The sequence below is a fragment of the Manihot esculenta genome, chromosome 3, assembly GCF_001659605.2.
Source record: "Manihot esculenta cultivar AM560-2 chromosome 3, M.esculenta_v8, whole genome shotgun sequence".
NCBI classification, from domain to species: domain Eukaryota; kingdom Viridiplantae; phylum Streptophyta; class Magnoliopsida; order Malpighiales; family Euphorbiaceae; genus Manihot; species Manihot esculenta.
In genome coordinates, this window is record NC_035163.2 from 29,699,553 (window position 1) to 29,821,448 (window position 121,896).

General features: G+C 33.0%; 15 protein-coding genes, 1 non-coding gene and 1 pseudogene across 26 annotated transcripts in view; 7 read left to right on the forward strand and 10 right to left on the reverse strand.

The window, feature by feature from the left end:
• Positions 1 to 4,900, forward strand: part of LOC110612004 (protein argonaute 10) — a 9,296-nt gene extending 4,396 nt beyond the window's left edge. For all 3 annotated transcript variants that reach the window (XM_021752616.2, XM_021752617.2, XM_021752619.2), the window contains exons 10-22: positions 585 to 692; positions 789 to 860; positions 1,169 to 1,291; positions 1,397 to 1,556; positions 1,723 to 1,844; positions 2,079 to 2,216; positions 2,304 to 2,446; positions 2,549 to 2,611; positions 2,872 to 2,935; positions 3,020 to 3,155; positions 3,273 to 3,346; positions 3,835 to 3,961; positions 4,399 to 4,900. In XM_021752616.2, the coding sequence (XP_021608308.1) occupies positions 585 to 692; positions 789 to 860; positions 1,169 to 1,291; positions 1,397 to 1,556; positions 1,723 to 1,844; positions 2,079 to 2,216; positions 2,304 to 2,446; positions 2,549 to 2,611; positions 2,872 to 2,935; positions 3,020 to 3,155; positions 3,273 to 3,346; positions 3,835 to 3,961; positions 4,399 to 4,589 (1,521 nt within the window). In that variant the 3' untranslated portion in view covers positions 4,590 to 4,900. The remainder of the gene's footprint in view (positions 1 to 584; positions 693 to 788; positions 861 to 1,168; positions 1,292 to 1,396; positions 1,557 to 1,722; positions 1,845 to 2,078; positions 2,217 to 2,303; positions 2,447 to 2,548; positions 2,612 to 2,871; positions 2,936 to 3,019; positions 3,156 to 3,272; positions 3,347 to 3,834; positions 3,962 to 4,398) is intronic.
• An 8,939-nt stretch (positions 4,901 to 13,839) lies between these two features.
• On the reverse strand, positions 13,840 to 16,273 carry LOC110610266 (annotated as a pseudogene).
• Positions 16,274 to 22,266: 5,993 nt separating this feature from the next.
• Positions 22,267 to 26,230, forward strand: LOC110612272 (meiotic recombination protein DMC1 homolog). Of its 3 annotated transcripts, XM_021753008.2 has the most exons (15): positions 22,273 to 22,477; positions 22,581 to 22,663; positions 23,107 to 23,198; positions 23,286 to 23,357; positions 23,514 to 23,552; positions 23,732 to 23,789; positions 23,892 to 23,937; positions 24,047 to 24,092; positions 24,516 to 24,577; positions 24,709 to 24,775; positions 24,855 to 24,947; positions 25,076 to 25,144; positions 25,232 to 25,310; positions 25,574 to 25,740; positions 25,967 to 26,230. In XM_021753008.2, the coding sequence occupies exons 1-15, from the start codon at positions 22,461 to 22,463 to the stop codon at positions 26,009 to 26,011; spliced, it is 1,035 nt and encodes a 344-aa protein (XP_021608700.1). In that variant the 5' UTR covers positions 22,273 to 22,460; the 3' UTR covers positions 26,012 to 26,230. The 3 variants fall into 3 exon arrangements, with proteins under 3 accessions (XP_021608702.1, XP_021608701.1, XP_021608700.1); XM_021753010.2 differs by lacking the exon at positions 25,967 to 26,230 and having other exon boundaries at positions 22,267 to 22,477; positions 25,232 to 25,347; positions 25,574 to 25,687; XM_021753009.2 differs by lacking the exon at positions 24,516 to 24,577 and having other exon boundaries at positions 22,272 to 22,477; positions 24,677 to 24,775.
• A 7,000-nt stretch (positions 26,231 to 33,230) lies between these two features.
• LOC110612266 (stem-specific protein TSJT1) lies at positions 33,231 to 35,826 on the reverse strand. The gene is made up of 4 exons (XM_021753003.2): positions 35,555 to 35,826; positions 34,164 to 34,404; positions 33,960 to 34,080; positions 33,231 to 33,665 (listed from the first exon to the last, which is right to left on the reverse strand). Exons 1-4 carry the CDS (start codon positions 35,752 to 35,754, stop codon positions 33,478 to 33,480), a joined length of 750 nt encoding a protein of 249 aa, XP_021608695.1. The 5' UTR covers positions 35,755 to 35,826; the 3' UTR covers positions 33,231 to 33,477.
• Positions 35,827 to 36,142: 316 nt separating this feature from the next.
• Positions 36,143 to 36,214, reverse strand: TRNAE-UUC. Its single transcript has one exon. It is a non-coding gene; the product is annotated as a tRNA-Glu (tRNA).
• A 1,191-nt stretch (positions 36,215 to 37,405) lies between these two features.
• LOC110612376 (transmembrane emp24 domain-containing protein p24beta3) lies at positions 37,406 to 39,986 on the reverse strand. Its single transcript, XM_021753149.2, has 4 exons — positions 39,601 to 39,986; positions 38,218 to 38,404; positions 37,888 to 37,995; positions 37,406 to 37,678 (listed from the first exon to the last, which is right to left on the reverse strand). Exons 1-4 carry the CDS (start codon positions 39,799 to 39,801, stop codon positions 37,545 to 37,547), a joined length of 630 nt encoding a protein of 209 aa, XP_021608841.1. The 5' UTR covers positions 39,802 to 39,986; the 3' UTR covers positions 37,406 to 37,544.
• A 1,559-nt stretch (positions 39,987 to 41,545) lies between these two features.
• Positions 41,546 to 43,687, forward strand: LOC110612375 (perakine reductase). Its single transcript, XM_021753148.2, has 7 exons — positions 41,546 to 41,705; positions 41,907 to 42,077; positions 42,267 to 42,470; positions 42,576 to 42,748; positions 42,873 to 42,969; positions 43,046 to 43,199; positions 43,289 to 43,687. Exons 1-7 carry the CDS (start codon positions 41,646 to 41,648, stop codon positions 43,462 to 43,464), a joined length of 1,035 nt encoding a protein of 344 aa, XP_021608840.1. The 5' UTR covers positions 41,546 to 41,645; the 3' UTR covers positions 43,465 to 43,687.
• Positions 43,688 to 45,092: 1,405 nt separating this feature from the next.
• On the reverse strand, positions 45,093 to 53,780 carry LOC110611384 (dymeclin). The gene is made up of 18 exons (XM_021751678.2): positions 53,349 to 53,780; positions 52,356 to 52,595; positions 51,813 to 51,876; positions 51,601 to 51,730; positions 51,370 to 51,514; positions 50,682 to 50,930; positions 50,469 to 50,553; positions 50,251 to 50,353; positions 49,848 to 49,973; positions 49,649 to 49,762; positions 48,383 to 48,501; positions 48,165 to 48,246; positions 47,961 to 48,053; positions 47,775 to 47,864; positions 47,474 to 47,593; positions 47,264 to 47,355; positions 46,950 to 47,007; positions 45,093 to 45,362 (listed from the first exon to the last, which is right to left on the reverse strand). Exons 1-18 carry the CDS (start codon positions 53,536 to 53,538, stop codon positions 45,285 to 45,287), a joined length of 2,178 nt encoding a protein of 725 aa, XP_021607370.1. The 5' UTR covers positions 53,539 to 53,780; the 3' UTR covers positions 45,093 to 45,284.
• Positions 53,781 to 56,312: 2,532 nt separating this feature from the next.
• LOC110611051 (heat stress transcription factor A-6b) lies at positions 56,313 to 59,890 on the reverse strand. The gene is made up of 2 exons (XM_021751169.2): positions 59,023 to 59,890; positions 56,313 to 58,565 (listed from the first exon to the last, which is right to left on the reverse strand). The coding sequence occupies exons 1-2, from the start codon at positions 59,317 to 59,319 to the stop codon at positions 57,786 to 57,788; spliced, it is 1,077 nt and encodes a 358-aa protein (XP_021606861.1). The 5' UTR covers positions 59,320 to 59,890; the 3' UTR covers positions 56,313 to 57,785.
• Positions 59,891 to 62,793: 2,903 nt separating this feature from the next.
• Positions 62,794 to 67,762, reverse strand: LOC110611925 (1,2-dihydroxy-3-keto-5-methylthiopentene dioxygenase 2). Of its 2 annotated transcripts, none has more exons than XM_021752495.2 (7): positions 67,606 to 67,762; positions 65,859 to 65,970; positions 65,671 to 65,765; positions 65,187 to 65,301; positions 64,243 to 64,367; positions 63,221 to 63,291; positions 62,794 to 63,108 (listed from the first exon to the last, which is right to left on the reverse strand). In XM_021752495.2, exons 1-7 carry the CDS (start codon positions 67,621 to 67,623, stop codon positions 63,042 to 63,044), a joined length of 603 nt encoding a protein of 200 aa, XP_021608187.1. In that variant the 5' UTR covers positions 67,624 to 67,762; the 3' UTR covers positions 62,794 to 63,041. The 2 variants fall into 2 exon arrangements, with proteins under 2 accessions (XP_021608187.1, XP_043811234.1); XM_043955299.1 differs by lacking the exon at positions 67,606 to 67,762 and adding an exon at positions 67,424 to 67,448.
• A 5,338-nt stretch (positions 67,763 to 73,100) lies between these two features.
• Positions 73,101 to 73,847, forward strand: LOC122723324 (secreted RxLR effector protein 161-like). Its single transcript, XM_043955124.1, has one exon. It carries the CDS (start codon positions 73,101 to 73,103, stop codon positions 73,845 to 73,847), a length of 747 nt encoding a protein of 248 aa, XP_043811059.1.
• Positions 73,848 to 78,749: 4,902 nt separating this feature from the next.
• LOC110611119 (EPIDERMAL PATTERNING FACTOR-like protein 4) lies at positions 78,750 to 79,942 on the reverse strand. The gene is made up of 2 exons (XM_021751253.2): positions 79,428 to 79,942; positions 78,750 to 79,347 (listed from the first exon to the last, which is right to left on the reverse strand). Exons 1-2 carry the CDS (start codon positions 79,525 to 79,527, stop codon positions 79,109 to 79,111), a joined length of 339 nt encoding a protein of 112 aa, XP_021606945.1. The 5' UTR covers positions 79,528 to 79,942; the 3' UTR covers positions 78,750 to 79,108.
• Positions 79,943 to 85,211: 5,269 nt separating this feature from the next.
• On the forward strand, positions 85,212 to 90,108 carry LOC110610545 (protein TIFY 4B). 4 transcript variants are annotated; one of them, XM_021750516.2, is made up of 9 exons: positions 85,213 to 85,483; positions 85,662 to 85,789; positions 85,878 to 86,053; positions 86,990 to 87,080; positions 87,265 to 87,328; positions 87,809 to 87,868; positions 88,617 to 88,680; positions 88,805 to 89,013; positions 89,585 to 90,108. In XM_021750516.2, exons 1-9 carry the CDS (start codon positions 85,366 to 85,368, stop codon positions 89,599 to 89,601), a joined length of 927 nt encoding a protein of 308 aa, XP_021606208.1. In that variant the 5' UTR covers positions 85,213 to 85,365; the 3' UTR covers positions 89,602 to 90,108. The 4 variants fall into 4 exon arrangements, with proteins under 4 accessions (XP_043811436.1, XP_021606208.1, XP_043811435.1 ...); XM_021750515.2 differs by having other exon boundaries at positions 85,217 to 85,483; positions 87,169 to 87,328; XM_043955501.1 differs by lacking the exon at positions 87,809 to 87,868 and having other exon boundaries at positions 85,212 to 85,483.
• A 2,551-nt stretch (positions 90,109 to 92,659) lies between these two features.
• LOC110611887 (1,2-dihydroxy-3-keto-5-methylthiopentene dioxygenase 1) lies at positions 92,660 to 94,089 on the forward strand. The gene is made up of 5 exons (XM_021752435.2): positions 92,660 to 92,871; positions 92,957 to 93,044; positions 93,118 to 93,212; positions 93,436 to 93,675; positions 93,774 to 94,089. The coding sequence occupies exons 1-5, from the start codon at positions 92,860 to 92,862 to the stop codon at positions 93,900 to 93,902; spliced, it is 564 nt and encodes a 187-aa protein (XP_021608127.1). The 5' UTR covers positions 92,660 to 92,859; the 3' UTR covers positions 93,903 to 94,089.
• Positions 94,090 to 94,242: 153 nt separating this feature from the next.
• On the reverse strand, positions 94,243 to 96,111 carry LOC110611886 (chlorophyllase-2). The gene is made up of 2 exons (XM_021752434.2): positions 95,773 to 96,111; positions 94,243 to 95,055 (listed from the first exon to the last, which is right to left on the reverse strand). Exons 1-2 carry the CDS (start codon positions 96,031 to 96,033, stop codon positions 94,384 to 94,386), a joined length of 933 nt encoding a protein of 310 aa, XP_021608126.1. The 5' UTR covers positions 96,034 to 96,111; the 3' UTR covers positions 94,243 to 94,383.
• A 1,782-nt stretch (positions 96,112 to 97,893) lies between these two features.
• On the reverse strand, positions 97,894 to 101,629 carry LOC110612085 (VAN3-binding protein). Of its 3 annotated transcripts, none has more exons than XM_021752745.2 (7): positions 101,230 to 101,629; positions 100,621 to 100,728; positions 99,442 to 99,874; positions 99,093 to 99,320; positions 98,786 to 98,835; positions 98,501 to 98,558; positions 97,894 to 98,333 (listed from the first exon to the last, which is right to left on the reverse strand). In XM_021752745.2, the coding sequence occupies exons 1-7, from the start codon at positions 101,530 to 101,532 to the stop codon at positions 98,119 to 98,121; spliced, it is 1,395 nt and encodes a 464-aa protein (XP_021608437.1). In that variant the 5' UTR covers positions 101,533 to 101,629; the 3' UTR covers positions 97,894 to 98,118. The 3 variants fall into 3 exon arrangements, 2 of the variants coding, with proteins under 2 accessions (XP_021608437.1, XP_021608436.1); XM_021752744.2 differs by having other exon boundaries at positions 100,621 to 100,731; positions 101,230 to 101,622; XR_002487421.2 differs by lacking the exon at positions 97,894 to 98,333 and adding an exon at positions 98,647 to 98,713 and having other exon boundaries at positions 98,509 to 98,558; positions 100,621 to 100,731; positions 101,230 to 101,626.
• A 10,318-nt stretch (positions 101,630 to 111,947) lies between these two features.
• LOC110610725 (protein IQ-DOMAIN 19) lies at positions 111,948 to 114,469 on the forward strand. The gene is made up of 4 exons (XM_021750779.1): positions 111,948 to 112,763; positions 112,871 to 113,107; positions 113,222 to 113,905; positions 114,021 to 114,469. Exons 1-4 carry the CDS (start codon positions 112,314 to 112,316, stop codon positions 114,039 to 114,041), a joined length of 1,392 nt encoding a protein of 463 aa, XP_021606471.1. The 5' UTR covers positions 111,948 to 112,313; the 3' UTR covers positions 114,042 to 114,469.
• The last annotated feature ends 7,427 nt before the right edge of the window (positions 114,470 to 121,896 follow it).

Here is a 121,896-nt window from a genome sequence, read left to right on the forward strand (position 1 = left end):
TACTTGTGGTTTTTGATAAATTCTCTCAAAGTGGTAAATTTGTGCAAACTTCTCAAGATAGATATAGGGACCTAGTATGATAATGCAAGGGGAAAACCTTTCCACTTTTGCATAGTTAAGGTTCATATGGCAACTGGCTAATGATGAAAAAGCAACAACCTTGGAGCTATCACTGCCTGGCCTGCTAGGAAGATAGATAAAGGAATTATGATGTTAAAACTCTTATTTCTGAGTTAAGTCTTGTATCTCTTAAGTTTGTCAATAGATCTGCGAATCAATATTCTCATGTTTTAGCAAGAGCTGCTATTTCTGTGTTAGATTCGAATGAGTTGGGTGTATGTCCTCCATCATTCTTATTAGGTGTTTTATCTTTTGATCTGCTTAATATATAATTCCAGTTGTTTTTTTTTTTAAAGGAAAGGAAACAGCAGCATGCTAATTGGTTCTTTAATTCATGGCCTTGTACAACAGCAACATGCCTCGTTAATTTTTTCCCCCTTTCCTTAGTAACTGTGCTAGCAGCATGCTAATTAGTTATTTAATTCATGGCGTTGTATCCTCTGTGCATGTTGAGACACAAGCAGACAGTTCAGCATAATGCTTATGATCATGATCCTTTTGCAAAGGAGTTTGGGATCAAAATCAGTGAAAAGCTAGCTTCTGTTGAGGCTCGAATTCTCCCTGCTCCCTGGGTAATGCTTCATCTCTTCTTTTCATGGTCTCTATATTAATTTGCAGAAAGGTAATTAGCGATATTCATTTTCCATCCTCTCATACTCTATCTGCAGCTGAAATATCATGAAACTGGAAAGGAAAAGGACTGCTTGCCACAAGTTGGCCAATGGAACATGATGAATAAGGTATTGTAATTGTACATAAAAATTCCGACCTCTCTAGTTTGCCAGGAGACTCCAGATGTTGTATAATAACTTGACTTCAGTTAAATTTCTTTACTGTTGCATCTATATATTTAGCAATTAGAAACAACCTTGTTTTTAATTGTTTTTACTGTTGGCAGTAACTAACCATTGCATGCCTTAGGAAGTTTTCTGACTTCATTGTAGAATTCATAATTCTAGAATTTCTCATATGGCTCATAATATGATGGTGCTGATAAATCAGAGACTTTCTCAGTTTCATTTCTGTTTAACACTTTTTGTATGTGTAGAAAATGATTAATGGAATGACTGTGAGCCGATGGTCATGTATCAACTTTTCAAGAAGTGTTCAAGAAAGTGTTGCTCGGGGGTTTTGCAATGAGCTTGCTCAGATGTGCCAAGTATCTGGCATGGTAACATTTCCATAAGCGACAAATATATTACATCCATTATCAAACTGTTCTTATTTCTTCCCTTTCCTATCATTTAATTTGATTGCCAATGTTCATGTTATATAGGAATTCAATCCAGAGCCTGTTATTCCAATCTATAATGCCAGGCCTGATCAAGTAGAAAAAGCTTTGAAGCATGTTTATCATGCTTCCATGAACAAAACCAAAGGAAAAGAATTGGAGCTTTTATTAGCTATTCTACCTGACAATAATGGATCCCTATATGGTATGTCATATCATATATGCTCATGAATAGGTGGCCATATTTCACAATGTTGATATATGTGCTTCTTTTTAAAATTTAATTTTAGTTTCTGTTTGATTTTCTTTAATGAAGAAAAGAAATGGAAGATATGAAGTCTAGAACCATTAATACGATTCTTCCTTTTCAGGGGATCTTAAGCGGATATGTGAAACTGATCTTGGTTTAATATCACAATGCTGTCTTACTAAACATGTTTTCAAAATCAGCAAGCAGTATTTGGCTAATGTATCACTGAAGATTAATGTTAAGGTTAGATTACTCTCTTGATATGCAATAATATTCTTTCAGAATGTTTCAACAAGTGGAGTGTAAGTGATTTTTATTTGGTAGGTGATATGTACTTCCACAAAGGGCTTCACAGAAGTTGTTAGAATGAAAATTTTTTCTGAATCACCTTTATTTGTTTTTCCTTTTTGCTTCCACTGCCAATTCTTAATAATTAGAATGAACACGTTCTGAATTTTTCCCACATCCTTGCTGCAGATGGGTGGTAGAAACACTGTCCTTTTAGATGCCATTAGCTGCAGAATACCATTGGTTAGTGACATACCAACTATTATATTTGGAGCAGATGTAACTCACCCAGAGAATGGGGAGGACTCAAGCCCCTCCATTGCAGCTGTACACTTTCTCGCCTACTTGACATTTATAAAACTCTCTCCCAATAAGTGGAGTTCTTGTTGCTTATAGATGTTATTCCTACTGTAGGTGGTAGCTTCTCAGGACTGGCCTGAAGTGACAAAATATGCTGGATTGGTTTGTGCTCAAGCTCACAGACAAGAACTCATACAAGACTTGTACAAAACATGGCAAGATCCAGTTCGTGGAACTGTTAGTGGTGGCATGATCAGGTAGAGGAAATTCAATGTCTCTAGATTTGTCAACTCCTTTTTTTTTCTTCTATAATTTTTTCTAGTCAGAATTTGATCAATAAAATATTTTCTTCTGTGCAGAGATCTTCTAGTTTCCTTTCGGAAGGCAACAGGACAAAAGCCACTAAGGATTATATTTTACAGGTCAATCCTCCTGGCACACTCAGAAAATCTCCACTCTGATGCAGCACTTGCATAAGAATATAACTTTGTTGTGGTCTCAGTAGTCAATGATCTATTGCTGCTCTATTTAAACATTTTAGCTGCACATAAACTGTTTGCACACATGCAATTGTGCATGAAAATTGTGTTTTATCTCCATGTGCACATATGAAATGCATGCATCTTGAGGCATTCTGTACTTCAGTCCTTATGGTGATGCTCATGCCATTTAATTTGGGCAGGGATGGTGTTAGTGAAGGGCAATTTTATCAAGTTTTGCTTTATGAATTGGATGCAATCCGGAAGGTGAGATGGAGTTTTATGTTTAGTATTCCCCTGTAAATTACTTGAAACAATTAGAATTAGAATAATGAATAATGTTTCTCGCAGGCTTGTGCTTCTCTAGAACCAAACTATCAACCACCTGTGACTTTCATAGTTGTACAAAAACGACACCATACTCGATTATTTGCTAACAACCACAGGGATAGAAGTAGCATAGATAAGAGTGGAAACATATTACCCGGTAAAGTTTATAGTTTCTTGTTGTTATATTTGTGGACAAAGGGGAAATATTTTTTTTTCCTATTTCAAATAAATTTTCTTTTCTGATTATGTATTTGATGACATGTTTATTTTTCAGGCACTGTGGTTGATTCGAAAATCTGCCATCCAACAGAGTTTGATTTTTATCTCTGCAGTCATGCAGGTATTCAGGTAGAGCTCTCTCTCTCTCTGTATGATGTATTAACAACTTGATATTGTGATTACTATTTTGACTTATGACAAGTATCAATTTAAAGACAATGAAGGTAATGTAAAAAAATTAGCTTAGCCTGGTGGTCTGAAATCGTAGCAATGACAGAACAAACAGTCTTTGTCCAACTCCAACATAATTTAATCTGACAGTAGTATGTATGATGTCTTCTGGTAGTAGGGATGCGTGTAGAACTGAAGATTGATTGAGCCTGTAACTCTTTATAATGCTTGGTTGATTGCTTCTACATGTTGCTGACATATGTTATTAGGTCTTAGCTAAGGAATTAATCAGAATGAAGCTTGCATTTGTTACTTGCTACTGCATTTACAATTGTATATAAAATCTTGACATTGTGCTGTTTCCAACGACAAGCCTTAATCCCAAACTAATTGGGGTCATGCTGCTTACCAATTGAGATAAATTTATTTTCTTTTTGACGTGACAGGGGACAAGTCGGCCTGCTCACTACCATGTTCTGTGGGATGAGAACAACTTCACTGCTGACGGAATCCAGTCATTGACGAACAATTTATGTTACACATATGCAAGATGCACTCGCTCTGTTTCTGTTGGTAGGTGTTATTGTTCTGCAAAGTATCTCAAATACACATGTAACAGAGACTGACATTTCCATTTTATATCATCCGAGTCTTAGCTTATTGAAATAGCACAAATGCAGTGGAAACTTTATTAAACTCTGAGTTTTAACGAAGTCTTCTCTATTAGAGGATGAAAAGGGCAACAAACAAATGAAAATTTGGGGGTAAAGCTACCTTCTGTTAAGATCATGGGTTCATAATACATGCAAATTGCTTGTTTGATCTATCAAAAAAACTAATAACTTATGCAACTTTTAGAGATTAATTAGTCATCACCAACAGAGTGACTAATCCAAGTACACAAGAATCATGATCATTTTTTTCAATTTTTATTTTCTTTTTCTGTAAAGGAATATTGGTGAATATATACAATTGTTGACTCAAGGGACTAACTGGTGGTTTCCATGCAGTTCCTCCTGCATATTACGCACATTTAGCTGCTTTTCGTGCCCGATTTTACACGGAGCCAGAAATGCAGGAAAATGGCTCCAGCGGTGGGGGCTCAGGATATGGCACCAAGGGAGCAAGAGCAGGAGAAACAGGAGTCCGGCCATTGCCTGCCTTGAAGGAAAATGTGAAGAGAGTAATGTTTTACTGTTAAAGACCATGGAGGGAGGTTGGTGGTAGAGCTGCAAGCAGGGAGATAACAGTGGTAGAAAAATTTCCCTTGTACATGTAACATGAAACATCCATGATTGCAGATCTTCCATTAGATCATTGATCAGAAGTGCAAAGCTTTAGTCCTGGTTCCTAGAAATCAGATAAAAAAAGTAGGAGAAACACCCAAATCATAGGTGATATTTGTAGTCCTCCTGAGTAAACCGTTTATACATCTTGGAAGAATGTCAAATTGGGTCTTGTAAAGAAATGTTTATTTATGATCAATCTATATATGCAGGAAATTTTGCCTCATTCAAGCATGTGAATTTTCTTGTCAATTGGATTTTACCTTCTGTTATAACAGATGGGCAAAATCAAAATTTTTCTTTTGATGGTACGCATAATTGATAAGGACTAAATTATTGTTGTGATTATTCAATGAAATTGGTATTTCTTGATGAACATTATATGAGTACAACTTATTGGGCATTGAGGCATGGCCCAATGGAGCTTTCAGAAAGCTCTAGGCCTACAAGATGCCAGGATGGCCCATGGGATCTTTTTTTTATAAGTTGAAAGAGAATAATATTAAGAATAACATTGTTAGTTTTTGTCCCATTAGAATAGGATAATAAATATTTAGTTTTGGTGGAGGTTTGTTTAAAGAGATGAAAGCATCAAACTAGTTTAACTTTTGGACGATATTCAAATTCGAAACTTCACATACTTTTTTTATGTGAAAAAAAAGGTCATCCAAACTATTCCTAAGCTTTACATTGGATTTAATTAAAATTTAACTATTCATAAGCTTTTCATTGGATTTAATTAAAATTTTTTACTTCCTATGATCGTCATCTTCAAGTCTCTTACCTCAAATGTCTTCTTTAAGGATAGTAATAGATTAAATATTTCTGAGTATCGATCTATTAAATTTAATAAATTTAAATTTAAAAATTAATATTTATTTTTGAGTATCGATTCTTTTTTTTTATATATATATTAAACCTCGCAGTGGCAGCCTTTCCATGCAATAATATATTCAACTGTTGGCATTATGATCATAAAAAATTCCAATCAAATAATTCTATTGCATTAATTATTGCTACTCAAATCAGGTATAAAATTAATCATCATACTAAAACTTTTTTATTTTTTTTTTAAATATATGCGTAACTATTATATCCAAATTTGGAATTACACATATATGCTTATAGATAGATTAAGCAGATTTTGTCGTTCTCGGTCGGCATTTTCATCTGGAATCATATGCCTCTAACTCATCTCACCACCATAGCACCACTGCATGTGCCTATCCTCATTGATTCATCAGTACCGCTGTCATCTAAATTCAATGGTACTTTCTTTTTCTTTTTCTTTTTTTCTACTAAAACTATTAGGGTTTATTTTATTTGATTGTTAGAATTTATTTGGGAAAAATAATGTACTTAGTTATTGCATTGCTTGATCAATGATTTATTCTTTTTTCTTTTTTAACCGAAAGTTTTCGCGGATTTGTGTTAATTTATTAAAATTGAAACTGATATAAAGTAATTAGCTTTGTATTTTACTGTATACTTAACCAGTCCTAATTTTTACTATCCATATTCGATAAAAATTCACAATAATTTTTTAAAAAAAAAATTTTCGAGACGTATAACTTTTAAAAGTGTGACGAGAGGCGTAAAGCTGTCATAAAATTCGATATGAAAATTCCATCGTTTAGACGGTAATTTTATATTTTAATTATTTTTTTAGATATTTTAAATATTTTCATAATTTTACTTATTAGAATTTTATTTCTATTATAAATAGTCTCATTTAATTATTAAAAATTCACTTTTTTAATTTTTGAGAAATTTTAATAAAACTTTCAGTTTTTTAGCCTATTTTTTTATCTTATTTCATCTTAATCAAACGACATTGATTAAAATTTCACGAGTCTAAATAATCATTTATCAGAAAACTAATACCAAATTGAATCACTTGTTCCTACTCAATTTAATTTAGTTTAATTATCTTTTCATATTTAGATTTCACTTCAGATTGCATACCCTTACTTCCATCATAAGCAAAACTTGTTCAGGTCTCTATCACAAAAATCTACTCATGTTCTTTATATCAGGGGTATAGAGTTAATTTCACATCCATAGTAGTTTAGACTAAATAACATTTTTCATAGACCATATATATATATCTGAATGAATATTAACACCTGAATAAAACATTTGCAAAAATAAAAAAGATTAAAATTCTTATACGATCATACATATTTTATTTTTTTAAAATAAAAGTTTTAATTAAAAAAACTAAATTATTTATTTTGAATATAAAAATGAACTAATAAGAAATCAACTAAATTAAATTTTTAAAAAATTTTTGCTTTCAAACGGGGCTGTAGTTTATCTAAAATATTAAAACCTGATCCAACAGAATGCACATAGGAAATATGATTTTTTGTTTGGAGATAATTCATGTGTTTAAATTCAAATCGTTGTGGACATCCTATATTTTTGGAACAATATCAGTCACACTTTTGCTGAATAGTTGAAGAGAGTTAGATGTAAGAAAAATTGCAGTACAAACAAAACAAAAATCACATGGAAATCAAAATCTGTTGGAGAGAGGGAGACAGCAGTGACATAAGATCCCTGCATATATATACATATATATATATATGAACTGTGCACCAAAATATGAAAGAGTCTCTCCAAAACTACATAATTACCATTTCCTTTCTCTTTCTCTCTCTCTATCTCTCTCAGAATCACGAACACACACATAGAAAGCTGTTCCACTGAAATCTCACTTTCAACAATTTGAACGCGAGCCATTTCCGGGTCCCTTGTAGAAAACCAATTTATTGCCTAGTGCATACATTGAAGCAAGGCCTTGTCGATGGATTCTCCACCTGATGTCTTTCATTGATGATAACTGACAAATGCAATCGCTGGAAAGAGTTGGGAGAATCAAAGCAATGACGTTTTTGCTTATTTGGGTACCCAGCGAAAGAGAAAGCTGTATGGAATCTTGTCCACTTAGAGCTTCCTACCAAATGTGAGGGGCCAAACGCCAAAGCAATCAGACCATGTATGCATAATCAAGTAGTAATTAATTAATTTTGTCTCTACACTCTACAATCCAAGTATATGTGTGGGTATGTCCTTCTATTAAAGAGAATATGCAACATCTTACTAAGAATATAGATCTGGAGAAGGTTTATTCCTTTCAGTTGGAGAACAACATTAATTAACGGCTACACACTACCGTTCAGGAACTACAAATGAGGCTTCCTTTCAGAAGTTGCTTGCAGAAATGATGTCCAAATGCATGAGACTCCTAGGCTAACATTGTAGCCATATGGAAGTCACAGTGGCTAATAATGTGAAAAAGGGCTGTGTATTCTACTTTTTAATCAATGTTTTGATCATTTACATGCACATTTAAGGAACTGGGTACTTTCGGTTTCTTATGTCTGTCCATTGATAATTTACAGCTGGGTTTCCAAAGCCTTCTTTTAGTGACTTGCAGTAAAATGTGTGCCTAATATCCAAAATAAATAGTGAAAATTTTGGCTAAGCCTATTATCATGATCCTGATAATATGTTTCACCATCATTATCACCTTCTTCCAACCTGGAAAAACAGAAGGAAGTGAACAGTAAAAAAGTGAAATAAGAAGAGTGCTCTCTATATTTCCTGCTTTCATCACTCTTTAGGATTAACCCCAAAGAAAAGAGAAAAGAGCCAAGGTTAATTAGTCATCTGGTAGATTCTTCACCGAGTAAAATTCAAATAGGACAAAATATCTTACTGTTCCATTGTTATAGTAAATTAAGTTCTCCATCTTTCTTGCAGCCCTTCCACCTTGTTGTTTTCTCCTTTCTTTCCCCCATTTTTTTTAAAGAAAAATCTTTTGGCATTGGAATTCGAACTCGCGACAGATTTCAGTTAAACAAAACTTATTGTTTCCACCTTATTTTCAAAGACCTAAGAAAGAGGTCTTTTGAGTTGTAGTTTCTTGTCTAAATTGACGTCAGGAGGTTATAGATCTCAGTTGCTTTACCAGAAAATGTAAAGGTTAGCTGTGTGTATCAGTGTATGTATATCTAAATAGGATAGAGTGAGAGCAAAGATCCAACCCACAACATTGAAAGCCCTAACGAATCAATTTCGTCAGGATCCTGAAAGAGGAAAAAGGGCATGCAAGACTCAAAAACGTTAAGAGACTAGAATACTTCCCTTCTAATCTGTGAGTTTATGAGTTGAACTGGATTAATTCTACCCATATTATATTAATATTAGTGAAAAATTGTGGTAAAGCACAAACATAGCCCACATTTGTATCTCAGCTCTTGTTGCCCTTAGCTCTCCCGCTTCCTCTCTCTTTTTCTCCCACGCATTTTTGAAGCAAGGAGAAACCCTAGCGAAAGCATTAAGCTAGCTTTAGTCCAAGTGAACTAAAACAATGAAGGTGTGATTGTGAGGTGCAATATTAACAAGATTTATAGACCAAGACAAGTAGATGCTTATTTTTGCCGATAATTATTTTGTAAGTCGGAGTAGAATTTACAAGCCTGAAACATAGCGGTATCATAAACAAACCCTTAAAAACAGATAGATATTGGAAATTTATAAACAGGAATAGAAAATACGTACCCAATTTATTAAAAAAAGCTGCGAGACAGGTGAAGAAATGTCATGCTTCAATCACAAAAGCGTCATGGAATGTGTTGATATCATTGAATTGCACCGAGGCACAAAAATCCTGACACTGGTAACCCCAACAAGTCCGTTTCCAATTAGCAAACACTTTCCGTGCAAGTTTGACAGAAAATGTTGAAACCCCAAAATCTGTGCGAATACATAAAAGAAAACAAGTAAATTGTACAAACAGACATGAAAAGACAAACCCAAGAAACCCAGATGAGGCTAAATCATGTAGTACCAAAAAAAAAAAAAACCATACCTTTTCTAGGGATCATTGAACAAGGAAAACCTAGTAGTCCATGTAATCATAAGAGTGGAAAATAAAGGTTTGCAATAGAATTAGGGTTTATCGTACGACCAACAACGGGTGAAACTGCCACATGATCTGATCTTCCCTCAACGATGGAGGGAGATTAAGATCATGCTGGCAGCTTCAACTGATAATGGTGTACGATGAGAATCAGACGCACAACAACCCTTATTGCAGAGCATATCCTAGAGATTGAAGGCCTAAATCAGTACCAGAACTTGAAGTAGTTCTTCATCTGGTGGTTATGGGATGTAGAAAAGAGAGGATAAAGGAGTATAAATAGAAGAGAAAAGGGATGAGATTTTGAAGGGGATTTTATGAAATATTATTATTTTTTTGGTGATGGAATATAAGAAGAGAGCTTTGAAAACTAAAGGTATGAAAATAAAATAAAATGGCAAGATGTAAGGAGTGGTCCCTAATGCTGCAAATTGAATATTGTCACGCCAAGACTAATGCAGTTTTGCAGACAGGTTAGTGAGTGTTTCTATATATTTTGAAAGAGCATTAATAACTTTTTAGGTTGGGCCCTAAGAGAGTGGGGGACCCTTCTTCATACCTCTCTCTCTCTCTCTCACTGTGACTGTGAGGAGAAGTGAAGAGGCAAGCATCAAGCCGTGAGCCAAAAGAGCTTACAACTCTAATATAGTAGCTTATGAGGGGACCATTTTGCATGGTTTCTTAGGTGATGCTTAAGGTTAACAAATAAAACTATAGAAGGAGAAAAGAAAGAGAATCTCAACCTAAGAAAAGAAAGAAATGGTTTTGGATCTCTTTGTCTCTCTCTCTGTGTGTGATTATGTGAGTGATGTGCATTTAAGCCAGTTCCATATAAGCATCTTTGCTTTGGTCACTGATGATAGCCTTTTCTTTGCAAACTTACTATATCTTGATTTCTTGACAATCCCACATCTGATTGGTGCCAGCTGCACATCAGTAGTTAATAGTAACAATTGATATGGACAACCAAGAAAATGACTTGTTTGGTTGTTTAGAAACTTTTATTGCCCCTTTCAATTAAGCTTTGTTCCTTTGCACTAGGTGTGATGATGGAACCAAATTATGCAATTACTCTTTCTCTAGAATAATAAAAAGCTTCAGCAAGGCTGCTGCACTTCTTTATAAGGTTAAAATATAAACATAACCTATATTAGATTTGCCTAAACTTTTTCAGATTTCATTTCCTGATTTCAAAATCCAAATGGAATACCATTCTTTTTTTTTTTTTAAAAAAGAACATTTTAACAATCTTCATCATCTATTCATGTGTTAGTTTTGAATTTAATTTCTCTGTATTGGAACATATCCTTCGGTTGTAATATTCTCAAACGATATTGATCTTTGCTATCATTGGAAAGTTCTCTGCATCTGCGTGAAGTGGGCCAAACAACACCTAACTCTTCAATTGTAACCTTGTATCAGTATTGCAGTGGGCCATAATACACTTAAACAGTTCAATTATAAAATTTATATTACCTTGTTTTCATATGCAGACCTATGTTATATTCCAGCTTCGGCTAGGGTTTATAGCTAATATTCTCAGCATTCATATCTACTTATCCTAGATAATATTTGCCCCTTACGTATAGTTGCAATTGCTATATAATAATCTGCAAGTTGTGGAGAATTTCTCAAGCTTTTAAAAATTATAATAATCTGCCTATATCTATCAATTAATCGCAAAATCCATTCTAAACCTAGCAAAATTTTGTTATAGAATAAACTTGCTTGATGAACTAAGTAATTAACCCATTGTTTAAAGGGAATTAGATTACATGTTGGTAAGTATAAAAATGAAGCAGCATCTATTCCAAAACAAATGGTTTCCACGCAGAACCCTAAGGTATATATGATATAGCATGGATTTAAGAGTTTCTTCTTTGATTTGATGCACATGCAATGTCTATATCAACTCTCCCTAGTGGTCTTCTCCGCATGATACTATATAATTTTCTCCCAAAATTTCCAAGATTCCCATTTTCGGATTTTAATTAATTACCCTCGGAATCCATCGATTGATTGAAGTTTGGTACGTAATGTTCTTTTGCATTGTAGCTTTCATGTGTTCTTTAGAGGAAGCAGCTGCGACAACGCCAACGTGCAATCGTACCACGCTACTGCAAACTTCTACAATATACGGAGAAGACTATGCCAATTCTGTCAAATTATATATCAAACTTGAGCAATACTTGGACCCTTCATATTCAATGTATTAATTAATTGAAGCAATTCCACTATATTAGTAGTTGAATAATTCGAAGTTTTTTTTTTTTTTCAAATTAAAAATTGGAGATTGTGGGAATAAAACATGAAATCTCTCATATGTGTTTATCATCAAATTAAGTCTGTAAGTATGAATAATTCAAGTTTAACATGTCGTTTTTTTATGAGAAAATTTATAATTCAACTTTACTCTTAACCCTCCGTTTGAAAATTAAATAACAGTTTTTTTTTATTTGTTAGTATGCTATCCTTTTACTTTTTAATTTTCATTTCTTAAATTTAAGGAATCAAATTTTAATTTTGGTTTAGTTTTCAATAATTTTAGTACAGTTTGAATTATAGTTTAGATTTTTATTTTTCAGTGTAAATATTGATTTTAAACTTAAAATTATAATAATTAAAATAGTATATAATAGCACATGCAAGTATCTAAAATATTATATACAGTTCTAATGCCTCAAAATTACAAAAATTCAGAATATATGTATACCGTTGATGTGGCATTTGCGAATACAAAAATAGGGTGGAATTTCTAATGGTATTCCTAATTTGAAGGTTTGATGACGGTGTGTAGAATATAAAATAGAGTGGAATTTTTGAAGCAAAAGCATTAGCATATCCTCTCCTAGGGCTTGTACGGATAAAGTAGGAGAATATTTATTTTTTATTTGTTTGTTAATAATTGAGCATCATATATGGTCAAACAGAATTTGGTGAACAAAAATTTTGTGGGATTTCTATTAAAGATGGATACCAAAAAAAAGGATGGAGATTTGTTTGCATGATAGAATTATGATTATTCCAACTAAATCTTCCACGATACGACATCATACCCAACTAAAATTCACCTGTCAACCCTTCCCTTCGCAACAGACTATCACCTACGCTGAATTGGTAAATTCAGTTTAAGATTAGAAAATAATAATAATAATAATAAATAAATAAATTGACTGTCCTGGATTTTTCTAATTTGATTTTAATTTTAATTTATTTTTAATTTCAATTTCATTTGATTTTAATTTTAAATTTAATTAAATTGAAGAGATAAATTTTAAAAAGAATAAAGAGGAAAAAAACTCAATTTGATTCACAATCAAGCCGATCAATTTCGACCCAATTCATATCGACTTTCATCAATTTAAATTAGTTAACTCTAATCTGATTTTAATTTTGGTTTAAATCAGTTTCAGTCTACTTCACGAGGCGCAGTGGAGAGCGAGAGGATTTCTTTGGGATGTATTCCCTAGTCATCCATTAGGAATGAAAAGAATTTGGTCGGAAATCATTTGTAATAAAATGTTTTAGCGTCAAAGGCAGAATAGCATCTGCATATTGTTAACAATTATAATGAAGAAAAGAAAAAGGGAAAAAAAAGAAAAAGAAAAAAGAAAAAGATGGACACCTTTTCCTTTTGGCAGAGGAGGATAAATGATTACAAACACCTGGATTGCAAATCAAATTACGGGATGTATCGCAGACAATGATAATCTTGAACATCTATAATCGCCCATGTGGCTTCCACTTATTTTCATGGATCCGCTTCGTTTCTTTCCTTGTCCAAAACCCCTTCAATCACAAGTTTACGCCTCCCCCTTCCTTGATGAATATTTTCTCCTCTTTAAATAAAGAAAAAGGACAAAAACAAGGCTCCCAAGCCATGCCCTCTCAGCTCAGCTGCAATACCAGAGCTGATAAAGCTTTTACCACCTCAAGTTCCATAGCAATTGAGCAATTTTGTTAACTCCATCCACTCAACCATTTACTACTACAAATCGCCTCACGTTTTCTGCTAAATACCCCAACAGCTAAACTAAGGTTAATTACATTGCTTCTGCCAAGATAACAAATCCATGACTATACCAACCAACTACAGCAGACAAGATGACAGTGTTGAACGTTAATATTACAGATACAAAAAGACATTAGAAACTTAAATTACAATAAATACAAAAACATATGTCATCAGAAACTCGCTCAATAAAATCAGAGAGCAATATTTGAAAGCTTCAAACAAATCAAAATTAGGAAGCTTTAATAATTTAAACGAGTCAACTTGCAAAAACGTTCACGCCTAAGCATTAGACCAACCTATAATATATTATTTACAGATCCAAATTTGATTAGAGGCTGCAAGCGCCAAATTTTAATCTGAATCCTGGACATTGATCCCACTGAAGAAGGCTTAAAGATAATGATACTAATCCTAAACCTCTAACTGGTCATGCTATAACAACTTCATTAGAAGCCTTTGACACTTGATCCTGAAAGGACTACATATTAAATATTGTAACACAACATTCTAGGGCTACAAAAACTTTGGACTGGGAGTCGGTTATTACCTGAAGATTAATCTAAATATGTACCTGGCCCCTTCAACTACTTGAAGTATTTGCATGCACAAGCAACACTTCATATATTTCAGCTGTTGTGAGATGCTTAGCTGGTTTCCTTCTGTGCATCGACAGAACAAATCAAATAGGAATTTCAGAGTTTTCAATTCAGTCTCTGGGCCTGCCACATCTGAGCCAGACTCGGTAGCTGCCTGCAGGCTCATTCATTGATACAAATGTCTCCAGTTCATCCGTTAGCAGTGGTCGTTTACCCATCTGTTTTAGTTTAAGGAATATATGAAGAATTTGTTCAAACCAATGCATAACTATTTTTATACCTCCAATCTTTGGATGCGATTATCCATTAGTGTATGTATATAATTTTTAAAGAGATGGACCTGAAGTCAAAGTTCATTGATGTGGAATTCATATAAGCCAGAATACGGAACATGCAAAATCAGTAATTCAAAAGCAGGCATCCATACGTCCAAATATCCACTTCCTGCAACCAGACAACAGAATCTCTTTAATTCATAACCGAAAATAAGGAATTACATTACATGTATGACCACATGCTACATATTCAAATTGTGCTATTGAAATAACATTTTCTGCTATGGTATAGAAACTTTTACAACTAGATAAAACAAAGGATCATTGTCCAGCACAATCATCCTGAAGGTGTATTCAGTACTTTCAGTTCACAAAATCAGAAGGATGATCCTAAACCACACAGTCTGCATCAATTTCAAGTTACCAAAAAAGAACTATAGAAAATAATGATTCACATTTATTCATGGTACTTCATATTCTTTCATTACAGGGATGACAATCTCAGATTGTTCACCCTTCTCAAATCAAGGCTATGGTTTAAATCTGATACAACTTTATTTTTATATTTTCCAGCTGAACTAACTAAACTTAGCTATCATTAGCTATCATAACTGCCAATCTGTTAACTTCAATCTTGCCAGCATTATTTCAGTTTCAAACTTGCTTTCATGGAACCTTACACATGATCATCACGTACATGGTAATAGAAAAGTGAGCAACCAAATTGAGGAAAACCTACAACTATGAAATCTTATTCAAACGAAAGAAGAAACATCATACCAGACCATATATGTTACATTCATGCATTGCCCGCAGAACTTCAGGAGCCATCCAGCAAGGTGTGCCAACACAGACATCAGGTGGTGGTATTCCTTTATGAGCAAATACAGCATGTATGCAAGAATGGCCTGCAAGGCACTGCTCTGCCAAAATCGCACAGCTTTGCAACAGGCACTGCATCAGCTCTCTTAATGTCTAAATCAATATTTTCACTTTCACACATAATGAATTACGTGTTTTGTGTGCAGCTTTGCCAATGGCCATGCAACATCTCTAGCAATACACAAAGCTAAGTCCAGTACATGCTTCATACCAGTTTTTGACATCTTCTCTACATAACTCTGTTGCATGAAGCAAATAATAATAGGCATGTTTGGAAAGACTGAACAATAACATGATAACATTTACCAACTAAAAACTTCGATTATAAATACCTTTAGGGATCCCCCTTTAACATACTCCATAAGAATCACAGACTGCAACATCTGGTGCGCTGGTTGACCATCTTCAGGATGAACACACTTTGCAGATATTTGATGTCCAAACAATTCAACCATGCAGGGGTGCTGAAAAGCGCCTAAAATTCTTCTTACTTCTCCAATGCGATGTACTCAAAATTCCTAATCCCGTCTATTGAAGTCCCACATATCTCTAAAGTATGCACCTGCACCATTAAATAAGAACACCTTATCAACAGTTTACTAGCATAAGTAAAACATCATCAGAAAACACAAAATATTCTCATCAAATGTAAACGCCAACAATCACTACATTCAGTAGACAGCAATATCAAGTGCAGTTTTCATCTCAGTGGCAATACAAGCCTCAAAACTTAATATCGCATGCCTTAGCTGCAGCTTCAACTGATCCAAGCTTGCATTTAACAACAGTACTAAAAAAGGTTTTCTCAAACTCATCACATGTGAAGAAAGAAGTTATGGAACAAGGACCAGGCTGGCATAGTCGAAGTTGAAAGAGGAACTTTAATCCGACTAAGTGGAATACACCTGACACAACAAGAAAATCCATCAGAAACATGATCATAAACTCAGGAAGACAACGGATAGTGACAAATCAAATAATCTTGGAATTTGTGAGCAAGAGTAAAATAATTTCTCATAAAAGCATCTAACCAAACACTTCAACAAATAATCCTTAAATATATAAAAGCAGAAACACCTATAATTTGGCATATACAATTCAATTTAAAGAAAAAAGACAGATAGATAAAGACTTCAAAAAGTTTGAATTTTACTGAATTAAGATTTAGTTGCTTTAGGCACAATAACTTTCCATTCCTACTCATTTTTGTGAGGTTTGAAGCTCAGAACTCAATGCTCATGTTTGTTAAGAATCATGCAATACCCTATCCTGAAAGCATGCCTAAAAATAAAAAAAGATCGCGTAAGAGCATGTACATTTTGTGTCTGTGTATATAAACCCCATCTTTATGTATTACACACCGAGGATATTTTATCTAAATGCATTTATAAGTTGTTCGTATCAAAGAAGGAAATAATAATACAATCAGACAATGAAGAAAAGAATCACACCTCTACTTCGATCAACAAAAGAAAAATAGTGGACATGGGATTCTTAGAAAAGCACATTTAGCTTCAGTAACGGCCGTAAAATATCCCCATCCCAATAAGGTACAAATGCCGTTATTTTCTCCTACCTAGTAAAACCCCTCTGCAAAAGCAAATTAAGTAGCATAGGCTTTAAAAATTCAACTCCCCACATTCCTAACCACAATTCACAAAAATGCCTACAAACTTACCTTATTAAAGCTTGGTCAATCACTTACGCCCAGCAGTCTCACTCAAAATCGTGAAAACAGAAGGTCTCGGCGGGGCTTTTGACAGCTCAAACTGTCAAGCTCCTTCAACCCTCTCAATTTATTTGAAGCCCAACCATTCAGCCCCAGAATGACACTAACCGCTGCAATCCCACTAAATTCCCAAATTCCACCGGAAATAAAATTCAGCTCGTTTCCAAAGAACTTCGACGTACTCGATTTCCCCAGCCTTCCCGCAGACCTCGGAACCAAACTAAACACATTCTTGTACAGATACAAGCCCTCCACGGAATTGCTGACCTTATCTAATAAATCGCTCTCCAAACTTTGCCTGAAACATCGAGAACCAATGCATCTTCCAGATTATGATCCCTTTTGTTGCTGTCCTCAACATTCTTCGCCACCACAGCTGCAGTCACGGAGGGGGAATTAGTTTCCATCGAAGTGGATTTTGGGTAACGACGGGTTTTCGAGGTTTTGGGGGGGCATTTGGATTGGTTGGGATGGAGACTGACAGTTGCGTTGGATAATCGGCCAACTTGGGTGTTCGCGGAAGGGAGTTGCAAGTTATCAATTTTTTTTAATATAATAGCAACGATTCATAACTAATTTAATATAAATAGTATATAATAATATAGATTCTCATCGACTTTTCTTTAATTTGGAGAGAACTGTCCTTTAATTAAGGAAGAGGGATGGATAAATCATTCTCCTCTCTCTTTTTTATTTTTTCTCTCCTCTAATCTATTATCCATTCCTTTCCCTCCATCTCTCTTCCAGTTAAAGAGAAATGTTTTCCATCAACGAAGGAAGACGGAGAAATCAAATTTCTCCTTATTTTTCTCCTCTAATTTGTTTTCTAAACATTAGAAAAGGTGCTAATTCAAATTCTTTTCTTTTATTTTTATTTCTCTTAACCCGAACAAAGCATAAACAGGTAAATAAAAAGAAGAGAAAGGTTCTCCTCCTAGCATTTTGCTCAAAATATTTCTCTTAGAATATGAAAATTATATTAAAATACTTAAATATTCGCTTATCTCTTTGACTTCTAAGAACATAATAGTACTTGTACGTAATAAATTAAATTTAAGTGAAGTATAATACAAATTGATACATATGCATCAAACCTCTGCATTTCAATAGCAATTGATATAATGTTATAATACCCATTGATATAATTTATATTTATTTTTCTATATTTTTATAATGATCATCAATATAATTTTTATTTAGCAGAATTTTCAATAAAAAGGATATATATCATGTAATTTAAATTTAAATTTAATATTAAAAATGATAAATAGGTTATTTATCTTAATTTTAAATTATAGTTTTTAAAACATTTTTTCTATGTAATAAGTGCTATAATTATTTAACAGTAATTTGATATGACTTTTAAAATTGGATAATATGATATTTGGCATATTTTTTAAAAGTTAATTAATATGAAAAATTGTCATTTTTTTATTAGCATATCATAATGAAACCGTCGGAGCCGAACTGACCCAAATAATTTTTGAATTCACTTTTCACTTTGTCTAAAATGATTAACCCAAAGTTATTAGCTATTATATTCAATTTCAATTTCTTATCATCTCCCAATGTGGGACAGATTTGCGCCGCAAATCCGCAAGTACGTAAGTCACCGTTACATTCGGTCCCTCTAAATTTGCAACGTCCTCGTTGCAACTGAATCGATTACAATTGCTAACCGGATTGAATCCTTGGGTATTGTGGTTTGTTAGTGTCTCGGGCGGCTCCATCTCGTCTCTCACGGGTAGCCCTTTCCTCGCAGGCCCACTAGCTCCGCACAATTTGTTTGATCCATAGTAGCTCTGATAGTTACAACTGAATCGATTACAATTGCTAACCGGATTGAATCCTTGGATATTGTGGTTTGTTAGTGTCTCGGGCGGTTTCACTTCGTTTCTCACGGGTAGCCCTTTCCTCGCAGGCCCACTAGCTCCGCACAATTTATTTGACCCAGGGTAGCTCTGATACCAATTGAAACAGTCAGACCCAATTTTTGAACTCACTTTTCACTTTGTCCAAAATGATTAACCCAAAGTTATTAGCTATTATATTCAATTTCAATTTCTTATCATCTCCCAATGTGGGACAGATTTGCGCCGCAAATCCGCAAGTACGTAGGTCACCGTTACATTCGGTCTCTCTAAATTTGCAACATCCTCGTTGCAACTGAATCAATTACAATTGCTAACCGGATTGAATCCTTGGGTATTGTGGTTTGTTAGTGTCTCGGGCGGCTCCATCTCGTCTCTCACGGGTAGCCCTTTCCTCGCAGGCCCACTAGCTCCGCACAATTTGTTTGATCCAGAGTAGCTCTGATAGTTGCAACTGAATCGATTACAATTGCTAACCGGATTGAATCCTTGGGTATTGTGGTTTGTTAGTGTCTCGGGCGGCTCCACTTCGTCTCTCACGGGTAGCCCTTTCCTCGCAGACCCACTAGCTCCGCACAATTTGTTTGACCCAGGGTAGCTCTGATACCAATTGAAACAGTCAGACCCAAACTGGCCCAAATAACTTTTGAACTCATTTTTCACTTAACCCAAAAATAGTTAACTTAAATTATTTAGTAGTTTCGTGCTAACTATTATATTTAATTTCAATTCCTTATCAACCCGATGTGAGATAGATTTACGCTGCAAGTAATGCATCATTTAGTGATTTTTACAATAGTATCTATTAGGGGTGAGCATTCGGTCGGTTCGGTTCAAAACCGAACCGAACCGAATAAACCGAAAATCGAAATTTTAGTTTTTATGAAAACCGAACCGAACCGATTTTGGTCAGAAACCGAATCGAACCGAACCGGTCTGATTCGGTTCGATTCGGTTCGGTTTGATCGGTTTCGATTTTTAATATTTTTTTAATTTTTTACACTTTATTTTTAGTATTTTAAAATTTAATTAAAATATTTTAATTTTAATATAATTTAATTTCTCTATATTATTTAAAAAACATATTATTATCCCTAATCGGTTCGGTTCGATTTTTTCGGTTTTTTTCTGATCAAAACCGAACCGAACCGAAATAACCAAAATTTCTGAAATTTAAAACCGAACCGAACCGAAATATATAAAAAACCGAACCAAATTTTTAAATCGATTCGGTTCGGTCGGTTTTTTCGGTTTGAACCGGATTCTGCTCAGCCCTAGTATCTATGACTTTATTATTCTGAAAAAACAATAGATGACTTTATTATGAGAGCTCATGCAATTAGTTTGTATTCAATATAATTGCTAATGATAAATAATATAACATTTTTAATAGTATTCTAATAATATAAAAAGTTATATTATCTACTTTTAAAATTTTATAATAAATTAGTTATTAGATTATTTAAAATAAAATTTATTAAATTCCATAAAAAATTTTAATTAATAATATTTAATTAAAATGAAATTTAAAAAATAAAATATTAAAAATTAAATTTTAAAATTAAAAAAAAATATTTTCAACAATTAAGAAAATAATTATTTATAATAGTAAAAATTTTAATATAAAAATTTTTAAAAATAATAAAAAATATAAAATTTACTTTTAAATAATAGAATTTTTAACTGTTCTCATTATATTTTAACATTATATTTTAAAAATTATGAATATTAAAATTTTTTTTCTAAAAAATAATCATAAATTTCACCAAACATCGATAATAAAAATTAAGCAAAATTTAAGTTTACTAATAAAATTTAAAATTAATTACTCTGAATTATTATTTATTTTAATATATCACGTACTAATTCTTTTTCATTGATTTTTGTATTTAATTTTTCTTCACTGATTATTATTATATTAAATTTAAAATTAATTACTCCATATTATTATTTATTTTAATATGTCACATGCTAACTTTTTTCATTGATTTTTTTATTTAATTTTTCTTCATTGATTATTATTATATTAAATATCATATTCTATAAAATTACGGATTATTAAATAAAATATTTTAAATATTTACGATAATTTATATTTTATATTTTATATTTTATATTTTATATTTTAATAATAAAATCAAATATTTTTAATTTATCATAATTTTAAATAAAAAATTAAATTAAAAATAAATTACAATAAAGCACTTAAAGTTTTATTTAAATAATAAAATATTCTTTAAATACATATTTTTATTATAATAATATTATTTTTTATTAATTTCATTAGTCACTTTTTATTTTTATTTTTATATAATATCATAAATATTAATAAAAATTTCAAATAAAAAAAATAAATTTTACTATTTAAAACATATAATATTTCATTTTATTTAAAATATTATTAATAATAATTAAATTTTTTTAAATATAAAAAATATATACATAATTTATAATATTGGGTATAAACATTTAATAAAATATTTTAATATTTATTTATATGTAATGTTTTATAAAATTAAGATTGATTTGTAATAAATATTTATTTAATATTATATAAAATATATTTAATTTTAATATAAATTTTAAATTAAAAAATTATATATTTTATTAATAATATAAATTTTAATAATTATATTATAATTTATCATTATTTTTTTCAAATTCAATTTAACTCTTTCAATTATAATTAAAAAGATTTGATTTTAGAATAAAAAATTTAAAATATTAAATATAAATATAAATTTTCTTGAAAATGTAGTTTTTTTAATGTTCCTCAAATTATTTGTAAGATTTAATTTACATATATAATTACTAATCCTCTCTATAAATTTATTTTAATAAAAATTAATATAACCTAAAGTGCAACCAAACGTGGCGCGAAAATATGTCGATGGTGCATTGTGATTGTTTACATGCGTTTTATTTTAATTTTTTTAGAAAAAAATTCTTATTTGGCACATGTAATATAAAAAACTCATTTATTAATATTTTAATTTTAAAAAATATATTAAAAATTTATAAGTTTTAATAAAATTTATTAATAAATTATTTTTGTTAAATTTTTAAATATTATAAAAAATTAAAATATTTTTCAATAAATAAATAAATTAATTAATATTTTTATAAAATTAAAAATTAATTAATGAATTTTTTATTATAAAAATCAAATAATAAAATATTTAACAGAGAATTACAATTTTTTATAACCTTCAAATATTTTGATATATTTTTCAAAATAAGAGTACCGATTATAAGTTTTCTGCTGTGAGAAGTCTGTAGTAAAATGAAAATTTTCATTTTCTAAAGACCTCCACCGTTCCAGATTCCCGCCTTATAAATCCATGCCATAGAACATATAACTAATCACTGATGCATACTCGATAGAATTCAAAATACCTCCCCTCTCTCTCTCTCAAAAACAAACGCCGAAATTTTTTCTGCTGGGAAGTGGAAACAAAGAGCTGGGATTTTCTCTACCGCAAGCGAAGATGCTAGCTACTCTAAAGTGAGTTAATGCAGCTTTTTTGCAGTATCTTTCTTGATTGGACTAATATCGTGTTATAGGCCAGATCAGAAACCTAATCACTTTCCTTTCCGATGATTGTTAGAGCCGAAGATCAAAATCAGTTACAGCTTGTGGAACGAGAAGACATTGATGACGAAGAGGATTTGTTCGAAGCTATTGACAAGTGTAAGCTACAAAATCTTCGTTCTCGCTTTATTTGACAGTTTTTTTGGTACCGTTTTCTCCTAGTTAAGTCCATTTTTGTTTCTGCTTGGAAAATTTTTAGCTATTTGGTTAATTACTTCGGTGAATATGAGTTCTCTTTAAAACCTACGAAGCCGAAATCGGCAAAACAATTTTGCTATTCCTGTGCGGCACCTTTTGTCCGTTCGTAATCATCGATTCTACATTTTCCTGGCTTGTTGATTTTCAGCTGGAGTTGTGTCCAACTCTTTAGTTTCCTTAGGATTTGCCCTTTTTTTTCCCGGCTGGGATTCAGTTGATTCATTATTGCAAAGACGAATTGGTTTTTCCTTGTGCGTATTTCATTTGGTTATCGAGAAACTATAACCGCATTGATGGTTTACTGCTCTGTTTGTTTGTTTATATTTTCTGTTTTTTTTTGGCAGTGATCGCTCAAGGAATCAATGCAGGAGATATAAAGAAGCTTCAAGATGCAGGGATCTACACCTGTAATGGCTTGATGATGCACACAAAGAAGGTGCAACGATTTTTAATTCAAGTAATTTAAATTGTGAAAGTTTTGGCCCCATGCGATTACATTTCATCTCACTTTTCCTTTTTCCAGAACCTGACAGGGATCAAAGGGTTATCTGAGGCTAAAGTTGATAAGATCTGCGAAGCTGCTGAGAAGATAGTGGTTAGTGCCCAAATTACACGATAACCAAAATGATAATATGCATCTCAATGATCAAATTGAATGAAAATTAAAATGATAGTCCGTATTTAAACTTTTATTGTTTTTTATAGCTTTCTTCTTCTTTAATTCACTTCTATTTCTCCTTTTCCTTCTCAGAATTTTGGTTATATAACTGGAAGTGATGCTCTGCTAAGAGTAAGTTCTATATTCTCTATTTCTCTTTGCTCTCTTTGAATTTATAGAGATCAGATCCGATTGAACGACTCAAATATTTGAACATTTGCTACCGCAAAAACAATCGGGAGTATCAAATCTGTTGAGAATAGCTACATATCTTGACAAGCCCGAGATATGATTTCTATTTATGCTGACAGAGAAAGGCAGTGATTCGCATCACAACAGGAAGCCAGGCCCTCGATGAACTATTAGGAGGTAATTTTGTTTTCTTAGTTGGTCAATGACAATCAATGCTAGTGATGTGATATAGTTAATTTTTGTGCAATCAACGCTGCTTTTGTGATTGATTTTGAAAAGGTGGGATTGAGACTCTAGCTATTACGGAAGCTTTTGGAGAATTCCGGTGAGAAACTCGCATTTCTACTTACAATTGTTGCTTTGATAGTTCCATTCCAATTTATCATAAACATACATGCATTACTTCTCTTCTTACAGTTTCAATATTACTTCAGATCTGGGAAAACACAGCTTGCTCATACTCTCTGCGTCTCTACTCAGGTTTCTCCCTTGCCCAGCTCATTTGTGCGTGTCATTGTAACATGATTGAAAAGTTGGATGTGTCGTCCAGGATAGAGTGATATCCTGAGCATGAACGGGCATATATGGAAGAAATTTTAAGAAAATTGGCGTATTATCCAATACAATTGAAAAAAAAAAAAAAGAAGGATCACTGATTTACCAAAATAGTGGATCTTGCATAATTGTCTTGATATTTTTTGTCAATTAAATGACTTCGCAGTCAGCATTCCAGTCCTTGCTTTTCTAGTTTAGTAATCCATTATCCATCCATCACGATGTAAAAAAGATATGAAGATACCAGACGTGCCAATGGCGTCCGCCTTGATTTACAGGATTGATTAATTATGTGGCAGAAATAATATTGCAACAAGCATCGCAAAATAATTTCTATTGCCCTTGCAGCTTCCTACAAGCATGCGGGGTGGGAATGGAAAGGTTGCTTACATAGATACAGAAGGAACTTTGTATCCTCACTTTTGCCAGCTTGGCCATATTTTATGGTTCTTTTTTTTTTTTGAAAAGTTGCAAGGAATTATCTCCATGTGATGTCCACTCTGTTGCAGTCCGTTTTCTTCTTAACTAAAGGCATTTGTAGCCGGCCTGATAGGATTGTTCCAATAGCTGAAAGATTTGGCATGGACCCAGGGGCAGTTCTTGACAATGTAAGTATCAACTTTGGTGATATCATCAATTGACTCATTGAAGAAGCCAATTCTCACTTATTTATCCATGGCCATAAAGATCATTTATGCTCGTGCTTATACATATGAGCATCAGTACAACCTGCTTCTTGGTCTGGCTGCAAAAATGTCTGAAGAGCCATTCAGACTTCTGGTGAGGGTGGTTTTTTTTTTCTCTTTTTTCTTTTACTTTTCTTTTTCTTTCCCCTTCTTACAGACTATCCTATCAAAAAAATATAACGAGGCCTATTGGGATGATAATTTTTTTAACCTATACTTCAGATTGTGGATTCAGTAATTGCTCTCTTTCGAGTGGATTTCACAGGTAGAGGAGAACTTGCAGAGCGTCAGGTGAAGTTAATGAGCTTTTCAAAATTAACCTGAGACCATTCTATCTATCTATTTTTTCCAATTATTTGAGCCAATTACCTTTTACAGCAAAAGTTAGCACAAATGCTCTCAAGATTGATAAAGATAGCTGAGGAATTCAATGTTGCTGTTTACATGACTAACCAAGGTACCCTCGACCTAAGACATTTACATGACTAACCAAGGTACCCTCGACCTAAGACATTCACCTAAATGGAAAGCTAAATATAGTGAGCTATAATTGCTGTGATTCCATTTTTCTAATTTCTTCTTTGTATGACTAAATATTTCTGTTTCCACACGTCTATCAGCCCTCAAGCTCACCTTCTGCTCTCTAATTATAGCTCCAATCTATTCCGATTTGCTTCCAGAAGCATTTGGTTGAATATATTGTTCAATTGTTGGTTGCAGTTATTGCTGACCCAGGCGGGGGAGTGTTCATATCAGATCCAAAAAAACCAGCAGGAGGCCATGTGCTTGCTCATGCAGCCACAATCAGGTTGATGTTCAGGAAAGGCAAAGGAGAACAACGCATCTGCAAGGTGTTTGATGCGCCAAATCTGCCTGAGGCTGAAGCAATATCCTTCTTACTGTTGATTTTTTGTTCTTTACATTGATTGGCTAGTCAGTTTTTCTATTGAAAATTAAAAAACAGTAAAACCACATCATGATAAGATTGTGGATGATATAAAATAGAAAATGAACAACTATTTGGTTTCTTAACCTAATATAAACTACCAAATAGAATGCAGAAGTTAATTTCCCAACCAAGAGCTAAAATGCAAATTTTCTTGACAGAAGCACGTATTTCAGATTACACCAGGGGGGATTGCGGATGCAAAGGACTAGCATATATACAGAGTACCGAAGGGCCAGTTATTAGAAAGCTTTGATGTCCTCTTATCTTGTAGTACATGTGTAGAAGATTTTTTTTTTTCTGTTGTTTCTGAGAGTTAAGAGGCAAAGCAAGGTTTTGCTGTCCTTAGTTGCACATTACATTTATCAGAACTCTTTAATGGACTTGCTATAATATGTTACCATAGAAAAGTGTCCATCTGAGGCAATTGCTGAATTGGTTCGATACTGTTATGTGCTGTTTATTTTGGCATAAACTATACAGTTAAAAATCTTAAACCCGTTTAAAATCTTAGAAGCAGATAAAATTGGTTATAGCTTCTGCTTGTGCTTTGCCTGTAATCACTGCAAGATGTCATGTAACGTATGCTAGGAGAGAACCAACTTGACGCTTTAAATCAAGTGTACTCGATGAAAACAGCGTCAAGGATGCATCTCAAAGTGCTCCGCCCCGGACAGCTTAATTAAGTGACTAGCATTAGACGTCGGTGCAATCAAATGTTGGAAGGATTGTGTTGGTTGTCTAATGCCGCTCGACAATCCCAACTGCGAAGCCACCTCTCCAGGTACAGCAACTACGTTGTCCATAGTGCAACATGCTTTAAAGCTAGCATAAATGCGAACTCCATAATTTAAGCATTCTACAATACTAGGTGACTTTTTCCTTGCTCTATATTTTATTTTTATTTCTCTCTAGAGTTCAAGAGAGAAGTTTCTATCAGAACGATTTTTTTTCTTTTTTCAGTTTTCTTAGTCCTTCTTTATCTGCCATTTTTTGCTTCTTCTCCTCAACCTAGAGTTGTAGGTTTCTCCCTTTCCTTGCTGTGAGTGGGTTACAAAGAGCATGTCACCACCATTATTCTTCTCTTCTGTATGTAATATGAGGTATGTTGCTTCCCTGCCCAAGGCTTGTCACCGTTCTCTCCTTCATCAGAAAAGTTCAGCTCTAGACCGATCAGTTGTGAGATCCATTTTTCTGAGTCCAGACCATCAATACTGGGGATGGACGCTTACTGGCCTGCTACTTGGGTAATTGCTTACTGGCCTGCTACTGGGGGTGGACGCTTACCGGCCTGCTGTTGAATCTGACACGGAATAACTAGTCTTGGATTTTATGGCAGACTTGGACCGGGGCTAACTTTTATATTTTAATTATTATTTTGGATATTTTGAGTATTTTTATAATTTTGCATATTAGAGTTTTATTTCTATTGTAAATAGCCTCCTTTGGCTATTAGGATTTTAGACTCCTATTAGGATTATGATTATTTTTGCATATTAGGATTTTATTTTTATTGTAAATAGTCTCCCTTGGCTATTAGGATTTTAGACTCCTATTAGGAGTAGGATTATTTTATTTCTATTATAAATAGCCTCCCTTGGCTATTAGAAACTCACTTTTCACTTTTCAATCTTTGAGGAATTTCAATAAGACTTTTAGTCTTTCATCCTATCTTTTCTCTTATTTCGTCTTAGCCAAACGATATTGGTTAAAACTCCTGACGGAGTCTAAATAGTCCTACATCAGATTGGTATCAAAGCGAAGTTCGACCATTACAGATAACCAAGAGGCGCGACTTGCTGCGATTGAGGCATCCTTGGCAGAAAAAAAGGGAGATGATCGGACAGCTGACCCTGCAACAGGGAATCCACCAACCCGCCGCCGCCGCACATCCCCATGTGGCCGGCATTCCTGTGGCCGCCAATCCTGAAGTCACCTATGTGGTGAAGAAAATCTTATGTTCAACAAAACAGGAGGATGAAACGCAAAGGAGGAAGATTTTTCAAGCAAAGTGTCGAATAGGAGAGGCAATTTGCAGGCTAATTATAGATAGCTGCAGTTGTGAGAATCTGATAGCTAAGCAATTGGTGGAGAAATTGCAGTTGCCTACACAGCTGCATCCTTCGCCATACAAAGTCGGATGGATTAAGGAAGGTCCGACAATTGAGGTCAACAGAATTTGCAGCGTGTCTATCTCGATCGGTAAATCTTATACTGAACTTGTTAATTGTGATGTTGTGGATATGGATTGCTATGGAATTTTGCTAGGTCGCCCTTGGCAGTTCGATGTTGATGCTTTGCATAAAGGGAAGGAGAATTCATACACGTTCACGTGGAATCAAAAGAAGATTACTATCTTGCCTTCCGGTTCTGCGAAACATTCTAAAGTGGAAGAGAAGAATGTTGTTGCTATTTCTACGGGAGTGCAGAAGCTATCAGGCGCAGTTGAGAAATCTGGGGGCACACAGACTTTATTGGTGAAAGAAAAAAGTACAATGGAGGATGCACCATCTTTACCACCGCCCGTCAAAGAGTTGTTGAAGGAGTTTCCTAAGATAGTGGAGGAATCATCAAAGCTTCCACCCCTGCGGGATATCCAACATCAGATTGATCTCATTCCTGGATCAAAATTACCGAATCTGCCTCATTACAAGATGAGTCCAAAGGAGAGTGAAACCTCCAAGAACAGGTGGAAGAATTACTGAAGAAGAGGCATATTCGGGAGAGCATTAGCCCCTGCGGAGTACCTGCCCTATTAGTTCCAAAGAAAGATGGGACTTGGAGAATGTGCGTGGATAGCAGGGTCATCAACAAAATTACAGTTCAATATCGATTTCCTATCCCACGATTGGATGACATGCTAGATCAGCTATCCGGGGCTAAAGTCTTTTCTAAAATCGACCTCAAAAGTGGCTATCACCAAGTTCGGATCAAGGAGGGAGATGAATGGAAGACTGCCTTCAAAACTAAGGCAGGCTTGTATGAGTGGCTGGTTATGCCCTTTGGTTTAACAAATGCACCTAGCAATTTTATGCGACTCATGAACCAAGTTTTGCGTCCTTTCTTACGCAAATTTGTGGTTGTTTATTTTGATGACATTTTGATATTTAGTCGCAGTGAGGAAGAATATCTTCAGCATCTCCGTCAAGTCATGACGGCCCTACAAGAAAGTGAGTTGATTATTAATCTTAAGAAGTGCATCTATATGACGGAGCGTGTTTTGTTCCTGGGATTCATTGTTAGTGCAGAAGGGATACATGTTGATGAGACGAAGGTAGAAGCAATACGGAATTGGCCCATCCCCAAAACTATTTCTGAAGTTCGTAGCTTTCATGGCCTTGCCACTTTCTACCGACGGTTTATCAGAAATTTCAGCAGCATCGTCGCCCCTATCACAGATTGCTTGAAAAAAGAGAGAGTGCAGAAATTTGCATGGACTGAAGCTGCCAACAAGAGCTTTGAAGAGATTAAAGATAAGCTTACTTCTGCCCCTATTCTTGCTCTACCTGATTTTGATAAACTGTTTGAGATTGAATGTGATGCTTGTGGAGTTGGGATTGGAGGAGTATTGTCACAGTCTAAAAGGCCTATTGCCTTCTTTAGGGAGAAACTGAATGAAACTAGAAAGAAGTGGTCTACTTATGAGCAAGAACTATATGCAGTATTCCGGGCTTTTAAAACTTGGGAGCAGTATTTGATGGGACGAGAATTTATTATTTACACAGATCATCAGTCTCTGATCCATTTTAAAACTCAAAAACATGTGAATAAGATGCATACCCGATGGGCAGCTTACTTTGGAGCCTTTCATTATGTCATCAAACATAAGGCTGGCCATAGTAATAAGGTGGCAGATGCTCTGAGTAGGAGGGCTGCTCTGTTGATTACAGTTAATCAGGAGGTTGTAGGTTTTGAATTCCTGAAGGATTTGTATGCTACAGATGATGATTTTGCTGATATATGGGCCAGAGTCCAGACTCACCAGCCTACTGATGGGTTCTTGATACATGATGACTTTCTTTTTAAGGAGAACATGTTATGCATCCCTCGATCTTCCTTGCGGGAGAAGTTGATTCGCGAGATCCATGGAGGAGGTTTGAGTGGTCATTTGGGGCGTGACAAGACTATTGCTGGGTTGAAGGAGCGTTTTTACTGGCCTCAATTAAAAAAGGATATAGGTCGAATGGTTCTGAAGTGCCCAGTGTGTCAAACTCAGAAGGGACATTCGCAGAATACAGGCTTATACACTCCACTGCCTATTCCAGCCCATCCTTGGGAGGACTTGTCTATGGATTTTGTTTTTGGTCTTCCACGTACTCAACGTGGATCTGATTCCATTTTTGTTGTTGTTGACAGGTTCTCTAAAATGGCGCATTTCATTCCCTGCAAGAAAACTAATGATGCTTCCCATGTAGCAAAACTGTTTTTCCAGGAGATTGTTCGCTTACATGGTGTCCCCAAAACCATTACTTCTGACAGAGATGTGAAGTTTCTAGCTCACTTCTAGGTGACTTTATGAAAACGCTTCGGGACTGAACTTCGATACAGCAGTGCTGCTCACCCTCAAACTGATGGACAAACTGAAGTGGTAAACCGCAAGCTTGGCAGTCTTCTACGCTGCATCTGCAGTAACAAGAAAACTACTTGGGATCTTGCTCTTGCCCAAGCAGAATTTGCGTACAACAGTGCGATTCATAGCTCCACAAAGATGTCACCATTTGTTGTTGTGTACAGGAAAGTCCCAGCGCATACAGTTGATCTTATCGCACTTCCCACAGGTTATCACAACAGTCTTGCAGCAAGCAACCTGGCAAAGCAGCACGTGGATGTTTTCAAGCAAGTACAATAATGCCTTACGAAAGCCAATGACAAATATAAAGCTACAGCTGATAAATATAGGCGTTTCAAGTCCTTCAATGTCGGTGACCAAGTTATGGTGTATTTACGCAAGGAGCGTGGTGGAGGACAGAAAAAGCTTGACACCAAGAAGATTGGTCCATTCCGGATCATTCAGAAGATCAATGACAATGCCTATGTTCTTGACCTCCCACATGAAATGAAAATTTCCAAGACGTTTAATGTGGCAGATCTATTTCAGTACTACCCTGCTGATGACAACTCGAGAACGAGTTCTTTACAAGTGGAAAGGAATGACACAGAACAACTAGCCTTGGATTTTATGGCAGACTTGGACCGGGGCTAACTTTTATATTTTAATTATTATTTTGGATATTTTGGGTATTTTTATAATTTTGCATATTAGAGTTTTATTTCTATTGTAAATAGCCTCCCTTGACTATTAGGATTTTAGACTCCTATTAGGATTATGATTATTTTTGCATATTAGGATTTTATTTCTATTGTAAATAGCCTCCCTTGACTATTAGGATTTTAGACTCTTATTAGGAGTAGGATTATTTTATTTCTATTATAAATAGCCTCTCTTAGCTATTAGAAACTCACTTTTCACTTTTCAATCTTTGAAGAATTTCAATAAGACTTTTAGTCTTTCATTCTATCTTTTCTCTTATTTCGTCTTAACCAAACGATATTGGTTAAAACTCCTGACGGAGTCTAAATAGTCCTACATCAGAATCGTTCCGCGTTCTCCTGGATTTGGGTTACCCTTTTGTAGCCCAAAGTTTTTGTGGGTTTTTTACCAATTTAAGGGTATAAAATTTTAAATTTGTGAATCAATATTTATGAATTTAGGGTTGGAGTGACAGGTGGACGCTAAAATTTGGCGTTTCTTTAAGTGGCGTCAAGCGTTCCAGGCATTCTCTTTTTTTTCTTTAAATTGTGGTCTAGCGCTAATTTATATTTATTTTTTTATTTTTTAATTATTAATATATTATAATAAAATATTTATATTATATTAATTTAAAAACATTATTTATATTATATTTTTATAATAATAAATATTTTTATACTTTTAATATAATAATATATAATAAATTTTATTAATAATAACAAAGATGATTGCTAACAAGTATAATTTTATTCTATAATTTTAAATATTAATATATTTTATATATTAATATTTATTAGTAATAAAATATATTATTATTTAATATATTTTATTATTAATATTTAAATTAAAAATATTATAAACACTATATAATTTCAATATTATAAAATTAATATTATTTTATAATTATGCACGATATCATAAAATTAATATTATTCTATAACAATTAATAACAATATAATAAAATTAATAAAATATTTTATAAAAAAATTTATAATTAAAAATATAATATAAATAAAATTATTAAATTAATAAATTTTTATATTTTAAATTATAAAAATTAATATTATATTAAATTAGAGTCTATATAATCTTTTATAAAAATATAAATATTTAATTAATTTTAAATTAAACTTATTTCACTCTTAAATAAATGAAGATAAACTTAATTAGACTTATTTTCTATAGAAATTGTGCAGTTAAATGGATCTGAACAACAAAATTTGGGGGCGTGTTGTGCTCTCTGGAAATACACCGCATTGTTAATCCTATGGGCCGCTACCCACCACAATCACAAGAACGTCCGAAATAGAGCCACCGTTCCACCATACAGAACACAGACTTAACGTCTTCAACTCTTAATCACGTCTTCGGAAAAAAATCATCATAATCACGTGGAACAAGCCCCTTAAAATACTGATTGGAGTCTACTAATTATTTTTTAATCAATTCTATCTGTTAAATATATTTTATTATTTAATTTTTAAAATTTTAAAAAAATTTATTAATTAGTCTCGTAAATTTTTAAAAAAATTTCTAATTAATCTCTGCATATTAAAAATATTTTAAATTTTTTTTATAATATTTAAAATTAAAATTAATAAAAATATTAATTAATGGATAAAAGTATTTTAATATATTTTTTAAAATAGAAAACAAGAGTTTCCAATAACTAAATGAAATTAAACAACTGTCGCGCTTATTATCCCTGATCAGGGAAACAGCAAACAAAAGGGCATTTTGATGCCACTAGGCAAACAGGCTTCACAGCTATTTTCACCACTGAGAAGCTTTGTACTAAGATCACAGGTGTTGTGCATCAAGAGCCAAACCGTTTTTCTTGATCAGGCTCTATATATGCTTCACATCTAAAGTAATGCTTTGAATTACAGGGAAGCTAATTTTTGCGGCCATGAAGAGCAGAGGTCGCATTCAACTAGACTTGCGCTATAATATTTCTCCAGGAGTGAACCAGCGTTATGGAGAATTTTCTTGGGTACATAAGCTGGGTAGATTATGCAACTTCTGAAAGAAAGAAATGACCTGCCAAACGGCTGCTCATCCCCATTTCAAAAGCAGCAACTGATCTCCCTTAAAGAAACTCCCTTCCCCACATTCCAAATTGACATGCCAAAATAGGAGCTAAAATCAAACAAATGCAAAACAATCATGCATCGCAGAAATTATATGAAAAATACATCTTATTTTATGTTATACCCAAAAAGGGTTTTGGGCTTTTTTGGACAATAAGCAACATTCACAGCATTGAAAATTGCCGTCTTGTTCTCAGAAATGCTAACGACGATACAAGGTGATCTATTGTGCAGCTAAATCATCAAAGATCTGAATGTAAGATCAGTAAAAAGATATTGTAAAACTGACAGAAGGTGCATTAACAACCAATGCCATTGAGAAAAACTTCATGGCTCTTTAGTAGTTTGAAGACCAGTCGAAAGCACTCCCAACTCTCGGCATGCCACCTTCCTTCTTAGTCTCTGCATCCACTTTGAAAGTTGCACCACAAATCTGACCTGAACTGTCCACTCTTGGAACTGGCTTCATCTCATTCAAAGGGTGCTCAAAGCTCCTCAAGCCTCCAGAAGTCGTAAAGAAGCATCCTGAGGTATGGAAAAATTACAAAGAAACTCTTGGAGAACATGTTAAAAAAAGATGCACAAAGTGTTGAAAATTTTAGTGCACACAAATATTCCCCAAGCTGGAACTTCTTCAATTTTCACTTATCCCTTACCAACTCAAGGTAGTTTTTTAATCCTTATCTGTGTGTTTTCCTATGTTTTTATTTTTTATTTTCTTCCCTAGACTGAGATAGGTTTCAAAGAGGGCACCACAAAAAATATTTTCACAAGTCACATGCAAGGCAACTGATCCAATTATGATTACGAAAATGTCACCTTTAGGGAATGGTGCAAATGATTTTCCACAGCAATGCTGCAAAATCTGCACATCATCTGAAAGAACAAGATTATCTTCAGAATCAGCTCCCCAGAAGAAGGGCACACTTCCATCAGCATCCTGCACCAAAGAAAACAAAGTCAAGCTTGATTGAAGCAACTGATACATGTAAGTCAATAATCTAAGTATAAGGTTTTACTTACAGCTGCTATAAATGTGGTTTTTGAAGCGCTATCATATAGAATAAAAGCAAATTTCCCTTCGATGTCTTTGACAACCTGATCAGCAGGATAAGGCCCTCGATCTCGGAGGGTTCTATAAGCTTCAATAACAATGATCACCTCATTTGCAGTTTTATTTAAGCCATACTGCTGCTTAAGAACCGCAACATTCTCAATGTGCCCTTGGAATAAGCAGAAAACATCATCTACAACTGCAAATAATCTGACAAGACACAAGGAGATGCACAACAAAGTTAGATACAAATGAGAAAACAAAAAAAAATATTCAGGATAAATCAGAAATGGGAAAAGAACTGAAAAGAAAAAAGAAAGAAAGAAAGAAAGAAAATAAGGGGATTTGGCTTGATAATATCCAGCAAAAGAATGGATTGTAGGCAGAGGCACACATGCCTGATTTCTTAGTCATCAACAACAGGAGATAAGCTTCTTATCATTTATAGCAATGGCAACCAGCAAAATTAGCCAACAATACTAAAATAAGTAGAAATAAAAATGCAGTGACTAAAATAATAGAAAAGAAGCATGATCTTATACATGTGATATATTGACTGATTGATTTTATAGCAGCACATTCCAAACGGATCAGTCCAATGACTGAAACATCCACATACTTCCAAAAACAAAATTACATGAAATGAAAGAAATAGACACTAAAGTAGATTAGATTTGTGCTTTGTCTATATTATAACCATGAAAACAATATAAAATATTTTCCAGATGGACATTGGAACTAAATATAACAAGAAATTTCTAAAATCAGATTATAATAAGAGACTAAAAAATATTAAGCAAGAACTTAAAAATACAACTGTATATGATGATGATACTAATAATAATGACAACAACATCAAATTACCCAATAAACCACTCTATGATCCTTTATAACTAAGAAGAATATATATTCATCTTAACAAGTCTCAACCAAATTAGAAACTTAACACTCTAGCCAGGCTGCGATTCTTTCCTAGGATTAGACAAAAACCAAGTAAAACAATGATGATGGTAGACGTTAAACAAATAGATCTATGGAAGGAATCAATAAGACTTTAAATTTCCGCAACCCAACAGCCCCAGATCATACCACATCCATCCAAACTTATAAGCATTCAGTACCAGTAAACGATCCCAGCAAGGATCCTTTTCTTTTTTGGCATCAGAACACATCTATCCCAGCGTAGTTTTTCAACTTCTATCATTTCTCATTTTCTCAAGAACCGAACAACCATAAGCCCAATTCCCAAACGAAATGAAACAAAAGCGATCAAGATTAGATCAAACCAACAGAAAAACAGAAGGAACTGAAAACGATTGTTTTTGGACAAATAGAAACGAAAAGAAAGAGGAAAAAGTACCTAGGGAGGAGAGGGTTTTGCTTGTCAAGGGAGTACGCAATAACACCAGCAGAGCCAAGATTGACAGTAACAGAACTGGGGTGGACTGACCCAAAATGCTTGGCCAAGAAGCCATCTTTCACAGCGGAGTTAGTGCCAGAGTGGGGACTCTGCAGCGCCTCCGGGCACTTAGCCACAGTTTTGTCAAAAACCGCCAACATGTTTCACGGATTGTTTGATAAATGATTGGTGCTCTGTAATCTGCAAAAACAGAGACTTTCTCCAGTAGCATTTAAAGAGGTTTCGAGCGTTCTAATTTTCACTCCCAATGTTGCCCTTTCAATTTTGCCAAATTCGCAACGATTGCCTGTTGTTGGAACAGGGGTATTACAGTAAGTTCATGACTCCTCGATATTTTAGTTTTTGGAAATAAAAAATATGTGGGATCTTATCCACAGACATAGATGGTCGGTGGGTTTACCCACAGTTTTCAAATAAAATAAATATTTTGGAATAAATGACATTAATTCGTATTTTTTAAAGATAAATACGACTCATTACTGTTTTAAGTCATTCTTTCCCGATCATGCTGAAATAAAAAAAAAATAGTTCCGTTGCCGGGAATCGAACCCGGGTCTCCTGGGTGAAAGCCAGATATCCTAACCGCTGGACGACAACGGATTGTTGATTACTGAGTAGAAATGAAATTTTAAGTCAAAAGCAATCTCATTTGCAAGCCCAAACGTCAATGCTTCAACCAGATATTTATGATCCAGTTGGCATTATTGAGAGAATGCCGTAGTTAAACAAGCTCTTCCCTATACCCAAGAATTTATTTATTTACTGCTGTTTAGTCTGTTTGAAAAATCAATTTTTAAATATATTAATTGGACAACATTAAAAAAATAATAATAAATTACATTCAATAAATTTAATCCTTAGTAAAACAACCAATGACTCTCTACAAGTTATTTTTCTAACGCATAAAATGTTTTTTTTTTCCTAAAAATTTTACCCACAAATTACAATTTCCTTATTTAAAATACATTTCTTATGTGTTAATAATGGAATATTATTAATAAAATTTAATTTATTTCGATTTATAATAAAAATTATTTTATTTAGAATAAATTTTAAAATAATAAAATTTATTTTAATTAATTATTTTAAATAAGTTAATAATAAATTAAAATTAACTTATTTTATTCATTATTTTTATTTTTTTTAAACTAATCATAAATATTTATTTTATAAATAATAATCATCTATATCATATTAAAAATATGTTTTGAATTATTAGTATCTTCATAATATTTAAAATTTAAACTTTACATGATTTTTTTATCTTTAAAAACTATATATTAAAATAAACATTATTTTCTAAAAAATTAACAAAAAAATATAGTAAATTTTGTAATAACAATTATAAATACAATAAATATTAATACTTAATATTAAATTCAATTTTTTTTAGAAAGCAATTATTAATTAACAAAACACAAACAAAATTTTAAAATAAAAAAAAAAAAGAATTTTCTGACTAATTAAATAACTTTTTATACAATTAACTTTTGCAAAATCTTCATAACTTTAACAAAATTTACTTTTAATTCAAAATCAATTCTTAAAAAAAATTAAAAAAATTAAATTCTGACATTTTTAATCTTACTAAATACAAAAATTAAAAAAAAAATCAATTCATTTAAATTATCTGAGAGTTTACTTATTCGGAATAAGGGCAATATGCAATATCAAAGAGGAGCTTATTCTCTCCACTATGATGGAGCTCAACACAATCATAAATTCTCTAGGCAATGTCAAGAGTTATATTTATTTTTTTTTTTAAATGAAAAACAATGAGAGAGAGAGAGCTAAACTATATCTTGAAGTTCTAAAATTGCATTATGGTTGAAGTACAAAAATTGAACAGCATAAACCATCGGTTAACTTTTTTCAAGTGCATTGAAACATTTCTCTGAACTCCTCTATAATTAACAGAAAATAAGGGGGCTCAGACTCGGTTGTATGCAACTGATTTGCTGAAGAGGCGACGAATATATACAACCTGAAGTACGCTTACAATAGCCAATAAAATGTATTCTCCCACTGTGTAGCCTATAACGCGCTTTCGTGTACTCTCGTTGGCTGCAGAAGAAAGCAACACTTGTTAAAATCTATTGCATATGACAAATGCCTTTCCAACACCAGACTTGGGAAAATAAAATTGTTTGTTATCATAGCCTTAAATCCAAATACATGCCCATATAAAAAGAAAAAGAGAAAAACTGAAAATTGTTCCCAATTATAGCCTAAATGCATGATAGAGAAAAAGAAAGAATGAGAGAGAAACTTACTACGGCGATGTCGAGCATCACGTGCTTTTAAGTACTTCTGCTCTGCTGTAACAGACTCCAATGCCTCTCTCAGCTCAGCAATTTTCACATTGATAGGATTCAAATGCTCTGCAAGAAACAAACAGAGAAACATAAAAAAGGTAGCAGAAGAACCATCTCCTCAGGCTGCTGATAGACGGAAATGAGATAGTTTAACCAATTGGCTTAAATGAACAGTTAAATTCACAAGAGATGGTATCCAGTTGTAGTTTTTGTAGTAGTTCACAAATTGAAAACACATAAGATGGGTGTAGAATATAAGATACATTAATGAAAAGGAATTTTACAAACCATCTTTTGCAAGATCATGCTCATTCGGAATATGACCCACATGAATATAGAAGGATACAGTCTCTGGTGTTGAGTAGGGATTGTGAAAACAGAATTTGTACATTCCACTTTTTGGGGCCTTAAACTCAAACTTGTCCCCAGATGTTCCCTTCACAGTGTGAACCACATTATCTGCAGGAGATGTCACCTGAGAGGCAGCACAAAATCAAGATGAAGTAATAAATTAAATTAAATCAATGCCACATTACCACAGGTTATCCTAGCATCTGCTACAAGTTCATAATGTCAACTCTACAAATTTGTGCCCACTATTCCAAGCACAAAGTGATTAACGAAACACAAAGTACAAGTTGCAGACACTGAAGTATTTATTGTATGAACTAATAGGCATATATATAAGTTGTTTACTCTTCCCCCGACAAGTCGGATTGAACTAATCTAAACTACACTTGTGTGTGAATCCTGATGAAAATTCTTAATTTCTGGGAAACAAGACAATTAATAGCTTGTTAGATTTCAGTCATAACCAACCATTATTTATATGAAATTCATTAGAACTTTACATTACGCCCTAGATCATTTCAATTATATCCAACTATCATCTGTATGCAATTCATTAGAATGTTATGCTACCAAATCAAGCTAAACCAAAAGTCCATACTCTGATTCAAATTACATTTAATGATGTACCATTAGTTTTCTGCTAACTCCACTTTTGGGGATTGTATCTTATCAAACCTTTCATGATGCTAAGCCTTTTTTTTTCCCCTCACGATTACCGACCAGAGATGCTATGCCTATTAATGTTTATATTCACAATTTCATTTGGACAATTTCACTTGACCTCGAAGCCATTTGAACATTCTAAATTTAAATATTTTTTAGCAAAGCTCATTGGTGGGTGACACATAAACTAGAGTTCTAGACATAATCTGAATATCAGAAAAAACTAGCAAGTTTGATATAATAAATACTTTGCTCACATTATACCGCCAATTCTAATGCTTTCCAGCCCAGAGAAAATAATGTTCCTAGTATTTCAAGCATTTAACTTCAAAATTGACCCAGCTTTCTGAAATTGCAGCCAAAATGTATCAAACCCAATTACAAGAAGGAAGCATGAAAAGATTTTTTATTGTTTCTTTCGCGGACCTTAATTTTATCGAAAACCATAAGGACCTCATTCCCCACTTCCCCACATATTTACCTAACCAATAAGGGAAACAGAAAATACAAGAAAAAAAAAATGAAACCCATGTGGGATTCCCAAAAAAATGAAACAAGGAAAATCAAACAGGTAGATCTAAGAGTAATCCGGGAAAACGAAACAAAGCATGGATCCGAATGAAACGAAGATGAGATAGAGGGAGGAGATTGACTTACGGTGAGATCAATTCCTGGGTGATCCGAGCTCCAGAAAATGTCGTGATCAACCACCACGAAGTTCCCAGAAACGGTGTCGCCTTCGTAGAGGACATACTCGTAGACGCATTCAACGTCGTTCACGGTGACGGAGATAGAAGATATACGGCCAATTAGGGTAAATAGAAGAGCTGCCACTACGTAGATCTGCCTTCTCTCCATCCCTATGCCTCTCTTTCTGAATTCTGATTATTGTTTGTTTGCTTCACCCCGGATGCTCAAGAGATCCAAAACCAGAAGCTCAGCTCAGCGCAAAGAAAGAATTGTTCAAGTTCGTGTCTTCTCGAAATGTTGCTTTCGCATTTTTACTGCTTTTCGGCGTAGTATCTCAAATTAAACGACACCGTTTGGTATCTCACTTCAGCCGGTCAACACTTGTGACGGGATGTAGTTTTAATATAATTAATAAATAAATCCTCTACTTTTTCAACTGAGTATTTAAATTTTTAAATTTTGAATCTATTCAAATTAAATTCTTTCTATCAAAATTATTATTAAAATGGCCATAATACTTTTCAATTATATTGAAAAATTAATAAAAAAACACAACACTCTCGCCTATACAATAAATATATTATTTAATTTCTCACAAACATTTTATCAAACAACATAATATATATATGAATCTTTATTACCTTACAAACAATATATCTCAATTCCATTCAAAATTGAAATAAAATAATATTTCAACACATGAAACAATTTCAACTTCAGTATAACAAAATGATCTATTTCAATATATCTATTACTTTTCTAAGCACAAGGAGAATTACTGAAGGTTTATTAAAATTCTCTTTTCGGCTAAAATCTTCTTTCTTGGCTTGAATTTCCACAGCCTTAAATTCCCTTCTTCCTCTTCTTGCTTTTCTATTTTGGATGGCTTCAAAAGTAAAAAATTTAAATATTTAATTTAAAAAATAAAGAAATCAATTTATTAATTATATTAAAATTCATAAATATAAATTATCCTAATTTTAATATTTATTTAAATTATGCATTTACTAGTGAAAATAGTCAAAGAGTAAAATAAAAGATTAAGATATAAGCCAAATATAGGTAGAGTGCAAGCCAGCCAAATCAAATTAAACAAATCAACACCATAAAACCAAAACCCAACAAGAATCAAATCATGCCAGCATAGGATCCTAGAAGCCAAACCGCTTATGGCCACACTAGCAGCCCAGGATGACCGCCACTGGAAAAGCTTCACCCACCTGCAAGCATCAACGGCCAAAACCAAGCACCACACAGCAAGAAACCGAACCAAAGCCCAAATTCCTCCAATATAAGATTCCATAAATATCAAGACTCATTGATAGTTGATTACAAGGAAAAAATCTCTCTATTTTAATGAGTTAGGAAGTATCTTTCTTGTGGTAGTTGTGCTATTATTATCATTCCAATTTTAGGCGTAGGATAAGTGTGGTAGTCGCATCTGCTTGATTCGTCGTGATATTCTTTGGACCTCTAAAATGTCATAGAATGGAAGAAATAAGTTGTAGATTTATAGTCTCTCAGGAACTTTCACTTCAAGAAATTCCATTTAAGGCATATAATCTACAAGTTTGCTTGAAGCATTTTCATTTTCTAAACCCATGCACGAGGCTTAAGTAAACACAAATCAATATGTCGATGCAGATTCAATGTGGACCAAAATCAAGATTTTCATTCTGAATATATATAATCTCATAATATGAAATTTTCAGACAGTAAGCAGATAAACAATTGCAGAAGCTTGTTTAGACATGCAATGGAATCTCAAGCTTCCTATTAATTAGATTTATATACAAGTTGATGTGATTTATACACTTAACCAATAACAATTAATATTTTATTATGTTTTTAAATAATAATCATCATAATTTTGTATAATAATAAATTAAATCACTTTATATACGAAGTAGGTAAGCCTTTCCCTATTAAACAAATCCTAAGACTGACCATTTCCCACTAACATTTTCTTTTTCTGTCATCTGCATCTTCAGCTAAGCAGTGTTCCATCAACAATGGAAGCAAAATCACAGATCCAAATCCCAAGAGTAAAACTGGGCTGTCAAGGATTAGAGGTAAGCATGTCATTTATGGTTATTGCACAAGTTGTAGCAATTGAATCTTCCTATGTGGTTAGATTACCAATCAATTTTTTCATAAGATGATTTTTTTTTCCTTTAAACCCATTTCCCCCTTCTGCAAACCTCAAGATTTATTGGTTCAAAAATTCAATTCTGCATCTGTCAATGGTATGGCTATATTGGTGTTGATTGCAGGTTTCTAGACTGGGCTTTGGGTGTGGAGGACTCTCAGGAATATATAATCCACCACTCCCACATGAAGCTGGATGTGAAATTATAAAGGAAGTTTTTTCTAAAGGAATCACTTTTTTTGACACATCTGATCTATATGGAGATAATTATGACAATGAGATTATGGTTGGGAAGGTAAATTTTTCTCTTTTGGTTCCATTTTTTAATCTCAAGTTCCAAATCAAACCTGAATTTTTCCAAACTATGTACAGAATCTTACATCAAATGATACAGGGCTTTGAATCCAGTGTAAAATAACCTAATCTTATAACTAGTTTATGCTAAATAGTGCCATAAAACTGAAGAAGTTCTCCCCATTTTCAGGCCTTAAAGCAGCTTCCTAGAGAAAATGTTCAGTTAGCAACAAAGTTTGGGATTATAAGATCAAAGGGACTTAAATTTGCAGTGAATGGCAGCCCAGAATATGTGAGGCAATGCTGTGAAGCTAGTCTAAAGCGGCTTGATGTGGACTATATTGATCTGTATTATCAGCATCGCGTGGACAGTTCAGTGCCAATCGAGGATACTGTGAGAGTTATAGATTATATTTCCTCTGTATTTGATTCAAAACCTGCTAATCGTCATTCCTATCAGCATATATAGAAATAGAATGTTGATTTGATTGTGTGGCAGATGGGGGAGCTGAAGAAGATGGTAGAGGAGGGGAAGATAAAGTACATTGGGTTATCAGAAGCTGGTGTAGAAACTATAAGGAGGGCACATGCTGTTCATCCTATAACAGCTGTAGAAATGGAGTACTCGTTGTGGAGTCGCGAAATTGAAGAAGATGTAGTTCCAGTCTGCAGGTTTGTTAATTGCCTACATTACCTTTTCTTGACTAGAATGAACTTGATCTGATACATTATCAGATAATTTTTAAACTAGTGAAAATAACTATAGATATGATGTTTTTTCTGCCTGTTTTCTCAGAGAGCTTGGCATTGGCATAGTAGCATATAGCCCTCTTGGCCGTGGTTTCTTTGCTGGGAAGGCAGTGGTGGAGAGCTTGCCTGAAAAGAGCCTACTGGTTTGTTCATTTGATTGCAGTGTATATTTAATTTTAATCATGGATGTCCCTGGATGATCTGATATTCCTGCCATAGGTTATGCATCCAAGGTTTTCTGGAGAGAATTTGGAGAGAAATAAAGTTATATATGGCCGTCTCGCGGACCTGACTGCAAAGCATGCCTGCACCCCACCTCAATTAGCACTGGCATGGCTTCTCCACCAGGGAGAAGACATAGTTCCAATTCCTGGTATTATTTGGCTCTACCAATTTAGATTTGAAAATGGTGATTCAGCAGGAAATGCAATGGTGGTGATGATTCTCTTGGATGTTTTACAGGGACAACTAAATTGAACAACCTTGAAAACAATATTGGGTCCTTGGCAGTGGAGCTAACACAAGAAGATCTCAAAGAAATTTGCAATGCTGTGCCAATTGATGAAGTTGGAGGTCAAAGAGAATATGAAATGTTCTCTAGTTATGTATATAAACTTGCAAATACCCCACCAAAATAACTGCAGAAAACCCAGAACATTTGTACTGCTAAACACAAATTGTGCTGATCACTCCATTTGCTTGATCCTGGAAAATAAAAGTTGAACTTGGTGATTGATGAAGTGAAATTTGTTACTGTTCATGCTCCCCCTCTGGTGTCTGGACGTGTCAAAAGCTTGTGGTAAAATTTCCGATTGATGACTAGAATGCATAGCCTTGCTCAAAGCTAGCCTTTGGTTCTTTAATGGTTCAGGCATCAATTGATGGATCTGCAAGTCGCCACTTTAACCTAGGGGACTACCTTGTTTAATAATTTTATAAACAGACTTAAGAAGTGGTTCATTAAAGCAGTGTCATCAGGTTGAAGTTTAACTCAATTACATAAGGTTACAATAATATTTTAGTTATAACTATTTTAAGAAATAATATACTAATATTATTATTTAAAATTACAATATTAATTTATATGAAATTAACAATATAATCAACCTCGAGTTTTATACTGTTAATAAAATTATATCTGTAATTTAATTTTAAGTTTTTGTTCATGAAAACCAGTAATTTTTTTTAAAACATAAATAAATTTAAAATCTTAGAAAATGGATACATTTTTATCAATCAACTATTATGGTAAAATAGTCATACATCCATTTTAGGGCAAAAATTATTTAGATTGTACGGAATATTTTAAAGGATAACCTTGTTCTAATCTCTAAAATTTTTGTATCTGCTTCTATCATTCTTCTATTTATTCTTTAAAAATACTTTATTTTTTTTTCATTAAACAAATATTAATACTTATTATAATTATTATTTATAAACTAAACAATTACTTTATTAAAAAAGTAACCATAAAACTTTTCATTCCTATAATCAACTAATTCTAATTCGCGTAGTCACGTGTCTTCTTTAACTTCTTGAAAAATAATATTACTCGTAATCTGTTAAATGGCACCATTTCTTTCTTTTTTTGGGGCATATGACTATTATCATTTCAAATCTCACCATACGAAATTGGTCTTAAATTATTTTTCTAATTGTTTTGTCGCATTCGAATAATTGCACCAGTGTTTTTTTTTTCTTTTTTTTTTTAATTGAAGCTATTTGAGTTTTTTTTAGAGCCCTTAATTTATAATTTAGTATAAAATAATCACTCCATCATTCTATAAAAATAAAATTATTTTTCGTTTTATCTGCCCAAATTAAAGATTTTTTTTATTTACAATAGAACAGACAATATATTGATTATATTTCTTAATATGTGATAATAACTATAAAATTACATTTATAAGACGGAAATGAGCACAGGGTAAAATTAAACTGAGCCCTGATAATTCCGAACAAAATACTTATTTTTTTATGAAATGGAGAGAATCCACGATGTCATATATTGAAAATCTTCGGCAGAATATGGAAATAAAAAGTCAAAAAGCCGAATTTCTCAACAACCATTCAAAGCTACAATCACAAGGACTACCAACACCCCCCATATGCATAAACAGATCAAACAAGACAACCGAAGAGCATTTGCTTTGTATCCACTGAAGTCGAACCTGAGACACTTCAATCTACCGAGGTAAAGAAAAAGTGCGCCTTCCTAAGCAAAATAAATGTAGATTCTATCATCTATGTTGGAAATTTTACCCTGTAAACTGGAATCTCATGCTCTCTTATTCATTACATTGTCGTCAATCCTTTCTGTATGGCAAAGAGTCCTCTACAGTTTTCCAAGCATATGAACAGCAAAGAATGAGGCCATTACATTTTTCTACAGCTAGTATTTACAAAAGTAATAAGTATGAAAATATCTATGCCGGAATAAATTGTACCGCACCCCCCGCTACACGTCCAGCTGCACATGCTGATCCAACACCCCATTTTGTCGCTTGTCGACATCCCCTCCATAATCATTTAGTTTCTACAACAAAATAACAGTCACGGTAAAGAAATAAAACCCATGGTGAAAACAAGGGAAAGGAAAAATTACTGAGGTATGCTTAGTTGGTACGCCTAAAGGAAATTCCAGGTTGGGATCGTGAGTTCAACAACTGGGTCATTTCCCGATAGCTATAGTGAACAATACTAAAAATAATTGCAATTCTATTGGGGCCAACATGAGCACTAGGCTCCGCACAGCTGCCCAGAAATGGATTCCACAGCTACACAAGTACACAACCTTCCTCATTTCTGCTGGCCTATGCCAAGGAAGGCAGCTCTAGTAATCTAACGACCCATATTTCATTAGTTGCATAATGCTGCTAAACAATTTTTCTGCACAAATTCAGATTCACATTTATGTTGTATTTTACTTGGAACACCTAATTCAATAATTACTTTATCTTAATATCTTATCCAGTTTCAACAAGCAGCTACCTAGAGATGATTTTTGTTGCTGCCCATTTCCCACATTTTAGTTCATTCTTTCAATGCATTCAATCTAGATTTCAAGTGATTGGGAAAAAAAGAAAAAAAAAAGAAGGCAAAGCTAACAGGGGATGCATCCAGCCAATTCTTTTTGTTAATGAATATCCAGAAGTTCTGAATATTAATGCAGACTTAGCACCTAATAGAGCTTAATGGCCATATAGCTGATCCTAAATACTCTGAGATTAAAGCTTAGTTGTCGTTATTGTTGAATATCAAAAAGTCTAGCACAAATTTGGACATTGAATCCAACAGCAAAAAGTATGGCAAGTATGCAAGTAGTGACAATGCAATACAGTGAAAAACAACTTCAAATACTAACTTTTAGCCCTTGTTTGAAATGCCAAATTTTGAAAGAATTATAAAAAATGAATTCTTTTTTTCAAATTTTTGTGTTTGGCAAAACCAATAATATAAGAATTCAATTTTCTTAAATTCTTATGAGAATTGATTTTCAATTAAAAGAAAATCTTGCTAAAATTGTTAGAAATTTGCAAGAGATGATTTTATTTAAGGTTATTTACATCAAAATTACTTAATTAGCCATTGAAAATTCTTTTTATTTTTTTTTCTTTTACCTTTAATTTTAAATTTATTTCTTATTTTTAATTAATAATTGCTCTTTATAAAAATTATTTTAATTTAATAGTAACTATTACTATTTAATGTATTTATAATTAATATTTAAAAATTTATTATATTATTTTATTAAAAAACAATTTTTATATTTTTAATGGTAAAAAGTTATGTAAAATTCAGATTTTAAATGTTACAAAAATATTAATAATGATTTTTCAATGAATGTGATAAAAATGATTGTCATTTAGAAGAATAAATATTTATGTTTTGTTTAAAAATAATAAGAATGATGAATAAATGAAATCAATTTAAATTTTATTATTAATTTGTCTAATATAAAAGAGTTCAATTGAATTCTATTACATTTAAATTGATTTCAAACAAATGAATTCTTTCATGAGTAAAATGAATTGAATTCCATTGATAGAATTCAATTCTTTTCTTAGACGAATTGCATACCAAACAAGAGCTTACGGATTATAAGGCAGAATTGGATACTTACTTCTACTGACAAGTCAACAGGAAACAAATTTATCGCACCGGGATTAAAGCTGATTCCACTGAAGAACAAGCACATAGCAAAAATGGGCATCAGTTATGTATAAGGAACCATACATAGTAATAATTGCAACAACAGCCAACAAGCAAATAGGGAAACAAGCAGACAATAGTTAATAAAAAATAGTGACTCATGATCACACAATATCTGAAGTTTGTTTTCCCCTTTCAACTGCATATTATTTTCTAGTTTTGGTTGGGATGCCTCCACAGTATGGAAGGGAAAATGGGAAGGCAAGGAGAGCAGGGGGAAAATACCAGCGGGTCAAAGCCAGCCGCCAAATATATGGGGTGAAGAACTCCTCTGGATGACTCTCTTGTTCATAGGAGAAATGCAACTGAGTAAACATCTGTCCAAATAAAATCATTTAAATTTCATAACAAATTGCCAAAATAATTCTAAAAGATAATAAACCCAAACTCTGAAGCTAGGCAAGACGGCTAATTTCCAAAATAATTTGCTTTTACCTTCATTCCTTCACCACGCCATGATCGACAATTGATAATTACAAGCTGGAGGACTTTCTCTACTGACCATTCCCCATCTTCTGTATGTGCATCCACGCGGCTATTGAAAAAATCTAAAACCTGTAAAGGTAAACAGTGTCATAGATTATTCAAAACACAAACAGACACAAATTGCATTATTTAAGTATTGAAAAGCCTAATAAATCAGGTATAACAATTTGACCTACAATTATTCCCGAACAATTCCATTAGAAAAGGAAATTCAACAAGCTTTATTTGGAAAAAATAAAAAAGAACACACCATGTAAATATTTTCAATGAGTTCATTGAAGCGTGGATGACTCTTGAATGGCTGAAAAACCTCCTGCCTGTGCATTATAGCATATACGACCTGGCACCAAAAAAAAAGAAATGATAATGATAATATTTTACATGATTTTGAGGAAAACAAACATAATGAATGCTAAATCTACCCATGAAATGATACCTCAGGATTGCGTGGCAGAGCATAAGTCAAAATTGCATTTAATATTTCAAGGACAATTCTCAGGAAGTCGGTGTAAATATGCAACTCAGCAGACTGCGACAAATAATCCAGTTAATCTAATAGGAAAGAACAAGGGTACATCCAAGTACCATAATGTAACTAATGTGCTAATGACAAATCATAAAAAACAGCCAAAACAATTACCAAATCTTCAGCAAGGCTGCCTTGTTCAACTAAGCCACTCTTTCCTATCTTATCATCTATCCTCTCTGCAAGTTTATTGTACCTGAAAATGCAACATCGCATTAAAAGATACAGTAAAAGGATAGAAAATCAGAAAATGAAAAACAACAGAGTAACAAAACAAAATCACCATGATTGGTAAAAAGTATATAAAAAGAAGGCAAACAGAAGTAACATACTTGCGAGAAAGCATGTAGAAAAGGCTAACTAGCCTTTGTGATGCATATGCACTCAAACGGTGGACATGAGGAGCCATGTTAGCTAAAGTCGCTAGACAAGTGGTATGGAGATATAGATCCTGTTACAAATTTAAAATTAGCAAGTGTTATGAGGAAAATTTAATCCCAATGTATCTTATATAAGAATATAATCAACATCCACCAACACGTCAAGATATAAGTTGTTGCCATACTTAACATGAGAAACATCTGAATGGATCCCATATGAGAAAAATGGTCCATTAAAAACAGTTAGGCCATGTACATAAAGAACATATATGAGAGCTTGATGCTTCATTGCATTACACAGCAGCAGCAGCAGCAGGGATTTGTTTTTGCCAATACAAGAGGGCCCCACCCTCCTCCCCAAAAACCCCCACAAGAAAAAGAAAAACAAAAGAAAAAAGAACCTCCATGAACTCGTTTTACCCTTCAAGTTGTTGCTTTCATTCGCATATTAAGTAAAAAATAAATCACCTATTTTGAACATTTTAATAATCCTAGCAACACTGTATGACTAAGACCATGTTACAACATGAATAAAACTGTCCTTTCTCCATATCATACAACTCAGCGCACCTAAAATGAAAATATTTTCAAGGCATTCTTATTTCCTAATACTTTTTCATATTAATTGTATTTCTCGCTCAACGAGTGCTATAGTGAGCGAGAAAGAAATGTCAAAGAGAAGAGATTGATTTAGCAAGTGCAAAGGAGAAGGGCTCTGTTCTAACTTCTATCCAATGGACACACAAAAGAAAAAGAAAAGAAATGATGTCGCTACTCCATGTTGTCCCAAACACCAAGTAAAACAGGTCCTAGGGGAGACTGTTTCAATACAGCCCTGAACTTCAGCATAATTGCATGAAAAGGCTCCAATGCCATCTGTCATGACTCTTCCTATCTCTCCCAAAATCCAAAAATTTTGGAAGTGTAGTTCAGGTGTTGAATCACTTACTCCGTGACACATCACACAGGACAACTGAAAACATTGGACTAGACTAGACATTGGCCTATGATACACACACACACACACAAACACCCCCACTACAATAACCATAGAATGGAATAAGAATGCATTAAATGCTTACCACAAATTATTGATATACCAAAACAAGCATTTTTGTAGTAAATTAATATCATCTTCAATGTTATAGCACTCAATCAAGACATTTTGAGAGGGACTACCATAAAGCTCAGAAAAAAGATAAACAATTCAAGTCATACCTTCAACTTAGAAAGGTTATATTTCACAGTCCTTATGAGAATTATGACCATTAGGGAACCAAGAGATGTTTGATGAAGAAGGTGCTCTTGATACCATGAAACACTAGGCAGTATCTAGAGGAAATGGCAAAAAAGAGTAAGAAAATAATATAATCTTTGAAAAAAGGGTCAAACATTACAAAGTGGAGTTTATTTTTACCATCTTGTGGATGCTTGCATTGAAAGAAGAATCTTGACTCAGTATAAGAAGAATAATCAACAAGATGTATATATGATTTGATGTTCTCTTTGAAGCATTGTATAGTGTCTCCAGGATGGGCATTAGCTGGAGATTTCATTCCACAGAAACAGGTCAATTTTAGTCTGTGATTCAGTTAAGCCATTGTAGTAACTAAGAGACACGCCATATGATCAGTAAACATAAGAATTTTGTTGATATCAATAGCCAGTTACATATTAAAATTGACATATCAGACAAAAACCCAGTTAACAAAGCTTCACTCAACAGTCTCCTCCAAAAGAGACATCCTTTTCCCTGCCAATCCAAATTTGAAAGTTTGAAAAAAGGAAAAAGCACAAAGCATGGAGTTGATTTTCCATACCAATGTATCCAAATCAGTTCGCACTAAAACATACTCCAAAAAATCAGAGTTTCCATGCACCAATGTGTAAAGTAATAGGACTGCAGTTTCATCACCCAAGCACCTGCATAGCAAAAACATCTATGCAATATTTTGAGAGATAGAGATAGAAAAGCATATACTCTAACATGAAACTATACAAAATACTGATGTAAAGGGGAGAAGAAGATGAAACTTACATGCCAAGAGTATCAAATAGAGAGGCAAATGGCAATCTCACAAGCGAGCCATTGTGTGGATTCCCCTCAATATCTACACGATCAACTGCAAAGAGGGTACTTCAATAGATATAGATAGACACACCCATACCCACATATATATATACACAGAGAGAGAGAATGCCAAGAAAAGTTCCAAAAGGAAAAATTTAGTGAGAGAGAAGTTGATCTCACGTTCAATATCCCTCGCACTTTCTAATGCTTTGCAGTAAGGATTGTCAGAGAAATATGTATTTGCTTTGGGAATAGAATCTGAAGCAGCACTGTCATCACTTCTGTCTGTTACAGGCTCATCACCCACAATGCATTTATGATAATAATTAAGTATAAGCAAGACATGGAGACTGTAGCTGGCCAATGGATTTCTCATCCCTTCACCATTTGAACTGACCAAATAGTTGAATGGCAGTAACACGAAAGTAGCTGCAAGTCAAACATACAATGACAATGGAAATGTCCAGCAAAAAAGTTAACAATTTTGCCCAAGGTTCAAAAATAGTACATATCAAAAGCATCTACAAAGTGCATGAAAGTCAGCAAAAGAATAGGAATGACATGGGTAAAATATCAGGAGAGAAATATGCTCAACTTCAGTTCAAGAATCAAATTACATGAAACGTAGCTAGATAGATACAACTCAGCTCGATCAATTCTCAATGTCAAGGAGTCATATTTGAGTAAATATGAACAAAATATAATCAGTATGGGAATGCAAATATCAATTGAAACTGAAAAGAAATTTAACATTCAAAAATTCAAAATAACAGTACCATCTTGTCCAAGACCTTTTTCATATGTAAAATTAGTAATATAAGTTTTTGTGCTGTAAAACTTGACAATTTGAACAAACAAGCAAACATACCAGCTGCAGAACTAACTCTTTGCAAAACCCCTGGCTGACTCCCTTCAGAAAATAGAGAATAAGGTGTACTGTTCAATGGAACGTGTGGCCGCATTATATAATTGAGTAGAAGTCTGCGAACAACCAAACTCACCAAAGAACTTTCCTGGAACATATGCATTTGGCTAACAATTAGATTTCCAAGGTCTTGAGATTCCAAAATGACAGACAAGGCAAAATTCATCTGCTAACCTGAGCCATTGCAGCATCAATAAAAAGATTCACATCTGTTGGTCCTGGGGATGGGCCATACAGAAGTTGGGTTGCCATGGCGATGAGCAGGAAGCTAAGCAACTCCTGATGTAGGAGGTATGTATTCGTACTTGGGACAAAAATAACACAATTTAGGATGATAAAGGACTTCAATCTTACAAAATAAAGATGGGAAAAAATCCATGTTGTACCTTACATCTATGGAACCAATAAAGCGAAGCACATTGTGCATGACAAGATTCTCAATGTTTATATCTGCACAAAAAAAACCAAACTTCAGACATATATCAGAAAGCTTAGCCATCAAAACAAAATCCTAAACATGCTCAAATTTGATAAACATAATTCCTCAGCCAGACAAGTTCTAGCAGTCAAACCACCCATATTCTCACAATTCAATGAACTAAGAAATAATTGAGCATGGTTACAAATAGACTATTCCCAATAAGGACGGGCACGAATCTAGGCCAAGACCTCAATCATTGCTTATGCAATGCTTGAAGAAACTTACACCAATCATCAACATTTAAGCTCCCCAACATCCAATTACAAGTCAAGTAATCATTCTTGTAAGCATCAAGACAACTGAAGGATAGGAGTTCATGTAGATCACCACTCCCAGGATCCAGCACTTGGCAGCAACCGCACGAGATTATATCCTTAAATGTCCTTACCAGCGACTAAGGATGCATGTAAGAAGGTAACAAATAAACCATATGTTATATGTGAAATACCTCTTATGAAACCATCTGGTACAGGTTCACTTTCATCCAATGAAAGACACAAGTCCTCAATGTTGTTGCTTTGGGCATTTTCAATCAAGTACTTCAAGAAAACAGATGAAATGTACACTGCATTAATGGCCTTCATATAAACTGGGGATGGAGCACCAGAAGTTGAAATGCATTCTTGCAAACATTGGGACAGGTGAATCAAGACTTTCGCAAGATGCCTAGTTTTGTAGTTGTTTTGTGCTGCACGACGAATTGTTTAAAAAACCATAGAAATGGTTAAATTTTTTGTTTAAAAAATTTAAAAGAAAATAAGCAGTCCAATTAGCAACAATGAGATTAAAAGTGCAAAACAAACAAGTTCCAGAAAATATAATCCAACCATTTCATATCCAATAGAAAGACTATCACGAAGTGAACATACTGAAAATAATTAAACTAAATAACCATAATTAGTGCATGTTCTCTTAGTGCCATACATTCCGTATGCATGTATAACAGTACAGTTCATCACAATGTGTCATTTTTTCGGGGTTTAACCTTATTGAATATATATTAGGAGTAGAGAATAAGCTAAAACCTAATTACCAACTACAACTCAAAAGCGAAAGTATGACCAAGTTGGAAAGCTCAATCAATAGCCATAATAAACGAGAGAAAGTAATTAATTACCACTCCACTCAAACATACAGAAAGTGTAATCACAAAGTGAGCAAATATTTTGAAATTGAGAAGGAGAGCTAAAATTCCTGAACCACAAGGCTTGGAATAAACTGGAGGGCAGCAATGTGGCTCTCCACACACGCATGGATATTCCTATAAATTAGTTTCTCGTAATGGACTTATTATTGATCTGAAATGGTTCAATAAAAACAAAAGAAAATCCCAAACCACCAAAAACCTTCATTAGAGGGCATACGTGTAATAGTCAACAGTTTAATGCATAATTGAACTACAATAACTCAATAGTCTAATCAATATTAAAGGAAAACTAACCAAAGCGCTGGCAGGCTTCCTGGACGCGGTCGTTGGGCCAACGGAGATTGAGAGGGTGTTCCAGAAGCTTCTGCCAGAAATCTGAGCCAAGAGGAAAAGATTTTTCGCCGACAAATGTACCGACTAGATACTCGGCCGTGTCTTGTGGGCGTGCGCTGCCCGGTCGCGGCGTTGAAGGCACTGCTCCCATTGGAATTCGAAGCGCTTGAGTCGTTGGTTCAGCGCGCGAGTCAACTGTGCTCAGAGACCGAGTTCAGGCGATCTTAACAGGCATTACAGAGAAAGACAGAGAGTTACGGTTTTGGATCTGTTTTGCTTTAGAGACAGAATGAAAATGGAAATCGAGCTCTGCTGGTGATGAAGGAAAGAGAGAAAGAGAGCTTGGGCCTTGGAGACGAAGGTTTAGGAGACTGGATAAATCAGAGAGGGGACCTTGGAGCAATTATGATGCGTCATTAGACTCTTGGATTGACCGATTTGTCCTTCTGCCACTGTTTGGAATTACGGCGATAAAGGAAAATCGGAAAGAAAAGTTGATGAATAAACAAACTTTTATTTTCCCTATATCGTTTAGATATTTTATTTTCTGTTTATTGTTTATATATATACCCAATATATTTTTATGAATTGTTTCATTATGTCTTTTATTTTTCCTTTTTATCATTTCTATAAGCGAATAAGTTTTTATATTTGAAAAATCTTTATGAATTAATATTATAATTTTCAAATTTGAAAAAAATATAGTCCAAAAATTACTTTATATTACTTTATATAAAAAAAATATTTTATCCTACCATTTGGAATAATAATTTTCTTGTAAATTTTTTATTTAAAATAAAAAAATTAAAAATCTTAAATTAAAATTTTTTTTATTAAATGTATAAATAAAATAATGAATGATTTTTTTTATAAAATTATTTATACTAAACAAGAGTATATACAATGATTTATCATTAAATTAAATTTTATTACAGAATTCAATGATAACTATTATTTGATTAACAAAATAATTTTTATTTTATTTTATATTAATGGACTTTAATCATTAATAGCAAAGTCAGTCAATCAAAATACAATATAAATTTTCAAAAGCATATATAATTTTTAAATAAACAATACACTTTCTGTAATTCTTAATTTTTCTTTTAATTCACTATAAAAATAAAAATATTCTATTCTTTATTTTCTCCAAATCTTACAAATAAATAAAGTATTGATTCTTTATTTTTATTTACTCTTCACATATAAAAAGAAATTGACAATCTAAATACACACGCATATATAGAGATAAATAATAATTTTAAAGTATAAGTTAAATTCATAACGAGCTTAACTATAATTTATTAAATATGAATTAATATATAAAAAATATTAATTTTTAAATATACTTTTTGTCTTTTTAATTCCACAAATGATGATTTCTTAATTTTAAATAGTTAAAAATTATTTTCATTAAAAAATAAATTAAAAATAAGAGAGAAATTTTGGCTAAATTTTAACCTGATATTTACTTTACTTTTAGCTTTTTCTTCATATTAATTGTATTACTCTATTATAATAATAGGTATGTTGTTAAGCGGGGTGGTTTAGTCTTTTTGAAGAAAATGGAGGGTAAAGTATCTCTATTAATCGCAGTTTCCATGTCATTTGCAAAAACTGTAATTGGCTTCGTCGGCAAGATGCCACGTGGAAATTTCTGCTAAAATTTGTTTTTTATGTTTTGGCCTTTTTTCATGAAAAAATGTAAAAATAAATAAATAATTTAATGTCATTAATTCCATCACTAAACCGATATAAATTTAATAAGATAATATTTTAAAAATCATTTGAAATTACAAACATAATATGAAAACTAAATTTTTTGAGAAAATATGAAAATTAAAAATAACTTTATATCATAATTAAAAATATTCAATTTAAAATGTATAATTAAGTCTCTAAATGATAAGTGTGTGGAAATTATTCTTTTTGCTATTCAAAGAACTTTAAGTATAAGCTTTCGTAAGTTTGTGTTTGTTTTTCATTAATGAAAATTAATTTAATAAATGAGAACTCTGATCCCGTAAAAGACGTGCGCCGTAATTAATGTGGACCATGGATTTCCATACCATTGATTTCAGATCAGTGGGTTCTACTTTGACCAATCTCCCATTAAATAATTCTACACGTCGAGAAATGCCAAGTCGGCACTTGAATATTGCTATACAAGTGTGTCAACGCATTGGCGAGCTTCCTAGATAAGTCCCTTTTTTTTTTTAAATACTTCCAAGAAAAGTCTTATGATTCATAAATAGGGTTTTGCTAGGCAAGTATTATCGATAATGTAAGCCACTAACTATGTAAAAAAATATTCATAGTAATTTTTAATTGATTATCAAAATATTTAAAATCATAGAACATTCTTATATTTTTCTTCCTTGTTTTCTGGATTAATTTCCATTTTTATTATAGAGTGTTTTTTTCAAGATATTTAAAATATTAAGTGCATGGTTAAAAAAAAAATACATGTGAGCCATATACGGACTTCTCCACTTGCCATGTTGCTGGTTTTGAATATTGCTATTGTAACGGATAATTTTCAAAGTTGAAATAAATAAATTGACTGTATTGTTACGGGTAAAATAAAACTTGCCCAAGTTGTTGCCTTGCTTGCCTAACCTATTATCACAAGAATTCAAGTCTTCCTGTGAACTGGTACTATTCTCTTGCATTATTGGGGGAGGCAGTTGTTAGAAGACCAGCTATTCATCAAATTGATAAGATTAAACATTAAAAGATGAGCTATTTCTTGCTCAATTTACTATATATCTCCAGAAAATGGAACTAAGATTTCAAAGATGTTGTTTTGATTATCTGAAGATGGAAAAAAAAGAAAAAGAAAAAGAAAAATGATGGCAGAAAGTACTGTACTAGACTAATATAAATGAAATAGAAATTGCAGGCTAGAATTTGTCAGCTATAGAGTATAGCTGAGAATTCAATAGAAAAAGAATCTCACCAAACTTAACGTTTACAAAGCCAAAAATTGCTCTAAAGTCACTGAAATGAAATGTGATGGAGTTGGCCTGGTTTAGCATTGACCACAGTTTGAGATCAAACAAATTCAACATACCTTTGAAAGAGATGCTACTCTTGTCCATTTCATGCTGTATAAGAGCTCATATTCATCAATTCATTTGGGTCCATAAGCCGGCCTAGGCTTGAGGAACTTGTTTTCGGCTTAGCCAAGTCCAATCCAAAGGCCTCTCTGGGCCTCCCAGCCCAAGCTATAATCCTTGCTTATATATATATTTACTGTGGTAAAATCTAAAGTTGAGTTTAAACGGAATAAACTTGTCCCCATACCTTGTTGGTTCTTTACACATGCCAACTAAATTCATGCATAGCATGTGCAACCCTATCTCTTAAGCAGGCAAATGCAATGTTTAATGTGATCCAACTCAATTCGGATGGTGCACATCATGAAAATTTTCCAAGCTCAGGATATAGCTTTCTACCCTTGTGCCCATAAAAAGAGAAAAAAAGTGTTACCATACTCTTCTTTAAGAGCTGCACATGTACATTAATACAAACTGTGCAGTTGGTCTTGGAACTTACTAGTAGTGGATATGTTGGAGTCAAAATATTACTATAAATAGAAACTATATTTTAATCGAAGAAAGTTCAAGAAAGCAATATTTTGCAGCAAGTGAATAAAAAGAATTACAGTTACAACAGTATTGTTCTGAAGTTTCTACAACATGCTCTAAAGATCAGAATAATCATTTTGGTAACACCACCACCGGCCCACCACTTCATGACCCAAAAAAAAATGCGAAATTATTATTGGTATTTGCTCTAGAAACATGTAGAGCACCAAGAAACAGTATTAACGACATGGTCAGAGACAGACAGCGCAGGCTTGGTTTCAAGACGCAAGATGGTCCCAATCAAAGCATTTGTATACATATCATGGCAAAGAAAATCATCACTTTGGGCCCACTAACGCATATGAAACACTCAAAAGTATATATATCACCTCCTGCTCAAGAGCTCGCATATTTGAATGTCAAGAACAAGCTGAACGACAAGCTATTCCAAGATCAAGAATGATTTCTGATTTTAAGAACAAAAAGAGTTTATCTTGTTGCATGTATGATTGAACCTGAATCAATGACATCAACGCCAATGATACCAGAAAATGATAATTAAGCTGTTTATCTAGTTTCTAAGGACACATCCTGTGCTTTAATTGCTGAGGACTAGTTAATTCTTTCAGTATTAATTAAACGTATATTGGCAGCTAGCCTCCTATCAATTACCAATACAATCCATGACTTTTGGCAGAAAGGTGTCAAAATTAAATAAACAAAGGAAAAAATATAGACAGTTAGCTGAAGTGAGAGTCTATCGTACTCGAAAGCACTGAAGCAGACAGGAAAAAGCAGCAGCATGACATCAGTTTGTCTGCTTCGGACTGGAACCCAAGTAACCAAGCTGCTCCACCAACGCATCTATGTCTTCAACATCACCACCTAATATGTCCATTTCTTCCACAGTATCCTCATTCAATAAGTCATCCCAGAACCCCTCATCAAGGTCTTTATCTTCAGGTTCATGTCTCTCTAAACATTCTTCCTCCATGTTTTGTTGGCTTCCACTCACTCCTTGCATGGTCATAGCCAGTGCGTCTAGTTCTGAAACTTCAAACTCAGAAAGGTCACCGAGCTCCTGTGGTTCAATCTTCACAAAAGTTTCCAATACTTCACCATGACTGAACTCTCCAACTTGAACATTACTTGGCCCTTGGTCAATAGGCAGCCTTCTCTTTTTACTAATTGCTTCTTCGAGTTCCTTCCTCATGTCCCTTTGTTGGACTAGTTGCTGCATAAAATTGGGATTCCTCATTGCTTTAGCCAAGAAACCCATCATCTGTTGCTGTTTTGTCTCCGTCCTTTTGAGTCTGTATTCCATTAATTTAAGATAACATTTAGTATTCTGTTGTTGCTGCCTAAGCTTGACAAGTTCCATCATTAAAACTTCTTTGTCTCGCCTTAATCGATCAACTTCTCCATCTAGTCCAAACCTTCCGACTTCAACACAAGGGTCTAGGCAGTGCTGAGAAACCTGAGGATGTAGATTTTTTCTCCTCCTTATGTTCTTGAGAAGATGTTTTTGCCCTCTGAGAAACCCTTCATTAGCAAATTCCCATCTATCTGGATCAACTTTTCTAAACCCCTACACAAACCAAATTTTCCTTCATGATCAAACACAAAAGATAAAGCAAGTTCAGTTGATCTTTGAACTAAAAACTCCCATAAGAACTCTCAACAACTACATAGGATATAAAATATGATGCATCAAATATCAAACAAGTTCTAAAGTCCAAGCACTATAGATGCTAAAGTAACCAAATAATAGTTTTATGCATTTTCCATTTGGATCTGTGAATTCCCACTCTTCTCAGATGGGGAAGGAAAAAAGAAGACATCTTTTTGTAACTCATTAAACAAATAGCAGGAAAAGGGACCAACTGGATCTCAACTGAAAATAATAAAAAGATCATTTTATTTATATAAAATATGAATAAATAACATATATTCTATCTCTTTCATGAACATGGGAGCATTCACATCCACTTGTAATTGTCTTTCACTCAGTATAAAGATCTGCAAATCACAAGAAAAATACTTACATATGTGTTAAGCTGCCTAACAAAGCTCGAGAAATTATTGTGCTTGAAGTATCTGGGCAGAAGACTCATGGTAAAGGTCTGTGGATCCCAAACAACGAAGCTATTGTTGCCTCTACTCCAAGAAACTATATGGTTTGTGGCAGTGTCCTCTACGATGTCATAAGTTTTTGTGAGAAAAGGGGGAGGACCAGCATCCTGAAGCCCCTCCATTGGTTGAGGAATAGCTGCTGATGTGATGCCTGAGTAAGATGAGCTAGCTCCTGCATACTCTTCCTTCACTCGTTGTAGACGATTCATGATTAGAAACTGAGAAAAAAAGGTAAGATTCGATGTGGGTTTAGGTTTCTTTTTTCTCTTCTTGGATTATTTACAAAGATGGGAACTTGTTCTTGGGGAAACGTGGGGAATACAAAAAATGCAGCTTCGGATTTGAATATGGAAATATCAAGAAAGAGAAAAAGTTATCAGTAAATGCTTGGTGTGAACAAGGAAAAGTGATTTCTAGATCTTGATTCTTGAATGAATTCGAAACAATTAACACAAAAATTCGAGGGTAATAGTGAATGTTGAAGATCAAAATCTAAGCAAAGATTCGTGCAGGGAGAACGATGCTAAGGAGACCAAGAAACAAGAAGAGGACATGAGAAACAAAGAGGCTAACATAAAAGAAAGAGCAAGAGGAATGATCTGGTAATAAATAGATGATGAGCTTTGTTCTTTTTTATTTTTCTTCTCTTCCTTTAAGGCAAAAGGGTATTGGTTAAAGAGCAGAATGGCTGACGATGCAAAAAGGAGCCAAAAGAGCAATGAGATATTTTGATGGGTCCTTTCTCCTTTGGGAAAGTGTTTCTTATTATTATTATTATTATTATTATTATTATTATGCCTTACTGGAAGTGGAACATTTCATTTTCATTATTGCTTTCTCTTTTTTTCTTTAAAGAAAAAAAGAAAAGAAAATTTAAGACAAAGAAAGAGCAAATGTTTGGAGTTTTGAGTTTGATTTTTTTTTCCTTACTTTATTTTATTTTATTTTTAGTAAAATATTTTTTATTCTATTACACGCGTAATTTTACCGTTTAACTATACTCAACAATTTAATAATATTATAATAAATAAAAATAAAATTAATAAAAAAATAATTATCTAATTTCCGTAAAAGATAAAATTTATACAATTTGAAGTTGAAATATGAAACATTTTATTTATTTGGAAATAATTATCTAAATACCAATAAAAATTAGCATTATTTATAAATTTTCTAAGGAAAAAAGAAAGATAAAGACCTTAATAATCTATAAATTTAATATTGAGTAATTTTATTCAAATAAATCAACTTTAATAAAGAATTGTTTATTTAAAGTTGAGCAATGGAATAGTATTGGGGCATGCATATGCACTGATCTTCACAACAGGGCCCCACCCTCCTCACCCAACCACAAAACAAAACGAGAGCTTCGCTGATTGTAACCCTCAAATATCTTTGATGGTTTCGTTTTCTCTAAATATCTGTGATGGGTTTGCCAAAATATCTAGGAAGCTAAGTAATATTTTATTGTATATATTAATATATTGTAAAAATAATGTAAACAAATAATAAAAGGCATGTTGACTATCGGTATGGGTAAGTTAGATTTAAAATTAAATTTAACAGAATAAATTAAAAATTTGAAATTTTAATATTTATAAAAATTGAATTAAATTAATTTTAAATAGAAATTAAATTAAATCGAATTGGATTGAGTCAGTTCGATTTGATTTGATTTAATCGATTCAATTATTTTATTTTTTTCTGATCAAAATCAAACTGAATCGAAATAACTAAAATTTTTAAAATTAAAAATCAAACAGAATAAAAATAAATAAAAAATTAAATTAAAATTTTAAATTAATTTTGTTGGATAAATTTTTTCAATTTGAATTACATAACGTGACCTACCATCCATCACCACCACCGAAGGACCACTTCAGCTCAAGCCCAAGCTCAGCCCTACTCCATTTGCAGCTTTGATGAAAATTGAAAATGGGGACGAATATTAGTTGGGAAAGACAATTGACTTAACAAATCTGACGTTAAATTTATAAATAATTAAAAGATGCAGATAGTTAAATTTCATGTATTAAATTAAATAATTATTTACATATAAATTCATATTAAAAGTAAATTAAAATATTATATGTCTCATATTTTCTTACAACTTATTTATTAGCATAAAAAAATAAATGTGAATAATATATCTTTTCAATTTTTGCTTATAGAAATTGAAAGAAAATAAGATAATTTTAAAATAATAGACGAGATTTATTGATACTTTTTTTATCTAATGAGTTTATAGTAAAAAAAATATAGTAATTTGAGGAAAAGAGATAGAAATAGAGGGCGACTTTCGGTTATAGTGGAGGGTTTTGCTTGTGCAGTGTGGTTTATTCGAATCTTTGGTCATCTGTGTGAGGTTGTGATGTGAGTATTTTGTTTGGTTTGCATGTAGTCTAGGTTTTATTGGCCGATGGTGAGGCTTCCTTTTTCTTTGCAACAACAACCTTTCTTTTCTTTTGATGATTTTCTATCCTGAATTAGGCATTACCTGACATCCCAATTCCACCACAATAAGGCATTTAAAAAATAATTACTTTTTATGTCTTATACATATAATATTTTTTAAAAATTTTTATCTTTATAAAAATTAAAAATATAATTAATAATGTTAATGTAGCTAAAAATCCTCCAGTAAAAAGGAATTATAAATTAAGTAAATTATAAATTATTCTTAAAATCTTAAAAAATTATTATTTTCAAAACTTTCCAATTAAATAATTAGAAAATTAAATGTACCTTTTGAACCGAAACAGCAGTATTCACCAATATCTTGAAAAAACCCACGCCTAAATTCTCTCCGACGAATTGGGATTTGGGAGTATCTTTTACAACACTCTTTTTCTTTCGTCTTCAATTTTTTTTTCTTTTTTTTTTTTTTCTTTGGGAGGTTGGAGAAAGGGAGAAGAAGACAGGAAAATGGAACTCAAATCATCCAAAATTCCAATTAATACTTTGCCATCTCATCTCAAGGGGCAGGCTTCCTCTTCACTTCTTCGATTTACACTTGCCAGGAAAATAGATTGTACTGAAATTGATTTTTCTTTTCTTTTTTTTTTTCATATTCCCTATCATTCAATAGCAAATAATGATGTTGAGGCACTTTCAAATCAGAGGCTATCACCCAATCGGAAGGAGGGGAGTAGGTGACGTAGGAGATATTTTTGGTCTACTAAAGAACTGACAGATGGCACGTCTTGCAAGAGACCACGTTATCCCTAACACGTGTTGAATCAGAATCAAACGATGGAACAACGTAGATAGAGATGGCATCAATTAAATAAACGCGATGTAGGTAGTTGGCTTAACAAATGCAATAAAAAAGAATATAAAAATGTGGCAACTTTAAAAAGCAAAGAAACGCAACCCACCGCGGACACACCTAAATCTATCCACAACATCCATAAAACGAGTAGTGACGTTGAAGAGAGAGATTGGACCCCACCAGACATTAACAAACACTTTCTATTATTTAATAAACAGGCCTTGAGATCGTTGAGCTCAAAAAGATCATGTCTTTTCAACTAATATACAGCTACCTGATTTCAAATTAATGCTCACGACTACAGGTACACCAAGCCTTTCCAAGGGGCTCCAAACTGCTTATTTCGTACCGTTTTAGCCATGGCCCATGCAGTCCAGCTAACTTTTGTACTCGAAACACCAGCACTCCCTCATTAATCAAATTTAAGTAATGTACATATATTGTAACTTTAGACGCAGGCACATCGCAGTCCCAAGTACACCAAATATTATGCCAGGAATAGGAAACTACATATTTTCAAGTTCACGAGGGTACTTATAAACAAGGGCACCAGACAGGCATACCCCATACAAAATAGGTATACTTTTAGTTGCATACAAATACAGGTATTCTTATTGGAGCTAACAGCTCTTAACTTTATTTTAGTAAAAGCAGCAGATTTCACGCAGCAGCATCAACAGCATGATCACCAGCTTCTTTGTGCACAAAAGCTTTTAGATACTCCATCCTGTAATTCAGATCCATATTACAAGACTCCAGAAAGAATGTTAAATTTTATATGGCAACACAGTGCATAACATAAGTTAATTCAGAACAGTGGACATGAGAAAGGACCATACCTTTCTGGTAGATGATCATGTGGGCGGTTGAATGGCGTCCAGACTGGATCACCCACAAAAAGTCGCATTGCCTGAACACATTTGTATTGTTGACAGACAAGTTATAGGAAGAGAGAAAATGCACAGAGCACAGTTACAAATTTACAAACTCATCCAAAACATGCACAAGCATATGCCAAGAGTCACAAGCATGTGTGAACTACAATCGTCACATGCCAACTAAGAGATCATTCAGCATACTTACCTTTCATCTAAAGAATCTATCATGCCAGAACAATCTCATATTCAGATGTGAATAAGCACTAGAGGAACTAGCCAGGGCAACACGATATTTAGTGCCTAATTGCCCTTGCCCACACATAAACAATACTAAAACAATATATTCTCCTCTAGAAGAGGCCATAATACTTGATTTTAGGTTTCCTCAAACATTCACCTAATACATGAACAAACCCATCCAGAGTATGGAATTACCTAGAACACCCATACAGGATTTGGTAACTAAAATATATGACCTTTGGGGACTTGATAAGACATCCGTCAAATATCTTTTTTATGCAAGGAAGAACAATTCAATCACTTAAATGACCCAACCAGCTCAAAAAAGGTGTAAAACAAATTACTCTTAAGCACTAAAATGAACATGCGTCATTAAACACAACAATTTATTAGAAAATACAGCATAATCTAAACTATATCTGCATAGTATAATAACACAAGGGTAACACAAGGGTCACCCAAAACCCATAGTTGATCGGCCTAGTCTTCTTATAACATATGGACAGCACCATTGATGAATGCTAATAGACTGAAAGCCACAAGACTAGAAACTACACAATTATGGGAATATTGGCCATTGATTGAAGTTAGTCTGTATACCGGTGATAATGGTATTAGTTGTGGTAGAACCATGGCATAAGATGTTTATCATTATGCTTTGACATAAGTCTCCAGACCAATCATCAATAAGAACACACACAACCACAAACAACTAATGTTATTGCATATCTTATATCATATACCTTGATGTAGTTGTCTGAATCCAGTGTAAAACGGTGGTACATTCCAGCAGGCAAGACAATCATTCCCCCTTTCTTCACTGAGACACGAATCCAGCTATCATTTTGATCCCTGACATCAAAATAACCTTCACCAGGCAGAGATTAGTAAGAGGCAATCATTGATTTAAATCACAGCTGCGGGTAATGAAAACAAGCCTATAACAGCTGCAACGCAATGGTAACTGCCTATCGCTAAGCAAATTTTTCAAAAGAATTTGCAAAGTTTATAGAACGAAGAGATGTTTAATGATACGAGTACAACTAAGATACATAACTAAATAATGAGTATAAATAAATCACATAAAAGACATTAATTCAATTATTGTTAGACATCATTAGCAATAATCAATTTAAAGCTAAAATAACATAGTAAAGAATAATTCTTCACGCTATGGGTTTAATAAAATAAACTTGGCAACAAACATAATTTTCTTCAACAAATAAGTAATAAACACAGACAAATAACTAAAATTTTGTAAGATATAGATACGTAGACTTAGAAAGACAACTAATAACTTGAGTTCAAGAGAGAAGAAGTGAAAGATTTGTACATAGATATCTTACATAAAAATTTGAGAGAGAATGAGATGTAACAGTTTAAAACTCCCCAAACTAGATAAAGAAAATATCAAGAGTTGTTGCTTCCGTTTGGTTAAAAAAAAGGTGAGATAACGAACTACTACCATTATTTAACGGTAAATAACAGCCTTTACCGTTAAGTAACAGGCATAACAGCCATTACAAGAACAAATTTTTATCTACCTTCAAAAAATGGGCGTAACAGTATGGGAAAGGCAAAAAACCTATAATAATGGCCCTTAAGTAATGTAAGGGCCTTTGTTTAAAATCATGGCACGAATAGATAGGTATAGCAACAAATACATATGGACAGAGACCAGTCTTACCACTGCCATCCAAACAGTAGCGGATCTCCTCATCGGTGTGAAGATGTTCTTCAAAGAAGTTTTTAATCTTCTCTTCATAATTCGGCAGCTTTTCTGGACAAACCTCAATAATGTCCTGATGAAAGTATTATTCAGCATAATTACGTGTCAAACTTGCAAACCCTTGACTTTTGACATGAACAGAAATGAAGATGACACCTTTGCAATTAAACTTTATTTTGGAAGGCCCAAAAAATCCCCCACTAAATTACATTGTCCAATTTTATTGATTTTTCCCATGTAAATGACATCAAAGGCAAAAGAAAAATTCAGGCATCACTAAATGCTGAAAATTTTGCCAAATTGTCATTTCGATATCACAGCAACAAACCAACAATTTCTTGATCATTGCAAAAGCAGTCATTCCTCACCATGAAATGAACAGAATAACAATACAAGAAACAGTGAAACATACTAAAATAAATAATGAATTAGCAAAACAAACCATGTAAGAATATCCACGTTCTTCACGGAGCTTTTTCAATTCTTCATCTGTTTCATAATTGTCAGCATCTAGTCTCCAACTAAGCACTCCAAACTCTGTAATATATCGCAATTGTTCACTACAAGTGAGCTGAATACACTAGACAACTTGATGACCTCGCAAATTAAATGCCCTCTAGTGATGATCACCTGCAAGTTGGTCCAATGATACAAATTCCTTAGGATCCTTGTGATGAGGCAGTCTCTGGTCCTCATCACTATCATCCATGTACCATGCCTGAATGACTTCTTCCCTAGAATCCTGCGAAGTTACACCAACAAAAAAGTCAGAATGTTGCTACATTTTATCACTTGTATCATTTTTCTTCTTTTTTTTTTCCCCCATGGAGTGGACATTAATGAATTTAACCAGGAAAAAACTTAAAGATGTAACTATAGCTTTACACTGTAACCCTTTCCATAACAATAAAAGAAAATGAGAACAATCACCGGATTTCAGATTAATGATTAGCGCATGGTTCTGGTGTCTTCAACATCATATGTGTACAGTCTAATAATGAAGGAAGGAAACATTTTTATGCTTTAAGGCCAGCCTAGCTCCTCAGACCAACTGTTTTAGTGTTTCTGCTCCAATGACATCCTAAAAGAGCCCCAACCCCTTACTTAGGGAGCCCATTAGGCACTCATTTGGATCTGCTTCCCCAAAGTACTCGGTTTTTCTTCCCCCCCCCCCCTATTAGACCATGGGTTTTGGTAACACAACATTATTTTATTATACATAGTGTTGAATCCCACATCGGTTGTAAAAAGGGGTAATGTGCCCCCTTTATATAAGCATAGACACTCCTCCCTTGAGCTAGCTTTTGGATGAGTTAGGCCTAAACCAAATTTAACACATGGCAAACCTTTTTGTTTCAATTGAGTAACATAGATCATCTAAACATTGCCCACCACTTGCAAATCCTTGCTTAATATTTATCCAATATTACATTTAATGCAACTGATTGCGAATGAACCACTAAAATATACTCCAACACATACTCCAATCCAAGAACTTCCATATGAAAATATAGAGATATTTATAAATTTCATTTTTATATAAAACTACAGGAATATGTTTATAAATTCAAATTTTATATCAATAAAATTTTAAATACAAAGAGAGAATGAGAATCTAATAAACCCCTTCAATGCGCAGGCCAATCATGAGTGTTCTTGTGCTTCACTATGGCCTTTTTGAATCAAACTCTTTTGTTAAACCCCATTCTGGTCCAATTATCAAATCCAATGTTCTTCAAGCTCTGGCTTCTCTAATGAGCCTTTTTGTTTCAATGTGAGAGGTGAGAAACATGCGATGCTTGTTTCATTCGTGACTTCCATTTTTTTTTTTTTTCTCAATGAAAGCAACGAAATTCTGGTACCCTAAAATTTCCATGCTTCAGAGCAAAGAACTGATCCTGACCGTCTCAGTAGAAGATTAATCTACTATATTGATCCAAATTGCAGTAACAAGAAAACCAAAATCCAGTTAAAATGGAAATCAAACTGAGAATTAATCAAATATTCGAAATACACATCAATTAATCGATACTTTATTGACCAACTAGGCTTTTATCTCGATTAAGAAAGGTTCGCATCTAAGAACTAAAGAGTTTCATGAACTGAGATGGCAGTTGAAAGATAGTCAAACATGTACAATCGCCAATTCTACTTCAACCAAAAGTAAAATTAAAACAAAAAAGCCAATAATTCACCAATGATCGAGATACGGAAGAAGAAATGGAAAGCCAGGACAAAATAACTCCGTACGCAGGTAGCTGATGATCCATTAATAATTAATTATCCATATTAAGGAGGATAATTTTCTCAGTAAGAAAAAAATTTTCTAGGGAAACAAAAGGAAACTAAATATATTAAAAAGAAGAGTAATATTTACCTGGCCCGGGGCAACCATGTTTGCCTTTTCTTTTCCCCCTCGCTGTGCTGCCGCTTGTTCGACAACGCTTTCGCGCAACGCGATAAGAAAATGACTAACGAGGAGGAATGCAAAATGAAAAATAGCCAGGCAAATCTGCGGGCGGGGTTTTACAAGACTAAAATGCCCCTGTATTGTGTAGACGTGGAAGCGTACTTAAACATCGGGGCGACTGGAATTTGTCCAGATTAATCGAACCAATTGAGGACATTATGGACATTTTGATTAGGAGGCGAATTCCTTTCTCTTTTTTTTTTTTTTTTTTTTTTTTTTTTTTCTAAAGTATGAGAGCCGACTAGAAAATGGAGACTAATCCATGCACACGCGAAAAATGCCTTATAAAAGTTGATTTTCCAAATACATAAATTAATATAATAAAAATTATATTAAATTAATAACGTTATTCGTCAAAATAATATTTATTCCATTATTTATAAAAAAAAATGTATTACTATCTTTACATTTTAAAGTGTTAATATTTTATTTTTCTTTGAAATATCATATTTTTTATTAATTTAATAATTTTTTTCATCAAATAATTGGTTTACAAAAATATATATTATACTGTATAAACTTATAAAATAAAATTATAAATATTATAGATTTGTTTTTTAAAAAATTAGTATATATATTATTTTTGAATTATTATAATATTTATGTTAATGCTATATTTTTTAGTATATGCTATAAAATATAAAATATTTGTAAAGTTTAAATAGGTTTTTGTAATTTCCATAATAACAATGGCCTGGCATTACATGGCTAAAAAAGGAAAAGGTGGATACTGTCACTAAATTGATAAAATAAGAGTAAAATTCAAAACCTGAGGAGAGTGGAGCAGTGTCCATGACCTGGGCCTCAAGAGGGTCCTTATACACGAGATAGAGGCTGAAGTTGGTGTCCCCAATTAACAATATATGGATTAAATATTTTTAAAATATAAATAAGTAAGTCTCTTTATAAAAAAATAAAAAAAAATCCATCTCAAATATCTCTTAAATCTGGTGAATCTAATTTTTCTAATAATTTCCCAAGAATCCATCTAATTCCATAAATTTCCTTTTAACTCGTTTGTATTGAAACAGTCTATAAACTATAGTCTACTGTTAAAAAAATTGAGTTCATATCACTTATCTTCTCTCCATTTAGGTGTTTGTATCAATAATGTCTATCAATTTTAATTTATATCATAAAATTTTTTAAACAATAATTTAAATATTATTAAAATCCATATATAAATTTTATTCATCATCTTTAAAATTAGATAAATATATTACAATCATTTCTCATCTTGAATTATATAAAAATATTTTTTTTTTTACTTAACTCATTTTTCTTTGAAATTTTTATGAAAGTATTCATAATAAAATTTAAATTATAATTATATAGTTACTGAAATTTATATTAATGTCGATCCATATAAAATTAATTTATATAAATATAATTAAAATAAGTGAAATAGATTTTTTTACATTGAAATAATATTTATAAAAATAAAAATATGTATATATATAATATAATTGATGATGCAAGATTAAAGTGACGTAGTTGAAATGGAGCTGCAATGTGATTTGATAGAATTTATAAAGAAAATAATGTGAAGTAAATATTGAAGATATCAACACCAGTCACCAACACGTGGTCATTTGTTGACCAAGCTTATTACCATCTTATTTTATTTATTTATTTATTTGTTAGCTAATGGCTTAGTGGTCTACCGAATTATTAGCTAGCTTTAATTATCTAGTCGTTTTGTTGTTACCGATTCTTTAGTTGATAGTGAATCTATTTTGCCACGTTTCTATGACTCAGTAAAATGTTAGTGCAACGTGTCTTTTGTAAGCCTGTAAATAGGCAGTCATTTCATTGAATAATATATAATCTCCTTCGCAGCTTTATTCCTCCTGTTTTGTGAGTTATATATTCTTTCTTTTTTGTCTTTCTTCTTGTCGTTTGTCAGCTCTTTGTTCAACAATCTGGTATCAGAGCAAGGTTTCTCCTGGGCACTCTATATTAGTTTCGTGGGTCAGCATCAGTAGGCGTCGTGTTTGAAGACAAGTTGCGCTGTCAGGATGGGCGATCTTCAAGTGGTTGGTGGAATCAAGAAACTCAACAACCAAAACTACAATTCTTGGTCTACATGCATGATGTCGTACTTGCAAGGCCAAGACCTGTGGGAAGTAGTAAATGGAAATGAGGTTACGTCGCCAGAAGCAGAAGACACGAATGGTATCTTACGGAAGTGGAGAATCAAAGGGGGTAAAGCGATGTTCGCCTTGAAGACCACAGTCGAAGAAGATGTGCTAGAGCATATACGTGATGCCAAAACTCCGAAGGAAGCTTGGGATACGTTCGCCAAGCTGTTCTCAAAGAAGAACGATACGAAGCTCCAACTCTTAGAGAGTGAGTTGCTGTCGATGGCACAACGCGACATGACGGTCGCACAGTACTTTCATAAAGTAAAGACGCTATGCCGGGAGATTTCTGAGTTGGATCCGGAGGCTCCTATTGGTGATACGAGGATGAAGCGAATCATCATCCATGGGTTGAAACCAAAATTCAGGAGTTTCGTTGCTGCCATACAAGGATGGAAAACTCAGCCGTCGCTTGTAGAATTCGAAAATTTGCTAGCTAGTCAAGAAGCCTTAGCTAAGCAAATGGGAGGAGTCTCGTTGAAGAAGGAAGAAGAGGCACTCTATGCCAATAGAGGCAGGTGGAATTCCAAGCAGCATGCCACCGGTAGATTCAAAAAGAATGATGACAAGGCAAGAAGTCATCAAGGCGAAGGGAGCGTTCGTGCAGGGGGAGCTTCGAAGAATCAAGACAATGGCAAAAAGTTTGAAGGGAACTGCTACAATTGCGGGAAGAAGGGTCATATGGCAAAAACTTGTTGGTCAAAGAAAAAGTCGGTGGAGAGTAACGTGGCTGCTTCTAAAAGCGAAAATGAATGGGATGCTGAGGCATTATTTACAACAACAACGTCTGAACAGATTGAAGGTGAATGGGATGCTGAGGCACTACTTGCTGCAAAAGGAGAGGAGTTAGCTTTCACAACAACAACATCTGAACAGATTGATTACGAGAGAGATTGGATCGTTGACTCGGGATGCTCAAATCATATGACGGGTGATAAAGAGAAGTTGCAGAACCTGTCAGAGTATAAGCGAAGCCGGGTGGTCGTAACGGCGAACAACTCAAAGCTACCGATAGCTCACATCGGTAATACGGTAGTCTCTCCTCAACATAGTGATACCGAGGTGCCGCTCCAAAATGTCTACCATGTCCCAGGTATGAAGAAAAATCTTCTCTCGGTGGCACAGTTAACATCTTCTGGCCATTTTGTTCTCTTTGGTCCAGAAGATGTGAAGGTTTATCGGGACTTGGAGATTATAGAAGAACCGGTGATGAAGGGACAGAGGTTGGAATCAGTCTACGTAATGTCTGCAGAAACCGCATACGTAGACAAGACAAGAAGGAATGAAACGGCAGGCGTGTGGCACATGCGGCTAGGTCACGTTAGCTATTCCAAATTAGATGTGATGATGAAGATGTCGATGTTGAAGGGACTTTCACAACTTGAAGTGAGAAAAGACACGGTATGTGCAGGCTGTCAGTATGGAAAAGCACACCAATTGCCGTACGAAGAGTCCAAATTTAAAGCGAAGAAACCACTAGAGTTGGTCCACTCGGATGTGTTTGGACCAGTTAAACAAGCTTCCATTGCTGGGATGAAATACATGGTGACTTTCATTGACGACTTCTCAAGGTATGTGTGGATTTACTTCATGAAGGAAAAATCTGAAACTTTTTCAAAGTTCAAAGAGTTTAAGGAGGTAGCAGAAGCGAAAGTTGGCAAAGGAATTCGTTGTCTATATAGTGACAATGGGGGAGAGTATACCTCAGACGAGTTTTGTGAATTCCTTCAAGAATGCTGAATACGCCATCAGTTCACATGTGCTAGCACTCCACAACAGAATGGCGTAGCAGAAAGGAAGAACAGGCATCTGGCAGAAATTTGTCGAAGCATGCTTCACGCGAAGAATGTACTAGGATGTTTTTGGGCTGAAGCAATGAGGACGGCTGCATTTGTGATCAATAGGCTTCCTCAACAAAGGTTATGTTTTACTTCACCTTTTGAAAAATTGTGGAACATGAAACCTTCAGTTAGTTATTTCAGAGTTTTCAGATGTGTTTCCTATGTATTTGTACCTGATCATTTACGTAGCAAAATGGACAAGAAGGCTGTTAGATGCATTTTTGTAGGATATGACAGTCAAAGAAAAGGGTGGAGATGTTGTGATCCTACAACCGGAAAGTGCTACACATCCCGGAATGTGGTGTTCGATGAAGCTTCTTCATGGTGGTTCTCAGACAAGGAAGTATTTCCAGACTCATATGTTTTTAAAGACGTGGTGCAATCTTCTCAAATCCAATTGGGTTTAGGTGAAGCTAAAGATGTAGATGACGAAGGCAATATCGAAGAAGGTGTAGCTCAAAGTCCTTGGCAAACTGGTGTGTATCAACAACCAAGCGAACAAGATGAGCCTAATGGAGTGGAAGCACCAACTCCACTAAGAAGGTCAACAAGAATTAGAAAGCCAAATCCAAAGTATGCCAATGCCGCCATAGTGGAAGAAGCAGATGCAAAAGAGCCGGAGACATTCGAGGAAGCGTTCCGGAATCCAGAATGGATTAAAGCTATGGAAGAAGAAATTGCCGCGCTAGACAGAAATCAGACTTGGGAGCTCGTGCCAAAGCCAAGAGATGTTAAGCCTATTTCTTGCAAATGGGTATACAAGATAAAGCGCCGCACAAATGGATCAATAGAGAGACACAAGGCTCGCCTGGTAGCTCGAAGGTTCTCTCAACAATATGGACTAGACTATGATGAAACGTTCAGTCCAGTTGCAAAGCTTACAACTGTACGAGTCCTATTAGCACTTGCAGCTTTCAAAAATTGGAATTTGTGGCAAATGGACGTGAAGAATGCATTTTTGCATGGGGAGCTGGATCGGGAGATCTACATGGACCAGCCGATGGGCTTTCAGAATCAAGATCATCCTGAGTATGTGTGTAAGCTACAGAAGGCGCTTTATGGATTAAAACAAGCACTGAGGGCTTGGTATGGCAAGATTGCTGAATTTCTTACTCATAGTGGTTATTTGGTGACAAGTGCGGATGCTAGCTTGTTCGTCAAAGCTAAATGAGAGAAGCTAGCTATCGTGCTAGCATATGTGGATGATTTAATCATCACAGGAGATTGTGAAGAAGAAATTTTTCGAACCAAGGAGAATTTGTCAGTTCGCTTTCAGATGAAAGAACTTGGACAGCTCAAGCATTTTCTTGGTATAGAGGTCGATCATTCTCAAGAATGAATATTTCTCCATCAGCAAAAGTATTCCAAAGATTTACTGAAGAAGTTTGGAATGCTTAAGTGTAAGCCAATCTCAACACCAATGGAGCCAAACGCCAAAATATGTGCTCATGAAGGGAAAGATTTAGAAGATGCTACAATGTACCGACAGTTGGTGGGTAGTCTTATCTACTTAACTTTAACTAGACCAGATATTTCTTTTGCAGTTGGTGTGATGAGTCGGCACATGCAACATCCGAAGAAGCCTCATTTGGATGCAGTTCGTCGAATTCTGAGATATGTGAAGAATACGCTTGGCTATGGTATTATGTACAAAAGAGGAGGAGGTTGTAAACTAGTTGGCTATTGTGATGCTGACTATGCAGGTGACCATGATACTCGACGCTCAACTACCGGGTATATTTTCATGCTTGGGTCGGGAGCAATTTCTTGGTGTAGCAAAAGACAACCAACAGTGTCTTTGTCAACCACCGAAGCGGAGTACCGAGCAGCAGCTATGGCAGCTCAAGAGAGCAGTTGGCTTATGCAACTGTTAGAGGACTTGCATCAACCGGTGACGTATCCAATTCCTCTGTATTGCGATAATTTGTCAGCAATATGTTTGGCGGAGAATCCAGTTTTTCATGCAAAAACTAAGCATGTGGAGGTGCATTACCACTTTATCCGAGAGAAAGTCTTGCAAGAGGAAATTGAGTTGAAGCATGTCAGAACAGAAAATCAAGCTGCAGATTTGTTTACAAAAGGCTTGAATGGCAACAAGTTCGAAAGTTTCTATCATCAGCTTGGCGGGGCGAACAAAGAAGAAGCTGATGTTGAGCGGGAGTATTGAAGATATCAACACCAGCCACCAACACGTGGTCATTTGTTGACCAAGCTTATTACCATCTTCTTTTATTTATTTATTTATTTGTTAGCTAATAGCTTAGTGGTCTACCGAATTATTAGCTAGCTTTAGTTACCTAGTCATTTTGCTGTTACCGATTATTTAGTTGATAGTGAATCTGTTTTGCCACGTTCCTATGACTCAGTAAAATGTTGGTGCAACGTGTCTTTTGTAAGCCTATAAATAGGCAGTCATTTCATTGAATAATATATAATCTCCTTCGCAGCTTTATTCCTCCTGTTTTGTGAGTTATATATTCTTTCTTTTTTGTCTTTCTTCTTATCGTTTGTCAGCTCTTTGTTCAACAGTAAACACTTATTCTCACACTCAAATTAATATATTGAAAAATAGAAGAAAAGCAATGAATTTTTTAAAATTTTAATAATATTAGAAAATAATGTATATTTATTAATGTGATTTTTTTTATATCGTAAAAGAGTATAAACAAATATGGTATTTTCCACAATCTAATGGTAATATGACAACAACTTGATATAGGGTATTGTTAACTAATATGTTATTGTTAACTAACATGTTGATAATTTCACAATTATAGGCGTAATGGAAATATGTTGTATTTGTTAACGGTAATTTCATGATAAAACTCATTCTACCGAGAGAATGATAAATCTTAATAGTGATCCGGGTGTTAAAATATTTAGATCTTCGTTCTTAAATGAGTCTACATTTTTTATTTATTAAATTCTTATCATATAAGTTTATATTGGAGTGACAATTCATAATTTATTTTGGACGGTTATTATATAGTATCCACAATCTAGAATTAAATTATAAAATTTTAATTTAGTTATAAACTCAAGTAAAAAACAAAATAAATAAATATGAATTTTAATTTTAATAAAATAAAAAATATATAATATCATCTTAAAATCAAATTATAAAATTTTGAATTGATTTTTTTTTTGAAAGCAAACATTTTGAATTGATTATAAATTCAACTAAATGAGTATAAATTTTAATATTAGTCTAACCACAAATTTATGGCAAAAAATACATAATTATAATTTATAATATATTTTGAATATTTTTATAAAGACATTAGAGAAAAATAAGTTAAAATATAAATTTAGAATTTTTTATTATCAAATTAAAGTTGAGAGATATTTTGATTTATTTTTTTAAATTTATAAATAGTGAGTGAAATTTAAACATCAATTAACTTATAAATCAATAATAATAAGTTTTAAAAAATTAATATTAAAATTAAATTTAAAAAAATTTATGATATAATTTGAATTAAACACCATTACTAATACAAAATTTTGTACACGCATGTTATAACGACAGAATAAAGGGTTGCGATTTCTAATCCTATTAGAGATACAACTCATCTGCACGAAAATGGAATCGCTAATAATCCTTGGAGGTGGTAAAATGAGTGAAATTAATAAAAAAATAAATTATATAATTTTTTTTATGATAGTTTTTCCCTTGCCTATATATACATGATGGAATATTTTATCTGAATAATTGAAAACAACAACCAATTCATGATTGAGCATGCATGTAGCCTATATTTTTTTCCCCTTAGTTTGGCCTCATATCATTGGGTGAACATGTATGTATATTATTTTCAGTAGAATGAAATAAATTATTGGGACGAGCTGTTTATATAATTAATTCAATATTTCACTTTTTTTTATGAAAAAAGATTGTGCTATAGATTTTAATAAAATAGCAAAATTACTTTACCGAAATTAAGGAATATAATGGCTCAAAACTTTTAAATATTTGCAAAAATTTTACACAAATTATTATTGATACTATATAAAAATTGTCTCACAAGTGGTCATTATAAAATAAATCTATTTAATAATAATTAGATAAATTAAAGATGTAGTCATCTTGAAATAAGAAAAATTCAAATATTTAACATCCAAATTATTATTAAAAAATTCACCATTTTCTCGTCAAGGCAAGTCTCGATATTAAATTACCATTATTAAACATAATATGATATATTTCAATTATAATTATGGTTGTGAAATTTTTATCTAAAAAATTAAAGATATTTTATATTAAGCAAACGGTTAAATTATTATTGGATTATAAAAAAATATTATATTCATCTTAATTTTTTATAATATAAAAAAATATACAGATAAAAGTATATTATTTTTTCATATAAAAATTTTAATTTTTTTTTATAATTTTATTTATTAAATTATTAATTTGAATATTAAAATTACTATAAAAAAGACTAACCAATATCTCATGTCGTTCTCCTACATGTTCTCATTGATTATAACTCAATTCCATTACGGTTATATAATGGATTTAAATTTCAGTACATCAATTATTTTATAAAATTATATTTTAAAAAATCTTTATTTTCCTCGATTTCCTTAAAGTAAAGGCGGAGAGACAGTGAGCCATGTTGCAAAAGAAGTGTAAGGTGGAGTAGTACGTAGTTATCCGGCAAATCCAACAACATTGTCAAATCAAATATCAATTCAAATCATTGCCTTTTATCTCCATTTCATATCTCTCTCTCAGCCTTAGAGAACCCAAAGCAACTCAATGACTCATACCACTGACTCACCCTCCCTCTGGCTTCCCATAGGACCTTTTATTATTAAAAATAATTCCAACTAAGCTTCAATATTCTTACTCGAGAATCAAATAAATTTTTTATATTATTATTTAAGAATCAAATAATTTTTTATTTAATATAATATTATTTTTAATAATATAATATTATTTTTAATAATATAATTCTATTATTTTTAAAAAATATAATACTCAGCAGAAAATTTATCACTTCTTATTAAAAAATTAGAGAAACTATTACTTTTTATATAAAAAACCATTAAAGAATTAAAAAATGCGAAGGGACAGGTAAACATGGTGAGGAAAATTGGGGTGGAATTTCATGAGCACTTCCAGAAAAATCATAATTGGCTTTGATTGATTGATTGATTGATTTAAAGTGATGTGGGCCAATTTGTAAAGATAAGTTTCTTTTTCTTTTTTCTTTTTTAACAGTGATTTTGTTTTACCTTATTCATCATAAACAACACTGCCGTATGCAAACAATCAGAAATTTGTGTTTCAGCTTCAAATTGTGCGTGCGCATGTGCAAGCGCAGTCTCCTCCCCTCGTGTGCCTCCATTTTCTACCACTTTCTCTCCTGCTCATTCACCCCCCAAGCTTTATCATCTGCCATCACCCATCATTTTGTACGTAAACAAAATTTGAATTTGAGAGAAATATTAGTTTTAGTTTTTTTTTTTTTTCCTGTTGTGGATGTAATAAGGGAAATGGAAGCTGGTAAAATGGACACCTGTAGCTGTAGACAGTGGGAATTTTTGAAGCTCGTCATCCTTTTGCTGGCTGGCATTCCTGGGTGGCTATGTATGAAAAGGAAGGTACTATAAATTGGAAAGTACCTATATTCTTTTGCAGCCCAAAAACGACAATAAGGGTAGTGGGGTCTTCAAATTGTTTGAGGATATCTGTTCAGGGGAGTCTCATGTCTGTGGAGAGCCATTTGTCTCCCAGTCAATGAACATTCCACGTTTCACATCAATATTTCTATTTCATTTCTGATTTACTCATTATATGACATATTATATACTTAATTTTACTCTTTCTTTTTTAATCAGACACCCTTAATTTCTTTCATATCATGTTTGGAATTGGAAGAGCCTATTGTGTTTTGGTTTATTAATTGTTCAAACGATTCAAAGCGGTGAGAGGATGGATCGTGCTGCCGATGATGATGCCTCCTGCTATTGGTGTCTCCTCTCTTTTCGCTTGGTCAGGGATCTCCAATGAGCCTTAGGCCGTGGATTAGTTCAGGCTTACTGTTTGTTGTTGATACCTTTACTGTGAGGGAATTACTTTTTTTACTGTTTGTAAATCAAGTATTTTAATTATATATATTTTTTCATGTTGAAATCTGCCTGTAACAAATAAATGTGTCTAATAAAATCATTAAAAATTTTAATAATTAAATGATCTCAATTCACAGTAAACTTTAAATTAAAATTAAAATGATTTAATTGATCTTATTTCACAATTAAAGTGTAATTTAAATATTTTTATTTACTTATTTTAAAATATTTATAAAAAAACAAAATTATCTCAAGCTCCTTGGAAAAAAAAAAACTGAAACCATATATTAAAAGGAAAAAAAAGGAATCAGTTCCTCTCTCTCCCTCTCTTTTTCGGAAATGGAAACGGGCTCGTGGACGACATTATTCTCAGGTACAATACGGAGGAAAAACAAGAATCGATTTCCAAACGTATACGGCAAAAGATATTATAGTTTATAGAGAAATTAGTAATAAAAATAATAAATAATAATGAAAAGTTTCTGATAGCAAAGAACAAACGAAAAAGAAAGAAAGAAAAAAAAAAAAACAGATACGTGTCCCCATCGTTTTTCTGCATTGATGCTTCCTCTCCCAAATTTTTTCAATTCTCTGCTTCACAATACAATAATGGAAAGTGGAAACCCATGTTTTGGTTCACATGCTAAGATTTCATGGCGTTTGAGTTATCATTAAAATATCTCACTGTTTTTCTCTTCCTGCAAAACTGCTCATTTATTCCTGCTGTTGCTATATAGTCTGCTACTATTCAATACTCATTTGTTCACTAGTGCCATTGGAGAGAGAGAGAGAGAGAGAGAGACGATACAATGCTCTAGATCAAGATACCCTTCCAAGAACAGAAACATTATAGCTTGTTATCTATTTGTTTAGGTCTCTAAATCTCTTTACTCGGTGAGTGTTAACTTCAATGGAAGTAATATTTTTTTACTTCTGTTTCAGTACAAGTGAAATGAGAGAGAAAGAGAGAGAGAGCGATGGAGAGAGACAAGGGTAAGAGCGTCGCAGCTTCTACTCTTATATAAAGAAACTCACCTTAATTACAGATTTCACTCAATTCCAATTTCTCTCATGATAAACTTTGCATCAATGCAAATGAGTAAAAAGAAAAGAAAAGAAAAGAAAAGAAAATAAAAAAAGACCATTAACGAGAGAGAGAGAGAGAGAGAGGAGAAGAGATTTCTGTTGGTAAGCTCACCTCTACAAACTTATATTCCCAAAGTTGGTTGTCCAGTGGCGAAATCATCATAATGCAAGCATGGAAAAGGCAGTACCACTGCCACCTCCTTCGACCACCAATAGTTACCCAAATAGGATCACAACAAAGAACATTTCTTTTATTTCTTTTCATCAAGGCATGAAAAGCTTGTTTCCACACTTGCATCTCCAAGCCTCTGGGTAATACTCTAATGGCACACTCAAACCAGGTTGAATCGGCACATGAACAGGTTGACATGGAAAACACCTTCCACACTTGGATCTACAAGTGGGTGGCGAAGAACCTGGTCCGCTGAGTCGTTTCTGACTGAGAACTCTGTCAACTGCCTTCAACTCTCTTCCTCTTTCCCCTTCATCTGGAAACCCACAACCTGAAACAATAAAGCACTCAATTATAGACAGAGTTATGAATTCAACAAGAGGGTCAGTTAGTGATGATTCGGATTCTTACCGAGTAGGGACAGAGTGGTAACCGAGGAAGATAACAAAAGGAGAAAAGTGAGTGCTGTTGATAGGTAGCGGAGGCGGAGGCGGTGGGGGAAGAGGGTCATCGCCGAGTGTGGAGGTAAGGAAGCTAGAAGTGTTGTGTATTGCAGAAGTAAGAAGGAAAAGGATCTAAGAAGGAAGCATAGATTTAGAGAGAGAGAGAGAGAGAGAGAGAGAGAGTGATAATTGCAAAAGCTTTTGCGTGTGAGCGTGTGGAAAGAGTGGTCTAAGTCAAAGACATATACCGAAAAGATTAGAGAAAATGAGAAACAAGGGAAAAGTTTTGTTTTATTGTTGGGCCAAAGAGAGAGGGGGTGGGCTCTACCTGCTTTTCCTGCCCTGAATGATTGTCACGTAGTTGTATTGCCCAAAGTTTTGTATTACGCGACGTCGTTTTCTCCCCCTCCATCCTCTTCCCTGCTCTCGTTTCTTGTTCTTCCAGCAACCCCATTAACCCACAACCACGCCACCCTCTACTTGGCCGTGCCACTGGTCATTCTCAGTTTATGCACGCTCAATATTTATTGCTGAGAGAGGGAGAAACGTTGGATTCTTTTGGGGGTGGGTGTGGATTCACAATGTAGCAATCGCCGTGATTTTCAGCAATTGTAGTATTAAGCATGCGCTTTGACTTCACTCTCTTCTTTTCAAACGCATCTCTTAGTCTCCACAGTTTAACGTATAATTTACCTACCATCAAACACGGCATGCACCGCCACATGCCAAAAAAGCCAATCCATTTCTTAATAGTTCTTTGAGGGAAAACCTAAAAAGAAAAATCATAACAAAACCAAAGAAGAAAGTAGAAAGAGACGCAGCAAGTCAAAAGGAGGGACTGCAAAGATCATGAAGTAGAGAGACCAACAGTCAACTTAACCAATTAAAAATGATTTTTTTAAACTTTATTACTGTTCGTAGATATAATTGGATTCATCTGCTGTTTTTGAATTCTATCAATGTGATTTAATTTTTCACAATTTTATTATGTATTAAATCAATTATAATATCATAATAAATTTTCAATAATTTATTTGGCATTCAATACCATTAATTTGAACATGATAAATATAATAAATGATTCTTTAATTTACATAAATGCAAAACAGTCTTTATTATCAATAAAAATCCACTTATATAAATTGAGAAATCTCATCAATGAACCGAGATCAATAGTCACCGGATATAAACACTTGCAAAATATGGAATAATGACGAGAGGTCTATCAATGATAGACTTATAGAGATTTTACGACATTAACGTCAGATTCAAAATTTGTAGAGTGATAATAAATGGAAAAAGATACAAAAATAAATAAATTATAGTAAAAAAGAAAAAAAATAATTTATGTGAAAACGTGAAAGAGAGGGATCCGATCTCTTTTTGAATTAAATTAGTGATATATATATTTCTGATTGCACTCATTGTATATGTTCTATCGGACTTGATTAAAATACCCTCTAATGGACGATTAGATAATAAATGCAGAACTGGCTAATTTATACATTGTTTATCGAGTGTGTCACGTTAAACTATTTTACCGCATACGCATTTATGGCTCCTATGATATATACTAATATGTAAAAGATTGGCATTTTATCCCAATCTCATCAGATTGTTCTCAGCTCACTCAATCCATATTAAGATGAATTTTCTAATTACTTATAATTTGTCAGGTTTTTATCCAATACCGAGTCTTGAAAGGATCTATCCAACTGTTTCATACACTGATAGGAGTAAGGGTATTGCTAAGATAAGTTGGATTTTCTGCTATTCGATTGGACCAATCGATTAAATTTATAAAATTCTTTTAAATTTCATGTAGACACGTTATTATTTTAACGTGGATTGTTATATATATATTTTCACTCACCAAATATTATAACTAAAAATATTAATCAGAACTAAATTAATTTTAGCTCATACTTTTAAAATAACTTCATATTAAGGCAATTCTATTCACTATTGATTCAAAACACAAATAAATTAATATTTTTCATATAAAAAATACATAAAATTTACACATTTATATTTTAAATGCATGTGAATAAAATTTAAATAAGTTTTTTCTGCTGCTTTAAATCAATATTGTCTCGTTAAAAATGTAATAAATTTGAGGGATATGTAGTGTTAATTATTAATGTTGGAGACAATTTCCTGAAATATGAGATTAAAATAGTTCATTTGCAGTTGGGATTGAAATATTTATAGTCCAGGATCTCTCGCCATCAACAAGTCGCAGACAGGTAATAATAGAAATATAGTAAATGAAGGCTAAAAGTAAATATTTGCAGAAGAAGAACGTCCTCAGGCTGATAGCAACAGCACCCGCGTGTACCTCCTGCACACTCCTCATTTTTGCTCATTCTTAAGATTAAATTTTTAGCCATAATTTTATATTGTAAAAATTATATCTCAAAATTTTATTATTTTAAATAGAAATAAAAAAAATTTTCCAATTCTAATTTTGAATAATTGAACAATTATTTTTCGATTGTTTAATTGCAATGTTACACAGCCAAAATCTTTAATATATAATTTCAAAATAAGGGCGTGGGTTGGGTGTGTAATCGCGTAAGCGGGTGAAAATAAGGGGGCTGTCTCCATGTCTCGTACGAAACAAACATCTGAGTCAAGGTTTAACCTTTCCTTCCCTCGACCCACAGCCCCTTTTACCTCACCCGATACCCACCATTATTAAACTTCGCTTTCCCTCCCTCTCTCTCTAGTCTCCACCGCGTACTATGACCTAATAAATATCATAAATTTTTAATTTTAATAAAAAGTTTTAATTTTTAAATTTATTTTAATTATAATAATTTTTAAATTACTTTACGCTCTATTATATATCATTGTATTTATCATATAAATAGAATAACATTAAATTAAAAATAATTTTAATAATTTTTATATTAATTTTATATAATTTAATTAAAAAATGTGTAATAAATATTTGTAAATGTAAATGTTTATGATCCTTAAATTTATTTTTATATGAGTTCGAAATTTAAATATGATATGCATAAATATTAAATCAACCAATTCAACCCATGATCTTCCTGTGCGGGCCAAGAAAAACCGATCGCCACTGCTCGGCCAATTGTGGTCTGGAATTGCTGCTCTGAAATCCGTGGAGTTCTGGGCTCGGTGGCATTCATACAAGGGCAGAGATTTAGCTGCCGGGTTCAATACTTAAACATCGCTGCCTCTCTCAGGTTCTGGCTTGGCTCTGATTGGGCGATGCAAGCAACAAGTAGAGAAATTTGTAACTTTTATAAAATGATGATAATTTTAATAATAATAAAATATAATAAAGAGATTTTTTTTTATTGAAAACATTTATATATCAATACCATATTACAATTATAAAAATTTTAACATTTTTCTTTCAGAAAATTGTTTTTTTTTTTTTGAGAATAAAGAATGCCAGTTAAATGTAGATGATGACAAATAGAATGGTTTTTCTAAATAAAAGGAAAATTTTTTGAAGGAATATAAACTTTTACATAATTCAGAATTTTAGAAAAAAGGAAGAAATAATTGAATAGAAAGGAAAACTCCAAATGGCTAGGCAGTAGCATAGGCCTGGTAGCAAGTGGGAAGTGGGCCTAACACTAAATTATAGCAATCTAAGTAGGAGAACAGGCCTTCTTAAATGATACTGTAGAGGCCCTGAGGAGCTTTGTGTATGAACAGTGTGGACTTTGGCCAATGACGAGTAGACATCATCCACTATTATAGATAATATAAAATTATTAACCATTCGTTTTACACTATTCATTTTATAAAAACAAATTCAAATAAACTTTTAAAAAATAATAAAGATTTTAATTTTTTTTAAAGTGAAAAATTTTTAAGTTAGAAAAAGAATTAGAAAAAATTCAATTGAAGTAAATTTTTATCAAATTTTTTATTCTAAATGGAGAGTAAAGTTTATAACACTGCCTAAACAGTAGAGGTTAGATTTTTTCAGTTTGGGTTGTGGTTAAATTGTTAGGGGTTGAAATAGATGCATTGGGTGTAGAAAATTGAAAAGGACAGTTCATGTTCATATATATGCTATTGCACAAATCCTTTTAGTCTGTTTTCTGTCAATTTGTACATTTTAGGGCAGGAATTCTAAGCTGCTTTTCTAAGAGAATGTGCTTTCCTTTTCACTTTTTGGGAGGGGAAGGAGAGGCTAGTGGAGAACCCACCAATTTTGCCTCTTTTATCCCATTCTTGGTCTCACATTTTGAGAGGGAGTTGCTGTTAAAAAACCATACCATTTCATGTTACTTTGTTGCATTTTCAGTTTCAAGGTTATTTGTCAATTAACGTATGGCCCACTTCATCCTGATTAAACATGAAACTTCTCATCTTCATACTGTTGAACAATGATGCAAGCTGATAAAAAAAAGGCTAAATTGCATTGGGTCAAGCAAAAATCTTATAATTAAGATAGGAAATTCTACTATTACTTTGTTTTTTTAAAAGTAAATATTACTTTATAGATAATTATTATTAAAAAAATCAAATAAAATTAGTGTACATAAAGTGGATAAAAAACAAACTGAAAATATATAGATTAATAATATAAAAATGATAATAAAAATTTATTTACATAAATCAATAAAGAACTTTCAAATATATTTTTTTTAGACTCCAGTTTCCACTTTCTAAATTAATAAAAAACAATTAACGACCGTAACCGTGTGCAACGGAAAGGGTGGGCGTGGTTTCGCGGGATATTTTTACAACAGTGTCAGGTGTCAAGCGGCATAAATGCAATTTGCACACTTTTACTAACACGTAGGTCTTACCCACGTCTGCACAGTGAATGCTATTTCAAATTATTTTTATATTAATTTTTTTATTATAAAAAATCACTATTTAAATTTTATAAAAAGATAAAAAATATCATATAATTTTATTATAAAATTTAAAATTTAAAATTTAATTTATATTAAAATAATATTTATAATATTATATGTATATAAATAAAAAATAATAATTTTTAAATGTTATTAAAAATATTAATGTAAAAATTACATTATATTTTTTTTATTTTTATTTTTAATTAATAATTATATTTTAATTATTATTAATATTTTTTAACAGTATAAAAAAACTCTCACTTTTTGTTAATAATGTGATATTTCATGTATTAATTTAATATAAAATAAATTATAAATTTTAAAATAAAAATAATAAAATTATACAATATTTTTTTATATTTTTATTTTTATATTATATAAAAAATTATAAATTAATATTTTAATTTAAAAATATATATTAAAATGTATTTAAAATTTTAAGTAATTTATTAATTTATTACACTATTAAATTTACATCGTAAGTGTTATAGAAAGATTAATTAAAAGAAATTAAAAATTAATAAATAATTTTTTTTTAAAATTATAAAGATTAAATAAGAAAATATTTAATAATTAAAATTAATAAAAAAATTAATTAATATATATTTTTTAAATTTTAAAATATTTTAATATATTTTTAATATCAATTAATAAATTTTTTATATAAATAGAAAATTTATAATTTTCTTTTTATTATTTAATTGCAGGACGATAACTATGCTTTTTAACAACTTCATTACACTAGGTAAAAACAACTTTTAATCCACCATTATTTTTTTACTTTTATCTACGTGGCAGTCTAGGGTGCATTCCCATCTTCAAAAAGCTCCCTAATACTCCCCAAGCTTACAAAATAACATAAAATAAAATAAAATGCAAAAAAAGGCGCAAACGCATCGGCATTGCTAACGCTCTCGCTTGCTCACTTCCCCCTCGCGTCTCCGCCTTTACCCACTTCTCAACGCCCCCCCCCCCTCCACTGCTCCACAGAACTACAACCGCCTCCTGCCTCTCTCTCGACCTCTACCGAACCTCTCTCTGTCTGGCAGCATGGACGCCGGCGTCACGTCATTCCGGTCGATACTCGAGAAACCCCTCACTCAGCTCACTGAAGAAGACATTTCTCAGCTCACTCGCGAGGATTGCCGCAAATACCTCAAGGAAAAAGGTCCTTCCCTTCTATTTATCCTTTTTCTCATTGCATTTTTTTGGGTTTTTTCCACTCCTCCCTCTTATTTTCCATATTTGTCCTTGGGTTTCCTTCATATTTTGCGGTGCCTGTAAATTTAGAGGCAGCTGACACGTGTCTCATTTTTTCTCCGGCTTTTGTTGGAATGTTCCCACAGGAATGCGGAGACCTTCCTGGAACAAATCACAAGCGATCCAGCAAGTAATCTCCCTCAAAGCTCTTCTTGAACCTAGTGAAGATTCCGGTGCCGGTGCTCTGAGAAAAATCTTGGTTTCCAAACCACCGGTGAGTCCTACGTCTTTCTACTAACAGTGAACTAGTGTTGTTTGTTGTGCTTAGATTAAGTATACGTACCGTTCTGATTTTTCTGTAGGCTACTTCAAATTCGGTTCATTCAATTAAGGAGCCCAGTGATACCAATAACAACGCGATTTCGGGGTCTGCAGATGAGACTGCTCCGAGTCGGCAAAACGACTCTCCAAAAGCTACTCCTCCAGGGCCGTTAGATTCCCAACCGGGAGAGACCGATAATAAAGACAGTGCCACCAGGTTAATCTGTGCTTTTCAATTTTACTATTTTTTTTTAATTAATTGTTTTTTATTTTCTAACGTCAATGAGATTATTTATTTAACCTATATCACTAGTGGAGTGATTTCAGTCAATTGATGTAGATGGACCTTTCAAATGTGGCAATTTAGTGCTTTTCTTTAACTGCAAATTAGTTCTCTCAGAATGCTTATCCAATTCTGGGTTAGGTTTGACTGGTGAGGGATAATATTGCTTTGTGGGTTTTATTGCAGGCTGTATATACAGTTACTTTGTTTCTCTAGTTGAGTGGACTGGGTCTTAGTACTAGTGACAGAATTCTGAGGTGGATAGAGTAGGAGTCTCCTCTAAATTTAGGGATTAGCTGATTTGGTATTCTTTGGTTAAATTGTCTTGCACGTGTCTTATTTGACTCCATCTTCTAATTGTACGTGAGCTTTCTTTTTTCTTTTCTTTCCTTTTTTTTTTCTTCATGAAAATAAGTTTTAGAGATGATGCTATATTTCTTTGCTTTGTGTCCTTGAACTTGAGGTGTCCGGCATAAATGATTTGAACTTGTTAGTCCTTATGTCCTCTATTTCTTCTGAATAAAAAGGGAAGAGCTTCACATGACACTGGAAATAAAGAAAAGGAAGAAGGTGGGTGTTTGAAAGAATGGTGTTCAGAATTAGGAACACCTATTGTTTGGCTGATATGGTTATGAATAATGTAACTTTGAAACAAGTGGGTTTAAACATGCCACTATTTGTTTCTGATTATAAATGTGGTCCTGTTAGATAGCACTTGTTTCTAGTTTGTTTGTTGGTAGATGGTTTGCGTTGTCAATTAATGCATTAACACAACTAGCATTCATGATTGAAACTGTGCACCATGCCATCCAAAATATGGTTATCTCATTCTCAATTGTTTTAATTCAGTATTTGAAAATGTGGCTACAGATGTAATGATGCAGCAGATGGATTGGTTGGGCAAATGACAATTTTCTATTGTGGAAAGGTGAATGTGTATGATGGAATCCCTCCTGATAAGGTAATGAAGCTTCCCTTTTGCATGGATACATGGAGATAACTCTGATAGCATGATGGCCTTCCAATGCGTCCAAAATATGGATTTGCAGGCCCAGACAATCATGCATCTTGCAGCAAGTCGAATTCAATTACCTCTGGATGATCCAACTCGTAGACCTGCATTTTCATTTCCATGTCATTTTCAGATCCCAAGTGACAAACATGGTTTTATTCCTCCGAATGCTGCAGTCTTTCAATCTACTCAAACAGGTAGGATTTTAATATGGAAGTTTTTGCCACTTTCCCTTTAAATCTTATAATTTTGGGCACTGAGATTGTGTTTCCGAGAATCACTTGAACTAGGTGTGATGTGGCTCAAGCTAGAGATGTGTTTGTTTAACAAATGGACACCTAAAGCAGTATATGTCCTAGCAGGGAAAAAGAAATTATAACTCCAGTAATTACTGTTGTTACAAAGAAATGTAGTGATACTTGAAAGTTTTGAAACATTAATAGTCACTTTTCGTCTTTTCCAGATCGTCATTACAAAACCCCTGGATAGAGCCTAATGTTACTTGATCATGATGTCTATAGATAAATGAACCATTTGGCTAGATTGATAAAAGAAATGAACTCATGTAATATTTAGTATAAACTATCACAAAACTATAAAGTTAAAAACATAGGCTCATAAGAAATTGCTTTTCATTCAGTGATATGAAGTAAATGGTCTTTGCATTGACTTTACAGAAAAGATGAAAGAATACTCTCATCCGTGTAAGGACAAAGCAAACATATCTCTTGAACCTGGTAAGTGCTCTCCTTAGCTGCTTGTCGTGTAGATTCTCATCTTTATTATACTGATCATGCTTCTACTTCATCCCCTATCAAGGTGATCGAACAAATCATTGTTTGAGCAATTTTAACATTTTCTAGCATTTGATATTGGCATAACAGAAGTGAAAAAGATAAATGAAGGGGCGGTTTTTTTTTTTTTTTGTGCTGTTGGGGGGGGGGCATTTTCTATCATTTGATGTTGTGGAGTGCTATTCATTGCACATCTATTGCTGGCAATGAATCACATGTTTTTGCCCCCATCAACAGTGCATCCATGTTGGTATTGTCAGTGACTCAGTGCCAACAATTTTTTTTTTTTGGATAAAAGTGTTGGTTGCATCCATTAACCCCTTCCATGTGATGCTTAATTCACTGTCCTCTTCTTCTTTTCATGTGCTGGGGTTATCACTATTTGCATCAGCACCAAGTACCAACAGTTTTTGGCATTAGCAATATTGCATTGGCGCCACTTCTCTCTCCTGCTTCATGTTTTCAGAATAACTTTTTCTTTTCCTTGCACTCTTAGTGTCACTTGCTCATGGCACAGCCACTCTGCTTCTATGTGTTTAAGCAAGAGATTGCTTGTCCAGTACATATATGAATATGTATATATATGCTTGTGATTCAGCAGTGAGAAGTACGCTGAAGCAGAACCTTTACTTTATTTACTGAAAGTAAAAAGTCGGTTGCATATCCTTTTAACACTGTTTACTCTCTAAAGATGTAGAGGGTCAAGCAAACAGAAGAGTGTCATTGCAGAGATATCTGGAGAAGAAAAAAGATAGGTATTCACAGTGTCAAAGATTATCCACTGGTGACCTTAACTTGGTGTTTCATGTATTGTAGAAAAGCCATTAATCCAACCAGCATTGTGCTTTTCTTTATTTCTACTGCATATATCACTATCAGGGGAAGATTTAAGGGCAGGAAAAATACAGGGCCCACTTCTTCTAGCTTGGAGGTGTATTTGAACCATCATGTGAGGATGCATACCTCAAGTGAACAAACAACCAGGAGCAGCACAAGCTCTCCATCCCAGCCTGGAGTACCACCTACCTTGTGTAGCTCAGCTGAGGATCAGTCAAAGATTTCCTGTTTTTCTGTTGATCTTAATGAAGGTAGACTGTAGAATTATTTTCCATTACATATTTTATGACTTGAAATGTGCACGACATTTATGCTAATTCTTGATTTAGTGCTCAGTATTGGACTGTTGATATCAAATATTTGATATATGGGCTGTCCAATCTCATTTGTTTTTGGGATTCTGAAGAAGGCATGTAAAGATATGTTTCTACAAAAGATCAGCAAGACATTTTTTTTATAGTGTTGAGACATGCCACCCAACTATAACTTCTGGTTATACCCGTACCGTGTTTGGGTAGAATTATTTGTGCGCTGCTAAGTGTGACATTGTTAAGCACTTGAAAAGGGGTAATTCTGATGTTCTAGTTATATATATTTCATTTTACTCCAGCCGGGGCTCATACTTGAGACCTCACCATCCTATAGATGAATTCAATACTACTGAACTAAAACTCATTAGTGAACAGAAGCTCATTTGTTAGGTGTAAGGTAATTCTAGTGCTGCTTCTAGGGAATGTTTTCATTCTTCATGAATGGCTCATACAAGTTGCATGTTATAATGAACGTATGCAAAGGTGGTTTACATATATTGGTGCTTTGCAGATGTCCGAGAATGTTGAAATGCTAGTTGTGATGGACGATGCTTCGAACTTTGTAGAGTGCCCTGTATAGACAATCACCATTGTCTAAGAGGAAACAACCTAACAATATTCAGCTGTTCAGCATGCGTGCAGCTTACATGATCTGAGCTCTTCCTTGATGATGAAGGCAGTTTTTATTTTTATGTTTTGTTTTTAACTAAACTCATGCCATCCCCACCTCTCCCTAAAGATCCCTATGAGAGAATTACTAGTTAGCAAGGGATTTTACTCTCAGCTGATCAATTTTGTACTAGAATCATGATCCTGAGAAATTCCTTGTTTCTGATTGTAATATAACCTTGGGTTGAACCATGCAGCCACGAGCAGATAAGCTCTTTACATTATGTAAACTTGAATGGATGCTACCATTCAACGTTCTTGAAGCTTTTCATCTAGTTTTTACCTTCCTGGATGATTACTAGCATGACATGCAACTGCCCTGTACTTGATAGGCCAAATGCATAATTTATCTTCTATTTTGTTTTAGAAAGTGATTTTTTTCGGTTCACCTTTATATTTATACTTTTTACTCTTCCAATTTTTAAATTATGGAACTTTATCCATGTGATTGGAGTGGGATATTCAGTCACTCTCGCATGACAAGAGTTGAAAGTTGAATGGGTAAGATTAATCCCTTCTAGTTTATAGGGATTAAATTATTGACGATTTAAATGTTGTAAATAAAACAAGATAAAAGTGGGGGAGTGAGTAATGCATTCAATTATATATATAAGACCTAGTTGATTAATAATAATTTAGTTGGTTTATGCTATCAACTTATTATTGGAATGCCATCGATTACAGATGTCAAAGGGAAGGGACATGATGAAAAAAATAAGTAAATGAATTCTTTTAGAAATTATTCATAATTTTAATTTATTTTAAAAAATAAAATATTTTTAAGTTAAGAGACTCGGTAATAAATCAATTAAATTAAAATTTTATGATTTTTTTTTTAATTTTAAATAGGATTTATTTGTTTGATAAGGGTGTTAAGCTCCTTTACCCCTTATTAAGATATTTCTAGAACCGATTCCTAGATACGGTTTATCAACGCTTTACGTACCCCTTTCTTCGGGTATAGAGTATTTTCTCTCTTTTCTCTTCATTTCCTCTAAGAATTCATGCACGATTATTTAGCTACTACCTCTTAAAGCAGAAGGAGCCTTTTCTTCTTGTTTCTAAAAGTGGTGGCCCTCCCCACTTCTAGATGGGGTTTGTGCAAATATATAAAAAAAAAAATTTCTTTGGCAGATTTGACGTTACATGAGAGGAGCTTTGTTATTTGATTTACCTTGTATTGTGTGTTTTGCTGGTAGGTCTGGTGAAGACACTCTTTTATTGATTTGTCTATTGGTTTGTGGCGATGGGCTGTTCTAAAGTTATCTTGGGTTGTTTCCAGAGAAAGAGTATCTCAGAAACATAATAATGAGACGTTGAGTGGATGTGTCCAGTCTCTTAAGACCGAAATGAGCTGCAGCTCTGCCTTCCCTGTTCTTATGGTGCTTCAGCTTCTAGGTCCAGCTTGCATTATATCGATTATTTTTCCAGCCTTTGACCTTGGTTTGTTTGTCCTTGTTTTTGTTTGGAGTTGGGCCAAAGTAGCCGTACAACCAACTCTAGTGGTGGTTGGTCTACCAACTCCAGTGCTGCATGGGAAGGAGATTCCTGATTCTACTTCTCCAGATGGACTACGAAGAAAACTCATCGTGTGGAGTCTAATGCATTTGTTAAGTTGAGCCATTGGGTCTAGAGTTTGATTGTTTTGGGCTTGACTTTTTCTATAGGCGGAGTTGGGTTGGATTTATTTTGCTTAGCCCATTTTCATGTCTTGAGCTTGTTACGTACTGGGTCTAGACTTATTTGACGTATTCCTTGCTGCTTCAATGAAATTCTAACTTATCATAGGCAGAAAAAAAAAAAAAAAAGAAGGATTTCTAACATATTGATATTTTCCATGTCATACCTCATTTCAGCATAGATCCAGTTAACAGTAGGGCTGAGCGTAAATCGGTTTAAACCGAAAAACCGAACCGAACCGATCGATTTCAGTTTAATGGTTCGATTAATCGGAAAGTTCGGTTCAGTTCGGTTAATATTTTTCAACTTATTTGATTTTCGGTTCGGTTCGGTTTAAATGTATTAAATAACCGAAAAACCGATTTTATATATATTTTTATTATTTAAAACACTGAATTGATTTATATTTTAAATTTTATATGGATTTATATAAATTTTTTAAATATTATCCTTATATATTCATATAATTTTTATTGATAAATTTATGTGAAACATTTATTGAATTATTTTACTGAAATTAGAAACAGAAAATTAAAAAAAATTACAGATTTCGGTTTGAATCAAACCGAATCGAACCGATTTTTATCGGTTCGATTCGGTTCGGTTATATTTTTATAATCGATTTTTTTGGTTTTTAATATTTTTACAATTCGATTTTCGGTTTTTTCGGTTCGGTTCGGTTCGGTTCGGAACCGAACCGACCGATTGCACAGCCCTGGTTAACAGTACCTGGTCCTATTGGTGGCATCTATAACTTGGGGGGAGGGAGAACTAGAAAATCAAAGCTTCTTACTAATTGGACCATGGTTTTTTAACAATTACAAAAGCTTCTTCTGTATATATATATATAGAATTTATTAGTTCATCTCTATTGAAAATTAATTAATTAAATATTTTTATATTTTATAAAAGCAAACACTTTAATTTTTTTAATATTATTAATCAATTTATTTTAATCTTATTAAAGTATTAAATAATATAAATATTTAAAATTATAAAAATTAAATAATATATAATATTAAAATTATAAAAAAAATTAAATAATATAAATTATTCAAGACAATGAGTGCATTTTACATTTTAATGGAGTGATATTGAAAATGAAATAAATTAGTGAATTTTTTTAATAAAAAGTTTGAGGACTTGATAGTAATTTACCATAAAAATTTCTCTGCCAAGAAAAATGAATGAATTACTTGGCAATGGCATTCCTCATCACCGGAAAATGCCAAACGCGATATTTTTTTGGCACAAGCGCTCGCACCGCAAATAACAAGAGGGAAAAATATCGAACACGTGGCGGGCAACTGTAAGTAGCAGAGAATCGAGAATGGCTATACCAATGAATGCCCCTGCCCTCTTCTCCTCCAATGCAACGGTCTAACTGGAGTCTTGAGTAGTGTGCGAAGCAGTGAGGATTCCATTTCAATATCCCCCATGGCTATCGACGTGAGTTCTTCTTCCTCGTCGGATTAAATATATGCCCCACTAACCTTCTCGCTCCAATATTAATTGGAGGTTGCACTTGCTGCAGGCATGGTTCATGGACGAAAGCAGCGAAGACCAAAGGCTCCCACATCACCGCAACCCACAAGAGTTCGTTTCCCTGGATCACTTGGCTGGTCTAATCTCTATCTTTCGCGGCTTTTCATTTTATGTTTTGTTAGGATTTCTAATAAACTGGCGATTGCACAGAATTGGGAGTGCTATACTGGCACCTGAATCCAGAGGACTATGAGAACGATGAAGAATTGAAGATGATCAGGGACGCCAGGGGATATAATTACATGGTATTTTGTTCCTTCGACTGGGACTTTCTTTCTGATTATTTTCCTTAATTCTGTGGTCACTATTGCATTACCACTAACCAATTTTCCTTGATTCTGTGTTTCTGTCTTTATGATTATTGAAAATTAGCTATTTGAAAATTCTTGTTATGCCACGGGTTTTGCTAATTCAAGCTTCAAGTTGGGCAAAAGCGTATGAGCAATTGTATCATTGCTACACTTGCAGGACTTGCTTGATTTATGCCCAGAGAAAGTTGCTAACTATGAAGAGAAGCTCAAGAACTTCTATACAGAGCACATACATGCTGATGAGGAGATACGTTACTGCTTACAGGGGAGTGGATATTTTGATGTTCGAGATAAGGAAGATCGTTGGATTCGAATTTGGATCAAGGCAGGTGATCTCATTGTTCTGCCAGCAGGAATCTACCACCGTTTCACTCTTGACACTAGTAACTACATTAAGGTGATATCAAGATATAGCACAATGAAGTGATTAATTGATGAATTGAATGCTAATGAGAGTCAATTGATAAAATTCTTTGTGTGGGTAATAATTTGCAGTTGATGAGGTTATTTGTGGGAGAGCCAGTTTGGACACCGTTTAACCGCCCACAGGAAGATCATCCTGCAAGGAAGGACTACGTAAAGAGTTTGAATGAGAAGGTTGGAGTAGCAGTTGAAGCTCATTAAAGGTTAATGGTACCTGCCAATGAATTGTGATGTAACATCTGTATGGCTATTTGGTTTTACAGTACTCTTATGCATAGTGCTTTCAGCTGGGAGGCCAATAAAAAACAATGTAAAACTAATTTAAAGCGTATGTATATCTAAATAATGTGTCATTCTAAAGCATATGGGTAGTATTTCATATTGTGCTTATTGCGTGTTGAAATTTTGTGACAGTCAATTGATGACGAACTGGTAGTGCTAATGTCACCTCAGAAAAGAAAAGTGCACTTTGTTCTAAATTGAGAGATGATGATTATAAACAATAAACAGAGACTAATAATTTTTTGAAGAACAAAGAGCATATCCCAAATCTCTCCAGTGAAGAAATCTTATTAATTCTATCCTCTAAAAGAAGTTACACATACATATGACTCATTGCGGCTATCTGGGACAGCTTAGGCTAGCTTGATCAAATATCTTCAAATCATTAAATTTGAGAGTTTCAGATCCAAAATTCGGATGTTTGAAGCTCCACTGGACCAGTCTGCCCATCTCTAATAGCCATTAAATCACTGTTATCACTTCCCAAATAGGCTTTCATAAAAGCAACCATAATACCTCCAACAAACCTCCTCATTGGCTCCCTGGACTTCCCATTCATGCACAGACAATATGTAGCTTTCCCTCTAATACCTCTAGTTTCATCATCTAGCATATCCAGATGCCCAAAATCCTTCACAACAAAATAACAAGCTGGCTTTTGACATTCCCTGAAGAAGTCCTCATGATTAACACCCTTGGGTGCACAGGGAGGGAACAAAGGGTTCCTTCTTATTTCGCCTAAGCCAGAACCAATCACCATTGCTGCCATATCGAGATCAAACGAATGAGGAACATAGGTGAGTACTGGGGGAGGTGTTTGCTTCCCTTTGTCCATTCCATCAACTGGATCAACTCCTATTACTGCTGAAAATCTTAGCGTGGTGGCTGCTTTCTGTAGAGCTAATGCAAAAGCAGTCTTGCCTCCTCGACTATGGCCTGCAAGTCCTATCTTGCTTAGTTTTGGTTGAACATGGAGTGGCAGCACTTGTTGTAGCCCTTTGGGTAACCAATCTGTGATTGTAGCTGTGGATTTTATCTCATCACTTGAATCTGCTCCAGCCACAGTGTATAGCTGTCAAAGTGTCAAACTAATCAAGTTTTTTTCTGTTCATTTAGCTCAATTGCCATTCATATTCAACATCATAATGCTATGAAAATAACTCTGGTGGCACTAAACTAAGACTTAGTAGTCTAGTCACTAGACTCTAGTGATTTATGCTCTGTCATGATCTTCTCTTAGCTGATTTATTTTCCCAGTGTGAAGGGGATGGGGGATGGCGGGCCAATGGCCTGTGGGCTTTAGCAACAAGAGAACTAGGGAGTTGAGAAATAAAGCAGGATAAAGAAGTATCTTGAAAACCAACCACATCAAGTGTCCAATTGATAATGACACCCACTTGTACAGTTGCTTTCAGAAAATTAGAAAAAGTCCACATTTCTTTTCCATTAAGTTACACTACTGTTCTCAAAATAAAATATATATATATATATATTACTAACACTATGTTTCGGATGGAATTTTTGGTGATAAAAGTATGGTTTTCTAAAATAATTTCTGTATTTGGGAGAAAGATTAATTAAGAAGAGTATGGTTTTTGGAGATTTCAAAACCCTTAAAAACATCCTATTTTTTAATCCACCAAATTGATCCAGTGAAAAACGTTACCTTCCTTAAAACCTCCTATTAAATTGATGAAAATATTACTTTACTAGAAGAAAAGCCATGCAATTAGAAGCAGAAACCTGCATAAAGAAGGGAGGAAAAAGGAAAGTTAAGAGAAGAGGATACCTGAGGAGCAATAACAATGAAGCCATGAGAAGCAACATGCTGGATGAGGAGAGAGTAGAAAGAATTATAGAGAAGGTAACCATGGAGGAAAATAAGAAGTGGGAATTCTCCAGCTTCACATGGCGTGGCTATCAAGAGTGGTTTTGGAGGTGGAACAACAACTGAAGATTTTGTGGAACATGTTACTGATTCTACTTTCTGAAGCACTGTTGTGTAGTTGCCAGTTTCAAAAACACCTGTTGCAGCAGCAGAGCAAGACATGGCTGATGGAACTAGCTTAGTAGGCTTTTGCTTTCCAGAAAGACAAAGCAGTGCATATAAATTTTCTACATGTCAGAAGGATAAGTCGTTCTACCATGTGGCCTTCTCATGGCCTCATTCTTCAATAAAGATTATCATTGGGCTCTGAGTGGCCCATTGGACCAAGAGTTTCTTGGTCCTCATACGTTTTTTCTTTATTATCTTTTTTTTTTTTTAAGTTACCTATGATAAATATTCAAGTTTAAATTTCACAAATAATTTTATTATCACTGAATTTATCATCTACTATTTGAAAATTCAGTTGCACCTAATTTAGACGAAGAAAAATAAGAGAGAAAATAAAATAAGTATGGAAAATAAATTTTTTTTTTTTTGCATCCGTTAATTGTTCCATGAACAGCTTTTTCTCTGGAGAGAAAGTGAAAAATTAAGAGTAAAGGCAAAACAAATTGAAAAAGTAGTTTCTAGGATCCATGAACAGCTTTTTCTCTGGAGAGAAAGTGAATAATAAATAATAAAAATTATCATTTTTATATTTATAATTTTATTTTAATTACAAAAATAAATACAAAATACATATTTTATTATTTAAAAGCAACTTTTCACTTTTTTTAACATTAAACAAAGGAAAAAAATAATTATTTAATTCTCATAATACTATAAATTATATTATAAAATATATTAAAATATTATTAATATCTTAAAAATTAATTAATTAATTTAATCATTAAATATTTTTAATATTTAATTTTTATCGTATAAAAAATTTTATTAATTGATATTTAAATTTTAAAAAAAATATTTATTAATTAATTTTTTCATATTAAAAATATTTTAAATATTTTATAATATTTAATAATTAAAATTAATTAAAAAATTACTTAGTAATTTTTTAAGTTTTAAGAACGTATATTTTTTAAAAAAATACTAATAAATTATTTAAAAAAAATTTTAACCGATAAATTAACTAAAAGAGAGTGACAAAATAATAATTTTCCCTTTTATTTTTACCTTGTCTTCCATTTTTGGGTATTTCTAATTGTTTAAATTCAGATGCCGTGGTACTGTTACCTGCCTATTTTCTGTATTTAATTAGTAGGTAATAATTACTTGCACATGTCTTCAGACTTCCAGGAACCTCACCTTCCTTTATCTTTGGCCTTTCTTTCTTTCTTTCTTTCTTTATTTATTTTTTTCAATTTTAGATTATTTCATATTCATTTAAATGTTATAGATTTACTCAATTTACACTCTTTTTAAAGGTTTTTCATAATGTAAAATTATTAAATTTTAACTTTCATTTCATTTTATTTTTTAATGAAATTATAAATATAAAAAATTTTTATATTTATTTATTTTAAATTTATAGTAAACTGAATCCATACATAATGTGGGTGGTTAATTTTTCAATTTCTTTCAACTTTTAAAGAAATAATGAAAACAAGAAAATATTTGAGAGTTAATTGGACCAATCAAAAACCAAGGGTGAAATGGAAGATAACAAATCTACACAATCATGGCTCCACTGATTCCCCACAACCACTGTACCTTAAAGCAAATGCCCTACAACAACAGAATTGAGGGACAAAATCCAGGGCCACATGAATATATATGTAATAAAAAAACAAAGCACAATGACTTTCATCTTGTATTTTAATTGCACAAAGCTAAGCTAAGCAAAGCAAAATGAGCTAATTCTTGCTTTTTGACCACCCCAGTTCAAGTTATTCCTTCCACCACTACCTGTTCATTCAAACAAACAGTGCCTTTCTTCACATGGCTTCTGCTTCCTTTTGATTCACAATACTTTACTTTTCCAGTTCAAAAACACTCCCCTATATTTCCATTTCAGCACAAAGAAACACAGAGAATCCTTATATGGATAGTTGATAACTAGAATCTTTGATTTCTCCTCCTTTACAGAACAGCAAAAAAACCCAAAAAATAAAAACAAATAAAAAAAATATTAGCCCATTCAATACAAACATTGATAGAATTCAGTAAGGTCTAGGGCCATATATTTCCTATTTATCCCAGTTTTCCCATTCCCATTTCCCAAGCTTTTTGCCCCTTTTGTATAAAAGTTTAAATTCTATGCCTATTGTTCTTTTCTTCCGCCATGGCCAGAAGCCTTGACACACCTTGAGTCCACATGTCATATTCCCTCTGGTTCTGGCATTCGAACTCCACCACACCCCGCAAGATGGTCTTCAATCCGAAATATCGCCGGTTCTCGCCACCCTCGAGCAAGTGCCGCCCCGGCCAAGCAGGAATATCTTTGATCACTTCCAACACCACATCTGTAAATTCAAAAAGAGATGAATTTAAAGATGATCCCTTTTGATCTTTTAGACTTTAGTGCCATTTAACTTTCTCAAATCCCCAAATGGAAGAAGCCCCACCCCCCTCCCCCCCTCCAATTCTGTTTTTCATATTAAGAGAGAAAGACAAAAGCAATGATATTTACTCTTTTTCTTTTTGGTTATGGTCCCAGCAACATGTCTGCTCTTCATCTTCAACATAACCTGCACAAAAAGAAGTTCCAAAGTTAAAGGTGGTTTGGGAAGAACATAAAAAGAAAGAAAGTAGATCTATTTATTTCATAATAATGACCAGAGCTTTAGCTTTTGTCTTGATCCCTTTTCCCTTATCCGATTCACATTCACAACAGTCATCATACCTAAATAATTAACATCATTTGATATCTCTAAAAAACATAATAAGAATATTAGTTTGGATTAGATGCTTATACCTGATTCATTCTGTTGATATAAACAGAAACTATCTTCCAGTGAAGATCACCTGCATTAATCACAACAGGGCAATCAAAATTCTCTTCTATTGCGGAAAGCGGAAACCTTCCCCACTCATATCTAATCTACTAAATCAATTACAAAAATGTATGAACCTAGACATGGAAATGCAAATCCAACAAAAGCTAAAATTGAGATAATTTGCTTTAACAAGCTCATCATCCCATTTCATTCCAATAAAAACAACCCACAAAGGTAAATGTGTGAAATACTTGTCAATGGTGATAAATCTGAAAATTTATTCACCTTTACGAGTGCGCTTGAGGAGCTCATAGCCTCTGGCAAGCAATTCCCTACTGCAGATCCCAAGGAAATTATCTTCAGGCACAAGTTCGCCACTGAAACTACCATTGGAACTGCCATTACTACCATTTCCACCACCTAAGCCTAATCCTTTCTCCAAAGGAATAACTGCTGCTATGTTCCACACCTCCTTCAATGCTCTTGCCTTCAATGTCGCTGCCCCTCGTAAAGCTGCAACGATCATATCACATACAAGATAAGATCAGTTAAATATAAATGAACATATCAAATCCTACAAACACCATTTACAAATATATTTATTTGGTATAGGATAATAATGAAATAAAATAACCTGTAGCTGCAGCAGCAGTTAATGTCATTATATCACCCGGAGAACGCACATTTACAGCAGAGCTGACAACAGAAGCTAGATGATCACGCTCCGCCCCCATGGCCTCCGCAGCCTCCACACATTGGGCTGCAACCAATGTCGCAGCAGAGGCCACCGCCATATCAGTCTTCGCCATTTGCTCATCCTTACCATTCCCAGAAGAGGCTGCGGTAGCAGCGGCGATGGCAGCAACAGCTGCAGCGACACCAGCTACAGATATAGCAGCGTGAAGTTGGGCATTATGGGCCCTCGTCTCCTCCTTTTTCTTCTCCCTCCTGTCCTTCAACCACCTACCAACAGTCTTACCACCGCCCCCACCACCACCTCCAGCGACACTAGGCGTAGCTGAGGGCGTACGGTGCTGGCTGTTAACGCTGTTATTTTGACGGCAACACTGCAGAGAAGGAAAAGAATTGATTTGGCTCATCAAATTACCATTTTCAGAAGGTAAAGCTTCCGACTTGTTCCTCTTATGCATCATGAAAACCATTAAAGAATTGAAAAACAAAAGTCATGGCAAAAAACAATAATTAATTGACCATTAATAAATCATCCCAAACCAGATGAGATTAGTTGCGTTAACAATGTTGAGATGGGTAGGGTTCATAAGCCATAAATGTAAAGCTCTGTAATAATTTTTAACAAATTCGGCAGGGGAACAACCGCATATCCGACATTTGACAGAATTAAAGGACCATAACATATTTCAGATGGGTAGTGTCTATTTTATCTGCCCTTTGGCCTAAAAAAAGCTCTAGCAGAAGGTCAAATACGTCATATACAATTCACCCAAATCAAACAAATACCGTCCGCTGAATTTTGGCTAAAAATAAAATATAATTAGAACACAACTGAACTAGATTCCTTTCGACCAAAGGAAAGTATATCGGACAAAACGAAACAAAAATCATTGTCTCCAGAGGCGATTAAAGAGGAGCATTGGTTGGAGAGAAAGCCTGAGACATGTCATCTCGGGCATGAATGAGCAAGTGTACATGTACTCAGTGTATCGTGCTCCGTAAAAGCCAAAAACGAACAAAGGAAAAAAAAAGATATACACACAACACAAATCTTGCTGCAAACCCGGTAATAGTTCTTGGAAAAAAAAAAACCTTGTAGTAGTAGTCATGGGTTGTGTACCTTGACGTCGTCGATCTCGGACGGGGAGACAGGAGGACTGTCGGTTAAGGAACCATTAAGAGGGCCACTGCTGTGTGAGAGCCTGCCTGAAGTTCGTGGGGATACCTCCTGCTGCATTAAGAGGTAGAAAACAAGATGGGGTTTAGGAATTTTGAGCAACTCAAAGATGGAGACAATGGGATTATGCTAGAAATGATTGCGAGTTGGTGTGAAATAGAGAAGAAACTTGTTTAGTTTTATAACAGTGCCTTGCTTTCTTGAAAAAAGAGAAGCGTCAGGCGGAAAACAAAATGGTTCAAATCTCACTTCAAGTTTCAATACCGGTTTGAGTTCTTCAAAAAGCTTCTATTGTGTTTATTTAAAATTCAAGATTAAGAGAAAAGCAAATGCCAAACTAGAGCAAAACTTGTAAAAAATATTCAAACCCAAAAGAGCCAAAACACTGTAACATCAAAACCGATCTAAGAAAGGACAAAACCAGTCAATAATGTAACGTGAGAGAGAGAAGAAGAAAACAAAGCAGAAGCTATAACTTTAAGACCAAGAGCCAAATATTATAAATCACACAAGTTGTCTTTGTCCTCTGGCACTCTGTTTCATATAACTCACCGACTGTGACATGATTCTTTCCATGACCATCTGAGAGGTCTCAGAGGAAGCAAAAGAAAATGGGTTCCCAGAAACGGTAGCACTCTCATCTAACTCTCCAGCAATGTCCTCCTGTATCACACAGCCAGCACAGCCACTCATGGCCTTAGAGAGAGCCATTTGTGGCGGAGCAAGGGCTTTTGAGACCTCCAAGGCTGACACACTCCATGAACGCGAGAGGAACTCCATGGGCTCCCGCGGTGTTTCCGGTGGCCGGAAAAAGGGCATGTCGGGTCTCCATGGCTCGGTCATGGGTTTTTCCATTTGAGAGAAAAAGAGAGAGAGAGAGAGAGAGTCTGTTACTCTGCTTTGTGAAGTGGCGTTTCTACTGGAGAAGATTGCTGGGTGGCTGCTTTATAGAGGGGGGGTGGTATGAAGACAAAGCTGACTGAGATGTCAGCTCGTATGGGCTTTTGTTTTAAGGATTTGGATCAGAGATGAATGATAAAAAGAGTAACATTGTAAAATAAATATTTCATTTATGACGTCTCAAATATTGGCAAATTTCAGATTTGATACTTTAATTTATTGACTGTAACAATGTGGTACTTAAATTTTAACTTCCAATACAAAACTTCCTTTCATATGAGGTGACTACGGTAAGAGATGTATCTGTAAAACCATAATGAACTCACAGGCAGCCAATTTTCTAATTTCAAAACATCAGTGATATTATTTAAAAAAAATAAAAATAAATTCATTTTTATTCTCAAATAAAAATATTATATAGGATGTATTATAATTTAGTAAAATCTATAATTAGCCTATTTAATTCTAATAATTTTAAAAACCAATAACCCACTTTGATATAAATATCAATTTATGACAAAAATAGTAAGTTGAATATTAATTAATTTGTTATTAGTCATAACCCACTTTGATATAAATGGATCAATAAATATTTTATTATAAATACGCATCAAGTAAATAAAGATTGATGACCGCTGGATTTTTCCAATCGGTCCGAGACTAGGCGCATGACGACAGTCCATTATTTGAAAGCTTTCAAGTCTTTTGCATGAATCAGGTCCAGTCTGCTCAGTTTTAAGACCGGAGTTCACCTAGATTTCTCAATCAGACCGGCCCAGCTTTTTCAGCCCAATGATCATATCTCTTCTGGACTCAGTTTTGATCTCCTCTATCGGCCCAGCTCGGAAGAAGGAAGGTGGCCAGCCCGTCCGCCTGGTGGGTCTGTCCGCATGCGCACCATGAGAGAATTAAATGGCTATTACGCATGTAGCAGAGGTCTGATATTCTTGTACGTCCGTATCAATATGGCAGAGACAGATGGCCCAATAACGAAAAGTTTGTTATGCGTCACTAGCAGATAAAAGAAACGAATAAAAGAAAAAGGGGCATCCTTCTCTAGGACTAACTTTTTTTAAGTTTATAGAAACCTTTATAAATCCGATTTTCTGAATCTCATATTATCAACAACCGAGACTAATTTTTTCTAAATTTAGAGAACCCTTTATAAACCCGATTTTCTGGATCTCAGATTATCAAACATCAATTTCACCTATTAAACAATATGAGATTAAGATACTAGTGGACCACTAATCTCAACTATATATATATATATATATATATATATATATATATATATATATATATATATATATATATATATATATATATATATATATATATATATATATATAAAAGTTAAAAAATAACTTTAATTATTTTTAGAAACTCAATAAAATTCCAATTTAGGAAATATGAACTTTGATTACATTGGAATTAATTAATGGTATAATGGGAAGCTCATTCCCTTCAATATTTTTTTAATATTTAAATGTTAAGCACAATTACTTTTAATATTTTATTACTTTTAATATTTTCAAATCAATTTATATTTTTTTTAAATAGAAATTAAATATTAAAGAGTAAGACCAATGACTTTCAGATTTATTTAAATATACTTACCATCAAATTAAATAAATTTATGAGTGCCAAATTGATTTATATTGAATATTATTTTAAATTATTTTTTAAATATTTTATAATTAATATATTTAATAAAATTATTTTTTAATAATAATTTTAAAATTAATGTCAAATAATAAATATATTAGTGAATAATAATATAAATAATAATTTTTAAATATATTTAATAGTAAAAAAATAATTTTTTAATTTTTTAAATATCAAATTATATAAGTAAGGTATATTTAATCAGATATTAAAAAAATAAAATTCAAATATAAGTATGAAGTTAAATTGTAATAAAAATAAAATATAAATTTTTTTTGTGATTAATTTAAATTTTATTGATATATATAACAATTTCATGTGTAAATTTTATTAATTTTTTAATAATATAATTAAAAAAATTTTAAAATATTAATTTTTAATTGATAAAAAAATTATAAGACGTAATTATAATAAAATTAAAAGTATTAATTTTTTTGTCATTGATTTAATAAAAAATTAATAAAAAATAAAAATAATTATTTTTTAATATTTTTTAATACACATATTATAATATAAATGGATTATCATAACGATTATGGAACTTTAACTGGTATTAGAATTTATTCTATAATTTCCTAAGAGCATATTTTCAAATGAGAGAAGTGGATATACACATGAATATATTGAATAATTTCTTGATATTATTAATATTAAAACCTCATTCCGGGCAATGGGTGCGTGAGGTGGGAGATAGGAAAACCGCGGTGGGGATGCGGTTCAGCGTGTGAAGTACATTCTGGCGTTTGAATCCTACGGAATGATTTGGTCTCTAATCTCAGGGCGTCATTGCCTGCCACTTTTCGTCTTCTCATTGGCTAATTTAGCAAGCTGTTTCAACCGTTCCCACCATCATCCTATTTTTCGTTAAGAAGATTTATAGTTTTATTATTATAAAACTAAAAAATAAATATATTTGTATAAAATTATAAGAACTCACAACCTTATAAAATAAATATATTTTTCGTTAAGTATAGGAATGTATGGAAAATGCTGAGAAAAGAGGCAGTGGGGACAGTGGGTGAAAAATAGAAGCTGGAGGTGATCTGTATGGACAATGGAGTATTAAATAAAAGAGGGGGCCATTTTACTGAAACGAAAGGTCCCAAGAAACCTGCGAATGAGGCAAAACTACAAGAGCAACTAGAGGATGAAATTGGCGAGCATCAATCATTGGGAGGGGAGCAACCCAATAGCCAACCACAGATCTTGATATTTGCTTACATCTAGTGTTTCTAACCCATACTCCCTTCACAACTTAGATTCTCTTTGAGCTCTTTTCTGTTTACAAATTTTCATTATTTTCTTGTTCAATCTGAAAAATATCATTTTTAAATTGCACATAGGAGACAAATGGGATGGGTCAACCACGTGCTATGTCAACCACCCGTTTATAATTCATGTTGGCGGATGTAGGCTTATAGTTATCAACCATTCCTGCACGGATTCCACCGAATCACCATAACAGGACGGGACGGAGATGGCTCTCACATTTCCGTCCCATTGATCCTTAGGCTTATGATTGAAATTTTACATCGGTGAGCGGCCCGGGGCTAGTTTCTCTCCTTAATTTCTTTTTTCTTACTTTTTTGTATTTTTTTTTATCCATAAAGCATTCCAATAAACACTCACAGTGGCTAAGGACGAAAAGAAACTCTCAATGCCCCAAAGCTCGAGAAGTAGGTACAAGTTTAAGAGGATGACTGCTAATGGTTCCCATGTGGGGAAATATTAGATAGAGAGATATTTTGAGAAGAAAAGCAAGTGGAGAGAAGAAGCCGTTTACGAAGAGGTACAAAATTTTTGGCAAAGTTAAAAGGGTGAAAAATAATTTAGCCTCTACAGTATTTAGGATATGAAAGTAATTTAATTATTTTAATATTTTATCTCTCACTAAACCATGAAAAATATTTATGAATAACAACATATTTCATTTCATTTGAACGAAATGGTTTGAATTTGTGGGGAAAATAAATTGAAAAAAAAAAATAAAACACAAAAAATTAAAATATTAATAATTAATAAAACTGCAAAGCTTGAAGCACAATAAGGATGTAAAATTAATAGAATTTTAATGCTGTGGTCCGGTGTGGTTCATAGGTTTAATGCAAATCTTTTATCTCAATTTCAATTATTTTTTGTGAGCGATCATCTCTTTAGACCTTCTGAAGATATTCTATGAAATTATATTTTTGACAAATAAAAAACAAAATGAGAGCATTTTGGGTTGATAATTTTTTAAAAAGTAAAGAAATGAATTAATATAAAGTTACAAGCTATGCATTCTCCTGATGATGGGAGTATTATTCGATTCGAATAGAAAAAAAAATTATATAATCGAATATATTTAGAAATTTAGTTCAATTTTTTATTTATTTTAATTTAATTTAATTTTTAAAAAAAATTAAAAAAATAAATTGTTTGAATTTAAAACCCTACTCAAAAAACACTTTTTCTTTTACTCGACTTTCTTAATTTTTTATTTTTCAATTGTTTAATTCTTTTTCGTAAGCTAATTATTATATATGAAAGATAGAAATCTCATCCATTTCTATAGAATATCTTAATCCATAATTTGCATTAAATTACACTTAATTAGATAAAGAAATTAAAATTATTTTAAATAACGTAAATTTTAATAAATATTTTAAAAACTTAAAAGTTGTCAAGAAATCAGCTAATGATTTTTTTCTCTTTTTAATTAAATATTAATTTTTATATTTTTCATCCAATGAAATAGATAGTTCTAGACAATCATTTATTTCTTAAATGTTAGTGGCATTCTTAAAATTATCAATTACTATCATTAAACATTAAAATGTTATTTTCAATCTCAAATAAAATCAAAATGAAAGAAAAAAAGAAATAAATTTATCTGCAGAATTGGTGAAATATTTGCAGCATATGATTGTGGACGAAAACACAATAATTAATCTGTCACCAAACATAGAAACACCAGGACTGATTTCAGGGGTTTGGTTGTGTAATTAACACAAACACATTCCGAGCAGGAGGAGGATGGTGGTGGAAATAATGGAGGATCAGGAGTAGCGCAGGTGCAGAGGAAGCAAATGTGAAGGTGTTTGCAGTTGAAGCAAAGCCTGAGGGCCTGGCTTTTTCTGACACAGACAAACAATTACAGTAAAAACTGCAACAAACAAAGCAAGCTCTGGCAATCTTTTTCCTTTTACTCTTTTTTCTCGGGGGTAATTTTGCGCGTGCTGCTATTGCCTGTCTACGTCATCATCTCCCTCTCTTGCTCTTTGAGCCCTCCAATTCACAGCTTTTATTTTAATAATTTTGATATTAGAAAAAGATTGAGCATATTTATAGTTAAACAGAAGGATGAGATTTTCTGCAAGAGTTTGACAAAATGAAAGGAAAATTAATGGTGAAATAAGTGGGAGCAATTTATGGAAAGAACAGAGAATGTTTGTACTTGTTCTTAGATCCAACCAAATTCCAACAATCTTCTGTTCCTGCGAAAATAAAAATGTCACTATGCCTCGCATTGAAAATGAAAACATAACCTGCAACAACTGTATGGAGGATTGTGTCCATTAAAATAATAAACCAGTAATAATTTATAAGTTACATAATAAAAGGTGAGAAAATTTTATTTAAATTTGGTATTCAGATGAAAATATATATTATAAAAATTAATATTTCATGATATATTTTGCAATTGGAGTTTAAATGTAAATATAATTTTTAAAATTTTTTAAAATAAATGCAACACGTTTAAATTTATAGAAAGTGAAAAAAAAAATGAAAATAATATAGTTTGATACGCAGCAAATATCACTTTACAAGAAATACTAAGATCTATTAAAATGGCAAAATAATAATAATAAAAAAAAAAGCAAAAGGAAAGGCTAGCAACAAGCAACAAGCTGCTATCTGAATATAACTTACTGAATCAACCTTTTTTTTTTTTTTCTTTAAGGGACAAACCTGAGAGTTTGTTTCTTAATTGTGATGTTGATGAATTGGACTCATAACCATGGTTAGATTTCTCTATTAGGACAAGTACTTCCTCATTCAATCAACAACTACATCTTATCCATTCAATTCCCTTTTTTTTAAAAAAATTTTTTAATTAATTTAGTGATATTTTTTTTCAACATCTCTTTTGAAATATAAATGAAAAATAATTAAAATAATTTTTAGGCTAAAGGTAGTGTAGTTAATGTATATAGATATGGTTGAAAAGGGCATAAACATATATAAAAATTGATAGCATAACAGAAATATAAAGAGAGGAGGGTCCATAAATAGAGGATGGGGTGGGTAGTCATTCTATATTAAATGAAGATGGCCCTATAGTTGCTTTCTTTGTCCCCAAATCATGTTTACCCATTTGTCATTTTCCGCATTAAATTCTCTTTTTGGCATCTCTTACTTGTATATCTATAGTAAATATTTGACCTATAAGCCAGTTTTCAATTATTGTACTAATTTATATTCATAAAAATTATTTACATACGTGGAAATTAAAAAAAATTACTAGATTGTAAAATTAACTTGGATTTTTTTTTAAAAAAAACTGGGTGCCATGGTTGGTAGGGCAGAAGTATCTCACTATCATCATTAAACTCAGATACTACGTGTACCCTTTGTAACCCTACGTTTCCTCAAATTAATCAAGCATCCCTACACTCCACTTGAATCTTTATTTTTCTTTTTTAATTTTTAATGAGAATTACTAGTAATTATCATTATTTTATGTTAATGAGAAAGAAAATTATTAATGTAAAGATACCCACTTTCAAATTTTAATATGATCTCCCAAATTATTATGTCATGCGATTAATAATTTAATAATAAGTGTTTATTTTAGATTATAATAAATTTCAGAAATAAAAAAATAAAATTGCAAACATGGTGATATGGGACATCAATATTGGCATGCTATACCATCAAGAGTGGTATGAGCCATTGAAATTGCAAAACAAGCACAAGTTTGTGGGGATGACAGGAAGTCCCTAGTATTTGAAGATGATTAAGTGAAATAAACAGCCAATTCTCTAATAAGATTATCCCATATTTCCCTACCCACTTGAGCAAGATATTCACAATCTTCATTAAGATTTCAAATTCAATATAAGTGGAATCTTTGATTAAATCAACACCACCACCATCAATCTCATCTTCCACCTATCTAATTGCTTGTCAGCTACCATTAACACTGAGTATGTTCATTGTGGGATGCCTTAAAACGACATTGATATGACAGGTCCTTGGCTGTCCATCCTCAGTTAGCATCCGATCATGCATATGCCGCTAATTTCACCCTGGGAAAATCATGTGCTTTCCCCACAATAAAACAATTAAATTCTGATATAGAGTAAATAATAAATTTTAAAAAATTTATTGGGTAAAAACTCTATTAAAGCTTTTATACTTATTTATAGGGAGAAAGTGGTGTGGTGCATAGACATGAATTGGGTCAGCACCGACACAGCCACCATGTATTTGTGGTTTGGTGAAAGGCAGCATCTATCAAAGAATGTGACTTCTCTCACGGTCTTGGACATTGTAGACGTAGCTCCAAGTTCCAATAACTCCCAAATGGATCACTTTTACCCAAAAAAGCCCAAATAAAAACTATTTAAATTTTTATTTTAATTTCATCAAATTTTCAAATCAATTTTAACCAATTCCATTCTGATTAATTTTAATTGGATTTCAATTTTAAATCAGAGGCAGTGTGGGACGAAGGGGGCGATAATAATGGAAGTCCTGTCCTGAAATGAACCAAAGGTCGCTTTAGGACTTAAAAGAAATGAATGCAGCCATTTGTGGGGAATTTGAAACAATAAGCGCAAAGCTTTTTGTAAGAAAAAAGAAAATGGATAAATTCAAAAGTAAATTATGCAGTGAAGGCAAATAAATTCATTTCATACAAATTCTTTGGTGTTGGTCTTATTTTAATTAAGAGATTAATATAAAACAGAAAAGCTGTCAAGGGTCCATAAAACTAATGTGGCTACAGAAATAAAACCCAATACGAAGCGCTGTACGCCGCCGGTTAAGGCGCCGTACTGAAAGGGGGTGATAAGTGGCGCAGAGATAATGTTTTGGATGAGACATTTTAGCTATTAAGATGAGCTTTCCAGGGGGAAGCTTTTTAAGGAGGGTTTTGATGATGGATGATTGATTGGTGGACGTGCGTGGCAGAGAGAAATTAGTAATTGAGACAGATAGGATGTGGGTTTTCAGTCTGCTGAATTTTGATTTGACTATTCAGGACTCGTTAACAAATTTCCAAAGATACTGAATGAGTCCATTATGGATAATATCTGCTGTATAAAAGCCTAGCTTGGGCCTGCATATCCATCGGGAGTGGGCTTTAAAACAGAAAGCTCAAGAGTTTGCTGGGTTCGATGAGAATCGAGTATTCAGGTCTTGGGCTCTTATTATTATTTCTTTCTCTTTTGGGCTTTTGTGCAAAGAATTGCAATTAAAAAAAAAAAATCAACGTGAATCAAACTTGGAGAACATAACCAAGGAGACAGAGAGTAGCTGGGTACCACGCAAGCGAGAAACTTGAGATGATGATCATGATGGCGCCGGAGTGAGTCTGCTTCATATTCATTCAAATGCTGTTATGTGATGGCTTGCAGGTTCCTTTTCCACATTCAGCTTTTCTGGAAATACCATCAGCAAGAGCAAAAATTAAAATAAAAACAATGAATATCAAAGGAGAAGAGATGGACCTCAAACCTTAAAACCTATCAAGGCATTGGCAAATGAAAATGAACAAAAACAAAGAAGGGTTCCCAAGAGAAGCAGCGCAACGAGAGCTAGCCTAAGCCATCTCTGAAAACACACAGAGAGAGATGGTGAGTGAAGTAGATGCATTTCTAAGAATTTTGGAGGTGCTGGATATTGAAACTGGGGAATGATAGTATCCTTTAAAAATGGAAACTTTCTTCTGCGGGATTTGGATGTGGCAGTTAAAAAGGTTAACGTCACGTGTCTTCGAAACTCGCGCATTGTTTGAACTTTGGTTTTCATTTATTCATACCATAAAAAATAATTCCTTCATAAAATTAACCAAAATGTTTGAGTGATTTATATACTTTTTTTTTTCTTTTACTTTTTTTCTATATATAAGCATAACACCATTTTTATTATTTAATATATAAAGTAAAATAAATTAAACAATACTTGATTTTATGATCAGCTAATCATTTACTGAATTTCTTCAACTTCAGGATTACATTGGGATTTTTTTTTTAATCTGAAATGATTGATGGGCCCCTTGAAAAGAGAATGGTGTGATCCTCTTATAGATTGTATGAAAACTATATACTAAAATAAATCCTTAGACAAAAGGGAAAGAAGCTACATATACCAACAAAAAGAGTGAAAATTCCATCTTCAATAATTGAAAAAAACCTTTTACATTCGGTGAGAATTGGGAGCTTCCAAACAAATTTCCAATTTCATCTTTTCAAACACATTCTCTTTTGTAACAATTAAACTCCCTTCTGACTAATAATAATTAATTACGTAATCAACTTGTATGTTAATATAATTATCAATCATATAAATACAGAATGTCTTTGAGAGGATGTGGACTGTTCTTACATTATTAGCATCCACTTGAGACAAAGCATAGCAATCTCTACTGGACCCACCTTAAAGATATCAAAATTAATTAATTAGATTTTTTTAAAAAAATAGCCAACTTATACGTGTATGATCTATTATTCCTTGTATTATTAAGTGCATAATCAATAATTAAGAATTAATACCAACGTCAACAGGTTAATATTACTTGTTAATTTGAGATAATAGAGATTAGAGTTCTTACAAAAAAGGAAAATAGACAAAATCCAGCACGATTGATGTTTCCCCAGAACCAAACACCTTGTCAAAGAGGGAAGCATGTAAAACACGCCATGTGATTGCCAACTAATCCTTTCATCATTAGTAATTTTTTTTAATAATGTCTAAAAATTATCATTAACAGAATGTTATCATGTCTTAACCACCAATTAGGTTCAATCCCATTAATACAACGTTTATAGGTTTCCCAATTTCTTTTCTATGGATTGAGACAAAATTTACAGATTCATAACTTGGAGCTGTTTTATTTCTGAAAATGCTGAAGTTTCCAGGACTTAAACAATCTGTGCTGATAGAGGTGGTGGTCATTGACAATTTTTTAATAAAATTAAGCAGCAGCTATATGTCATAATTCTGATATTAATTGTTCTGTCACCCCATCAACTGCTCTACACTCATCAGTCATCAGCATCATGATAAAAGCAGATGGACCCCTACCCTTTTGGTGATGGAAAATGATTGAAATAAGGGAAGGAAGATGACTTCATTTAGAGTATTGGAATCAAAGAATGAAGGCCATCTTCACTTGGGAGTTTGGGATCATGAAGAAGAAACTTGACTCAAAAGACAGTGCTGAAGAAGAATCCACCAGCTAAGATAAGATAAGCACGTGCATACTGGTTCTAAAATCCATGACCCCAGAAATAGACCTCAAGTGGACAAGCACCGACCCCTACACTGAATCCTGAAATGAGTATTTTACACGGATTCTGCATGTTCATTCACCCATTTTCACATGCTTTCTGGGCCCTCCTATCTCACATTATATCATTAACAGAACATGCAACTTTCAATTACATTAACGCCCTTGCTAGCCATATAAAGTGAGTCTTAACTGCCAAGGACAAAATGAGTAGTTTAGATATTACATCAAGGGCAAAGAATCTCTGCCCAGGAGGATGGCAAGTTGCTTGATTCAACTGGGAGCTTCCTCTCAGCTTCTCTTTTTTCTGGCAGGCATTTACATAATAAATATTACACAAAGAACCATGTCATGGTTTGGAATTGGTAGTTAGAGCAAGGAAGGAATATTGATGAAACAGTAAGATTAGGCTGTCCATAAAAAGTTTGCAATTAGGTTGTGGATGGACCATTATGGTGATGAGAGCTACTTATGAAATATAGACAGGGATTGATCTGCATCTTATTTGTTTCTTTCTTTGCATTCTTTTGCTGTGATACTATGACAGCTTAATTAGAAGGATTAGATAGAGATGGGGAAAACAGGCAAATGGCTTCGAAGTTTCTTGACAGGAAAGAAAGACAAGGAGAAGGAGAAAGAAAAATGTAGAACCAATCAGAATTCAGCAACTGGTATTGAGAATGCTGCGACTCCAGTTTCAATCCCACCGACTCCTCCAAAAGAAAAAAGATGGAGTTTTCGCAGATCTTCAGCCACAGCAGCAGCTCCTAGGGACATGAATTTTACAGAAGCAATTGCGCCACCACAACCAGCGGCTCAGGCTACATTGGATTCAGAAAATGAGCAGAAGAAGCATGCAATGGCAATGGCAGCTGCTACAGCTGCCGCTGCTGATGCAGCTGTGGCAGCTGCTCAGGCTGTAGCTGCTGTGATCCGTCTAACTGCAACTGCCCCTGGGAGAACCAGCGCCATTGAAGAGGCTGCTGCCATAAAGATTCAGTCCGTCTACCGTTCTTATTTGGTATGCAATTCTCGATTTTTTGATCCGTAATTAGGCAATTAAAATGATATTGTTGAAGATGAAAGCTTGATAATATTGTGAAGTGTTTTGTTTTCCTTGTTAAATAGGCAAGAAAAGCATTACGTGCATTGAAAGGACTAGTCAAGTTGCAGGCCGTGGTGAGGGGTTACCTGGTGAGGAAACAGGCCACTGCTACACTCCGGTGCATGCAGGCATTGGTGACTGTACAGGCTAGAGCTCGGGCTCAGAGGATCAGGGTGACTGAAGAAACAAAACCTGCTAGTCAGAGACAATCAGTCCACAGAAAATCAATACAGGAGAACAGATTCATGCACACAAATTATGTAATTAGTGTCCTCCATTGAAATTTCAAATTCATTATTCTATATCCCATATCTAGACAGATGGGTGCTTGAATCCAGTATGGATGAATATAATACGGCTTTTGATTCATGTAGGACGTTGATAGAGGCATGGAGGAGAACATCAAGATTGTGGAGATGGATCTTGGACAATCAAAGGGAAGCACAAAGAGCAGAACTAGCTGCTTACAATCACCACAAGCAGAACGAGTAGAGCCTAGATCTGTCACATATTACGCAACAACAAATCGTGCATATCCAAAGCCGGAAAATTGCCAAGTGTCTCCAGCTCCGTCAGCTCCGACCGACATGAGCCCCAGAGGCTACAGTGGTCATTTTGAGGACTACTGCAACACAGCACAAAGCAGCCCCCAATATGACTCTGCAGTTTCAAAACCTGATCCATCAAAAATTCCATTTGCTTTTCCGCGACCAGACTATGCAGAACCATTATCCTATGACTACCCATTATTTCCAAATTACATGGCAAACACAGAATCTTCCAAAGCCAAGGTTCGGTCACAGAGTGCACCGAAACAAAGGCCGGACTCATTTGAGCGGCAACCAAGCCGGAGGAGGGCATCAGTGGAAGGAAGGAATATCCCAAGGGCCGTGCGGATGCAGCGCTCATCTTCACATGTTGGGGCCACAGCTCAGAATTACCAATACCCATGGTCGATTAAACTCGACAGATCAACAGTATCACTTAATAGTGAATGCGGATCCAGCAGCACAGTGCTCACAAACGCCACTTACTGCAGAACTCTTGTTGGTTTTGATGTGAGTATAAATCAACTTCAAATCATAGTAATCAATTTCAAACCAGGGCAAACACAATGAAGAAAGTGAATATATATGTGACTGATTGCATGCTCTGTGTGTTTTGACTCTGCAGGTTCATGGAAATAGGTACTAACAATGCACAGTTCTCCACCATTGTAGAAGAGAAGAAACACAATAAATTATTCAAGTTTCAGTGAGAAATATCAAAGGCATCAATAAGTTGAACACAGAGCTGCCAGAGGATTTCTGACAACTTCTCAATCCTCCTTCGCTCTAGCATTGCTCTCCACCTATGTAGAAAATCTCCTCTCTTTTCTCCATGATTTGGATAAATGTGTTCCTAAGGAGAAGCATAGTGCAAACAGGCATCACAAAGAAGGTTCAGGAACACAGGAGCAGAAATTTATTTGTTTGTGAATTTTTCTCAGGCTGATTGTTTGTTAATCCTGCAACTTTTCATTTTTATTTTTATTTTTAAATTTGTTTTAAAGTGAGGGACTGAGGACAGCAAGATTCCTATCTTACATATATTATATGCATGTCATGAAAAGCTTCTAAAAATACTTTCCAGAGACCAGAATCACCATAGTCTCCATACCAAAGGAACACAAAAGCAGGATTCCACAATGTTTTGAGAAATAAATAATATGAATTCCAATTTCCACAAAAGGTCAAATCTTTTCTGCTTAAATCAAATGGAGGTTAATGAACCAGTTACTTTTCAACTCATTTTTTCGCGTTAATTACTATATATTATTCCTTATTCTTGTACATTGTGGACGTGGAAAATCTTCTCACCCTTAAGCAGCTGGACGTTATGTAACGGTCAGCTGCCTGCTTGGCGGCAGCGGTGACCGTCCCACATCGGAAGATTGAAAGAAAATTGATTTGTATATAATAGCTAGCACATAACTGCTAAATAGCTTGGGTTAACCATTTTGAGCCAAGTGAAAAATGGGTCCAAAAGTTATTTGGGTCAGTTCGGGCCCGGCTGTTTCAATTGGTATCAGAGCCACCCTGGGTCAGACAAATTCTAGCGGCTAGTGGGCCTGCGAGGAAAGGGCTACCCGTGAAAGACGAGGTGGAGCCGCCCGAGGTACTAGCGAACCACAATACCTAAGGGTCCGGTCCTGGTTAGCAATCCTAATGGATTTAGTTGCGACGAGGACGTCGCAAAATTTAGCGGGACCGTTTTGAGCCAAGTGAAAAATGAGTCCAAAAGTTATTTGGGCCAGTTCGGACCCGGCTGTTTCACGTTACACTGGCAATGTATCAATTCACAAGGTTAGGGAAATTGCCGGGATCAGCATCACATGATTAATTTAAAACTTGGTGTAATGCCTCTAGGATTCTTTAAGGTAGGTATGCATTTGAAATGATTGAAGATTTAAGTTTTTGTTTAAGTGAAAGGCTGTAAAATTTCAACATAAAATCATATTAGAATATATTTCTTCATGTGAAATTTATAATCGACCTAAATAAAACCTAAAGTCCTTAAATTTTATGTCATCAATTGAATTAATAATAGGCTAAATAACAGAAACCAAAATTAAAATCTCTTGAGCACACTAACTTATAAAAAATCATAATAATTAAGTAAAAACTAGCTATATTTTTATCAAAAAAAGTCATAAATACTCTAATTTATTGTTCATTTGTATCATAAATTTTGTTTTTAAATTTTAAATCACCTCAAATGATTTTTTTTTTAATAATATTTTTTTAAAAATTTATTTAATTTTTAAGAAAATGAATTATGACAAATAGATGGTGAGGAATGAAATTGAAGCAAAACGATATGAGTCAGCCGAAAGAACCTCACATAGCTCTACTTCAGCAAATACGGCTTGTATTATCGAACTTTCAAACTAAAAATTTGTGTACGATGTTAGGACTAACGGCGGGCTTCAAATTGGCTGTGGATGGCAAAGGCAACCCATCTAGATCAGCTGGTCAGCCGACAGCTCAGTCCAATTCACTGCTGTTTCACTCCAAATTGGCCCATTACCCATTGCAGAAATTGAACCATGAGTCAAAAGCGTTTTCTATCAAGCCCACTCAACACTTACTCCAAATTGGTCCGCCTCACTCATTTAAAACCAGAAATTAATTCCCTAATGAATTTTCACTAAACAATGTTAAAATATCTTCAAAATTACAGAGATCTTGAATTTTTATCCTATAATCATTATATATAGACAACAGTTTTATTATATTAATTAATCATAATAAATTCTGTATAAATTTTTAATATTTAATAGTTATACACACGAACTATTTTATAATCGCTAAATTTTTACTATTTAAGCTGCAGTCGAGTTCATGTATGAAAGTTAGGATATAATTCTATCAGAGTTCAATATGCAAGCATGTTCTCTAACACGCAGTCTAGGCCACGTTAGGATAGATCGAGCAGAACAGGTCTCGAACCCAACAAAGAAGGATTTCCATTCACTTGACTTGATGGGTCAGTGGAGAACAGACTCCTTCATCTCCAGAACCATGTTAGCACGAATGCCGGAAAGAATTAAATAGCCGCCTAACGATGGAAAAAGAAGTAGTTCGTTCATACATACGATTCTGTATGATAGCAATAGCAGTGTGTTATTCAACTGGTATATATGTACTACAGTTTCATTATTTCATTACTTATAATGAATTCTGTATAATCCAACTGGTATATATAGTTTCATTATTTCATTACTTATAATGGATTCTTTATAATAATTAATAACCAATATCTAAGTTACCTGCGGATGGGTCTTAGAGAGCAAAGATACCTTCAAAATCTCATTGTCACTGGACTTTTGGAAAGGGAATAAAATGAAAAAGAAGGGAAAGCAAGCAGGAAGAGAATGAAAAGTCGCCAATCCCACTAGCTCTTCAATTATTTGAGCAAGTCAACCACACCATCCCTGATGAGGAGTTTGAGTGAAGACATTGCACCACCTTAATAGTAAATTCTTTTGCCAATCATTTTTCCTCTCCTATCGATTTTATGTATGCTAGCTTTTTCTTCCAAGATGGATGTATCAGGATCCCGTTTTCATCACACAGACGAAAACTTTTAATTTTTATAAGCTATGATTATATTCTTTGTATTTAATTCCATGTTCATGCACTAACTCAATGTTATTCTTAACTTAAAGATAAATTTCACCCTAATTAAAATAAAACTCATTAAATACTATAATCATTTTTTAAAAATTATATATTATGAACATTAAGCGTAAGGAGCAGTGGCAAGATTTACTTAATTTCTAATTGCGAATAAAATTTTTTATAGATTGCGATGGAAAAATAACAGATGAAAAACCAAAAATGACTTATCTTCGTATTATTGAAAGTTTTATGTAATTGGAGTGATATTTCTAAATTGGGTTTGACTAGGTGAAGGAAATCTGTTTGAAAGGAATATTTCATAGAACAAAACAAGAAAACAATTATTAGACATGAGTCACGAAATTGTTTTGAGTGGGTGGTCGGCAGTTGACGAAGATGCGAGAGGAAACTAGAAAAAGGAAGGATCATTGCATGTAGCATATGAAGTTGCCATTCTGTTTTGTTTTCTTTGGGTCTCCCATTTAGCAAGAAATATCAGTGTCTTCCACTGTTACATATGCCTTCTCTTCCCTCAATTATTGTAATTATTTTAGTGAGATACAACCTGTAGAATACTAAATTAATTACATTTGACTCATTTTAGAGAATGTTCCATACAATTCTGATTAATGATTATAAAGAGAACCCACTGGATGAGTGGAGTGATAAAAAGCTACAATATGATCCAGAATTTGTTGGGTTTGTTTGTAGATAGAAATAGATTTTCCTGGTGCAGGTTCTTCTAGCAAGCAAGCAAGCAAGCATTTTCTGGGTTATATATATATATATATGCATAGTATACTGTGAGGTTATATCTGAGGGAGCAGTATGGGAAATATAAAGTGAAGATGCACTCAACAATATAATTAATAAAAATGACTGATTTTTATTCTCTAATTTTCTATTAATTTAAAAGAAAAATTATATATATTTATAGTGAAACGGTGATATCACGTAATACAACAATCTAATAAGAAATAGACAATTATATTATTCTCTTTAATTTGAAGTTCTACATCAAAGGAATCATAAAATTATTCAAAGACTCATCATGCCCTAGGGCAACAATGAGTTACCAGTTCTTGTCATTGAGTATAAATATGTGGTGATGATCAAGACAGCGCTTTCCACGATCTAATGCAAATAATCTTGTACCTTAATTAGTCATGAGTTTATGTCCATATGCCTGTCTTTCGTACATCAACCTATTGCTACGGCTTTTTGTCAATTTAGGCAGGAAGACTTTTTATTTATGTATTTAGAGATAGGATAGAAATATTTGCGAATTTAGAGTTGGAGTGACAGGTGGCAGTCGAAAAACTTGTTTGGCGCCTGTCAAACAAGCAACAGAGCCCTGACACTTTAAATGGCTCAGACTATTATTTAATTATTTAATTATATTTTTTATTTTTTAGAATGGTATGGCAGCACTCACAGTGATGCCATGTCATTATTTTCTTTTTTTGTTTTTAGAGAATGGCCTGGCGCGTCAGGCCTTGATTTTTTTTAAAATTTTTTTAATTATTAAAATATTATAATTATATTAATTAATATATTATATTTTTTATTATAATAATATTTTATAATATATTTTATTAATTTTAATATGTTTTTATAATAATATTATAATTAAAAATATTAATTATAAATTTATTTACTTAGTATTAAATATATATAAAAACATTGAATTAAATAATTAATAAAAAATAAAAAAAATTAATAAATTAATATAAATATTTAAAATTATAAAAATTAAATTTATTTTTATTAGACTGTACGGCCGTACATAATCACAGAATAATATTAATTTTATAATACTAAAATTATATAGAGTCAGTAATATTTTTAGTTTAAATATTAATAATAAAATATATCAAATATTAATATATAAAAATATATTAATATTTAAATAAAATAAAATTATACCATTAATTAATTTATCATACGATTAAATTAATTAATTTATTTATTTCTCTTTGATAAATTATAAATAATTTAAATAATATAATAATTTTAAATATTTTATGCGTTTAAATATTTTTATATATATAGTCCGTTTGTTATTAATTTTTATAATACTTTTATATATTAAAAATATTTTAAATATAATAATTATTTATAACTGATTTTAATAATTTGTAGAGTTATAAAATAACATTATTATGTGATTAAAAAATTACTGATACTATTTAATCACAGTATTACTGTATTAATTTATTAAAATAATAAAATAGTATTACTATATTAATTTATTAAAATAATAAAAAATATTGAATAAATATATACAATAGTATTAAATTATTTTTATATATCTAATCGCAATCGAATTGTTTTTATATCTCTAATCACAACATAATATTAATTTTATAATTTATCAAATATTAATATATTAAAATTATAAAAAAATATTTATTATTATAAAAATATAATATAAATAATATTTTTAAATTAATATAATATAATTATTTTATTATAATATATTAATAATTAAAAAAATAAATAAATTGTCCCAATCTAAGCTATTATTTATTTTTTCCATTATTTATTTTTTTATTTTATTTGTAAGAGGTGAGGCCATGATTTAATTTTTTATTATTAAAGTATTATAATTATATTAATTAATTAATATATTATTTTTATATAATGTTAATTTAATAATTTTATTTATATTATATTTTTTTTATATAATAATTAAATTTTTTATATTATATTTTTTATTATAATAAATTTTTTATATTATATTTCATAACTCTCTAAAATATTAGGACCATTAATATTATTTTGTGATTACGTACGACTACAGTCCAATAAAAATAAATTTAATTTTTATAATTTTAAATATTCATATTAATTAATTAATTAATTTATTTTTTATTAATTATTTAATTCAATCTTTCTTATATATATATATATTTAATAACAGTTAAATAAATTTATAATTAATATTATTTAATTAGAATATTATTATAAAAATATATTAAAATTAATAAAATATATTATAAAAAATTTATTCTAATAAAAAATATAATTATTAAGTTAATATAATATAAAAATAATATATTAATTAATATAATTATAATATTCTAATAATTAAAAAAATTTAAAAAAAAAAATCAAGGTCTGGTGCCACTCACAAACGCGTCAAACCATTTTAAAAATTAAAAAATTAAAAAATTAAAAAATAATGATCTCGCGCCACTTAAAGTGGCGCCAGACTCTGGCGCCTATCAAACAGACGTCAAACAAGTTTTTCGGCTGCCACCTATCATCCCAACTCCAAATCTGCAAATATTTTTATCTTAATTTTAAATATACAAATAAAAAGTCTCTTGCCCCTAAATTGACAAAAAACCCATGAGATTTAAGGAATTTTCATATAGTATTATTTTTGAGTTATTATATTGAGAAACATTTTTTAAAATCTATTAATCAGAGGGTATCAAATCACAATTAATATCGAAACCTAAGGTTTTATATAGTGAAGTGCTAAACTATCCAAATTGCGACTCGTAGCTCTATCATTACCATTTAAATATTTTCAACCCTGCCTATTTTGTATAGGAAATTGCCTAACTTTGCCATCTTTTTTTCAGGAGGATCAAGAATTAATTGATCTTGAGTGAACTCATCATGATTACCACATACACTTTCCAACCCTTCTGTGGACCAGAAACATTAGTTTAAGAAAGAAGCATTTCAATATCCTTATTCCTTTTTTCTAATATTGCTTCTATAAATAATACTTAATTCCCACTAAGTTTTCAAATCATGTGGGTTGATTTAGTAACAGTTTCCCCAGATTTAAAAAAAATTCTAGTTTCATGAGTAACCATGTGTCCACAGTGTCATCAACTACTACACTACCGTAGTGGGGTTAGGAAGAAATGAGTGCAATTTTGAAAAGGGGTTGAAGTCTCAATGCCAAAGAATAAAACTTTAAAACCACAATGTGACTAATTAATCACTATGTATTTTAATCACTAATCAGCAGAAACCCTTATTTATTGAAGTGGGTCGAGAAGGAGAAAATTGCAGTGATGAATAAAGGGAAATTAACTTCAAAATTTTACTTAGATATAATGTTAAAAGAAAACGATGAGACAAAGAGCGGAAAGAAGAAGATGCAGCATGAAGACAAGTGTGTTCCATTTAACATTCTCTTTCAGTTTTCAAGACTCCAATCTTGAATTTAAACTCACCCCTTTCATGTCAACCTGATTTGATAGGAGCAGTGGGTGAGTACACAGATTTATAACTCATGAAAATTCTTTTAGAATTTAGGAACAAGTTTTTCTAAAAAGAGTGTATAATATTCTGAAAATGTTATTTAGTTTTCAGCCAATTCAAAGTAAAATATATCTCCTAGAAATTATGCTTAATGAAAGAAGTGTGTTATCGGCTCTCCTCATTTTCTCTAGAAATTATCACTCTTCTCTCTCTTGTTCTCCTCTTTTATAATCACTCATTTTTTTCTTATTTTTCCATTTTTGTTTTCTCTGATTTTATTGTAATTATAGATTTTTTTGTGTAGGACTCCTGTGTTGTTTTACTGTTTGAATGTTTAATTGGTAGTATAAAAAAATTAGATTGATTTTTTTTTGAAATGGCAATTCGAGAATCGGAGGAGTAGAATCTAAAATTTCTCAATTTATTCAGATACATTTATCACGAAATATGATTCCTTGACATCTCTTAATAATTTAATTTACATTTATAATTTATGTTAATTATTTATATATTTAATTTTATGAAATTTTATATCTTAATAATACCTATAAAAATTTTGTTACCTCTAATTGCTATTAATTTGCACATTCATTAAAAAGTTTTTTTCCTTAAAAAGAAAATTAAACTCTAAGAAAAAAGCATTATAAAATTTTATGAGT

Coding starts and splice junctions, on each gene's coding strand:
- LOC110610725 (XM_021750779.1), top strand. CDS start 112,314: ATGGGGAAAACAGGCAAATGGCTTCGAAGTTTCTTGACAGGAAAGAAA. Junction 113,108..113,221: donor GATTCATGCACACAAATTAT/GTAATTAGTGTC, acceptor TGATTCATGTAG/GACGTTGATAGAGGCATGGA. Junction 113,906..114,020: donor GAACTCTTGTTGGTTTTGAT/GTGAGTATAAAT, acceptor TTGACTCTGCAG/GTTCATGGAAATAGGTACTA.
- LOC110612376 (XM_021753149.2), bottom strand. CDS start 39,801: ATGGAGAGAAGGCAGATCTACGTAGTGGCAGCTCTTCTATTTACCCTA. Junction 37,996..38,217: donor GCATGATCTTGCAAAAGATG/GTTTGTAAAATT, acceptor TGTTTCTTGCAG/AGCATTTGAATCCTATCAAT. Junction 37,679..37,887: donor TGATGCTCGACATCGCCGTA/GTAAGTTTCTCT, acceptor TTTCTTCTGCAG/CCAACGAGAGTACACGAAAG.
- LOC110611384 (XM_021751678.2), bottom strand. CDS start 53,538: ATGGGAGCAGTGCCTTCAACGCCGCGACCGGGCAGCGCACGCCCACAA. Junction 49,974..50,250: donor GAACTGATTTGGATACATTG/GTATGGAAAATC, acceptor TGAAATCTCCAG/CTAATGCCCATCCTGGAGAC. Junction 48,502..49,648: donor ATAACCTTTCTAAGTTGAAG/GTATGACTTGAA, acceptor AATTTGTAACAG/GATCTATATCTCCATACCAC.
- LOC110612266 (XM_021753003.2), bottom strand. CDS start 35,754: ATGTTGGCGGTTTTTGACAAAACTGTGGCTAAGTGCCCGGAGGCGCTG. Junction 34,405..35,554: donor CAAAACCCTCTCCTCCCTAG/GTACTTTTTCCT, acceptor GTGTCTTGTCAG/ATTATTTGCAGTTGTAGATG. Junction 34,081..34,163: donor AAACCACATTTATAGCAGCT/GTAAGTAAAACC, acceptor TCTTTGGTGCAG/GATGCTGATGGAAGTGTGCC.
- LOC110610545 (XM_021750515.2), top strand. CDS start 85,366: ATGGACGCCGGCGTCACGTCATTCCGGTCGATACTCGAGAAACCCCTC. Junction 85,790..85,877: donor TCTTGGTTTCCAAACCACCG/GTGAGTCCTACG, acceptor ATTTTTCTGTAG/GCTACTTCAAATTCGGTTCA. Junction 87,329..87,808: donor CTTTCAATCTACTCAAACAG/GTAGGATTTTAA, acceptor TTGACTTTACAG/AAAAGATGAAAGAATACTCT.
- LOC110611886 (XM_021752434.2), bottom strand. CDS start 96,033: ATGTCTTGCTCTGCTGCTGCAACAGGTGTTTTTGAAACTGGCAACTAC. Junction 95,056..95,772: donor TCATTGTTATTGCTCCTCAG/GTATCCTCTTCT, acceptor ACACTTTGACAG/CTATACACTGTGGCTGGAGC.
- LOC110611925 (XM_021752495.2), bottom strand. Junction 65,766..65,858: donor ATCATTGGACCAACTTGCAG/GTGATCATCACT, acceptor GATATATTACAG/AGTTTGGAGTGCTTAGTTGG. Junction 63,109..63,220: donor CATGATCATCTACCAGAAAG/GTATGGTCCTTT, acceptor TCTGAATTACAG/GATGGAGTATCTAAAAGCTT.
- LOC110612272 (XM_021753008.2), top strand. Junction 24,776..24,854: donor CAGGGGCAGTTCTTGACAAT/GTAAGTATCAAC, acceptor ATGGCCATAAAG/ATCATTTATGCTCGTGCTTA. Junction 25,145..25,231: donor GAGAACTTGCAGAGCGTCAG/GTGAAGTTAATG, acceptor TACCTTTTACAG/CAAAAGTTAGCACAAATGCT.
- LOC122723324 (XM_043955124.1), top strand. CDS start 73,101: ATGGAGCCAAACGCCAAAATATGTGCTCATGAAGGGAAAGATTTAGAA.
- LOC110611119 (XM_021751253.2), bottom strand. CDS start 79,527: ATGACCCTCTTCCCCCACCGCCTCCGCCTCCGCTACCTATCAACAGCA. Junction 79,348..79,427: donor TACCACTCTGTCCCTACTCG/GTAAGAATCCGA, acceptor TTATTGTTTCAG/GTTGTGGGTTTCCAGATGAA.
- LOC110612375 (XM_021753148.2), top strand. CDS start 41,646: ATGGAAGCAAAATCACAGATCCAAATCCCAAGAGTAAAACTGGGCTGT. Junction 42,471..42,575: donor CAGTGCCAATCGAGGATACT/GTGAGAGTTATA, acceptor ATTGTGTGGCAG/ATGGGGGAGCTGAAGAAGAT. Junction 42,749..42,872: donor GATGTAGTTCCAGTCTGCAG/GTTTGTTAATTG, acceptor CTGTTTTCTCAG/AGAGCTTGGCATTGGCATAG.
- LOC110611887 (XM_021752435.2), top strand. Junction 93,045..93,117: donor TTCCCTGGATCACTTGGCTG/GTCTAATCTCTA, acceptor GCGATTGCACAG/AATTGGGAGTGCTATACTGG. Junction 93,676..93,773: donor ACACTAGTAACTACATTAAG/GTGATATCAAGA, acceptor AATAATTTGCAG/TTGATGAGGTTATTTGTGGG.
- LOC110611051 (XM_021751169.2), bottom strand. CDS start 59,319: ATGAATCGTCTACAACGAGTGAAGGAAGAGTATGCAGGAGCTAGCTCA. Junction 58,566..59,022: donor TTAGGCAGCTTAACACATAT/GTAAGTATTTTT, acceptor TGGTTTGTGTAG/GGGTTTAGAAAAGTTGATCC.
- LOC110612085 (XM_021752744.2), bottom strand. CDS start 101,532: ATGGAAAAACCCATGACCGAGCCATGGAGACCCGACATGCCCTTTTTC. Junction 100,732..101,229: donor AAAGAATCATGTCACAGTCG/GTGAGTTATATG, acceptor CTCTTAATGCAG/CAGGAGGTATCCCCACGAAC. Junction 99,321..99,441: donor AACTGCTGCTGCAGCTACAG/GTTATTTTATTT, acceptor TGATCGTTGCAG/CTTTACGAGGGGCAGCGACA.